The sequence below is a fragment of the Pseudonaja textilis genome, chromosome 5 (assembly GCF_049901715.1).
Source record: "Pseudonaja textilis isolate UNSWEBS1 chromosome 5, rPseTex1.2, whole genome shotgun sequence".
Taxonomy (NCBI): Eukaryota; Metazoa; Chordata; class Lepidosauria; order Squamata; family Elapidae; genus Pseudonaja; species Pseudonaja textilis.
In genome coordinates, this window is record NC_141994.1 from 1 (window position 1) to 105648 (window position 105648).

Sequence of the window (105648 nt, forward strand, 5' to 3'; positions counted from 1 at the left end):
ATTTCTCAGGATAGGAAAAAGTCAGTGGGTCCTGCACTAAACAGGGGCCAGATGTATGTATGTATGTATGTGTATATGTATGTATGTATGTGTGATGACCCATAGTCTCTCAAAATAACCGAAAACCCAAAACATATATTAAAGTCTGGTAAGGCCTTCAACTTAACTTCACTGTTTTATTAGGCACAATTTAAAGTCACAAAAGTAAATAAGGAGGCAAACAGAAAACCAAAACAAACCGCATTGATGAGAGTTCCGAAGCAAGCTGAGATAACTAATTATAAACTCCAGGAAAATAGCCGAGAAAAGTCCATGGGAAGAACGCCAGCAAAGATAAACCTCTTTCAAGGTGAACACTAACTGACTTCAGCAATTCTAACTGCACAATTGCAAACTTATATACATAGCTCCCAGCTGCAAGCCACGAGGAGGATCATGGTAATCTCCTCTTGAGTAGACCTCGCTTTTCCCTGATCCTCTCCTCCCTGCGTGCCCTAGGATGGATAGGGGATGGGCCTGGATCCTCCTCTGACTGCTCAGCCGGCCTCTGCCCTTCCCCAGCCTCCTCTACCACCTCTGGAGCCACACCTCCACTCCCTGTTGACTGTCCCTCCTCTTCTTCAGAGTCAGTCTCCACCAGGGGCATGACAGTATGTATGTATGTATGTATGTATGTATGTATGTATGTATGTATGTATGTATGTGTATGTGTATGTATATGTATATGTATATGTATATGTATATATATTTATAAATACCAGTTCATGAACAAATGATACCTGGTAAATGATCTGGAGATTTAAACTTGTAAGTTATATTCCTGCATTGCAGGATTTCCACTATTAACTGTTCTCCATCGGTCTTCATTTCCTTTTTTAAGGCAATCTTTATTTCACCCATCACCTGAGTTTTACCTGTAATAGTAAAAACAAAAAAGCAAAATTACTGAAAGGAAATGCTGCTATTATGCTGGATTATCCCTGACCTCCCAGAATTTGGTGCAGAAAAAGTAATCAAAGGGGAAAAGGAAAAAGAATGAGAACATCAAAAATATAATTAATAGAAAAGAAATTGTAGAGAAGCGACTTCCAACCTTCATCACAAGTATACACAAATTTCACCTTTCTCCATTACCAAAAATTATCTCTTTATGCCATATCCCACCCCTTATCTCATGAGCAAGTCCATAAAACAACATTTTTTCTATCCCCCGGGTCAGCAGAAAGTTCACAAAAGGTTGTCAAAAGTAACAATATGACTTGTTTTAATCTTAATCAAGTAAACCAACTTTACAATCCTTTATCTTAACCTTTAGCTCATTTAAATATTGCTGCAGGATTTGGTTTCTTCAGATATCTATCCATTCATCACATTTCTACCCAGACCATCTCACCTAAGTGACATTTTAGCAACCCTGTTTTGGAAATAAAACAAATTATCCAGGTCACTTTCTTGGTTTATCATTTGTATTTTCCTTGATGTCCCATTTCTGTTGTATATCCAGTGAGACTTCTTTTCCAAGTCGTTCTTGGACTTCCTTTTAAAGTCCACTCCATATATCACTTGTGCAACCATCACTATCTGGTCAAATAAAATTTATCCCACACTTGTCATTTCTTCAATGTCATGTTTTGGAGAAAAATCTATCCATAGAGGCAGACAACATGACTGACACTATTGATATTGTGCCTATTAATTTCAAGCTGGTTTTTTTTTTCAAATCTTTCCTTTAATATTTTCAATGTTACAATGTTTTGCATATTTAAGTCCCAGTTAATTAAGAAAAAGTAGGCTTGTGTTTCCCCCCACCTCTTAGAGTCTTTAACCCCCTTTAGTGTCTATTTTTTTGAAACTATAAATGTATTTATCTTTGTTATGGCCTGTAAAAAACAAATTTATTTCCTATGAGAAGCTGTTTGGTTTTTTTAATGTTATAAAATCTTATTGTAAAAATTTCTATATTCTAATTTTATCTGCATCCTTAGTGTGTTTAAACTTCCTAAGATCAAAATCTTATTTAGCTTTTTGTAATGTATTTCAAAGTCTTTCAATCTTTAAATTTATGATTAAAATTTCATTTCATTCAGGACTGAAGGCAAATTCACCGGGCATTTTCAAAGTTGTCATTCTAAAGCTCTCTAATAGCTTGCAATAATAGCTTAATAAACAGTTTCCAGAAGTGATTAGAAAATGAGGTTAATGAACGCACTGCCTTTTTAAAGGTGTCAACTCCAGTTGCAAGCAAGATGGCAATTCTTGTCATCTCCCAGCACTGACCCCCTGTGGGAGACCCTTCCCCTGGATCCTCCTTGGGAGAAGCAGCTGTCTGGACTGAGCACAAGGTGGCCCTCTCCTGCCCTGTCCTTATTGTGAGGGCCAAAGCTTTCCAGATGTGTCAGTCAGGGCTAAGCCCAATAGGGATATACAGTCTACAAGTTTAACTAATTTCCTACACTAGATTTGATTATCCTTGTACATCACTGGATGGGATGAATTGTCCCCTTTCTCACCATCTAATTGGAGATGCATGCAGTTTAGCATTTGGCATTGAATAATTGTCAGAGAATATTCATGAACTAGAATAGAGCTTGGTATAACAAGGTCAGCCAATGAATAGGCACAGCAACTAAGTCAGCCAGTGAGGACTGTTTTTGGAAACAAACTAGAATTAGCCTAGGCTGGAAACTGAAACTAAAAGTAGCCTAGGCATGGCTATATGTTAAGTTCTGCAACTCTGCAGCTATGTTGAGCTCTGAGTCTGTCTATTGAAGATGAAACTAACTTGCTTGCATGCTGAAGACTGGGGCTCTGCTCTGAAGTTGCAACATGTTTCTGTTTGAGTTTGCTCCATGCTGGAGAAATCTACAACTGGTTTGTAAAATCTTATTATGTTTATAAAGATGTTAAATGAAGCATCAGCCATCTGTGTTTATTTTTCTGCTGCTGAATTATCGCTGCAAAACTCTCAATAATATTTGCCTACTGACATTAGGTTGTTTACACTGAAAGGCCTATCATTGCTACCATCATAGCACTTTTGATTACAATAAAGCAGAGAGCTTTTTTTTTTTTTAGAAAAATAGCATTTAGATGAATAGAATAGCAACAAATATTTTTACAGACTCCTAGATAATTCACTTTGATAATTACCTTCAATCTCTGTTAATCCCACCCCTGATTGCTTCACGGCTTCTTGTCCATTCTGGCTCATCTTTCCTCTGTTGAAAAACATAGGTGGGTCTGCTATTAACAAAGGTGATTCTGTAAATGTATAAATATATAAATATACAGAATACAAAAAAAATCTGTTCAATTGATCACAGAGAAGCAAGTAGGATAGTAAAAAAATATGCAAGCCTCTTGATTCCCATTTGAAAAAGGCACCTGCGTTCAATAAAAGGTAACACTGAGAGCTACCATATCTGGTCTGATGCGTAACTACTGGACAGCAACGAAGACGCCCCAACAGCTTTCAAGTTTGACCACTGCACATTGTTAACCTCACCCGAATACCAGCCAAAGCCAGTGGCGCCATGAGGCTGCTTAACTTCCAAGATTAACCAAGTTGGGTTGAGTGCTGCTGCCAATGGAAGAACTGGCTTTCAGTCCCCACACAGACTTCAATGCACTCTCTCAAGAGTGTTCCTGCTGTCCTTGAGGGGACTCAGAGGCTGGAAATGGGACAGGAGGGCAGCCCAGAATGATTCGGCAGAAGGGAAGGCAGCTGCTTCCTGAGCTCTGAAGAGCTAGTCTACTCTTTTCTCAGTGATTAGGGAAAACACAGTAAATGATAAAAGGAAAAGCCCATACATTCTTGGAATGGGGAAAAGGTCCCCGGTGGTGGTGGTGGTGGTGGTGGTGGTAGTGGTGGCGGCGTTGTTGTTGCCGCCGTTGCTTCCTTCACTGTCCACACTGTACCCGCTGCCAAAGGTTCCGGTTGATGAGCCAGTGGAAGACACCGAGCTTTCTCCTGGCCTGTGGTTGGTGGTAGACCTGGCTGCATGGAGTAGAAAGAGTTACAGGGATTGGATCCCACCGTTTGGCTGAGCGGATGAAACCCTAACTAATCTAAATAAGATCTGGCTATTTGCAAGAGGGAATGGAAGTATTCTCACAATATTCTCCTGCCTTGTGATGAATTTTGGCTTTAGGGTTTTGCCCTACCTTTTCTGGGTGGGCTACCTGGGTGTAATTGAGATGCAGTTACAGAATTTGACAGCTTAGCTGAAGGCGGAGGGCTATGTTAACTGGGGCTCTGACAGAAGGCTTTTTTAGCCAAACAACACATTTCTCCCATAATCTCCTCAGAGTTATTGGATACTTAAACAACATTAATCTATCAGTAAAGATGTCATTGTAGAACTCAATCTTTTTAATTCAAGTAGCTCAAAGATTACAATAGTGAACAACTGTTAAAAATGCAGTAAGTGGCCAATTTGATTGAAGTCTATCAGTTAAATATCAGCTATTATATAGTTCGTATTTTGACTCAGTCCTTGAATATATTTCTTCAGCACTAATTAAAACTGCACATAACTGTTTAATTTTATTTCCCAAAAATGATCTAAGGAAATAATACCCATTTAATGATCCCAAATCCAGGAGGGGTAGCCAAAAAGGGAGAGAAGGCAGCAACACCTATAAGGAACCCTCCTAAAACTTTACTTTTTTATCATCTGTTTTCTTAATCTTTTGTGTTAAATATCAGGCCATTTTATTCTAGAGAAATAGAATAAATAGAATAGAAGAATAGAGAAAACCTTCATGGAAAGAAGAAAAGCGAGAAGAGGATCTGACCCCAACATGGCCAGGGAGAGCTGGCCACCCCTGCAGAGGGGAGGGAGAGGCGAGGGGTCATTCAGCTGGGGAAGAGAGGCATGGAAGCCACCAATAGTCCCTGCAGCCGAAGCGAGGAACTCTAGAAACATCAAGTCATAGAGCAATGACGGGACAATCTTGTCCTGAGGCCCCCTCAGCTCCACCGCCCTTTATTTTCTGGAGGTTGTTCGAGATCTGGCTTGAGTCACTGGCAAACACCAGGTCTTGAACTGGCTTGCCAAAAAGAAGATCATTTCAAACAGTACCTGGCTGCGGGTTTCTCTGTACCATAAGACAGCCTCTACCAGAGCAAGACCCGAGTTGCTGGGCTGTCGGATTCAATAGGGATGGCTGTGGCTGCTTTGGAACCAAGGCTGACCTCTGAAATCTCTTAGTGGGGGTGGGGGGAGAGCGAAGGGGCAACTGGGGTGCCTGCTAGTGAAGGGGCCTTTTAGGAGATGCCAGAATGGGAGAAGGTGGGAGTGAAATTAATCAATAAAGAAGCATTTCAGAGAAAATGCCCAAAGCCCTTAAATGTCTTCATACAGAGGTTGCTGTATGAAGATGGTGGCATTGATTTGACAGGCATTCCAATTTACTACTGAGCTCTCTTGTTAATTTCTATATTCCTGTGAAATGAGATGTTTGTATGTATGTGAATATTGCTCTCTTTGGGCCAAATTAGAAATATGTATGATCCTTTTGAAATCTTGGCAAGTTTTAGACTTTAGGTATATTAATTGGCGATTCTTTGCTTGCAGCCTTCAAAGCTGCTACATATATTTGATTATTAATGTATAAGATTTACACTAGAATCACATGAGAAATTGACACCACAGAATAACCCATGGTTTGACAATAATAGGGAAGATGTTTTATTAGAAAGCATTGGCTAAAAAGGAATAAAGCTGGTTTATTTATAATGGTTGTTTTAATGATTTTGCTCCGGTACATTTTGACTGGGACTTACCCAGAGTTTTTGCTTGGTATTATATACAGGTGAAATGTGCATTGACAAAATTGCACAGTCCAGGTACCTCAGTAGCTGGAATGCTAGTATGCTTAAGAAATTTTTGAACCCAACAATTAAATTTTACATAGAATTAAAAAAACCTGGATGAATATTAACATAATTACACAGCAGAAATATGAAACAGAAAATACAGTTTCTTTTTTATTTGATCTTAAATAATGTTTGAAAATGCTGAACATTAATTCCCGTGTTTGTCTTTACATGTCTGAATGGTTTATTGTCCTCAGACACTCCTCTGTATAGAGGTTTGCCACACAAAGTGGAAAGGGCAAAGCAGCTGCCGCATATGGCAATAGCACAGAACCGACCTGGCAGTTCACAGCCAGCCTCTTACTGAGTGAGAAGGACATGGCTCTTCTCAGTGGACACTCAAGAGGCTGGTTAAACAAAAGGCAGCCAAGAGGAGGAGAATTTGCACCTCCTGCTTATTCAGGCCGTTTGGGCTCCTGGAATGGCAGAAGACCCGCTTTTCAAACCGGATACAAAAGACCTGGGAAACCAGCTAAGTCCCAGCTCCGCTTGTCTACCATGACCAAACGAACACCCTCCGGATGGAATTCAGCAGCTGCCTTCACTGAGTCTCCCTGTTCAACTTCCAGGAAAAGATTTTCTTTTGAAAGGTAAGATTTTTCACAGCAGAATACACAGCATATGTCAGAGTGATAGCACTGACACAACAAAACAATAACAAGGCATCCATGTTGTAATTCCTGTGTGCCACCATAGACTTTAGTTATACAAAAAATGGTTTAATCATGCTTAAGGGGTTCAAAATAAACGCCTGCCATTTAGTTGGCAATATCAGCATGATGCCCTGGAGTTTTGGAGGAAGAGGGATGCTCTTTGTATTAGGGTCGATGTCAACCAGAGCTTATGAGACCAGAGCTTTGGCAATTAAGAAATCTTAAACCTCTTTTAACCCAGTGGAACATCGGAGGCCGCAAGCGGAGGAACAACTTCACCGTGCAATGAGTTAGCGGGCCCAGCCAGAAGGCCTTTGGTTCAGGCCAGGGATCCCTCTGCAGGGTGTCTTTCTGCTCACCTCCTTCAGGGCTGAAGGGTCCATCGGACATCACTTTCCTGAGGGCTAGTTGGCTTTGCTCTTTGTTGTCACTGGCTGGTGGAGGCAGATTGTCAGACTGAGTTCTTTGAATGGGGAGGACTCCCGCTATGCTGTGTCTGTGCAGCTTCCTTGCATGATTAGACTGACCGCTTTTATGGGCTGCTGTGGCAGTTATGGGTGAAATGGAAACCCACAATGTGTACCTCAGATGGAACCAGCTTAAATGTTAGTCATGCAAACAGAAACAGGGAGGTTCTCTTTTCTGCATTTAAATAGGCAAAGTTTCTTTGAATTCCAAAGAGACATCACACACGAAGAGCAGTAAATGGTAATTAAACTGGCTGTTTCTTTTTAATTAAAATAAAAGGATAAAGAAGACATGGAGGATTTGATTTCCTGCCTTTTGCATTACGCAACAGTGGCTGCACACCAATTGTCACGGGAGAGCAAAAATTGCCACCGTTGGATTACACTAATTTGCCACACACTAAATCCTCAACCTGTAATTCCATGAAAGAATGATTTACCCGTGGTGAAATACAGAAATACAGCTGCAATTGTCAAGCCTCATTGCTAATTAACATTTCTTATACCCCCCATATAATATAGGGCTAATGATTACATCGATAATAAAGCCAGTATTTAATTTTAATTACAGCCCATGAATTTCTGTCTGGTTGTACAATATTATCATTGGTTGAAGAAAACATTTCAAGGATGTTGTTTCTAAAAAAATAATTTTGTCCAAAGGAAAGAACATTTACTAGTATAAAACTGAACCAAATATGTTCTTTCATTTTAGTTTTCAAATTCTGATATTCTATAATAGGTCTACCCCATTTGCTTTTCAAATTTAGTGTGCTGGTTTTTTTTATAAATTTTCCACAATTCTCAGGTAGGGGTAGAGCTGGAAGCAAAGTATATAAGATTTAAATTAGTTGAGGCATTTAGTGACACCAAAGGAACAAAACACTGCAAACCTTTCCCATAAGAAGTGCAGGATCATGACATACTGAGCAAATGGGAAACATGCTGGAAAAACAACCAGTTTAGTGGCATTCTATATATAAATATATATATATATATATCAGTAGAAAAGGAGATTATCTTGTATTTCTATGTATTTACACACAAACAGGCAGAATACTGAACAGGTGAGATGCACAGTGTGCCCAGAGCGGAAAGGAAAGGCCAGCAGCAGGGAAGATGGGCAAGCAGGAAGATGGGAGAAGGGTGGGAGAAGGCCACAGATGAGAATTAAGCTGCCATGCTGAGGAATTTTATTTGTGTCTTTTACTTGGTTGGAGGCGGAGCTGTTGGACGGCGGCTTCAGCAGCAGCGATGGCTGCCCCAGCATCTTCAAGGTGAGTTTGAGTTACACTGGTTTTGCTTTGGCTGCGAGATGGTCCGTGAGAACGCAGGTGTCCCTCGGAGGAAGATTTGGAACTTCCTGGGCTGCTGTGGGACTTCTCAATGGTGGGCATCTGCATATCTGGCCAAGAATTGTCAGAGAAAAAACACTGGGAATACAGCACATTAGCCGTCACCCACCTCAGAACCAGAGAGATTATCTATGCAAGAGAACGTCTTGTACACCGTCATCCCTCGACTGAAAACCACAGGTGGGGTCTCCTCCTTCTCCTCTTACCTTGCTGTGTTGTTGAGAATAAGAAGCAGAGAATAATGCCCAACCCTAATCTTCCACAGACCCTGAAGAAACAAACTCCCGCTCCCATGTCCATGTGCTACCTGCCCAGTCTGGACATTTGCAAAGACCCCAGTAGTTCCTAAGAGAAGGAAATTCAATGCTATAAAGCCCCCTCTTCCCTCAAAGGTGTGAAGTTAAGGTTGGAAAGTGGGTGACCCTTGTACCGCTGTAGGTTCCTCTACTTTGCCCCTGGCTCCAGTGCAAATCGGCTCTTAACAGCCCCTGTTATGGGGTCTCCACAGCCTCTGGAGAGCTTTTAAACTCCAGGGCAAAACCTTTGTGTGGCCGTGTTCCTGGTCAGCTTTGTCCTGTGGCAATTCTACGCCTGTGAAATAAGACACGGCTCCTACTGCTATGTTGAAGCTGAGAATGACTGGTGCAAGGCAATCCATGAGTTCCTGCCAGGAATTAGTTTAGAAATGAGACCTTCTGGAAGCCAAACTTAAGTCTTCTGGGGCTGAGCTTTACTCTCCGAATGCCTCATGGCCAGAACGGGCTGTAAACTGTATCGGCCAAAATGGAGACCACCTTCTATTCATTCCCCATCGCTTCCAAAGTGAGTGTGGGATGCCTTTCCTTGCTTCTCTTTTAACATCTCCTTTCCCCCACCCTACGGCCCCCAGCGCCTCCATCGGCTGCTTGGGTAAAGGAGGGGCCAAGTGCTCAGGAGGGGCTCCAATAGGTTCTACCCTCCTAAGAAGGGCAAAACCTAGAAGAAACCTTCCCTCCGCTCCTCTCCTTTTACCTATGAGTGCTCCCCCCCCACCTCCCTCCCTCCCTCCCTCCCTCCTGCTCTCTTTCCCTCTCCCTCTCCCTCTCTCTCTCAACTTAAAAACATCTTAAGGTTATTTCTCCATCATACTTAAGAACGGAAATAACTTCCTGGCTAAGCTAGGGGACCCACAGTGCCTCTCCTCTGATTTCACATCAAATGGTCCATAAAGCCAGAGGTTGCCAGGAGAACCTACCCTGCTGCCCACAAAGAGGGGTGTGTGGGGTGGAAGCCTTACCTTTTGATGGGTCAGGAAAAATACCATGGCTTCTGCTCTTGATGACTGATGTTTTCGGAGACGGTTGGCTACTCTGCCCTGAGTGGGATCTCCCATGCTCAATGCTTTCACTCTGCTCCTTCAGAGTGTACCAGCGGGGAGTGTTATCCAGGGGAGAGGCACTGGAGAGCTCAATTAAGACCTAGGCAGAGACAGAAAGAGCAGCAAACCTCCAGCTTTGTAAAAGCAGAACTATTCTGGGTGCACTAAATCTCAACACTCAACACTCCAAGCTCGTTTTATACAGCATTCCTGTTCCAATGATTGTTCAGTATTTGTGTGCAAGGTCCTTATTTCAGGAGATTAGAAATTACATTGTGTTAGAGGGGAAGACATTATGGGGAGGAAAAGAAAAAGAGAGATAAAGAAGGAAGGAAGGAATGGTAACACAAATGGAGATGGTTATAGGGCACAAGATGAGCACTTAAAAAAATCTAAAAGTGGAAAGAAGAAAAAGCAGCCTGTTCATGAGCCTAGTTGGAGATCTTTGAGGGTCCGAGTTCCTTCCTTCATGCTTGTGCTGTGGAGTGATGGTTGACAGTTTTGAGGAAACCCCTGATGAGAGAAAAGTACTGGGAGAAAGAACCGCTCTTTTTTTCTCAGAGGGATTGTTTTAAGAATTGCAGGTATGTGTCAGCCTTCAAGATCTTCCTCCTTTCCTTTGCTTCTTTCTGACTGCCATGAGTAACGGGGGGTGGAAAGTGTTGAAAGTGTTAATAACTGATATTGTATAAACTGGGGAGGGTTTCTCATTCCTGCTTAGCTTTCTCTTCTCTGCGCAATTGCAAACCTTTATCTGAGTAAGCCAAGGTCAACTAATCATCACCACCTGGAGATGTCCCCATGATGAAGTTCACAACTTTTAATTGGAAGAACCGTTTGAACTATTGGGGGTGGGAACATTTCACTCCCTTGATATATGTGATGTACGTGCCTATTTCCCCAGATTCAGAATTTTCTCGTTGCTACCACTAACTTCCAGTAAAAGATATCTTTTCTCTAATTAAAAGAGTCTAAGTATTTCTTTCTTGGATTTTGAATGGAGCACCAGCTGACAGTATGGTCAACAGATTATGGCTTCAACCAGAGTAGAAGACAATATAGACATTTCCAATGCACCCTTTGAGGTATCTCAAAGTTTCTGAGTATTTCCTTCAGAATTTCACCTTCTTTAAAAATGAGATTTTTTTTTTTTAAAGTACTTTGTAAAACATCTTTCATGTCAGTTTGTCTTTTATTTGGGCTCAGGATAAAATCAACCGGGTCTGCAATTTTTTACATTTCAGATTTTTTTCAATTACAGATAAATGTTTTTCAAACAACTTTTCTAACATACAGGAGTGGCAATTTATATATTAAAAAAGTAAATAAAATATAAATAGTTCATAATTTGTAGCAATGATCAAACATTCTACATTCTGATGCAGATTCTTAGGTATAAATTAAGATCACCCCACTCACCCCAAGTTGTATAAAATAAAGGGGCAACACAGCAATGATTTCAGCCTTCACCGCATTGTGTTGTTATTATACAATCTTGTAGTTTTATATATTATATTTCATTTAATTTTTTAGAAAAATATGAATGTTTATGTTTTAAATCTATAACAGTTCCTAAGGGCTAGGAGAAGATTACCCAGGATGTATGAGTGGAATGATACTTGAGCAACTTCATTGATCAGATGCAACTTCATAACCCATTTCAAAAAATTTAAATGTTTCAATCATTCTTAGAAGAACCTTCCCTATGATCAGAGAGTAAGAATGACTGGAACTGGGATTGGGACAGGAAGCCTTGATAAAAAAAGCCAAGCTGCAGGATTAACAGGGAGTTGAAAGGCACCCCAAAAGAAACAATGGCAAACTATCTCCTTATTCTTGGCATGAAAACGACATGGAGGGTGGTCTTAAACTCAAACTCAATGGAAATCATACTTTGCTTATAACTTTACAGCCTAATGCTAAGTCAGTTTTTGAAAAGAAAGAAGGGTAATTGCTATGATGGCTTTGTTAATGTACAGTTAAACCCTAATAAGTGGGTTTGCACTTTGGGCTAAGCCAAAAACAATGATATCCATGATTTACTAAATGGATGAATGTCACAATACATTTACTGTGTGTCTGTCTCTGTCGTGAGGCCTCTCTCTAGACCAGGGGTCGCCAACCTTTTGGACCTCAGGGACCACCAAACTCATAATTTTAAACCCCGTGGACCACTAATATGAATTTTGACTGATGGTGGCTTGGTGACATTGGTGGGACAGTCGGTCCCATATTCCAGAGCTGCAGGAGTCACAGGACTGGCCCTTTGGTCATCTTGGAGCAGCTGCTCCTCCACCTGGGTGCACCGGCCTGCCATGGACCAGAGGAGCTGCTCCAGGATGACCAAAGGGCCAGTCATGTGACTACTGCAGCTCTGGAATATGGGACCGACTTTCCCACCAATGTCAGCAAGCCACCATCAATCAAAATTGTATTGTCGTCTGGGGAAAGGGAAGATTTTAAAAAATTAAGGAAAATAGTAAACTTACTTCACCCAAGAAGTCATTAGAAGAGAATCTATCATAATCCCAGACACTGACTTCCAAAGTTTTCTTTTTCAGCTGCAAAAGATAATAAATTTTAGTTCTCATTGTGCAATTCACACCCAGCCCACAAAATACGCTCCAGTGAATAATACCTTCTTGTACCCTCTATGCACTGACAAGGTGACCACTCAGTAATTATTATCTTCACATCGACCTGGGGGGCAAGAGGGAGATTTTTGGAACGAATTCTGAGTGGAGTAGTTATTTGGTCAAGCTTTGACCAGAGGCATCCCAGAATAGACCATAGGAGTGGCTATCTGGAATGGTGTAAGGAGTTGTCTCATGCAACTCCTGCTCTGGCTAAGGACTTTGGACAGATTATATCCATGACCTCTTTTTTAATGTTTTTTTTTGGGGGGGAAGGCGAAAGGAAATGTACTTCATAAGGGTATCATGGCATAACTGATATTTTAATTTAAAGACATGATTGAAAGGCATTTTGATCCAATAAATCCATGAAATTAAACATTCAATTGAACTTGGACACTTTTAAATCAATCTGGTGGTTTATTAGATTTCTATAACTGTGTAATACACATATACATACACATACATACCACTATCACATAAGACTTGCAAGGATAGCAGCCACAAATACTCCATAACTTTGCCCTAGAGGAGCGAATATATACCGTCCCACTAATATATGCTATTTTGATCCAGAACAATTCTCTACATTTTCTTAAGCACGGGGAGTTAAAGCAGTTGCTTCTCATTTAACTTGGTTTTCCATTTATCTGTTTATTTACTGATCTTCCCCATTTATAAAAGCAAGCCAGAGGGTAAGAAAGGAAATAGGGAATGGCCATAATGGACGTTCAGAGAGGTGCGTCGCGATTCAAGGAAGAAGAATAGATCAGGCAATCCTGAGGTGACACACCGATCCCTTCTCCCACAGGCTGCCTTGCAAAGGACATACGAGTGGGGAAGACGTGTTGGGAACCTTCCAGTCTGACCCTCTGCTCAATGCAGAGATTCCCCCCCAACCATATTCCTACCCGACAGGCCCACCTGGTCGCTATTAAAACCGGGGAGAGCCCTGAGGAATTTAGCTCCGCTGCTGAACAGCTTTTTCTTAAGAATGTTTTCCCGATAACAACTAAAAATGACTTTCTTATCATTTGCTTCTTATCCTGTCTTCTTGAACCACTCTGCCCTCTTCTGCAGTGCCTGACAGATTGGTTACTATGTGTCCCTGTAGACAAATATACCTGACATATCCGATTGTTCCAGATACACTCTGGCTACGAAGAGCATGCACCTTTTTTGGCTGCTCATCGCTGAAAATGTTCTGGTTTGTCAATATCTTTCAATTTGACACAACGTCCTGCGAGCAGAGTGTGGCCAATGCCAAGAAAAGAGGAAGAACAACTTTTCCACCCAGCCTTTTTCCCCTCTTCCTTTTTACTCCCCTTCCAAGTCTGCTACCCATCCCATTTTGGACACCTGTGTCAATTTGATCCCTTTTCGGCATTCCTATTAAAAAGAGAATTTGTGCAGCGTATTTCTGTGTATGAAAAGGATTTGTGGGTATGAGACAGATTTTATAGTAAGTATATGAAACCAATGGATTATTTTTCATAAATAGGGTCTTTTATTTGATAGATAATTATAATAAGTGATTATTAATTCAATTAGTTCTACTTCTTTTGGTCTAAACAATTCCCAGTTTGAAATGTGGCAAACCGGGAAACCTCCAAAACTAGTTTCACTCAGAATTGGCCATTTTTGTCGGACAAGCTGGGCGTTGCATTTAGATTTAGATCTCTGCCTATTGTTTATCTTAATCAGTGCAATTCCTTTCGGAAAGTGGACTGCCTCCCATTCAAGATTGCTTTATTTCAGAATAAAAAAAAAGAGAAGGAGCCTTTCCCCATCTCGCCTGTCTGCCTGAGCTCAGGGCTCCAAGAGGAATGGACTAACCACCTGCGGCCAGGAGATAGGGGAGCTGATTAGGGAAACCGTTCCACTCTGGACATACTCTTATCCCAGGAACAAAATACGCCTTTAGCCACAGACCTGCTCCAAGAAGATGCTTTTATAAATGACCGTCTGGTTCCACTCAGGGTTCAAGCTTTTCTGTATGTATTTTGTCTTTCTCTTGTTCTCAACGCTGAACGGAAGCAAAGGAACAGAGGATAACATCACTTTCATGGATCCCCTGCTGCTCCAATTTATAAACAGTTTTAACACACCTGATGAACTAAACTCTCAGTCTCCTACAGTCAAACAACATTAGATCATCTTCTATTGAGCATTCTCCATATTTAATCTTCATAAAATTAAAGTTTCGAATAGCCAACGTGCCTAGTTGGAGGCTCTGAAATATCTTATTAAGCAACTGAAAACAATTCAAGGAATATGTTGTATTTACAAATTGCTTCTACACAATAATATGAAATAATGATGAAGCAGCACTGGCTTTCCTGTAAAATATACTCAGCTGACAATCAGGTAAATAACACATCATATCATTTCCTAGCCTTGACTTTAATCATAGGAGAATAATGTGAAAATCATAAAGGAAAACTCAATACTGTACTATCAAATCAATACTGTACTAATGATAAAAATACTAACTTAATATTGCTTAAATTGTCACGTGTTTTCTCAAGGCTGAAAATAATACAAGCCCCTTTACTGCTGGGAATGTGCATGGCTGGTCATCTCACCTCTTAATTGGATCAATTATTATTTCATATAAATAAATTTAAAGAACATTAACATATAGCAAGAATCCCATAAACCCCAAAGAACCTGATATAAAATGGAAAACTACAATTTATGCATAAAAATGATTTTTCAGTATGGTATTTGCATTTGCTAGCAAGCAATTCCTGTTAGAGAACTGGAGCAGAATAATTGCTATTTTTTTCCTTCCCGATGTTTCCCCACAAGGTCAGGGTCTGTTTTTGCCAGATAGATTGTGTTGATCCTCCAGCTTTGACAGGAACCGTCATTTCGCCCAAGTCTGACTTTGTGGGCTGAGAGAGAGTAATGAGTGGCCCAGGGCTTTCCAACCTGTTTTCAGGCTTAAGGGGGGACTAGAACTCACCATCTCCCGGTTCCTAGTCTGATGCTTGCCAGACACAAACTGTCTCAGAATAATTATTAATTGACAGTGCATCATTATTTCTGCTATATCAAAATAGTTGTGATCTTTCACAATTAAACCAGTAATGGTATCGTAAGAAGCTGCTGCGTCAATTTGTTGCCTATTATAAATATTCACCTCTGGCCATCGATAACCAGATCAGCCATTCTTGGAGGTGGGGGATGCAGTTTTCTTTCCTGCTTTGTAGATCCCTGGAATTCTGGGCAGGGCGGGGGGGGGGGGAGGTACACACAGGATGGATGTTTTCATGCACAGAGCTTGAAGAGTTAAAGAATAGAGAATGCTCTACCTTGCATTCTGGACAACCATGACTTGGCTGCAAACCCGGTGAAGAAACAAGGCATTGAAAAGCAATAAAAAGGGATACAGGAAGCAAAAGGTTAGAAAACATGATGCCAACCATATATCACATAAAACATGATGCCAACCATATATCAAAAGAGGTTCAAAATTGAGGAAAGAATAAATGTTACACAAGATATCTGGGCACATCATAACGGAATGCCCTCCCCCACACACTGAAAGCCCACCATAACAGCATTAGCAATATAGGTCTATTAGGTCTCAATCATAGATAAATACTATAATTCATCACTTTATTTATTTTTCCTTGAAGATTTTATTTATGGTTTTTGTACCAACTGTCGTATCTGAGAATGAGAAACTGATAGCTGATCAGAATGCTGAATTGTAGCTTGATCCTGGTTTAACTGGTCTATGGCTAAAACCGATTCCAATGTCCCATTGTCAGAGAGAAAAGAAACGTCCTGTTTTTTCCCACTTTGTGAGCAGATTTGATTTGAACTTTTCTCTCTCACAGGAAGGACAGGAATGGAGCCAGCTTGAAGCGTCCTTGTGAGGTCTCACCAGGTCGAATAGGTTGTGTCATCTTGCAGAAAATGAACAGAGATCATTTCTTATGTTAATTCTCTTCATTAATTGTAATGTAACCTGTGGCTGATCTTGTGGGATGAGGAAAGAGGTGTTACTTAGGAAACAATCAGGCAAGAGAGGGATTAACAAGACTGACAACCAAACTCCCTGGAAAAATAATTCAATACCCCCCACCCCCCACCCCACACCCCTGCGAAGCTAGAAATGCTGATTACGTGGTCATGAAAGGATTCTCGCAAAACAGAAAAACTGAGAATTGTTGCATGGGTGAAAATGTCTCTCTACTCACCCTCTTCCCGGTAGAAGATAAACTTTGACAAAAGGATCAGAATAACCATTGTTGTCACGGGGAGCAAGATTTCTTGCTTGAAGGACATGAATAATCAAATTGCCAAGTTGCTTGTCATAGTTGATTTGAAGCTAAAGAGAACATTAATTCATGCTAGTTATTTCTGAACTGCTTCTGAAAATAAAGCCATTTTAAAGCCAATTATGTTTTTACAACCTTTCCCCCCCACTAAGCTAGAGTAATTGGTGAAAATTATAAGCTTCCCTTAAAGTATCTCAGAAGAAATTCACTTCAAGCAAATGAGCTCCAAAAAGAAAGAAAAATGGGGAAAAGTATTTAAGCATACTGGCAAAAATAGACTCCTTGGATGGACTTTCTTATTGCCATCTTTTGGCATTATTTTAGTTTCCAAGTTTGGCCTACACCCTGGTTATCTCTTTGTCATCTCTCAATCAATCAAGTAGTAGAGTGAAGGGTCCCCAACACTCCCGTCCGTGAACCAGTGCCAGTTGGGAACTGGGCTGTGCAAGCGGAGGGCGAGTGCACAAAGCTCTGTTGGCGTGCACGAAACCATCCCCTCCTCCACCTGCAGCCGCTGGAGTCAGAAATGTGGGTACCCGTGGCATAGCGTATTTGATTTAATTCTGGGGATGGGGGTGGTGGTTGACTGAGTGCTGCCACCTGCTGGGCACAAAAGGTGAAGTCTCTCTCAAATTGGGCTCATCTCCAGAAGATGGCGGTGCCAGCCTGGCTGTCCATCTGAATATTAGCCAGCTTTAAAAATACAGAGAGATGGCAACAGCAATTATAGATAGTGGATCACGAAATACTTTGAATGATTAAAAAATGAGCCCGAGTGAGATTGTTCCAGCTTGCTGCCCACTGTCTTTGCTATTCCAGAGGGCACTTTGGCCTGACATTTACTGAGAAAATGGAGTCAGCAGAGCTCCTGTGGTGCAAACAGCCCATTCTTCTACTTCTGGGTCCATTCTAAGAGTTTGAACCCAGAAACCTATTTTTCAGTCACTAGAACGACAAAAGGCTGGGTGGCTTCCAGTGAGGATTTTTTAAAACTTTGCTCTTGATCACAGCACTATTAATTTATATTGATGTATTAACTGTATGAATATATGCTGAGCCTTATAGAACAGAGTTGGGGAAGGAACAACATTCCTCTGGGAAGGAATGAAACAGAACTAAGAACGGGGTTTCTTTTAATCCCAACCATGAAAAAATACAAGAATTAGTTCCTGTTGCAGGCACAGGAATAGAATGTGGTCAACAGTGAAGCAGCCTTCTGCAATATCCTCTTCCTCCTCCTCCTCCTCCTCCTCTGTCTAACCACATCCTATTTCCCTGGCTCCAGCATCCTCCCTCCCATTTGCAGCGCGGTCTAACAAAGGTAAGACAAAAGCATGTTTTACTGAATAATCCAATTACTGTATCAAACATCCAAATTGTTCTATCGCTGCATTGTTACCTTATCCCAAAGTACAACCACAACAATTAATTTCATACTTCTTGACAAAGGTAAACAATTTAATATGAGGTTGTTACCTGGATTTCTCCGGTTATGGGATGGGGACCCCCCTTTGAGACTTCAGCAGGCTGTCATTTAAAAACAAATAAACCAGCACTGGTTGTTATTTGCCTCTCTTTACAACTGGATTAGAATTATCACAACATTCTTAAAAGTATACAGTTAAGATTAATGAACTATTCATTTGGTGGCCTAAAAATTCAGAGCTGAAATGAAACTTTGTAAAATGGTGATATTTCCTGTAGTAATTCTGATTTTAATACCTAGTCTCAAAGGTGACTTATTTATTAAGAATTCTAGATTAATATAGCCATAATTTATTTTATAAAAAGACCTAAATACTTTGAATTTTTCTTATCAGACTACAATGTTAAATTAGTATTTCTGCCTATACAAATACATCCAAGGCTTAAGCTTGGGTATGTATATATGTCTGTATGTGTGTGTGTGTGTGTGTCGGTGTGTGTGTGTATATAAAGGGTGTTGTGTGTTTGTGTGTAGACAACGCCTGTGAGCACCATGAGAAGTCTCCAAAGCAGTCACGAATGAGCCACCCTACGGCTTCTGATGGTGCAGAAAACAAAAGAGCCTCTCACCCCGCCATCTATTCCTCCCCAGGGCGAAGCGCCTTCCTACCTTGCTGCTGTGCCGTTTCTTGCTCACTGAAGGAGAGCCAGGCTGCCCAGGGCTGGGCACAGAGCTGGAGGTGGCCGATGTTGTCCCCGAGTGCCCGTGGGACCCCTTCTCCACGGGAGCCTGTTGCAAAGAAACCTTTTGCAGCTCTGCAGCCAGTTGCTTAGGATCGACTCCTGGAGATTTTGTTTTATCCACTGCGAGCCCAAGAATTCACAGTCAGTTTTGCATACAACCACATCATCATGTCTACCTACAGTTTGCTCAGTTTTTACAACAATAAGAGGAAACAAAGTGGAAAATATCCAGAAAAGAATCCAGAACATTAAATCAAATAAATATTGGAATTTCACACTTTGGTGTTCCAGATAAACTATCTCTGGGAAGATAGGAACCAAGCTGGGATGCCTGGATCAACCCATTTGGGGAGAAAAGATGGAACTTTCCTGCACCAAATTACTTCCACTTTAAACATTTTCTAGTTCTCTAAGGGAAAAAAACCCAAAAGGCACACTCTCGGCATCTCCCACCTTATCTCCACTCTTGCTATAAATGCAAAAGCTACAGACTGTACAAGGGAAGCCAAATCCTTCCCACCTCAGTTTGTCACCCATGTTAGATGCTGTTATTTACCCATCTTCCCCGGCTCAAGCAATTCCAGATGTTGGGGATTCTCACCATCTGACAGCATGATGACATTCCTGAAAGGAGGAACAACAAACCTCAGACAAAAAGATCCCTGTCTAGACCCTGAAGGATCATCACCGGAGAGATAAGGCAGATGAAGCAGCTGCGGAACATGGCTACCTTCAGTAGCTCTGAATGCTTTGTGATTGGAGAAGAAGGATGCTGGGGGTAAACTTATGAACGAAAGAAATGTAGCGGACGCTGAAATACATACACTTTACACAATATCCAGATGGGTAACCACCTGTGCCTACGTGTTAAACTTTTTTCCAGTATTATGAATCACAGAGGGCTTTACAACCACTTATCTTTGAACCATAGATCTCCGTACTTGTAGATCTAGTAGATTTCCATCAGGGTTTGTTGAAGAATTTATGAGTTCACTGAAAACTGAATCCAGAAATCCTTTTATCTAAGTGTTATGCAAGTTAATAGCATTCTTGCAATAAACAATATGTTACGAACCCATTTGGTTTACACGTTGCCAAAGAATTTTTTTTCAGAAATGGTGGTTGATTATTATGTAATTTAAAATGAGTCAGTATGTCCTCTGACATTAATATTGTTTTGACACTTCTGTCTCAAGTGGAATGCAGAGTTTCTAGTTCATTAATCCCATTTCTTTTTATATCAGTTTACTATAAGGAATAAGGAGATATTCCTTTAATACTTAAAATCACATTCATTTTCTTTTCATATCAAATATTATAAAGTGCAGTTTGCCACTTAACATCTGTGAATCAAGAAACCATAAGAAGCCAAAAAATAATGGAAACAGGAAGATGAAGAAAAACTCACAGTCTTACACATATTTCAGCTTCCCCACTCTGCAGGCCGATGATGCTCTGGACCTCTTCGTAGCTCTTGCCCGTCAGAGGAAAGCCGTTCCACTCCAGCACCTGCATACCTAAGAAAATGGGCACAAGGCAGGTTCTGGCATCAGCACCATGGACCCTAAAAACCTACCTGAAGCAAAGTCTCTCAGCTGTGTTGGCCTCTGAATTGATGTGATAGGATCAAAACCTTTTCACCGCACACGAATCATGCTAATTTTAAATTTTGCTTACCTTGTTACCTTGTTTCCAAACTTCATGGAAAATTTCTGTCTCACAAATAAACTGAATAAGGGGAAAAGGGGAAAAGGAAATTGAGGGACGAAGAGCTGGCATGATGTGGCATCAGGAGTCATTGGGACCAATATGGACTTTTCTGTGGTAGGAAAAATCTAAATGGAACAGAGGCTCAAACCGGAATGTGGGTGTAAGTTTCATAATATTAAACACCAGCACAGCCAAATGAATTTTTCCCACTGAATTCTTCTTCCTGACCAATTATTCCCTACATACACTGATCTCTTTTCAGCAGGACCAGCTGTCTAAACAGGGTAGACTTCTATTCCACCCCTGAGGAGACCAAACTTTTCTTGAGTTCTGTCAGGACTAGAATTCCTGTTCTGGCCAACTATGAAGAGACGAAGGGAAGCCACGCCACACATGCCTGTCTCTTCCAGAATAAACTCTTCCCAGTTTTATCACCTAAAACCAGAAGCATACTCTGTCTCATGGTAAGACTGACCCTAGTTTTTATATGGGCAGTATTCAGACATGCACAAACCCACACACAAAACAAAATGCAAAGTAATAGAATAAAAGACTTTACTATACCTTACTACGGGAATTAGAAGTATATGAGATGGGAAACAATGTTCTAGTGAGGTAAAGGAGTCCGTATACAGAGGAAGTAATTGGGCTGAAAAAACCCACCATGTTATAATACAGATTCCATAATATGTATTTAATGTGGCCTCCTAAACTGGCCTTACTAATCAGTCAAATATGCAAAATGATGAGCCCAAACGGGTTGGCCTTTTGTAAGACCTTGGAGGCCTGATTTTGTGCCTGGCCTGGAAAATAAGAATGGTGAAGATTGCAAGATGTCTACAGTTTCTCAAAGGTGTTTCTTAATTTCCCTGATAATTTAACAAAGGACAAGGAAATCAGCCCTCCTAGAGTTGATCCTAACCAAGAAGAAAAACTGACTGAAAAAGTAAAAACATGGAGAACAATTGGCCACTTCATCTTAGGGTTCCAGATGCTACAGAATAAGAAACTGAAGCCTAGCCACACACGCACAGACATGCAAGGAGAGCTGATTTCAATGACTTTAGAGATGTACTTGGTGAGACTTCATAGAAATCCCGAGGTCCAGTGAAGGACAAGGTTGGGAACTTCTTAAAAAACACTGGAAATACTCCATTCCAATAAGAAAAAAACAATGCTGAGCAACTTACAAATCAATGGTGGCTATACAAAGGTCATTTGAACTGACGGTTAAACTGAAACTATGTAGGAAACAGAAGATGGGTTTAATTGTTAGTGAACTGTATCTTGTACTGAGGTGTATCTATAGGGAAAAAAAAGATTCTAGGCTAAAGTTCAGCTCTCTTAGTCCTGATATTCAGGTCAGGAACTAAAGCTGAGCTAACCTTAAGGTCACTCTACCACCCTGGCAGAGGCATGGAGTGTGTCTTAACTAGCAGCTGTTTAAAATCTCCACGCAAAACTAAATCTCTCTCCCCCCCACATACACACAAATTAAATTACGTTGGAAAAAAGCAGAATTCTTGAACTGCTTTCACTTATACAAATAATATGCTGTTTAACAAATATCCTTGTTTTGAAAACCTAGTTAATGAATAAATAAATCATGGTGAAACATTCATAATAATGGATGGCAGATGTTGCTTAGAGAAGAATGCTAATCATGGTTCTGTATTTCAAAGCAGTAGCCCAAATACAAGGTGACCAGGGCAGGAGTGGCTGAGGGCAGGGGATCCAGGAAAAGGTTCCCGTCGCACTACTCTACTCGCTGTTTTAATAGTTTCCGTAAAATAAGTAGGATTTCTCAGGGAGACACTTCACATTCTTAATGTTTCATAGCTCAGTGAAGATAGATCTGGCTGTCCTGGATTTGTTTCTTCTCTTTTGGATCAGATGTTCCCAGCTGTGGTCTAGGAAACACCAGGGTTTAGTAAACGTGCTGCACGTTGACTCCGATATGCATACCGAAGTGTTTGTTTTCAAGTGGCCAAATTCTTTCAAGAGTCTGATGTTCTAGTATAACTATCCTAGTATAAATTAAGCAGGATTTGGTGATCTCAAGAGATTGCAGCAATAGACACCTCTGGTGGCTGAACTTCTGCCATGCTGCTTTTACTACCACGTGGCTGACCTATGGCGGATATGCTGTCCCTCAGCACTGTCCTTCATGGAGCTACCCTTGGAGACTGCTTGGAAGTTATGGTTGGTGGAGAAGGGAGTCCTAGGGACAGTTTTAAGGGTCCATGTGCAACCATTTTTATGTGATCTTCATTGGTTGCCAGTTGGCTCTAGGTCCAATTCAAGGTGTTGGTTATGATTTTAATTTTCCTAGGCAAGTTTGATAAATAATATAGTGGAGTCTTCCAGTTTTCTTTGCTGTGCTTTAATAGCTTTTTCTAAAGCATGCCCAGGTCACAATTGATTTGTTTAAGAAATCTAACATATGACAGGTGGACCTTTTAAAAATTTTCACAAGAGGTTCTCACAAACAGACTGTTGGGGACAATATCTCCATTTACAAAATGAATGTCACAGTGGACACATCTAGTTATTAAGAATTTATTTACCAATTTACTATTTTTAATTATTTAAGAAAACTATGGACACTTGTGCATTATTGTTATTGCTGGCTTAGAAATAATGAGACCCTGAATTCCAATCCTTCCTTAGGGCATAAAAACCAGATGGGTGACTTTGGGCCAGTCACTCTCTGTCTCTCAGCCCAACCTACCTCACAGTGTGGTAGTTGTAGAGAAATACGAGGCAGGAGTATTAGGTATACTTGCTGGCTTGAGTTTACCAAATGTATATTTCAAAAGACAGGATTATAACAACAACAACAACATCAAACATTCACATCTGCCCATTCCAGGTCCTTGGAAAGGATAGTTGTCAAAAATACCAAATCCAGTCTAAACACCTGGCTGATTGTATATCCAACAACAACAACAACAACAAAGCAGCTACTTTTTATAGCTCAACTGTTCCAGAAACTCCAAAAGGTCTACAAAAGAGTTTGGCTCCCTTGGAAAAAAAATGACTTACCATGATTTTCTGACCTTATTTGAGGACCTTCTCCAGCAGATTCTGTTTTTGCTGCTTGACCTATTTCTTTCCACTTATTCATCAGGTCTTCCTAGATTTTTCCTTGAGGATAATCATCTTTCCGCATGCATACCGATCAGTAGCAATGAAGACAAAGAACTGGTCACTGTACCTTCCATAAGTTTCCCTGTTTGCTCAGCATTTCCACCTGGTAGAATCCTTGCAATGTAAGCACCAATTTCTCCACTGGCTCCAGGAATTTCTTTTCCACCTACAACTCGAAGCCCAAGTCCATTGCCTGCATTTAAAAAAGAAAGCACATGGTAATTTTTAAAATATAAGAACAAAAGCAGTAATGTAATTCATAAGAAAGCTATAGGGTTTATTTTTTTTGCTGTAGCTGTTCAATTCTATATTTTTTCATTCAGAAATATTAGTTTTGTTCCCAGCCAGATAATATAACTTGAGTTCCAGTGAAACTGACAAGAAAGAAATTTGTTTTTAATCATGTGATTAAATCAATCAATCAATTAATCAAATGACTTGATTTTACGAACAGAACTGAACAAGACCAAGATAAGAGTGAAATAAACTCTCTGTGTGTATGTTTGCATATCATGAAAACTCAAAAGAAATGAAGAGGCAACTCTGTTAGAATATGAGAAAGATGGTAAAACGGGAAGAATGAAAAACATTTCTCTCTGCAAATTTCAGAAAAGCTATAATGTATAGAGCAAGTTAGGGAAATAAGTTAGTTTCCATTTAATGCTGAAGTCACAGTGATGATAGGCAGAAAGAACAATTGTCTCTTGACAGGAATGCAAATGTAGCATCGTACATTTGTGGCCTGAGATCAAAGCAAGACATGAAAAGGCAGTCTAATAATCATCCTGCTAGGAAACCTCAAATGGGCATCAACCCGGCCTTTCTTTTCGAAAGAAAGAAAGAAAGAAAGAAAGAAAGAAAGAAAGAAAGAAAGAAAGAAAGAAAGAAAGAAAGAAAGAAAAGAAAGAAAATAAATGTGCCAGTATGACTCAGGCTGATCACACCTGTTCCAGTGCAGGCAGCCAGGATCAACCAAGACCTCCAGCCCCAAAGACAATAATTCTTACATTCTATTCCTCAACGCCTTGAACTCCAGAAAATGTCCAGGGCAAGTGTGTCTGTTCCTGGGGAATAAGAGGCTAATTTTAGTAAGAACGAGCAAAGTGGCTGTTTACTATTTCCATTTTGGAGGGCAGCATTTTCCAGAGTACTTTGCCATTATTTTCTTCCTACAGGAGAGAGAGCAACTGGCCCCCAGGCCCCCTAACAAGGCTGTTGAGTGGTCCAGTGAATAGCTGAATAATATGTTAACATACAGAGATAGATTTATGGGGAAATTCTTTAGGGTAAAGGCTACCAATATCTGGAATCTGACTATGCTTGAAGAATTATGGTCATGCTGGACTTGCTAAGAGATATATATTAAGAAATGAGAAAAATATTTCTATCAATGATTAGAGTCAAGAAATGTGTGACTTTTCTTTTTAGTAAATAAAATAAATAAAATGAAAAGCTAACAAGCTCAGTTTTGGGATCTTAATTAGCTGATTAGATCCCCCAGGTACTGCCTGGAACTGACCATATCTTAATCAGTTTCACACTCAAAGTTTTTGATGCCAGACTGATGAAATTTGGTCTTAAAGGTAGACAATCATATTTTATTTTGATTTGTAAACTGTCGCCAAATGTGGTAGTTGCTAAATGAAAACTAGCTGTATTATATCTTTGACAGAACTTTTATTCTTTTTAAGAAAGTAGCATTTAATAAGCATTGCAGAATTTCAACCATTCTCAGAAATGAATAATTCCTTCATATGGCAACTCGGTCATCCTGCCACACATGCCCTGCTCTCCAAGAATTCACGCTGGAGTGTCTCGTTTACTTTACCTGAAACAGAGTGATCCTTTGGGTCGCTCAGGAGTCTCAGCCTTGCATGAGGGAAGGTGTATTGGATGGGCTTCCCAATAATCTAGGGAATACAAAATGCAAATGCGGATTCAAGGTTATCCCTTAGGTAGATAGTTATTTTAAATTAAAGCATTAGCCTTGCAAACACTACGTTTGGAAATACAACCCGCCTCTTTTTAACACAAACAAGTACAACTATTGGTATTTCCAATTGCACTCAGCACTGGAGGTAGTTGTTCACTGCGATTGTGTGCAGTAATGTTGATCCCAAGGAAGGGACGGCCTCCATTTCACAGTCTGAGCGTCAGTGAGCACAGATGACAGCGTTGTCTCTTTCATTCTAGCCTTTCAGAGAAAAATGGAATAAACCAGAGCATGCTGGGGGGGCGGGGGGGGAGAGATCACTGGCACACTCAGCCTCCTAAGCTGCTTCTGTAGAGATGGGCATAATTTCAGGTAAAAGCAGTTTACAATCTGGTTTCAAAGTTTCAATAGCTACCCCACCTATAGTCACATTACTGCATTTGGGAGCTTGGGCCACTGGCCCTTTGCATTTATGGCCCTTTGCATCGTCCTGCAGCCATGCGACCACAATTTACGGAGTTTTTGCTGTAAACCAGCATTTACTTCTGGTTTGTGGCAAAAAACATCCCTAAAACAGCTTTGCTTAGTGACTATGGTGTTCACTTAATGACCACCACAAAAATGGTCATACAATTATGTCAGTCATAGGATGGTCCACAAGTTGACTAGTACAACTTACAACTGTAATTGCCAGGCTCAACAACAGTCATAAGCGGAGGACATAAATCTCTCTCTATAAAAGCGAAATACCACTCATGCATCATCACAAAATCTCCAGAACCGTAAAGCCTACAAACTTGAAATTTGGCATGTATGTTCCTCTTGGCTTCTAGGGGCTCACTAAGAAAGGGTTTTTCTAAATGACCATCAGAGCATTTAGAGTATTTCCTATATTATTATTAACACACTCTGATGCTAAAGAGTTCTACTCCCCCTCCCCCCCGAAAAGAAATCGGTTCCAAATGCAAAACACACGCAGAGGAGAGGATTTTCAGTCTCAGTTTCACAGCACCAAGCAACTGTAGTACAGAACAGTTGAGCTAAGCCACGCCCAGGCTCCTTGCTGTCTCCTTGCTCACACAGCAAATACTGTTTCAGTTTCCAAACAGCCCTCAACTCTCTCACACATTGACAGGACGCTAGGCAGATGAATACTGACGAATGCTGGTAGGCAGAGGCAGAATTTTCCTTTCCTCCCAAAAAAGTAAGCCTGACCACCTAGTTTCATAGCAAAGCACGGGTATCGAGCTAGTTGTAATATAAAACTGTCTGATCTTCATGACTATTTGTAAGTACGAGGGCTTCTTTCTTTGTAGTAGTCCTGGTTCTCTGGTCGGTATAATATCTAACCACAGATCAAAACAAATATTTGCACAAATATCTAAGTGGCTTTAATGAAAAAGTACAAAATCTGAGTAATGATCAAACACTTCATATGCCTAAATGTTCAGAGAATATTTTGGATCTGAAGAAGGGCCAAACACTTGCTAATTATAAATTCCTTTGTTCATGAAATCTCCTCCCATGAGGTTCTTCAATCATCTCCCATTAGTGTTAAAAGTTTAACTATCATAAATATTCCTGACACTTGCTGTACATTATTCAGAAAAAACATGTTCAGGAGTAATTTTAAAGCCAAAGGGATGTATCCATGTCTGGACCTTCTCCGTTTGGGTTTGTTTCAATACTTTCACATGAAGGTTGCCACATCCATAGTTGTGCACTTTTGAATTAACCGGGCAAACACACAGTCCTAAAAACGTTTCATGATAATTGAAAATCTTTGTAATAAATATGGCTATAAACCCAGCCTTTCTGGGTATCCAGAGATCAATACAGTATTTTGGTTGCCTGCAGCAAACAGTGAAAATGACGGTTGGCTGGATGAAGATAACTGACGCAGTATATTTCTTGTGGATGGAAACTGAAGATAAAAAGCAAAATACATGGAAAAATGTATAGTGTTTTCTTTTTGAAAGCCTTTCTTTGTTAGGACACTTCAATCCGGAAAAACGCTATATAAATTTCTTATGGGTGCAGAGTAATGATCCAAGCTCTGTAAAGGACATTGGAGTACTCATCTCTAATGATCTAAGTGCCAGAGCCCACTGTAACTACATAGCCAAAAGGCATTAAGAGTTGTTAAGCTAATCCTACCTAGCTTTTTCTCTGGTAATATCACAGTACTAACTAGAGCATACAAAACATTTGCTAGACCTATACTTGAATATAGCTCATCAGTCTGGAACCCGCATTACGTATCTGATATTAACACAGTTGAGAAAGTCCAGAAATATTTCACAACAAGAGTTCTCCACTCCTCTACTCATTGCAAAATATCTTATGCCACCAGACTTGAAATTCTAGACCTAGAAAACCTAGAACTATGCCGCCTTCGGTCCGATCTAACTATAGTATATAAAATCATACATTGCAATGTCCTACCTGTCAATGAATACTTCAGCTTCAACCATAACAACACAAGAGCAAACAATAGATACAAACTCAAGGTTAACCGCACCAAACTTGATTGCAGGAAATACGACTTCAGCAATAGAATGGCCAATGTCTGCAATACTCTGCCTGACTCTGTGGTTTCTTCCCTAAACCCCAAAAACTTTAACCTTAGACTGTCTATTATTGACCTCACCCCATTCCTAAGAGGTCTGTAGGGGGCATGCATAAGCGCACCAACCTGCCTACCGTCCCTGTCCTATTGTTTCTTTTATTTTTCTTATATGTACCCATTTCATGTATTCATAACTATGTATATACTTATACCTATTATCTTGTAAGCAATTGACAAATCAAATAAATAAATAAAATAAAATAAATACAGTCTCCTGCAATTACAGTCAGAGACTGGCTCACATTTAAGATATAGGGAAATACCAGAAAGATTGTTCCATGATTTTACATTAAGGTACCCTTTTTTTAATACTCAGTTTCCTCTTTAACCCACCCACCCTCCAGCAACAAAAATGAAAAATCCATAAAGTTTCCTTCCTATTTGCTATTCTATCATCTTTAAACAAGGAAGAAAATCGCATAGTGTATTTTCCTAAAATGTTAAAAAAAAACCCACTCAATTTCATAATAGCCCACAGATAAGGAAAAGAACTGTGGCCTATTTTTTTCCCCAGTGGCAACTTTCCAATCCCAAGCAAAGTTATGAAAATAAAATAAAAGCAGTAATTATATTTTTAAAAAATAAAAATAAATTGGCCCCATCGACTTAGGGCTTTTCCTCTTGTTGTACCAAGCCTGGCATGACCCCTATGCAGAGAGACATTATGCACCCTCAAGCAAAGCTTGCCTGGGGTCTTGGAACCTTAACTGGGAAGCTTATAACTCCCAAGGCAGCGGACGAGCTTTTCTTCAGCACTTGTGGGTGTCTTCCCACCTCTCCTGGGTAGTTAAAGCGGCCACCTCTTTGTAGGAGAGGGCAACTTCTTTGTCTGTTCCCTTCTCAAAAGAGCCACCTGGGCCTTCTTGTCTCAACTACTATTATCCTGCCTCCAAGCTCCCCAAATCCTGGTGGAGAAAGAGCTACAGAGAGCTGCGGAATAAGGAGGAGGAGGAGGAGGAGGAGGAGGAAGAGAAGAAGAAGAAGAAGAAGAAGAAGAAGAAGAAGAAGAAGAAGAAGAAGAAGAAGAAGAAGAAGAAGAAGAAGAAGAAGAAGAAGAAGAAGAGGAGGAGGAGGAGGAGGAGGAGGAGGAGGAGGAGGAGGAGGAGGAGGAGGAGGAGGAGGAGGCAGATGACCTGAACTCAGGGCAATCAGGACACAGACCTGGGCTCTGGACCCAAATCTTGGACCTTGGGTGGCTCTGTGGATGGGCTGCGATGGGGACTTGGCTGGCCTGTCTTGCCGGAGATCCGGTTTTTGCTCCGGCTGGCCACTGGATTACCTGTGTCTGTCTACCAGACCCAGAGGTGGTAGGGCTTCCCTCTCTCCACTAGATTCTGGCTGCTCTGGCCTTGTGTTGGGAGGTGCCCTCCAGCCTGACCTTTGCTCCTGCGCTGCTGGGTTAACGCCTGTCTGAGGCTCCAAGGCATCACTGCAGCATAGCATCCGTCCAGATCCAGCCTGGGTTGAATGTGGGGGGAGAAGGTGTGTGGAGGGGCATTCGTCACGAAGCCCCCTCGGTCCTGGGATGAGGACCCATTTTTGGGATCCTCCCTGCCAGAATTCAGGGAGAAGCCACCCTGGGTTACATGGAATGAATTGCGTAGTGAATACAAAAATAAAATAACAAAAAATAAAATAAAATAAAATGGCACGACCAACCGGAATGCCTACAGCAGCCTTTTCTGAAGTTAGGCACATGGTTACTAGTAACTGATATCCTGTCAGCCTCCCTTTGGATTACTCTAATTTAATTTACATTTTGTGCCCTTGAAGATCACATAAAAATTTCAGTTGGTATAACATATAGCAGCCAAAATGGACAGTTTAAATATTGTCTTATAATACTATAGCTTTGAAAACTGCATTGGACATCAATAAATCTTCCAACGCAATTAAAATACTCTCATAAAAAGCTAATTCCATAGGAATGCTATGGTCTGTGGCAGATTGCTCAAATAAATCGAATGCATTAAATTCTGGAAAATACAAGGAAAACTAAAATGCTGCCTATATGTTGGATCAGAATCTCTGAGCATTGGATGGCACACAAGTAATAACTTATGGTTCATCGCAAAGTCAGTCAGGTGTTTAGACTGGATTTGGCATTTTTATTCTTATTATTACTGTAAGAGAAAAGCAGGCAGAGCCGGGAGGGGCAGAGTTAAATGTGTCATCAGTAGTTAAGTTGCCACAAACGGTCCAAGTCAGCCCTCTTGAATTTCGTGGACCCTTATCTGGTACCAATTTAGTACTGAACTTTAATTGATTGGATTCTTGTGTATAGTCATCAGCAATAAATCCTTTTTGGATTGTAAATGGCATAGGGACCTTATCCTTGGGCTTGACAATTACTGTTTCAAGGATCAATAGGTTGTATTTTTGTAACAGCAGGGTCTACATGGCTGGATGTTTATTGGCACCAACCGTGGGAGAAGTTTGGGGAATAATATTGATCAAGTTTGTCACAGTTCCTCTTTTAGCTGTACAGTGGATCTGACAGAGTTCAGAGTAAAAAATTGACATAAACTTCCTGACAGGTGTCAATGAATAAATCACTTCCCCTGGATGGTCAATTGATGTCCCCTGGAGGACACCAATGGCTGAGTTCCCTTTGAGGAAAATACTTCCAATTTTCTGATCTCTTTATGGCTTTTGGTTGTTACTGATAAATTGCTTATTGAATGAAACTAAAACAAGGTTTGGTCTCAAAAAGGCCTTTCAGGAGACAACTGAGAAATTTTTCTGCAATCTGAGCGGGGACAGTTGTTCAGAGGGACAGATCAAAGTGAATCTGTACTCTGCTTTTCTTCCATCCTCTGCACGTCCAAATGATATTTCCAACATCCTAACTGTATGATCTTTCTGGAACTGTTTTTTACTTATTGTATATGTGGATTATTGGAGGGGAAATTAGGTGTTTATGATACTGGAAAGAGGGGAATATGCTATTAATGTAGGAACCGCTGTGGTTTGCAGGGATGCTTCCGAATCCTTTTTTTTTTTTTTAAATGGGTGGGGACTTTGCAGAGAGGCGTATGGAGGCTCACATTGGCTTGTGTTTATCTATGCTTATTGGAATTTATTGGGATACTTGTTTGTTTTGCGTGTCTGGTAGTAGAAGGTTTGTTAGTTTTGCTACTGCAGTTGAGGCAGAAAAACAGGAGAGTAAAAGCAACTGTCTCCAACCAAATGTTGCTTGTTTTCCAACTCGTGAATGTTGTAAAAAATCTAATGCACAAATATGTCACTTATGCAATCTGCCTGTCTTTATCTGCTTACATAAGTAACCTTATAGCACGGGTCTCCCATTCCATGGAATACATTTTTCAGCACGACAGCAGAAGCAGCACTGTCACAAGAGAATTTATCAGGCAAGGCAGTTGATGAACCAGGCTTATCTGCAGAAGCGCTTCCTTCAATTCACTGCTTAGGGCATGCAATGTAGAAATGCTCAATTCGATTCTTAGGTAATTCCTATAAAAATGGCAAATTCCCAGCCCTTGGCTTAGATTACATTGGCCTTCTAAAAATGTTGCCGCTCTAGATATCTCTGAATGAAAAGGTTTCATGAATGTTTTCATATTTTGTGAAATACAGCCTCATTTTCTGCACATTGGAGAAAGCCAGGAAAGAGATGGAGCATAAGACAAGGGGGAAATATTTTTTTTAACTGCCCCAAATTGAAAGCACTGCATTAAAAGTCCTTTTGATAAAATGCTAATTCCAAATAAATATTTGGATAGTTTATGTAATTTGTTGATGCTGCCCATCAAAGCGAAGTTAAGGAGGATTTTATTTTTTAATCTTACTTATGGATTGTTGTAGTCCCCACAAAAACATCTGCTAAAAGAAAAATGAATAGCATATAAACCTTGTTTATAACAGAAACTAACCATGCAGAATGTGAACTTGTTCATATATAGCAACTTCAATTGCTGTAGCACAGAATTTAGCTCCTTATCTAGAAATTCTGGAATAGTGAACCTTTAGCAGGAAATACGTTTAGTTGCCTGTTGGGACCAATGGAAGTGATTTATGATTAGTGGGGCATTCAGTTCCAAGCTCTAAGAATGACCTCGGGGGCAGCAGAAAAGGAGATATGGGGCTGGTTCAACCCCAGAACTAGAGCACATCCAGAAATGCTTGTTGTGGGAATATTACTGGATTTCCCCAACAATGCCACTCTAGACACCCCAACGTATTCCTGCTTCTGATTAAAATACTTGGGCCCTAGGTGCATTGCATAAATCCAATTATTTGCATTATTGTCCGTGTATTTTGCCAGCAGTAGGAGAGAACCATTTTAGGGTTTAATCTGGGTTGGTCACCAAGACTAGAGGTGTAGCCTTCTGAGCTTTCAGCGTGCTGGAGCCAATCTCAGGCAACGTCTGTGCGAGGAGAGAGAGAGAGAGAAAGAGGCTCCCTGAGGATGGGCTTCAGTGTGAATGTCCAAAAACTCAGAAGACTAAATCTCTGGTCCCAGGGACTGACCCAGATTGGATCCTGCAACATTATCCTTGGATACGTAGGTTTGCATTTATTCATGAGAACCGTTTTAATTTGGTCTTCCTAGTCAAAGCCCTTGGTGTTATTTCTCTTAGAGGCAGGTCAGTATGAGAACCATTAAAAAGAGCTGCAAAGGCCTATCCCATTTTTCTGTGAAATGACTGGAGAATCAACTTTCATATGCAATGTTCTTGATTGAAAAGAAATAGCGTCCTTACTTGGTCCTGATGCTGGCTCGGGGGTCTTGAGTGGGCTAACTTATCTGGCAGCCTTCTGTCAAAAGCAGGCCCATTGTCCAGGCGGGGCTCCCGAGGTTTGTCGAACCAATCGGTTTCCTCCCGACGCAGGTGGTAGGCTTTGAAAACCAAGGACACAGCTCTGAGTAGGAGATGTGAGAAGACTAACAATCTTGGATGCGCAGTCAACATGCACACAGCAGCTCATACCTGGGCATGCATTGCAAAGCTAAAATAGCACACAAAAGATGAAGCGGACCAATGTAAGTTAGGCGCAAACACAAAGGAATGGTGCCTAATTAAATATGTATATATATTAGAATAACTTAATCCCTTTGGCCTTTATTTACTTAAATATTTAACACTTCTGTATTTGTTTCTGTCAACAGGTGGCTTCATAAACATGTGTATAAGTGTTTAGAGGCTGTTCTTCACCTGCATTTCAATCATAGCCATTAATATCAGAATACAGTATGTCCCAGTTGCATTCAATGTAGCTAGAGGCTGTGATAGCAGATGGAGAATCTGCTATCTGGGTGTCAATTTTCAGAGTTCAAGCATTACTTACCATCAGGGCTAATTTTATGGAAATGATGCATTCATGCCCACAATGGGCTTGGAAGTATATATTAAGGTAACTTTAAAAATTTGCTTCTTGTTTTTAGTACATTGCTGACATATATATAAACATCGGTGATCAACCGATTTTAAATCCTGGGACAAGCTACAAACAGATTCAACCAATCATTTCTACTTTCCTCACACACACACAATCTCTCTCTATATATACACATCTACACACACATGTGTTATATACATTCATGTACATATTACATATATGTATGTATGTATGTGTTCACAGAATCACATATGCAGTTGGAAAATGAGCAGTACTCAGTATTGACACCTATGTGGCTCTAATGAAGTAGACAAATAATTCTTTTAGGAATAAAAAAACTGTAATTCACATCTCTATAATAACCACAGAAAAAGAAGACATGGATCAAATTTACAGGATATAATTTACTGATTAATGAGAAGAAGCTAACAGACTAAAATTGCCAGGATCATCTTTCTTACTGCTCTTATAGATTGAGATAATAGCTAGCAATCCCTTTTAGTAATTTTCATAATAAGGCTAAAATAAAAGCATCCACAATCAAGCGTTGGCTTTCAGGATTTCTGAGATTACAGAATTGGGCAAGAGATTTTCTAAGTTGCAGCAGTGAAATCAAAATTCATATCTCCTTTACTACATCACGTATTTATCTGTTTCAATAAAAAAGGGTCCCCATATATTTTTCCCCAGTAAAAAGCCAGGCATTTTTATGTGGTTGGTAATACTTCTTTAGTATACTTATGTTTATTGTAAACTGGGCCTTGTGCCTTGTAAGAATCTTTATCAAATCTTCGCTGAGCAGCTCTATCTGCATTCAGTTAAAGTGGATATAAGCATAACATGCAGATATAACATTGCCAGTGAAGTACTATATGGCTCCTTTAAGATTAAGAGCCTGTAGGCAGAGATTAAAAAAAAACCCACATTTTTTAAGAAGTTGATCTGACTTCTACAGAGTAAGTGAAATGGCATGTAGTAATGCAACTAAAATCTGCATTGATATATGTGTAAACTTCAGTGCTTGTATTCATTATTTTAAATTTCTAGACTTTCAAAATAGAAAAGATGTTATTGGGTCAACAGAGAAGAACTAAAGATGAATAATCTACCTGCTGCCTAAGAAATTACAAACCAAGTTATGTGTCTACGTGTAAGTGATATCTTCAGATGAATCCCTGTTCATCTATAGTTTCATCTCAAGTGAGAACTCCACCCAAAAACCGCTGCCGGAGTTTCTCATTCCAAGTCTTGGCTAAGCAGCTTTCTTTATCACGGTCAGGTCCTCGTCCCCTTCCTCTTGGCTGCAGGTCCAGCATCGCCCCCTCCAGAAGGAGCCTGCACAGCAAGAGGGGGAAGGAGCTGATCTGCCACCCTTCACTGTGGAAGAGGGAGCCCTAAGATGAACAGGTGCTTTTGTCCCTCCTGGGATCCAGCTCTACCTGCCACCATTGGCCACCCGTCTCTTAGCCCTTGGGAGTCCAGGGGCAGCTGACGTTGACATGTTACAGGGGCACAGGGCAAGCGACACTGGAAGCTCAGAGATAAGGGAGGTAATGGTGCAATTGCGTTTAATCAAGATCTTGTGTGGACTAAGTGGTTACAATCAATATTGTGGTTTCTCATCCTTAACAATAGTGCCCTGAAGACCTCTCCCACTAAGCTGGTCCCAGGGGAAAAATGTTCCTGAAAATACCAGCAAAGAGCAAAGAAAAATGCACATGCAAACGAAAGTGACATATAATGCAAGTCTGCCCATGTACAGTGAGGCCAGCAAGCTGAGAAGAACATGCCTACACACTCCAGACATATTTACATGTACAAAAATGCAGAAAGGTGTTTTTTTTTAAAAAAAAAAAAATAGTCACCCTAGTTCCCAACAGATGTTGAAATCAGACACATGCATAAAATTTGGGCTCGTGCTGTGAAATGGAGAAGGCCGCCTGAAGCCTGGTTTACCTTCACTATCTGACATGGCGTGCTGGAAGTCGTCCATGAAGAAGGCAATATCTCGATCGTAGCCCCGAGCGCGTGACTCCTCCCTCATGTGCTGCTGGACTTCAGGCAAGGAATGGCTTGAGCCAAACTGGTCCCTGGTATCTGCAGATATGGGGGGCAGCGGCCCAGCAGCTGCTCTGGCCATCCCCATGGGCTGCCCCACTGGGCTTAAGGGACTCTCTTCTTCTGAGTTCTGTGCGACTATTGGAATCCGCCCTCTGCTTTGGCTTATGGGTAGACTGGTAGGCTTAGTTCTTCCCGAAGGAGCTGCATGGCTGAAGGAAACGTCAAGGGGTTCGGCTTCCTGGGCTTTCAACCTTAAAGAAGAGCTGGATGTATCTCGTTTTAGCGACAGGTCGAGCCCGTAGACAGAGGACGGTCTTGAGGATGGTCTAGATCTGGTGGCGCTGGCATAAGATTTGTCCACCTCATCCTGTAAAGCTGACCTCATGGTGACACTCAGCGCTGCCCCAAGGCTCGTTCCCAGGGAATGAGACAAAGTGGGAGCAATGTACTTCTGCTGGTCTATCATATTTTTCCGAAGGCCAAAAGTTAGGTCATCTTGGAGAAGTTTTGCTTTGGAGGGGATGCTCCCAACTGAGGAGGTGTTGGAAGCCAAATAAGCTGAATAGTCAAGCTCCAGGTCTCTGCTTTCCTGGATGGGTGAAAATTTAGACAATTTGGGATCCATCAAAGCCTTTTTATGTTTGGATTGCTTCTGATAAAGAAGGGCTGCCGGAAGCTGCTTGGCAGCTTGCTTTTCTAGAGTGAGCCTGCTTATGCTGTATTTCTCAGACTTGGGGAAATGTCTGTAGTTCGTATCTGCATGATAATAGTGGGAGAGGCCAGCCAAGTGACCCACGCTCTCTACGCCCCTTCGGAACTCCTGCTTGATCTGATGTTTCAGAAGTTTCAGTTCATAGGGATCCTCCATGGAGTCTTCCTCGGTCTTCATGTAGCTGGGCAACCTGGAAGACGTTTGCAGGGATGAGAGGAAATCGGGGACCTCTTGCACTCTCCGGGCCTCTCCGGTGGTCCGAAGGAGCCTATCAGCTTTGCCAAGATCCTTTTCGTGCAGCCCATAGGCAGAGCTCAGGGTTGCTGCTTCTTTAGTGAGCTCCCCCATATCATCCAGCAGCACGTAGCCATGTGTGCTGTGGTGCTCCAGGTCCACATAGAAGGAGTCACCAGAGGTGCTGGAGATGGGGCTGCTGGCCATGCTGCTCCTCTCATCCAGCCCCAGCCTCAAATCCAAAGTGCTATACTTGCTGCCCAGGTGACCCATCGAGTAGGCATTGTCAGAGGACGCAGGCGCCATCATGAGAGACGGAGTGCGGATGACGTCATAGTTTGTGGTTATCTTGGGTTCCATGTATAATGAGGTTTGCCTCGCCTTTTGTGGGATCATCATCAATGGAGAGGAGAGCTGGTAGGAAGGCTGTAAAGTTGGTGGGGGCTGGGCCTGGGGAGGGAAGGAGACGGGCACCACGGTCTGGGTCTGGTAGGGCGAAACCTGTTGTTGATATAAAGGTTGTGACTGCTGGTAATGGGATGGCTGTGTATAGGGAGTGGGTGCCTGAGTAGGAAGGGCAGGGGAAGAGTACTGATACTGCGTGTAAGGACTCGTAGGAGTGGCAAACTGAGTTTCCGGTTGCGTCTGGGGGGGTATGAATTGGTTGAATTCTGTTTGGGGCGCAGTCCTTGGTCTTTCCAGGCCGTGCTGGGATTCTGCCCTGGCCGGCCGGGTGCTGCTGACCTCGCTGTCGGACATATAATCGCGTTCCTCTGCTACCCCTTGCAAGTAGGCCCTCTCTCGCTTCTCTCTTTCCTTAAGCAGGGCTTCCTTGCGTCGGTTTATGCCCATTTCCAGATACCGGAGTTTTGCATCTATTTCTTTTTCTTCCTCATCAAGCTCTGCTTGTTTTTTGCGAAGCTTGGCAGACTCTCTTTCTACCAAATCTAGTTCTCTGTCTATATCCTGGAGGATTTTAGCCCTGGCCATTGTGTTGCTTCTGCATATCCTCCGGCGTGAAACTGACCCCACTGTGGAGAAGGCCGGCTGTGTCCCTACTGAAAGGTCCTCGGGAGGCGGGTTGGGAAGTGTCCGCTTGACCTTCTTCTGAAGTCCTGATGGCACTGTGGCACCCGAAGGGTCTTTGGCTTGCTGCACACACACACACACACACACATACACACACACAAACAGAGAAGACACGTTGTTTTGGAAACAGAGAGCACAACGTGTCACCCAGCAAGTATTTCAAAATATGTAACACAATTTACTGAGCTCTTATGGAGCTCAGTATTAAAGAATAAAGTGTGTGTCATTGTTATCTAGACAGTTTTAAAAGTGAATCAATAAAATTCATAAAGAAGGGGTCTATTGGTTTCTTTTACCCATTAAGCAAAATTGACTTGCCATGCCGGAGGCAGCGTCTTTGTATCGGGAACTAGAGAGTCAGCTCAATGAAAAGACTCTTTGGGGATTTATTGAACAATGCCTTGCCCCACTGCTGGGAACAAGAAACTGGATTAGGAGACATCTGTGGGACAGCAGAATCAATTCATGACCTGATCATATGTAATATTTTAGGCCTGCAGCAATCCTATCAAAACAAAAGATTCTTGTGCAAATTGGGCGCCATGGAAAAGTGTAGCTTTGCCTACTCCATTCGACTGGCAAAAGCATTGATGTCTACAAAAATTTGAGCATATACACTAGAAGTGGAACAATAGAGAGAAGATTAGCACTAGGCAATATTGGTGAAGGAACACTTCCCCTGAGTGACAGGAATATGCCTTACCTACCTTCAATTCACACATTCTAGAAACCATGTCTAGCGGGAATAGTCCATTCTGGTTTTTATCTTACATACAACTCCCTTTGAAGATAAGTAATGTTAACCAAAACACAAAAAAGGGAGAAAACCGCTAAGCCAAAATAATAGTTTAAAATAATTAAATGCCTGACATAAGAAAATGAAAATGGAGCTGTAAATAGTTTACCCCAATACCATTCGCTAGACCAGCCTAGACTTTATCGCTGCAAATAACCCCTGTTTCTAATACCTTTTTATTGCTTATTGGCTTTTAATAGTTCCTCATATGTATATTTTTGTGTCTACTGTATTCTATTTTTAGTATTTATGATTTTAAAAAATGCACACAATTTTTTGGGATTAAAAACCCCTTCTGGAGTATAGGCTGAGAATTATATTACAAAATTGGGGGGGAACAAATACGTTTAAAACTACATATTAGTTTGAATCAAATTGATTTGTTTGAAATACAGAATGAATTTTGCCCATATTAGTTAAATAAAACTAATTTGTCAAATACAAATTAGATGGGTTCTGTCCTCATATCGTCACACTGCAGCAAACCATTATACAAGAGTATATATTTTCATCGGAAAGTAATGATTGTTTCATAGATGTAAATATTTCTCAATTGTGGCAAGTCCCATATTCAACTTTCAACACTGGAGATACACAAGAAATGTATCATCTGTGCCAGAGTTTCATCAATAATTTCCCAGCAAATACCATCCAGTCACTCTGGATTTCTAGATGGACAGAAAAATCAAGCAATATTTATTGGTTTTTTTCCTAGCTTTTCTGTTACACATACTGTCTAAATAAAAATTATTTATTCATAGATGAATAAATAAACAAAATAGAGGACTATAGACTTCAGTAGCTACCCACGCAGCAACCCTGAATATGAAAGTTTGGAGCCTGGATAGCAACCCATTACTTAAGGATCTCTTAAGGAGCTTCTTCTCTTTCAAGGCCAGGGGGCTTTGAGGCCCCACACAAAGAAGCAGAAATCGCTGCATGGATCCCATGGACACTTCACCTCCCACGTGGCCTTGATCCACCTGATTCTAACAAGGGATGGCTGAGCTTACAATCTGGAGCACCTGATCCCCTTCCACCGGAGTGGAAACTCACTCCAGAAATCCATACCAGACTCCACTGGACCTGTCCCTGGAGCAGATCTGAGTGACATTGCCTGCCAGGTACCAAGGATATCCTTCACAATGACCTCCAAAATATTTCTGATTATGGTGATTTTTAGCTCATAGGATGAACTCAACTGGACCCAACTTAACTTTCTTGGAGAAGCAGAATATAAAAAACCAACAAGACTGATATTGAGCAAATCATTGGCAACTCATCTTTTCTGCAAATACAGTAGACAAGCTCCATATATTCCATGTGTTTAAGGCACTGGACTTCATTACAACCCCTTTACTGTACACAGAGAGGAGAAAAAACTTAGAAAGAAAAAGGCTAGTGTATGTACAAGGCTGTCCTTGTGATGTGAATACCTTTACGTTTTTAAAAATAGACCAAATGTACAAAGAAAAATGTTGATGTTAATTCTGTAAAGAATGAACTATATCTCTTTCCAACTTTAAATAAAGTAGATAGTGCAATTAGATGCTCCAATTCAAGACCATCTCTTTCTCCAGTGAAACATCAATAGCATATTTCTTGCACTATTAATTCTGTTTTTAAAATAAACTTATCCTGGTTTCTAACATGACAGACCTTTGTTTCCAAAATTGTCCACTAAACATTTCATCTACTCCAGCCAGTTAACAAAGCAAAGCTTGTTACCGTACCGTACAGTGTGACAATTCAAGGCGTGAGGAAAGAGTTCTTACCAGGAAGCCGTCTGTGTACTGGAAATGAGCTCTGGAGAGGAGATCTTCAGCCGTGGGGCTGAGAGGCTTCGGGTCGGACAAAGAGCGCTGGATGCTCTTGGCAGACTCTGGGCTCAGCTGAGGAGTGGTGGGCACGTCGGCATGGAGAGTGTCCTGAGAGCCAGTGTCTTCAGCCATCAGCTTCTCATAAGGCACAAAGGCCGACTCCATGGCTGCAGCTGGAGAAACAGGTGAAATGGGAGAATAGAGGACTTTGGGAGACTTGGGAGCAGAAGGAACTGCCTGAAGGGCATTTTCAGGATGAAGGTGGGACGAATAGCCTATTTCTAATGGCGTTGGGCGCTTTTTATCTTTCTGAGGGGAAGTGGCTTTGTGATACGGGGGACTCTGGGTGTCTGAATCTGTTTCTGTCTGGCATCCCAAACTTCCTCCTTTGTACGACTTTTCTGGAGCTGAAATGTGTTTGACTATTTCTATCTTTGCATCTAACTGGGCCCTGACCGATGGCGTCCTTATCGTTCCAACAGGTTCCGTTTGGACAGATATCTCTGCCACGGTCTGCACCGCAACACTGGAGACCTTGGAGAAGGCTTTGGCCTCATCCACTTCCATGCTCCCTTCATATTTCCCTACACGGGTCTTTCTTCTTGATCTGTTGGAGGGATCCCATTCTTCTTGGTCCTCATCATCCGTCTGAACGCTTGTGTCAACGCTCTTTTTGGTTCTGCGTCTCCTGTCTGCATAGCCTAAGTCCACATTATCCTCATCATCCGTTTGGACGCCACTCTCCATGATCTTTTTAAGACCCCTGGGTTCCCCTTCCGTGCCTTCGTCGTGTTCCCCATAAAGGCCGTGCAGCTTTGATGTGGAACTCTTCTTTTTTAGTTGTTTTTCCTCACTCGCATCCACGTCTTTCAGAGAGAGCTCAGAAACAGAACTTAATGTCCCTGGCTTGGGAACGTACTGAGCCACACCATCCGACTGGACAGCATACCAGCCTTGGTTGTCTGGAAGTTCTATCCCCAGGAGAGCTGAGGTAGTGGCAATCACCTCCTCACCAGGCCAGAACTGGTTGCTTGCAGTGTACTGGCCATCGAGGACTTGATCTGTGGTGGTTTTTGGGGACACCATTTCAGAAGGATCGTAATTATACTGATACATCTGGTGGATTTTCTGCTCTTCTAAGTGCTGGTGAAGCTGCTGTTGAAGTTGTTGGATCTGTTCAATATGTAGCTGCTGCTGAGCCAATGATTCTTGTCTCATCATGAACTGAGCCTGCCTCTCTTCTTCCTGCTGGTAGAGAAGATGGTGCTTCATGGAGTGCAGTTCCTCGAGCTTCTTTTGAACCATGAATTGCTCTTGTTCTCTGAACCTCTGTATCTCTTGCCGTTCCCATTCTAGCTCTTCTGCAAAGCGCTGCTGCTTCAGTTTTTCAAGCTCTAGCAGCTCACGTTCTATGTCCAGATGCTGTTGCTTGTCTTCTTCGGGGTCAATGAGAACCATTCCTTCCTCTTCAATTCCACCGAGGAAGGCTTCAGAAGCTGTACTAAAGACAGGCAGTGTTGGCTCAGCGGCAATAGTTTCTAGAGGGAGAGGCTGTATCCCTGGGTCAATGCCAACAACGGAAGTGTCTTTTTTAGAAGCTACGGTTGTCAAAAATTGCAATGACCTTGGGAGTGCCTGGCTCTGTGGCAAGTTTGACAAGGAAGGCACTGAATCAATAGCATGAAGAGAAGGCAGGTCTCGGATGGAAGTGCTGAAAATAGAGCCAGGCTGGGTGGTGATAGCGAACGTGGATGGGATGGGAGCTGCCACCGAGGAATAAACCACCCCGTTAGAGGATTTCAACACACTTCCATAGGGGGCTCCTAAGGAGGAGACCATTCTCGCTTGGGAATACTGAGGTGCACTAATGCCCGAAATCACATGCTGGCTCTCTGGATATGGATCAGAAATCTTGCTTGAATAATCCAAAATTTCACCTGAAATTATAGGGGAAAGTTATAGTCCAGTCCCCCAAAACACCATCTTTAATTCTGGTGTGGATTCTGAAAGGCAGCCTATAGAGATGAGTGATAAATATGAGCAATAAAGCAGGAAAGAGCTGCATGCAAATCTTCAACATTTTATTGGGCAGGACAGGAAGAAAAAAAGAACATTTTCTGAGCATGCAGGTACCTCTTTCCACAAAACAACTGACAAAAATTGGAAAATAAAAATACATGGATAAATTCCAACAAAATTTGCCATACTTTTGAACGTAAAGCCTAATGAAAGGGGGAAAGGCAACCAAAAAAAAAGAGGCAAAAATCATCCTGAAATGAGGTGAGCAACATTGTTACTAAGTTTCCAAGAAAAGTCCGGCGTCTTGTCATACTGACCTGTAGTGACTCTGCCAGAAGTCAAGTCTACCGCTAGATCAGCCGGCCCGACCTGGTGCTCAAAGGCGTCCTTGCTTTTGTACGGGTAGAGCCCAGCCTCGGACAAATTGGTGTCTGACATGGAGGGCTTCATGCCCCCAGCTCCCCTGAAGGCAGAGGACCCAGAGTGCTCGTACTGGTAGTGGTCATCCCTGTAGCCAAAACGATCTTCCGGGAGGGCAGTTGCTGGGGCTTGAGTGGTGCAGCTCCTCCCAAACGGCAATTTGTAAATCACGTCACAACAAACGGCCCTTTTCCCTGAGGTCAAATCTACAGGTTTTTCATCGTCTTCTATTACGGTGGTAAAAAATCCTGAAGTTGTTCCATCAACGGTCACCATCGTTCTGTAGGATTTTGTAGTGCTCAGGTCAACCACACCACTGTCCAGATCTTTGTGAGCAGCAGAAGCATGAAAGCAATCACTGGTTACCCCAACCAGAGGTGCGGTTGCAGGCTTTGTAGTGGCCCAGGCAAGGCCCGATGAGGGCATACCCAGGGAGAGGTTGATCGGAGCGTCTTCTCTGCCTGCAAAGAGGGCCTGGCTTCCTGTTATTCCAGGACCAGGTCCCAAAGGCTTTAATGTTGTCAACTGAAGTGGAGTTGACATCCCATGCCCAAGGTCTATGAGGCTTTCTATGCTTGCACTATAACCGAGAGTAGATGCACAGGTCACCACTGAAACAGCATCGGCCACTGGAGCTAAAGAGAGGCTGACCATGGACACAGAACTAAGGTTGATGATCCCTGGCTGAACGGTGCTTACCCACTGCCCAGAAGGGTCACCTGCCATTGTCTGTCTTCTCACATCTGCGGGAGTAGCAGATAGGTCCATACAGCTATCTGTTCTATCAGTGCTAGTCTTAGTCAAGGTACGGAGATCCATGACATCACCAAAGACACGGGTCCTTCCGTTTTCTCTGTACTTAGTTCTCTCCACCGCAGGTCCTGTGTCTGGGGGTATCGTTATGGAAACACTGTCTAACCCGGCGTTTTTTACCAAAGACACAGCAGTCCTTGCAATCTCTGTTGTTATTAGTTCTGTGGTGGACTTAGGCACCATGCCAAAAATTGGCTGTACAGTAGTAGGAAAAGGGATAGAAGGAACAGCATTCAAAGCATCTGGGATACTCTTGCTTTGATCTGTTGTACTATGCATTTGCAGCAAACTTACAGGCGGCATGAATAATGTCTGTGCAGCCTCTGGAGCTTGTTCCTTAGGGAGTGAACCCCCAGGCCAACTGCTGGTGGCTTGGCTGGTAATGGATCCGGTTGGAGTCCCGGGCTCAGAGGGCAATGTGATAACAACATAGGTTTCCTGAGGGGGTTTGGATAACCTCGGGGAGGATTTATTAGAATGTGGAGATGACGGGGAGGTGGGAGAGGTCAATTTGTATTCAGCAGGGGAAACCAAGCTCAAAGTCATGGAGCTGGTAAAAGGCAGACCTGCTGGCTTGGACTGTGTTTCTGTTGGTTTATGAACAGCCACTGGTAGCTGGGGAACGGCTGGTTTAGGAGCAATAGGAGGCTTTATTATTTCAGAAGGTCTATGCGTGAATACAAGCCCTGCTGGAATTGATGCTGGCTTAGGGGGGACGGGGGGTGGGGTCAGGGCGCATGTTTTAGTGACAGGAGACACATGAGTTTGCATAGCAGAGGTCTCTGCTGCTTTGACAGGACTGATGGAGGGTATCATGGTGGGAACTGTGGTCACTGCAGTTTTAACTGGTGGCTTCTTTTTAGGATAAATGGCTGGCTTTGGCAGAATGGGTGGGGGGGGGTGGGGGAGGTGGGGGTGGAGGAGGAGCATATGGCAGGGAGGGTTGAACAAGAGATCTTTCCCAAAACGAGAATGTTTGGGAACCAGCAACAGAAGCTGGAGAAGTTTCAGATGCAGGAATATCAGAAGAAACAGTACATAAAGGAACTACGCAGATAAACCCTTGGTCAGATACAGCATCTACTCCTGCCACGTTAATGGAAATCCTTGAATAATCATCTTCAGAAAGTCTCTTCACTTCATTAAACTGTGCCATGTCTCTTCCAGCTTTGCCATCTTCTGCCAAGGCAGCAGGGAGAACACTTGTGAATTTTGTTTCCACAGAAGTGGGTGCAAAGGAGTCAGTTTCTGGAAAGGTAACTGGCCCCTCATCTTTGGCTATGGGTGCCTTCTTGGGGGGCAACACCAGAGGTTCATAGTCCTCAACTGGGGAAATTGTAGTAGCCAGTGCCATTGAAACGACCCCTTCTGAATCTGGCAGTCCACCAAGAGCATCTACTGAATCTCTACAGATGGTAGTGATGCCATCTGGTCCAGCTACAGGTGAAGGGGTGCCAGTGGTGTAAACAGAAGATGTAGAGGATGTGAGTGAACATGCATCCGATGGGAAAATAGGGGTGGTGCTTTCTAAGGCCTCCGAGTATGCCAGCATGGATGTTTCCTGGGGAATAATTTCTTCCACCTCATGGACATAATCAGTAAAATAGTTACCCTCTTTTTCTTCAACTGTGAAGTGCTGGGTAATTTTAACATCTGGAATGGGCAGCACTACAGGGCTTGCTGACGTTGATTCTGAAACTGCTGAAGAAGTGCTCGAAACTAGGGAATTACTATCTCCTGCTTCTCCAGACAGGCTCCTCTTGGTGACAGACATGAACTCAGGGGATGACTGGGTAGGGCTGGAGCCCGGGGTCAGCTGTACTCCCTGCTGCTTCATCAGCTCTTCATAAACCATGCCTACCTCTAGCAGCTGCTTATCCTCACTCGAAGATGGTGCAACACTGTCCAGGACAACGATTTCGTGACTTTCTGGCATGATGTAAGAACTGGAGACAATGTCTTCTTGAGGCATAATTGAATGCAAAAGCTCTATCCTATAATAGGTGTCTTGTAAATCAGTGGGTTTTTGCATAGGTTCTTCAGAGATTTGCTCCGGAGGGTTTTTTTGCTCTTCCTCTTGGCTAAATTCCTCACACTCTTCTTGTTTTGAAATGATGTTGGAGTCCCCACTATACGCACCCTCTACTAACGACTCATAGATATAGTCTTCTATGAGCATGCCACCATACAAAGGCTCCTTCTCGAACACCTCCTCCCTTTCGCTTTCACCTGGAAGAGGCTTGGCCACCTGAGACACCTGCAACATCTCTTCATATACCTCCTCTGCACTTTTCAAAATCTTCCGATTGCTCCCTTGCTTGGCCATTCCAAGGGGCTGCTCTTCTGTGGGGGAATAGAGGGAGACAGCCGTGGGCAACTTATAAACCTTCTGCACTTCTATTATTTTTTCTGGACTGATTTCAAAAGCTTCAGGGTCAGATTCAATACTTGGCGAATATTCAGAGCAGGAAGATCGATGCAGTTCCTCCATTTCTGCCGCCTGACGCAGTTCCTCAGTTGGGGAAGCATCCTCGATTGGAGAAAGGTTACTGGGGGGTGTTTTTGGTCGCTCTCTCCTTCTCTGGGCTCTGAGCTCATCTTTGTCTTTCTTAGACTTCTTGCTGGAGCTCTTCCTTTGCTGCTGCTCCAGTTCGCGCTGCTTCTCCTGCTCCTTCAGCAACTCTTCCTCCTCCCTGAGTTCCTCTTCCTCGGAAGAATCTTCAATCGTCGGGAGGAGAGGCCCGTGTGTCCGATGTCTGGCTTTACGCTGCTGCTTGGTTTCTCCCCCCATTTTTTTGTGACTGGGGCTGCTGTCGCTGTCTTCATCGAAGGACGAAACAGAGGTAGGAGATGTACCTGGGGTGAAGCTGGAGGCATGCAGACTGGAAGATCCTTCTCCCCGTGATCTGTCCTCTGGTGAATCAGTAAGGCTCTCCATTTCTAATTCTGGCTCTTCATCAAAGTATAAACATCTCTTTGGTGTTTCTGACCCTTCAGAAAACTTGTTTGTGATTGTGCTGTTAAGTTCTATTGTTTTGAAGCGGCGAAGGCCTCCTCCCCCGGAAATTTCTTCACTCTCTTGACTTTTCGTCTCCCTATATTTTGGTTCTGGGCTTTCATCAAAAGCCTCGTCTTCATCTTCATCGTCATCATCGTCATGCCAGGAATGGCGCCTTCCGGAATCCTCTTCATAGCCTGCAGTGCTTTTACGTGACACCCTCTTATGTTTTCCAGCCATTCCCTTTTTGATCTTAACTTCTTCCTTCTTCTGGGTCTCATTTGCGCTGATTTCTTTTAACTGTTTCCTGATGTATTCTTCATCTTCGGAACCGGAAGCATCTTCGTCAGCGCTCATTTCCATGATTTGCTTCCGAATGAAATCCTCATCATCACCTGAACCCGGACTGTCTTCTACTTTGCCTTCGTCATCACTGCTGGAGGAGCCAGCACTGGCCTGCCTCCGCCTCCTCCTTCGTGGCACAGGAGAGTTTTCGCTCTCACTGCTGTCTTCCACAGAGTCACAGCGCTGCCTTCTGGTTGGTGCACTCTCTGCCCCTCCTGCTGCCTGCTTGGGCCCTTTCTGAGGGGGCAATGTTTCTCTACTGCCTTGCTCAGGGTCTCCTTCACCTCGAACCTCCGGTTTCCTCAAGCCTTCTTCCTCGGAGCAGAAGGGCTCTGAGGTGACAGGCAAGAGGGCTGCTTCCCGGGAGGCCCTGGTCTGCTCAGCAGAAACCTCTCTGGTTCTCCCAGACTTCCCTTCCACGAGGCTTGTGACTTGAGCTTCCAGAATTGACAAGACGGTGCTTTCCAGCTTAGCCAGGTCAGAGGGGCTAGCTGGGCTGCCCCCTTGCGACGGAGACTCTTTCTCAAAAGACTCTTTCAACAAGGCGTCCTTTTCTTCTGCCTGAAGGAGGCTTGGAATTTCACCAAGGGAACTCGAGACGCCGTCGGAGGAATATCCTGTATCACTCAGGCCTTGAGGGCTTTTGGGCTGCTGAGAACTTGATATATCTGATTTGTCATCTTCTTTTTCCTAAAACATATATAAACATATAGATACATATTAAGACTTATCTTTTCAAGATAATAATAAATTCATCAACCAGTATTACTGTAATTGTGAAAACTTTGAGAAAGCATTGTGAGTAACAAATTTTGGTTAAGCTAGAACTTTTTATTTTGCATTTAAGCAATATAAAATACCACGACTTACATTTTCCCTAATTAAATAGAAAATAACTTATTCTCAATATCATTAAAGTGTGGCTCTATACTTAATGGGAATAGCATCTTATTTAGATTTAACAGGTAGTATAAGAATATTTCAGTGCGCATTCAGTCAAGAGAAAAATTCAGGTTGCATAACATTACAAACATCTCTGATAAAAACAACACTTTTCAGTGAAGATAAACTGCATGTAGAAGAGTCAAGGTCAAAACTATTTCAATCTTTAAATTTACTGTGGGTTCAGTTTAATATAGTTTGAATTACTTTAAAACAAAATATTATAACAATAAAATGGTAATAAGTATGTAGAACAATCCAATGCAACCCTAAATATGTCACTGACTTATTCCAGGCTGCCTGCTGGTTGTCAGGTGAAGTCCTTCAAGCCTCTGGCTCATCACAAGTTAGCCTTCTGAATCTTAGAATAGCTGGCTTTAATCAGGGAAAAGCAGTAAGGATTCCATGAATGAAAATCCTTCCCAGAAAAATATTAAGGAACCTGGGGAAAGCCTCAAAAGTAAGACAATCACAGCCCAAATACAGACAACACTACAGAGAAAATAAAGTAGGAGATGAAACTAGCACAGAGTTCTCTGATAAGCCGTGAAACAAAAAGAATGGGCATTACAAAGGGGAAAAAAAGCATATAACATATGCATAATGTTAGAAAATAGTCCAAGTCTACAGATAAGGCTGAGGATTTGCTGAGGGTTGCAATAAACACCAAAATTAACAACAGAGAAGGTTGTGTGGAACAAAAGGAAAGTTTGTGATTTGGAGACATTGGCTATAGGTAAAAAAAAAATAACAGGGAGAAGCAGAACTATTTAATTATTACATTTCATCTGGCTGTTTACAAAATAAAAATAGTGTCACTTGGCAGAAGTTATACTTAAATTTAGGTCAGCATATGTGAGAAATTGCCAGCAGAGTTCTGTTTTGAAGTACCAATAGAATATTTATAGCTCAGGGTTGAACTGTATGTCCTTAGGGCTCTCTGAACTTGCTTGTTTCCTTGCAGACATTTCGTTACCCAACTAGGTAACATCATCAGTGCTGCAGGAGAGTAGGGCTTGCTCTTTGATTATATACAGGAACTAACCATATCTAACTCTTATTTTTTTCAAGATTAGCCAAGGTTCACTAAGTGCTGCCCCCTGCTGTAAATTACCCCCTTCAATCAAGCATAGCTTCTATGAATATCTCCAAGTAATTTTTCTGGCATGACATAGAAATAGATTTTGTCAATTCCTAACAAGAGAGGAATGTCAAGCACTTACTGTTTTTTCTCTCACTGACTCCACAGGATAAGATTCTGGCAATGACACAGGTAAATCTGAAAGGTTTTTCTCCGGTAGTTTATGAGCTTTTGAAGTGGTTTCTGATATCATGGGATGATCTTCCTGCTGTTTTATTTCTAGGTGCATTTCAGCTTCTGGCTTTTCTTTAAGCGCTTGCTCTGGTCCTGGTACGTGTTCGATTCTGGGGAGGGGGTCTGAGGCTTCTGATGGTGGTCTTTGGCCGCTACTTGTCTTGGAAGACTTTGGTTCCTCCCGGGGCAATTTCACTTCTTTTAGTTCCTTAAATTTCACAGTGTCTTTTAAAAGCTGATCCACAGAGGCCGTTTTCATTATTTTTGCTGGAATTCGTTTTGAATCTTCTTTCTGAATTTGATCAGAGGATAGTATTCTGGCCAATTTCGCCTGCTGAAATTTTGGTTCAACTTTCACAATTTCGCCATCTGAGGCTACCTTTGTCATTTTGTCTTGATAAATCTTTGGGTCTGGCTTTTGAACATCTTGCAGGATTTTATCAGCCGATGGTATTTTTCCCAAGGTCACCCTGTCCACCTGACTCTGATCAGCACGTGGCAATTTGACTTGAGTGGCTGGATCTTCCTTCTGACTTTCCTCCCTGGCTAGTTTTACCGACTGATATTTTGAGTCTTCAGATAGAGGTCTTTCCGCATGTTCCATGTTTATCTTATCATGCGAACCCTTATCAATTGTAGCCAATGTTGATTCTTTTTTAAGAATTGGATCAGCAGATGATGATTTTCCCAATTTTTCCTTGTCTGCTTTTGAATCTTCTTTTGAAATTCCTTGAATGATTTTATCAGCAGATGTTGTTTTTGCTAATTTTCCTGGTGAAAGCTTTGAAATGTCAATTTTAAAAATTTCTTCTTGGATCCTACCAGTAAACGTCTTTGTTAAAAGTGTCTCCTTCTTTACCTTTGGATCCTCTTTCTGAATTTCTGAACCTGTCTTTAACTTTTCAGACCCCAGGGCAGGTTTTGCTGAAATCTGTTGTTGTTGTTGATGCAACTCAGCAGCCTTGGACCGACTTCGAAGGGCAGGACTTGATGGTCTGACTGAGGATTTTGGAAACACGGGAGGTGTGACGTTCTCTATATCCCCAAGTTGTCCTGATAGCGCCCTCTGAGTTTGGCAGTTTAAGCATAACCATTCTTGAACCTGGAATTTAATGAAGGGCATTACATTATTAAAAACATATCTTACTAAAATAGTGACATTGATACTTGTAACTCTAAACAGCATCCTGACTTTAAAAACAAGGCAACTTACTTGACATTGAAACAAAACTCCTATCCCTGTTACCTCAATACTGACTGCTTCCAGACCTGCTCTTAGCAAAAGGGGCTCCTAGGCTCCCCGGATTTTCTGCTGGAAGGGCACCCTTCCTTCTGCAGGGGGCGATGGCGGCCCTGGCTCTTTCATGTTCTACAGTGAGGTCAGAACACAGCACAGAATTCAGGACAAGGAAAATTGGGCCCAGGACAGAGTCCCTTGGGAAAAGACTCTTTCAGGTAAGACAGAACAAGAATTAAGATCCCCCTTTACGATACAGAAGCTTGCCGGGATACTGACGGGGCCTTCTTCTAGAAGATGCCTTAGAATAGTCGAGAACCATTTGCTCAAATGTCTCAAAGCATTTCCCTTTCTCCCTACCCCCAAAACAACAACAACAACAACAACAACAAAAAACTCTGGAAATTCACTTAGTTCTGTTTCAATGCCCCTCCAGAGCAGCTCATGTTGCTTTAATGTGTTCCATGTTTTCCTGTCATGAATAATATTTCTGATTCAAGACTTTCTCTTAGGTTCCTGTTTTTTATTGTTATTCATAAAAGAGTTGTTTGACTTCCAAATAATAGAAAGAAATTCTCCAAGGTGGCCAAAGAGACAAACAGCTTCCCCAACACTCCTGTCATGCCCCTGATGGAGGCTGACTCCGAGGGAGAGGAGAAACAGCCAACAGGGAGTGGAAGTATGGCTCCAGAAGTTGTGGAGGAGGCTGGGGAAGGGCAGAGGCCGGTTGGGCAGTCAAAGGAGGACCCAGGCCCATCCCCTCTCCATCCGAGGGCACACAGGGAGGAGAGGATAAGGGAGAGATGTGGCCTATGGGGGAGGAGAGGGCCTTGATCCTCTTCATGGGCTGCAGCTGTGACAACTGGATAAGAGGACGGACATGCGGTACGGGCCAGTGCTGGAAACAAAGCGTGGAAATATCTCAAGTTTATTGTTCCTCTCTGAGTTTGGTGTCCTTCCTAGTGTGTGTTCTGATATCTGTAGACATCTTCAAGCTCTTATCTTGCCTGGTTTGTGTTTTATAATTTAAACGGCATTTCCTCCTTCTTGTAACTGCTTGTGTGGGAGTTTCTTTTGTCTCCAATCAAGGATATTTGGAGCTTGGAAGCAAAGTGAAGGAATAAAAGGGGATTCACCTGATTTTTGTGACTGTGTTTATTTTGTATCCCACCCTGGGTCATCACAACTCCCAAATTTCATGAATTTGCCTATGTGAAAGTTTTTGTGATTGGACTACACAAAAAAATATGGCTGAATTCAAGATGGCCTTTAGTAAGCCTATCTGCCCTACTATTTTTAGCAGTAAGAAGCACATGCTATTTAATACATAATTTCACCAATTCAGTTATACATATCTATTATGTATGATCAATTACATTTCATAAACAATAGAGTAATGCCTATATAATTACTTAAATTATATTAATTCAAAGAATAACCCAAAATGGGTAACAAGAGTGAATCACTTATGGGAAACAACCTGGAATTTCTTTCCCAACTAACCAAGTTCAGAACCATAAGGATCTAATGTCGTTTTATAAGCATATCAAACCTGAGAAATGAGAAAAACATACAAAAGATTTAAAAAAGGGTACAAAAATTCCTGCAGGGTTTGAAAAAAGGTATCTGTAGTGCTTGGCAGGTAGCACATAGTGCAATCCTGGTCAGTTCCTCTGACCCACCTGTGCTTGTGGCTACTAGTTTACAAGAGCAACTATGACTAGAAAGCAGCACCTCCTTATATTGTCTGGTATCTTCAACCAAAGCTTGCTTGATGACACTCAATTGTTATTGGATTAAAAGAGAATCCAGTTGAACTCAACTACTGATGAACTGCATAAGCAGGGGTGGGATTCTGCCAGTTTGGACCGGTTGCTCCAAAGGTCAGCTGTCCCCAAACCGGTTCACTGCAACGATCATGTGCCCCCCCAGCCCTGCACACTACTGGCTTTTATTGTCCCAGCTGATTAGCACAGAAGAGCGGGTAGCCACTCCTCAGCTGTGTTACTTCCCCAAAGTAACATAGTAGGTAAGGACTTTTACATTGTGTTGATGCATTATATCAGCAGCATCCCTCCCACCCCTGTGCATAAGCAACTTGGACATGCTGCTATGAAAGTGACCCACCATTGCTTTCTTCTGAGTTTTTTTCCCACTTAAATGTTAAAATGTTGTGTGAATTGCTTAATGTCTTTGGATAGCGTATAAATGATTGGTCTAGTGGTAAAGGCATGAGGCTAAACTGAATTCTCATTCTGCCTTAGGCATAAAGCCAGCTGGGTGACTGTGGGCCAGACACTCACTCTCAACCCTAGGAAGGAGACAAGGGCAAGCCGCTTGCCAAAAACAGGGAAAAGATTAATTCAGGCAGTTGGCCATAATCAAAGCTGATTCAAAGGTACCAAAAAGTGTGTGTGTGTGTGTGTGTTAATCTTTAATAAATTTCATTTCTACTGCAGACAATTTCTCCCTACCCCACTCTCCTACATTCTTTTTAAAGCAAGATACCCAATACACTAGGAGATTGGCTAACAATGCTGGATTTCTCTGTAACTGGCGGTAGGTTGCTGTATTCTACCCCAAGTGGGTAGCAATAGAGGATTCCCAGCATAGCCCCATAACTTTCTTTTACCCTTCTGCTTTTTTGCAATAGCTATGGAAGAGCAGTGGACTTTAATCTGCATGCACTGGCAGGACAATCTTTAAGCCTGGGAAGGCTTGAAGAATTGAGAAGTGGCATGTTGGCTCCTTCAGAAGAGGGAAGCTTCCTTCCTTCCCTTCTGTACTATAAACACCAGTCATCTGTGTGTAGGCTTTCAGCGATAAGATTGTCCCTGTTTCCCAGCAAGGGAGAGGCAGCAGATCTTTCTGAGATAGTTGGGGAAGGGAAGTTTTAATGATCAAAATTCAGAAAAAGGTCAAGCTTTATGAACTACAACAAAACAGATGCTGAGGGCTTTATTTGTAAGAAGGCAAGACATCTTGCAAAAGGGTAAGTTTAAAGATGTCTAAATTTTTACAAAGCAGCCTTCCGTGTTGAGCCCTCCTCACTGATGGACTGTAGATCGCGACTGTCCGTGGCTATGGTCCATGCTGTTTCGTCGGAGAGCCCCGATCATTGCGATTAGGAGCTGAAGCTGCCTTGGAGGGGCGGTGGAGTAAGGGGAAGCCGCAAGCCAGGTTGAGGGGAGCCGCATCTCCCCTCCTGGGCTTGGTCTTTTCCCCCCCAAAGACGACTGAAGCGGTGGTCTAAAATGGCCACCCCGAAGAGGAGGACTCAGCTGGACTAAGATTTGTGCAGGAGGGAAGAAAGATGTGGATAACATCTGAACTGGGACAATTGGATGAAACAACTAAACAAAAAGTAGCCCGGGATTAAGGTAACATTGAACTTTTAAGAAAAGAAAAGTGAGCGGCAGAAATACAAAGGGACAGGAAAAAAAATAAAAAAATAATTTTGACAGCTAAGCGGGGCTTCGAACCGGGAAAGGAAGAAGCCAGAACTAAAGACTTAATTAAATTGGACCAAAATATTTCGGCAATAAACAGGTATAAAATAAAGCTGGACTTAAGATTGTCAAAAAATAATAATAATAAAAATTACAAATTGGAGACTGGATTGTGCTGGAATATTGAGGTTCGAAAAACCCTAAATAAAAAAACAGGGGAAAAAGGTGAGGACTTTGTATAACGGAGAGTCCCATCTTCTGACAAAAACTTGAACTCAAACAAAAGGGAAAGCATCCTGTTTCTGTATGTATTTGTGTTGATATAATGTTAAAGAAATATTGAAGCAAAGTAAGAATCTTAGAAAGTGAAAGCTGAACCAGAATAAAGAAAGAAGCAAGGAAAGACTGATTGTGGGATTGATCGACGTTTTTGGTATAGACCCTGGGCTGGAACAACTGAGAACTTTAGAAAACTGGAAGAAGAAAGAAGGAAAGTAAAAGTGTTTTTTTGTGGACTTCAACAATTATAAAATATAAGAGTGTGTAATGATGATATCTCTTCACGAATTAAAAATGGAACTTAAAAATATGAGAAAACTACTACAGGAAAGAGGTGAATCACTTTGATCTGTGTTAGAAGAAATGGAAATGGTGATTGAAGAACAAGAAGAAAGAGCTTCAGAGGAGGAGGAGTCGATTCAAGGAGAAGCCATCTTAAATAGACAATTAACACAAAGAACACTACAAAGAAATAGGGAAAGAAGGAAGGTTAAAAAGTTGAGATTTAAGAAGGTAGTCAAAAAGGGGAATACCTGTGAAGTCGGGAAAGGCAGAAAGACCCAGCAGAAAAAGGAAAAGGAAGATATCAAGAAAGAGAGGGATATAAACTGGAATGAGAAAAGATATGGGGGAAAAGAGTGGGAGGAAAGGCAGTAAGAAACAGGTGCATGAAATAAAGAACTACGGAAATAGTAAAATGATGAAAAGAAATAGTTTGTTCAGAGATAATGATTGATGAATTAAAAAGGGATTCTGCAGGGTGACAAGGAGTAACGAATATATTTGCAATTAAAAAAAATACTTAGAAAATAGGGTAATATAGATTATTAAAGGAGGGATAGATACTGATAATTCTTATTAGATGAATATATATCTTTATTTTTATTCTCAAAAAAAAAGTTAAGGTTTATTGAAGAAATTGTAATAATTGAAATGGATGTAAAGATGTTTAAAAATGAGGTCAATATCAGCGACCAGAAATTGAATAGTCAATTTTTTCCCTTTTACTTCTTTTGAAACTAGAAATAAAATTAAGGGGGGAAAATATGTTGCGGAATCCAAACGAAAAGATGTAATGATTATCATTGTAACTAATTAAAAATAATGGCTTATTAGGAATTAAGATGAGGGAATAAAGGGATATTTTAACCACTGAGGTGTCACATTCAAAGCAGTAAAAGGGGGGAAACCTATACTTTTTTCTTTTTCTTTTGTGTTAAAACTTGTATTAATCTAGAATCTATAGAAAGAATGTGTGGAAAGAAAGAAAATATGACAGATTAAAGAACTATTTAAATTAATAAACTAATACAGACTATTAAAAGGAAGGAGAGACATTGGTAACTTTTTTATTAGGCAAACATACTGTTATTTTTATTTTTAAAATAAATATTAAAAGATTATATTTGAAATAATTGAAATGAAACGAAAAGGTGTTTTGATTGAGATTAATGTAAGAGACTAGGATTAATTTGCTTGTTTCTCTCCTTTCCGAAAGTTTGAAATGGAAAAGGTAATAATAGAATTAAGTATGCATACATGAATGTATAACTATTGTCATATTTGTATGTAAAAGTGATGACCCGGAAATATGTTGTCCACTAAAAAGAGCTTTTTGTTTTTATGTGAAAAATGGAATAAAATTTGTTTAAAAAAAATAATACATTTTTAAAGAGCAATATTTGATATGTAATATATAAGTATTTCCAATTTAACAAAATCTTTGAATGCAAGTACATATTACCAAGCAGACAGGATTTAGAAAGAAATGGAACATATCTGTTATTGTTCCTTATATTTATTTATATTACCTTAACAATCTCTGGAAGATCTAATCCAAGCTTAGGAACTGAGGTTGTTAGCTGATATTTAATTTTGTGTTATATTTCACTTACTGTTCATTTGTAACTCGGTTATTAATTTACCAACCCAGCTTTTCTCAGTTTTTGCTCTATTTCTTATAACTTAAAATATTTTGGCTGCTTTAGTTTTCATTTGTAGAAATTCTTATTCTCCTTTTGCATTTTATATTATGCATTTTATACAGTTAACTTTTGTAAATATAATATTATTTTGAATTAATATATATAAATTTTAGCTTTACATTGTTTTAACTTTGGTTAGTCTATTATAGCTTTGCTAATCTATTTATTATTTGATTTGATTCACACGGCTGCCCATTCCTTCCTCCACCCCCACCCCCAATGATGCTGGGTGGGGCTTACCACCTTAGGAACCAACACCTGTAAGCTACCCAGAGTCATGAATGAATGCAAGATGGGTGGATAGATAAACTGAGTGAATGAACGAATACACAAACAGGTAAAAATACAGACGATACAAAAACAGAACAGAAAGTAAAAGGCACCTGCAGAATCATAGCGAACAGACAGGCTTTGTTCCACATCCGGGGTCCCATGCTCAGATTATGCAACCTCACACCAATCTCAGGGCGGATGCACTGAGGAGGAGGCCGAAAACCCACCGCTGCTCAGTCTCACTTGAGTCGAGGCGAATCTTGTCCCTCCTCACCCAGAAACACCCCCCCCACACACACACCCAGGGATCAGGCGCTGGGACAGGATCTCCAAGGCACGGATTAGTTGTCCCAGGGCCAACCGAGCATCACAGGGACCCCAGGCATGGAGGCTGCACATAGTAGCCTGTCCAAGAAGTCCCACCAGGGCTGGGGTAGGGGAGGGTCATTTAACACTCTGGGGCAACCAGCTTGTTTTCAGAATTTGCACAAGGAAACTCCAAAGGACTCCATTTAGTGCATGGAGCAACCATGCTTCTGTATAACCTCCAGGGTTCATATTTGATTAAGAGTAATTTATGTTTAGCTATTATTATTTTGTCTTTGTCTTTCCCATGCAATCTGCCACAAGCAGACAGTGATTTGGCACTGTTCTGTTCTGCGGTCCACGCAATAGGCCTTGTAGCTACTATTAAGACGTTGGATGCCGGCTGTCTGAGTGTTTAGGGAAGGCTGCTTCTTCTTCTTTTTCTTCTTCTTCTTTGTCTTTTGTTTGTGTGGAACTGAAGTCTAAGTGGATCATCACCTACAAAAACACCCAGATTATTTTCAGGTGAACATATAGGTGAGATATTTAAATGCAACAGAGACCAAAAGTGCTAAAAATAGAACGTCTCCAGAGACCCTTCTAGTTTAATGCTGTAGATCTGATTTAATGAAGCAATTTTCTTTGAATACTAAGTGGATCTAGGGTGCAGCAATACGGAACTGTTTTTTTTTTTAAATTACAAAATAAGCTTACACTGTTTTCCTTTTTCCATCTTATCAACTCTTTTCCTGCAAAGACGATAATTGTGCATAAACAGGCTATCCCTTGGCTTACGGGGACATAGGAGGGTATCGTGCTATAGTCCACACAGATCACTCCATAAATTGGGGAAGCAGCCCCCTGCTTCAGCTGGCATGAAATCTTATCTTCCCATGGGGACTATCATACTTTCAAAGAAACCAATTCAATGTCTCAAAATATTCATACCCATTTTTACACGAGATTTTTTTAACATACAACTGATTGACTGCCACTTGCTCTGAAATCCACTCAGTGCTACAAATGGCAAGACCCTAATTTAACTTGTCATAAGTAAGAGATAATTATGGCTAGTATAGAGCTATAAAGTCAATAAACTTAGAGCTATAAAGTCAAAAAGATACCAAGAACTAGTAAATTACTCTAGTTAATCTACAAGTCCAAGTTCAGTTCGGTTCAGCATGTATTTATTTATTTATATATTTATTCATTTTGGTACAACAAAAACAACCGACTCCCACAGGGATCTTTAGTCAAGCCCAGGCTTGATAGCTAATTCCTCCACAAAATGCTTAACGTTTGTATGGCAATAACTGTGAGCATTGCTAGAACTCCCACATGCGCGGAATCCTACTGAAAGGCTATGGGGACCCTTTGGGGTCGTTTCCAAAGTCACAGAAGCCAGGCTGGCAGGAGGAAGGGCACAAGCCAATCACATGAAGACGTGGTCTCTGGGAATCGATCCACACAAGTAGCATCCGGGAGGTGTTTCCTGGAATAACGGGGCGATAAGAGATCAGATCAAGCTTAATCCCTGGTCACTGCAGGGAAAATACAGAAAGTGGTTTGCTGTGGCTTTTTTTCCAGAATATTTTTTTGACTTCTCAGTTCAGTCTCCAATCCTTGGAGGTCCCATTCCATCAACCCTCAGCTCTGGCCAGTTGCACATCTGACTGTAGACAAATTCATCCAAACCGCACCACCTGCAAGAAATGCTTTTTCATCCATCCAGGTGACGGGCCAACAGATTTTGGCTTCCTTGCCTGACCTAAAGTCTGGCCATTGCCTTATGGGCTCCTATCTATGTACTAAACAGGCCCAATCCCACTATCAGCCAGGTGCAAGAACATGCTACATTACAGTGCAGAGGAACTACTAGAATATCGACTTTAGAAGGCTACGTTTTCCGGGGCCTCTCTCTGTCCACCGCATCGCTTCCTCTGCCTGTTGCCGTCATGAAGTTCGTCTACAAGGAGGAGCACCCCTTCGAGAAGTGCCGCTCCGAGGGGGAGAAGATCTGGAAGAACTACCCTGACAGGGTCCCGGTCATCGTGGAAAAAGTCCCCAAGGCCCAAATAGGGGACCTGGATAAGAAGTACCTGGTGCCCTCCAACCTCACAGTGGGCCAGTTTTACTTCCGCATCCGGAAAAGAATCTACCTGCGGGCCGAGGACGCCCTTTTCTTCTTCGTCAATGTCATCCCCCCCCCCCACCAGTGCCACCATGGGGCAGCTCTACCAGGAACGTCACGAGGAGGATTTCTTCCTTTATATCGCCTACAGCGACGAGAGCGTTTATGGCAGCATGTAAGACCCCCGAAGTCCACCAGCTGCCACCGAGGGGCATCTTGCCCTGAAGGGACCTGCACTTTCTATTGTTACTTGTTAATTTTATGTTAAAAAAGGTGTTTTTCTTTTTTTGCTCCAGGAAAATGGAGAGTTCTTTTTCTCTTTTTTTCCCCCCCCCACCCTTTAATTTCTGGCTGTGAATCTTTAACTCTCTTCCTCTTTTAACTCCTTCCCTCCTTTTCTTTGGGTTTTCCTTTTGAGGTGGCTGTGGCTAAAATTAAATACCTCCCCCCTTGCATTGTCCCCTCCATGCCTTGATTGCTTTCTTTTCTCTCCTTTTCTTTTTTCCTCTGTTGAAAAAGGTCATCTGGAATTTCTCTCCAAAAGCGACAAGGAAAACAAAAAACAAAAAAACCCCACCCCTCCCTGTTTTTGGTTTTTCTGATTTTCTTTTATTTATTTTTCCTTTGCCATGCATCCCGAGTTTTGCTTTTCGTCCAGGAAGTGCGTTCACCTGGCAAGACTTCTGTAACCAGAGTTTTCGGGGACAGGGATGGGAAATGAATTCTAACTAAAACAAAACCTATAAATAAAACTATGTTTTATTAGGCAAACTACGTTTGCCTAATAAATTCTGGATCTGATTTCAGCACATGGTTCTGCTTTTATTTGCTAGAATGCTCCCCTGTGGTAAAGCTTTTACAAGGTAGCATTTCTTGGATTTCTTTAACAAAACAGAGGGTTTTACCCCTGGTTAGGCTAAATAATCCTGTTAGATATTGGTTCCAGGAGGCATGACAAGTACCAAAATGATGAGAAACCAACAAAATTTTCCCATAAGGAATAATGTAGTGAATTACAAGGCAGCCAACACCGACAAGTTCTAGCTTGTGCTTTAAGTACCAAACAAATGAGTACCAGGACACATTTTTTACATCAAAGGGTTGGTCAAAATGCACTGAATACCAAATTTGATGAGCTTCAAAGCAGCTAAGTACCAAGGTGTTACTCTATGAATTTGTGTTTTTATATTATTTGACCGCTTACCGTTAAATAACTCCTTCCTTCCTTCTTTTTCTTTCTTATATATAAGCAAAAGGCAAAAAGCCTGTTCTATTGGCCCCATGCCAGTAAGTCACAAACTAACCGGTTGTAAGATACCTCATTTTCTTTCTAAAAGCTTCCCAGAGTAAAAGCACTTTTGACATTTTAGAAATAGAGTCAAAAGTTCAGATCCTGTTCTAACTGCAGAGAACACGACAAACATGGGCCGCCTGAGCACTCGTAGGGACGGGATTGACTAGCAAACGTAAAAGGCAGATTCAGAGGTTCTTAAACTGGGGTGGGGGGTGGAAATTGGGGCATGTCCTGGAAGTCGTGGAACAATTTGGGGTCGCTGGTTGGTGAGCTGAGGATCCACTTTGGGACTGCTACTGTGGCACAAAAAACGTGTGTGAAAAACTGATTTGGGGTTTTTTGGGGGGTGGGTGGAGGGTAATGACCTTCTTTGAGACCAAAAGCATCATTGGATTAAATGGTCTAAGACCCACCAGGGTTGAATGACTATAACTTAGGAAGCCAGTTTTTCTTGCTAGCACTAGCAACGATTTATACCAGTAAACATTCGCACAACTTCCGTCGGAGGGCTGAAAGCTCCAGCTCACCCAAATGGCATCAATGCTTTTACATTAGGTTTGTGTGGACCAAAATGCACAGCCAACTGGATGGCAGAATGGATCCAACTGAAATCCAAAATTCTTAGACCTCTCAGGCTGGCACCAAATCCATCGGCTGCTCCTGCTCCAAATGGATTAATTCAAACGGCCACATTTCTGGTCTTCGAACAGACATTATCCAAGGGCAGGAAAATGCCCAGCCCCTTGCGCAGCCCTCACCTTCTCTGAGATCTGGAAGGAGTTAATGGATAATATCAGCACCATCAGGCAATGGTTTTACTGCTTCTCATTCTGTGTTTTGGAAGATATCAATCTCAATTTTAAAATGTTACAAGATTTATGGATGGAACTGATGGAGGAAGCCAGCAATGTGTTATGAGGTACACAAAGTAGGAAGGAGAGTCATTCATCTCGAGACACATACTTTCCTAAAACAATATATAACATATATAAATAAGTACAACCTATTAGTAAATAACACATAATACCCTAATTGTACTTTCTGAGCAAATTAGAGAAAAAAGTTGGGAAACTTGGAAATGACACGGCCAGTTGGAGCTCAGCTTCCTGCTGAGTTCTTTATTATTACCATAATATGTGAGAAAGAGCTAATTTCCGACGCTCAGGCGCTTCATACTTCATCTCATAGATGTATGTCTGAGGGCAAAAGCTCACTAATTATATCAAAGCACAGCAAAATAAGCCCCTCCAGGCAATCATGTTCGATCCCACTGTACTATTACCCTGCCCTCCACAACACAATATACAATATTGCCAAACTGCACTATAAGAATGCCATCTCCTCTTTTAACTCTACTGTAAGTAGAGAAACACCCATTTCCATGGCAACTCCTTACTTATAAAAGTGACTCTTGTTTGTGCCTGTGCTAAGATCCTGAATGTCTGAACTGTGTTTGTAGGCCAAAGAAATTTCTAACCCAGGATGAGTTATACGTATTTGTATTTTCTCTCTTATAAAAATAAAAAGCAGCAATTACGTCTCCAGATGTTGGATATGTCCACTATTAATATGCTTTTAGATGTTGGCCAGAAAAGCAAGGAGGGAGCAAGGTTTCTATAAAGCGCATGAACCAAAGAAGTATCTTGGCTGCTTCAATGGCTGGATGAACCCTCCTTTTTTATAGACAGGCAGGAAGGAAGGCAGAACTGAGGATGGGGAGGAATATCCAGGACTCACAGGTTTTGTTTCCCTTCTGCTCAATCATTTCTGATTCTCAGAGATTACCTAGACATGTCCCTGCATTTTTCCTAGCATGGTTTCCTTCAAAAGTGGTTTGCCATTGCCTCCTTCCTGGGGCTGAGAGAAAGTGCCTGGCCCAAAGTCACCCAGCGGGCTTTGTGCTCAAGGCAGGACTAGAACTTACGATCTCCTGGTTTCTGCTGATGCCTTCACCACCACATCAAACTGACTCTCCAAGGACTCATGGGAGGACTCCCCTTATCAGCCCTTATCGTAAGGCAGGCAAGAAAAGAGAAATAAAACTCCCCTTTCCTTTCCTGTTTTATGAGAAACCACAGCCCCAATTATAATAAGAATACAAAGCAAACCAGGACGCAAGGGGACTGTAGGTACCCAAATTTGTTCATGGTTTGGGGAGCTGTCTCATGGTTTTTCAAAGAAACTCTGAGCATAGGAGTTTCCAGGACAGCATGATCTGAGATGAACACAGTCACTTCAAAAACACTTCAAAAACTTGCTAGATGACCATGAAGAATCAGTACTGACAGACACCTACTAGTTCAGTTTATACACGAACAAATTCAAAAGGACCCTCAAGCCATTCTTCCTCTTCTCACCCCTGGGAACGGAGGGACTACTAGCCAGTGGGCTGCGAGGGCACTGGAACCGCTGGGAGAGAGATTCCCCAGGGAGGGTGGGGGGGCTGCAAGCAAGAACCAGGCAAAGGAATTGAAAACCAAGAAGCTAAAGTGCTCTGGGACTTTATTTTTATTCATCTAACTTTTTTATTTCACCTGTATTATTTTTTTTACAGATAACTCAAGGCAGTGAACATACCTAATACTCCTTCTTTTTGCTATTTTCCCCCAAACAGCAACCTTGTGAGGTGAGTTGGGTTCAGAGAAAATGACTGGCTGAAAATCACCCAGCTAGCTGTGATGCCTATGGCAGCCGCCCAATTCTAGCCTGCTGCCTTAACCACCAGATCCAGCAGGCAAGCATCTGCTACACAACACCCAAATCTTAACAATTGTTGATAAGAAAGACAACAAACGGTCTGGGGATAATGGCCACTGCAGCTACCTGGAGACAGCAGAAGAGAAGAAAAAGAACAGGAGAAAATTACAAAATACAAAGACCTGCCAACAGAAATAGGACAACTGTGGCAAAACAAAAAGAGGGTGGGGAGAGCGGGGAAGGCAGTGCTACCCAAGGATGCTCTCAGGTTCAGTTTCGGTCACTCACTCACTCACTCACTGACACACTCACAGGCCTGGAAAACTGCCACACTCCATCCCAAGTCAAATCAGTGGGTTTAAAACCACAGCAAACTTTTACTGATACAGAATAGTTTTGCTCTTATACACACACTCACGCACACACACACTCATCCACATTTACCCAGCATCCACTCCTAGGGCTGCCAGGCACTAGCCAGGGGGACAGAAGCTGCCAAGTCTCAAAAAACAACAACAACAACAAAAAACCAAACCCGGCTTCAGGACCTCTTTTTATCCCCCCAGAGCTTGTTGAGGGGGGGGGGGCTCAGGCCCAGCTTCTGTCCTGTTGTTCCCTTAACTGACTCAGTTCCTTCCTTTCCTTTCCCCGAGGGAGCTTTTCCTGGCTCTTCTCCAACCTGCTCTCTTGCCTATGACCCTTCTAGGTGTGGTGGCTTTGGCCTGGTCTCCCAGGAGCCCCATCAATCATGGGCACTTCGGGGGCGATCCCAAAACATCTGGGGCACCACTGGAGCACCATCAGCACAGACAAATTCACCATCAGTCAATTGCCAAAGGCGGCTTAACCCGGAACAGCATCCAGCTTGCGTCGGCCAGCACCCAGCCAGCACCCAACCTTCCATGCCACCCAAGCAAACACATCTGCCCATCCAAACCCTCGGGAAAGAATAAGGAGTTGGGCAAAAAATACCAAATCCTGCCTAAACATGTGGCCAGCTGTGAGACCAACAACAACAATAACAACAACAACAACAATAATAATAATAAAAATTACCAAATACCAGGATTAGCCTAGAACAGCAATGATCATAAAATAATTCTGAAACAACGTATGCATATTGACCAATCCAAATAAAACATAAAATACAGGTAAACTATTCTAACAGTAGGACAAAATGGTTCTTCTTTAATATTTAACCCATATGAAGAAATCTAAAATATATATTTTTTAAATTAAAATAAACATAATGAGCTGAAAAGAATGTAATGTAGCCAAATATGAAAAATGCATGGCTTATAAGGTTAAAAAAGGCAGAAAACAGCTTTTGAGAATAAATAACAATAGCACTTAGACTTATATACAGCTCTATAGTGCTTTCCAGCCCTCTCTAAGCGGTTTACAGAGTCAGCCTCTTGCCCCCAACAATTTGGGTCCTCATTTTACCCACCTCGGAAGGATGGAAGGTTGAGTCAACCTTGAGCCTGGTGGGATTTGAACTGCCAAATTGTAGGTAGCTGGCTGCAAAAGTAGTTTGCAGTACTGCACTCTAACCACTGCGCCACAGAGGCTCCTTAAAACCATTTTTAAGACAAAAGGGACATTTGTGAAAATAATGGAAACCTTTTTACAGGGAGATATATACACACACACGTATGTGCATATGTGTAAACATACCCAGGCTTATTCTGAGATAGGTCTTATTTTTTTGGGGGGGGGTGCACGCGCACACATATGTTTCTGCGAAAATAAGACCTATGCCCCAAATAACCCCTATCATGTTTTACATGTGTGCCTAATATAAGCCCTACTTCCAAAATAAGCCCTATTTAAGAGCCTGTGCAGTCGGCCAGCCACCCATTACGCCTGGTTGCTCCTGGTGCCACGGCCACAAGGTAAGGCGGGTTAGGGTGGAGCAATGCAAATATGCTGAAACAAATGAAATCCTAAGAATTAAATTAGGTGCACCAAACATAAATTGAAAAGGTTTGAGGATTACCTGGGGCCAAACTTTGCTCAATCCGGAGCCTCCCTAAGTCACCCTGATGGAACAGAGGTGGCAGCAGCAGCGTGGTTGGGAGTCAAGCTCTTGAATCCTAGCAGAGGAAACTCAGATGCTGAGAGGGAAGAAACTTCCAGAGTCTAAAGATGGAAACTATAAACGTGACAAAAATGGTTGTAAAATAGGGCATCCTTACTTGTTTAACAGCCACCTGGCTTAGCAATGGAAACTGTGTTCCCTGTTGTGCTTGTAAGTAGAGGATCACCTGTATAGTATACATAAAATGAACACTGTATGGTATATTGCTCCTATCTAAGGGAGATGTTAAAGACTTAGTGAAAAATAGCAGCACATAATTTTTTCCTATCAAAAAAAGAAAAGAGAAGAAGAGTTTCTATATCTGGCCAGCTTTGCAGATTCCAGATTGTTTTTAATCAGGAAGTTTATCTCCCACTCTTATCTTTTGTTGTTTTAAAGAACGGTTGACTAAGAAAAAGTGAGAAGATTGAGGCTAGGGGAAAAAAGAATAGCCGAGCATTAAAAATGATTGCATGTATTACAACATGCAGCCGAGGGTTGAAAGAAAAGAACAGGCAGTAGCAGGAGCCCCTTAGGCCACAGCTCTCTCTGAGGTCCCAGACGGGACAAAGCATTGTGCTCTCCCACTACCTCCTGGGCTTGGGTCTGTTCCATATTTTTTCCAGAAAAATTCTTGGCAGGACCTGCTACTGGCTTTCCTTGGCTGAGTCGTAGGCATGCATTGCTCAGGGGCACACGCTACAAGTCTGCATGTTGTTGAATGAGTGGCCATGAAAGGAGAACCACCCGTATGCAGTAGGATTCATCGGGTTTTTATAAACTCAAGTTAGTCGGTCTCCAGGGAATTGACCAATTCATTTCCTTCTGCAGTTCGTCTAAATAGCTAAAATGTTTACCTAGTAACTATTCCTAAAAGGCATGGCTGATTTTAAGATTCTTAATTCTTTTAGATTACCTTCAGTTTTTATAGTTTAAAGATAGCTTTAGTCTAACTTTATAAAACCTTTACACCTTATATTGCACCTTACCTATGTTGGTTCTGTGTTTTACACAACTGATTATTTATACACTATACTGGTTAATAACTGAAATAAATATGATACTTGTTTCTAAACTGTTTGAGTGGCTAGAAGACCAGAATGCAACATCTTTATTTCTTTGAAAAACATGTTGGCAGGACATTTTCTTAAGTAGGGATTTTGATTTCATTAGTGATCAAACATGTTGAAATAAATCGATTCATGTTTCCAGTAGAAATTGAAATCTAATTGGCTCCACTACTCAACTCGCCATTCCCCAGGATCGATTATTGTTGATTTTGGAGTTTTATAATGCTAAGCACTCACTGTATATGCTTTTCAGATTTCAAGATTTCTAGTCTTTGAAAAATTGTTGATTTCTTTCTGCAGATAAAAATTGAGAATGTTATCCTGCCTATTATTTTCCTCCTTGGAAGGCCTCTTTAAGGCAGGGCCCACAGGAGACACCAAGTAAATATTACACTGTAAAAGCAAAAACGCTGAGAGGGAATTAAAAAACAAACAAAAAAAATTCTTTGTGAGCTTCGGACAGAAGAATTTCTGCCACTGCAATTTAATGTACTGAAGCAATAATGGCTAACAGGATTTATGTGTAAAATGTAATGTATTCTTTAAAAAATAGCAGCAAAACCAGAATACTTCAAACTTACATAAGAGCATGCATGGAAAAAAAAACCCAACCAGCAGTACCAGACATTTAAAAGACCCAAGGAAACCGGGGTAGGAGTGCTTGCAGAACTGTCATAAGAACTGGATTTCTGCCAAGAAGAGGTTGGCTCTGGGGGTCAGGGAATGGAGAGATTAAATGAAGCAGCTGGCCATAAGGACATCCTTGCAAGCTGTAGTTGCCGCTTGATAAATCAGCAAAGCAGAGTCTATACAACTGCCGAAGCTCATCTGAAAGGAATGGGCGGCCTTTAACAAACAAGCATGTTTCTTCAGATTGTGTGATGGAATCTGCACCTGCAGGAGCAGCCTCTCTCTCTTTCTCTCTCTCTGTGGGGGTGGGCAGAGGGAGTTTGAGCAATGCAGAGCTTTCCCAGAAAGAGGCCCGGGTGAAGAGCTTCCCTAGTAGTCCTGAGCTGCACGAGAGACAGAGGAAGAGGTGCAGGGTAGCCACACCCTAGAAACTCTCAGGATCTGCCTAGTAGGTGAGAAGGCTCGGCTCCAGTGGGCCAAGATTCTGTCCGTCAGGTGTAATAAAGGAGTCAAAGGATTGGACTCAACCGGATCTCTCTGTCTCATCGCTGGGCCTGACCCTGACAGGCTGCATCCTCCCTAGGCTCCCTAGAGGCCCTTCCTTGGCCAGGGAACTCAGCCAGGGATGAAGCCAGAGGAACGCCAGAGGGAGCTGCAGAGGCTGCCTGCCCTGTCCATCCGAAGCCCTGGTGGCCCTTGGGGGAGAGGGCGGCTGAGGCCTTGCGTTGGATCCTGCGCATGTGACCCTCTCGCGGAGGCCGTTATTTCCCAGGGTTTACGGAGGAGCCGAGATTTGGCTGGAAAGGCATTAAATGCATCCACTCTCCAAGCCCGCCTTGCGGCACAAATACAAATTGTGAATTTCTGGCCTTCTGATTGAGACCCCGAGAGGGAGAGGCCAGCAGCTGCATCCAGATGTGTCATTCAGAAGATCTGAGCGTGAAAGTTCCATACCCCCCTTCCTTCCTTCCTTCCTTCCTTCCTGGCGCCGAGAGCGCAGGAAAGCCACAAGCCCAGCCCGGAGGGAGGCCAGGATCAATCCTATTGCTCTGTCAGGATATCGTTTGAGGAAGGCTTCCTTCCACTTCAGTCACAGCCAAAAAGGGCCATTGTTACACAGTGTTATATCGCATTCAGTAAAACATAAAAGAATCAATTTGACACACTTTAAATATGACCATATTCTAAATCCACACAGATCCTGCCCGATTCTTCAAACTGTTTCATACCACTTTATGGAGAAAAAAAATCCTCGCAGCTTTGTCTAAATTACACTGAATCAAATTTTCAAATTTGTATTTAAAATCCCTAGCAAGGATTTCAACTTTTTCAGTCCAATATGGCAATTCATCAAGGTGTGCATTCTGTTAACATAGATCCTGTCTATGGTTTCCTTGCCAAGAGAGGCTGGAGAAAATAGCTGCAATCTTTCTTTCATTCCTGGTGGTCTTTAGTTTGCTTTACATTTAATATAGCAGCCTGCTCTAAAAATAAACCATATTATTTGGGCTGCAAGTCTACAGAAGCCTATTTAAAGAATACTAATACCTTCATTTATGTAATCATCGGCTATTTATTCTTCACTTATTCTTAAGCAAAAATAAAACCAGTTTTCTTTGTTTTCAGCTATAATCTAAATCAGCTTTATGTTGAGGAATATTAGTCCTTTCCCTGCAGAGACTGTTCTCCTTGAAAATATTCCTGTTGATTAATGAGATTAATGAGAGCCTGAAAGACGGCTTCTTGATTTCGTAGCTTGAGCCAGACGTAATGATACAACCGGCCATATAAAAAGACATCAAATGGCAGCGAGGAGGAGGAGGAGGAGGAGGAGGAGGAGGAGGAGGAGGACTGTCCTGTTTATTTGGAAGAGAGAATGAGAAATGAAAAAAAAATATCCAGGAAAAGACCACTGCAAATCACTGGTGGCCTTTGGGATGAGAATTTCCAGCACCAAGTGATGATGTAGTTGCAAATGGTGGTGACATGTGACCTCCATTTATTACTTACTCTTCATACTTCCTAACTGCTCATCTTCCTCCCCACATCAGTTAGCAAAGGGAATCCTGGCAGTCCCTGTTGGCTTCATTAAGTGAGGACCACACTCGCCATTTAGTGAGGATCTCTTGTGGCTGTGACATGCAAAGAGACCCTGAAACTGTACCCAAGCAACCAGGTGAAGGCTATGGCAGGTGCCATGGGCAGATAGTAGGAAATGTGGACAAATGTGGAACACTGGCAGGCAGGTAGGTAGGTGCCGGGGGTGGGGTGTCTTCACACATCCCAGGAGAAACGGTGCCTGGGGGTGGGGAGGAGAGCGATGTGCAGGAACGACTCGCAACTTCCTGGCAGCTCCCCTATTGACTTGGCTTGTGGGAAGCTCCCAAACGGGAGTCAGGTGACTGTGTTGTAATTGCAAATTGGTTGCCAAGAGCACCTGAATTGCAACCATGTGGGGATGGTGGGGATGCTGAGCTGTACAACTCTGAGGGTGGATTGTAACACCACCAGCCCCCCCCCCCCTCCCCCTATTCAGCCCTGCATTGTCCTGGGTGACTTTGGAATAAGCAGTGTGAGGACTGCCTGAATTTTTATAATGCTGTCAAGAAAATGGCAAAGGTGTGCCCTGCAGGACACCAGAGATTTGAAAAAGATTTTAACTTCTATTGTCTATATTACAATGTCTCCTTTTGTTTTCAAAGATTAAATTATATATTGTCAGCTTTAAATGTGGAAGAGAACTCAAAGCTGAAATAAAACAAATGAATGGTTATTGAGGATTATACTTCATTGGCACCTCTGTGGAGACGCACGCAAGGAATTAGAGCAGAACTCAACCTAGAAGTCAGCCAATCTCACCTTTCTTTTGCAAAATTTGTACACTGACTTTGACTGAATTCCCCACCCCCCCAAGTGAGAAGTGCTCTCACTGCTCAAAGTCAGAGGTGTTTTTTGTTCAGAGGCAGACTATCCCCATGAAAACCATGACAAAAAGAAATACCTCAAGAACTAACCAGTGTGGTAAATATGCAAAGAAAGTACACATTTAATGCGCAGTTAAAACCAACACCCATGAAATGAAGGTGCTTAATCTAGGAAGATATATCATAGACTATAAACTGTGATTATATATAAAGCACCAGCAATTTATTCCAAGGCAATGGATTTCTTAAAACTTTCTCCATTGTTTAAATACAAGAGTAGTAAAGGGGATGAAGCTTTTAACCAAGCCACCTGAGTCTCGACGCCTTTCTCAGACTAGGAAGGGGTCAAACAACTGATATGCAAGGACTGCGGGGGGGGAAACGATCAACGGACCACCACCACACTGCAGGAGAAGAAAGCTGCGCCTACCTACCTCCGTGATGTGGGGCGTTGGATTAAATCCACAGAGGCTGCACACCACAGTCCTGCACTCTGTGCACCTGTTGTAATTTGGAGGGTCTGCAGACCCCACATTCAGGCCAGTTTTGCAGAGAGGACACAGGGAGGCCGGCGGGGGCCCTTGGGGTGCTTCTGGTGGCCCCGGCCTCTTTTCTATGCCAGCCCCACCAGGCGCCTGGGAGGAGACCTGGGCAGGCAACGGCTTCCTCTGGGCCTCCGCCTGGCCGGCTTCCTTTTCTGCCACAGGAGGCTTTGCTTCCTTCTTTGCAGGCGCCGCCTTCGGAGATGGGGGAGGGGGGTCTTTTTTCAGGGCAGGGGGAGGGGCCTGCTTGGAGGGGGTCGAAGGGGCAGGTCCGGGTGCCTGAGCTCCTGGCTGGCCTGCCGGGGTGATCAAATTGGAAGCCTGGCTGAAAATCGAAGCCCCGAATCCAAAGAGCTTCCCAGTCACCGTTTCCGGAGGGGCTGCGGGAAGCGACTTGGGAGCATCGCTGCCGCCTCCTGCGGGAAGAAGGCCGAAACGCTTGGCTTGCTCCGGTGCTTTCGGAGGCAGTTGGGCCTGGACCTGAGGTCGGGCTTGGCTGGGCTTCACGCCCACGGAGGCTTGTGGTCCTTTTGGAGTTGGCTTGGCATCTGGTTTGGGATTCACCTGGGGCTGGATTTTCATGGAAGGCTCTCTGACTCCTGCTGCTCCAGCTTCCTTTTGGACGTCCGCATTTAAATCGGTCCCAAGCGGAGAACTGAGTTTTGTTTCAGGCTTTTGAGAAGACCCTTGAGCTAAAGTTCTGCAGTCTGGGGCGGCCATTTGATCCACGGGCGACTGTTGGTCCTGGGGCAGCTGGTCGTCTTCTGACCTTGGAAGAGGTTCCACTTTGGGTTCAGTGAGTAAAGGCCGGGTGCCCTTTGGTTTGGGGTCCAGTTGTGAAGGTTTCGTTGTGGCCTTGCTTGGGCCTTTCTGAAGAGCAGGTTGCTTCTGTTTATCCTCGCTTCCTGACAGCTTGGCCTGGCCGGGCTTCAGGGTGGATCCTGACAGCTTGGGTTCAGCAGGAAGAGCCTCTGGTTCTGCAGGAGAAGGCCTGGGCAGAGCAGGCTGCTTTGCTTGCACTGGGGGCTGTTTCTGCTCTAAGGACCTGGTCGCTTCGTGTTTTAGAGCCGTTTCTTTCTTCTTTGTTGCTGGCGGCGGTTGGGAAGCTGCTTTGGCTGGAGTTTCTTGCTTGGGTCCCGAAGGTCCAGAGCTGCGAGCAGGAGCTAAGTCCCCCCCTAAAGCTCTTTGCATCTGGCAGGTTAAACACAACCATTCTTTAACCTGTATGCATAATTAAAAAAACAAAAAAGACATCAAAACAGAATTATATCCTTGGCACCAAAAGATTCACTTTACATTATTTGGAAGGACTCACGGGGGTTTTTCTTTGCTTTCTTACTACTTTTTAGTTTCCCTTCTTAAATTTCCAGCTCCATTTCAATAAAAGAGTTTGCTCACAACAAATCCTTTGACTCAGCTACTTTATGATATCTTACCATTTCTGATCTGTTTTCTAAATCACGTCTTTAAAATCACCAAAACTACATTTAAATTACCTTGTTATATTTGTGCTGGTTGATTGCAAACACATGGTCTGTATTAACTCATTTTTGGTGGAGACAGAATCATTTGGAATCATTTTTTAGGTAAAAGTGGTTTGAAGAAAACATTTTATTGTTATGATTGGAAAACAATAACAACCTTTCAGTTCCGCTGTTAGGTGTACCATCCATAGTTGGAGTCAAGGCTTTTAAGGTTATTATGAGATTTAAGATGGCTTCACCTGCTTTTGAGTTCCTCTGGCCAGAGAAGTTCCCAAGGGGACAACGGGGCTGGCAAGCGGGGACTCAGAGGAAGGGCTACGCAAAGGCAGAAGGAACTCTGGTTGAAGGGAAACAGGATATTTAAACAACTTCCACATAAAGGGAAGAGTCGATTTGCTTCGACTAAAGAGGCTCATTGAGATGCGTTGAAACGAAGGGGCAGTGCATGCAAACAGAAATTAGGAGGCAATTTCTGACTTTATGCACCGTCAACCAGGTGGCCTCAAGAAAGACTGAATAGCAATCTGTCTGAAATGCTTTACCATCGTAAATCAGTGGGTTGGACTTCCAGTTATACTTTTACTTTTATTTTTATTAATGCTTCTGATCATGTAATAATGTTAATTTTCTTTATTAGAGACCACTGGAGTACAGAAATGTATGTAACAAATGAGAAACGGATTCAGTTCCCATTGTTAGGTACCAGGTTTATCACAAAACACTGGAAAATTGTATCCATTGTACTTTCAATAGATCCCTAGCTTCTTGAATCCCTAGCAAAGATTTTCAAAGAAAAAAAAAACTATATTTAGAGATAAATATATTGAAACTTTGTCATAATTTCTTAGCTATATTAACAATATTTTATCAAAAAGATTTCAAACCAAAAATACCAAATACGATTATTTATAATTTTTCCGTTTCTCATTAAGTATTCACATATGTATTCATGCGCGCATAGATTTGCGGATATCCATTAATCTTTCACTCTGACTGGGCGGGGAATATTTTCTTTACAACTTCTATTTTTAGATAGAAGCATGTCAGAAATTTTATAAATATATTTAACAATAAACAAAGAGCAGAAAGGTGAAGTCCAAAGCAGTTTCTTGAATTATTTATTTGCATGCACAGCTCTAGATAGGCCTCAACTCAATGCCAGGACTTATTATCTCTTTACCTCCACAGTTAATACCCTGCGTATGCAAGATCCATGGGATCTAGAGCTCCCACAGACCAGCAGTTTCCTAGTAATTATTCATTCAAGATAAATGATGTAACTAGATTATATTCATCCGGTTTGGCATTTCCACAACCCTTCAAAGGGCAGGTGGAGATTGGCAGGCAGAGGGAGAAATCGGACGTGATTATCCTTTTTAGATGTGAGGGTGAAGATAAATGAGCCCGGGGTAGGTCAGCAGTAGCCTTGCGAAGCTTGTGAGGTTTACTTAGGCAGTGGGATATTCAGCACTCAGAAGAATCTGTCTGCAATTGGAGAATCCCTAAGTTTTCGGTTCATTATGTAGAGCTTTGTAGTTACAGCATTCTAAGAAACCCCCCGTGGATGAAATTAGGCCTTGATCCCACAGTTGTTTACAGCAATTCAGCCTAGCCAAGGAGACCTGCCTTATACTATTTAAAATGTTATCCTTTTGCAACATTACTTCATTTATACATTTCACGTAGCAGCATGCTCTACTGGCTAAGGGGGCAGAAATGTCCACATCAAGTAGCTTTTCCATATTACAATCAGGAACTCACTGAAACTTAAGCTAGACGCAATGCTTCATTTGTTGAAGCCCTGCAGCATCTGTTTCTGATTTTTAAATGAACTTGTAAGAAAGTTCGTAGTTTAATACGCATTAGAAACTTGTAAGTAAAGCAGGATTGATTCAAGATTTGGGACATCAGCATCATAGAAAAATCCCGTTAAACTCTTCACTTTTGGCATATAATGTCTTTCAAATACTTCTGTAGGAGAACTGAAGAGTTCAAATTCTAAAGATTATTGAAGCAAAATGCATTATCGTAACATTGTTTATATGCATAATGCCCTAATATACATCACATATAATAGACATCGGTTGAAGTATTTTATGTATGTATGAGGCTAGCTGAACTCCCATTAGGCTACCTACCACAACAGGTAAGTGCTTGAACAGGTTCTAACCAAGAAAGCATCACTTTGTCTCTTCTTGTAACCTGAGTGTATTACCCTCTTGCAGGTAGAAGATTGGGGGGAAACTAATCAGAGTATGTACCAAATATAGTGCCAAAGGACATTTATCTTCTGTACTGTCAGATTAAAGTATACTATTATTGCCTTCTGAGAGAGGATTAGCCTGTCTGACCTAAAATGGAATCAGCCAGACTTCCTGCCAGTGTATTCCGTAGAAAACATCTCAAATCATGTGACTCTGTTACACCAGCAAATCGTGGTTGCCAGGCAACATTAATGCGGGTGCCGATGAAGATCTGAATTTGCTATCTTTAGGGATGCAGATCTGAGGTGCAATTTGCTTGGGTGAAGAAAACTGATGAGAACGTTTGATAGCGATGATACAAATACACAGAGATCCTTTAAGAGATTTGTTTGAAATAATGAACTGATAAAACAGAAATTAAAATGGTTTGAGATGTGAGACTCTTGGCAAGAGATTGGCTGCCCCTAACGAAATCTGGGAAAGATGTGTTTGTAAGGGGTTGGTTTTAAGAGCTTTAATTTGGAGGCTGTGCAGGAAGGGCAAGAGAACCCAAGAAACGGTGAACCACCAACGAATCTTAGAAAGGGACTTGGAGGCCCATTTGGGATGAGAAGGAATCCCACAATGATCAAGGAAATGCAGGAAAGGATGGGCCATCTGAGACAGCCATGGGTTCCGCTGCCTCTACAGAACCGCTCCGCATAGCCAGAACAAACAGCTAGAAGACTCAGTAATGGAAGATAGGATTTCTTTCATAGACATTATCAAAACCTGTTCAGGTGAAACTCATGGATAGAACGCAGGGATTCAAGGATGCCCTTTATTGAAAAGGAAGAGGCCAGCCAAAATGGGGTACGCAGCAGCCACAGGTTGATAAGACTAGGTCTTCGCCAGAGTTGAATGCAGGAGACGTATTGCATGGCAGACCAGAGAAATTAGCGAGAGGACAACTGTTGTGAGGAAGAGCAAAATGCTGACAAGTGTTTTGTTGGATCTGTGTATTTTGGGTGTTATAGTTAAATGTTACGTTCAGATAAAGAGATATTACTGACAAATAGATTTCCTTTTAAATTCTCTTCTGTTTTAAATGCATGACTCATGAAAATACTTTTTGCTAACACATTCGTCAAAATTTTACTAAGATAATCCTCCTTCAGGGCTCTATGGACATATTACATGCAAACACCTAGTATGAACCTTGAAAGAAAGAAGTATCTGATGTATAAACAACTCAACAAACTTGGGCATGGATATACAAAGGTAGTACTTGAACTGTGTAAAATTAAGAATGGGAAAAAAGTAGAGCCAGATAACAGGACCTTATCCAACTTTACAAAAAAATGCACAGTATATCCAAAAAGAATCTGGAAGAGATCCCCAAACAATACAGCTAGAAAATGTTGAATTTAATATTACTTCCACCCTAGAAAAAAAGCCAGATTGTTTATCCCCTCCTATTACAGTTTAATACCTGACAGTTTTTTTTTTAGAATTTCAGGTTTCATTTCTGGAAACCACTGTGATGACCTTGGGCAAGCCGCATCAATGACAGGCCATCGTGATTTTTAAGGAAACATAATGGTATCTCAAAATTCTACTAAAATTAAAGTTTAAACTTGTATGGGCAAGGAAAAATAGGGACTGCTATAAGATTATATTTAAATTTTGTAAGTGCCTATATGCACATGAAATATACATTTGCTTCAAGGTGCTGGTTGTCACCTTTAAAGCACTCCATGGCTTGGGATCAGGTTGTCTGAGGGACCATCTCCTGCCGGTCACATCTACCCAACCCACCAGAGTGGGGAGGCAAGGAATGTTGCAGGTCTCATCCCCTCAGGCGATACACCTGGTGGGACCCAGAAGAAGGGCCTTCTTCTGTGGTGGCTCCCTCTCTCTGGAATATCATCCCCCCAGAGATTAGAATGCCCCCCGCCAGCACTCTTCCGGAAGGCGCTGAAGACCTGGTTCTGCCAGTGGGCCTGGGGAACCCAGAGCAGGATGGAGGCCATCAAAGGGCAAGTTTGAATGTGTGTTGTCACTGAGGAGGGTAGGTGGGGTTATTATTTTTATTTCTTTTACATGGTGTTTCATATTCTTTTAAGTCTCCTTGAGTCATCATGTGCAAGTAGGTGGCAATATACATTTTCCATATTTTATTTTTATTTTTATTTTTATTTTTATTTTTATTTTTATTTTTATTTTTATTTATATATATATATATATATATATATATATATATATATATATATATATATATATATATATATATATATATATATATATATATAAAGTTTTTGTGAGTATTTATATATATGGTATTCAGCTTTGTTCGGGTATTTTCCCACGTCATTATAGTTGTGCATTTAAAGTTGTAGCAACGTTTCGGCAGAATCTCATCTGCCATCATCAGGCTTCTGTATTGTGTTCGTCTGTGAGTCAGACTTTCACAGCCGTTTCTGTTTTAAATTTGGAGCTAGCCATCTGCTGTGCTAGAATGGTTTTTTCTTCATCCTGATTGGTTGGGAGTCTTGGTCTGTGTTTATTGGTCTTGGAGTTTGCTGTGTTCTGCTTGATTGGTGTTTCTAATATCTTCTGTCTGTTTTGTGGCTTTTTTTGTCTTGATTGGCTGGCAACATTGTGTTTCCTGTATTGGAGGCTTTTAGTGTGGCTTGGCTCTGAGTAAACAGACGTCTATCATTTATTAGGAAGCTAGGTTTCATCTGGGTACCTGGTTGGGGTGTGTTTGAGCTGGTGGTATCAGGGGGAGTCTGTTTGTGCCCAGGTATTTGCCTGGCTTGTGGTGTGGAGATTTGAGAGTGCAGGCTTCCAGATAATTGACAGTCTGTTGGAGTCATCTCTTCTATTCAAGCTTTCAGGTCTTTTTTCAATCTCAATGGTTTCTGATAATTCTTTCTATAGTGGCTAAGGTTTTGGTGCCATTGAAGTCGATGCTATGACCTGTTCTGTCTCACCTGTAGCCACAAGGTGAGAGTCCAAATTTCCAAAGGAAAATGCACAAACAGACAGGAACAGGAACAACAGAGTTAACTTCCTTTGGTTGAATCCGTCTTTGGCAGTTTTCCCAGAAGCTGCCTACCAAGTCTGATAACGAGCAGAACCATAAATCAGAGGCGAGCGCCACACAGAATAATTTGTCTGAACTGATAACTCAAATAAACAAGTTGACCCGAACAGGGATTCAGAGCTAACACGTCTCCTTATACTCCCTGAGGGGTGTGTCAGTCTCTTTTCTCAGTCTCTGATTTGACATTTCCTTTTACGTTGTATGTCACGTTTCTGCCTGCGTCTTTGCCTTGCATCAGACCAGCATTTCTTGGCTTGATCTTCAGCCAATGACTCCGGCACGCTCTCCTGATTATCTGCCGACACCTGTGGCACAATCAGGGAGGAAGATTCTGAGGAGAAAGACGACTCCGAAACTTCCAGCAAAGCAGGCTCAAATCTTAGAGCCAAGTCCTCCTCTTCCTCCTGGCTCCCGTCTGTGTCACTCAACAAAGCAGGCTCAAACCTTAAGGCCAGATCTTCCTCATCACTCGAGCCTATGTCTTCTGACAGAGCAGGTTCAAACCTCTGAGTCACAACAATGACCTGTGGCTTTCATGTGTTGGACTAGTGAGGAAGTGTGTTCCAGCTTTTTTACTGCATTTTTGTTTTCATCCAGGCGGGTATTTATTCTTCCATTGGTCTGTCCAATGTATGCGGCAGGGCATGATGCACAGGGGACTTCATACATGCCTTGGTTTTCCAAGTCAGTTTTATCTTTGGGGTTTCTTAGGATGGCTGCTATTTTTCTGTCTGTTTTGAAGGCAGTCTTGATGTGATGCCTGTGTAGTATCTTACTGGTTTTGTCTGTAGTACCTCTTATGTAGGGCAGAACAGCTGTTCCATAGGTCTGTTCATCTTCTAGGTCTCCATTATGTCTCAGTGTGTTTTTGTGGCTCAGGCCTGTGATTTTGCTTTTGTGGAAGCCGTTGGCTGTCAGTACTTTAGTCAGGGTGCATAGTTCAGTCTTTATGCCAGGCGTTTGGTTCTGGCAATTAGTGCTTTGGCCACGGAGTTTATCTGTGCTGGGTGGTGGTGGGTTTGGGCGTTGAGGTAGCGGTTGGTGTGTGTTTTCTTCTGGTATATGGTGTGTCCTAGTGTGCCATCTGTTTTTTTGTAGATTAGTACATCTAGGAATGGTAGTTGTTTGTTTGTTTCCATTTCCATGGTGAATTTGATTTTGGGGTGTGTGCTGTTTAGGTGTGTTAGGAAATTGTTTAGGTTTTCTTCTCCATGGGGCCAAATAACAAATGTGTCATCAATGTATCTTAATGATAGTTTGGGTTTGTGGATGGCATGGGCTAGGGCTCTGGATTCGAATTGTTCCATGAACAAGTTTGCAATGATGGGTAACAGTGGTGATCCCATAGGGGCTCCTTCAATTTGCTTATATCTTTGTCCTTTGTATATGAAATATGCGTTGGTTAAGCAGTGTTCTGCTAGTTCCATGAGGTGTTTGGATGTTTGGTATTTATTTTTGATGATTTCGAGAGTTTCTTTTATCGGGACTTGAGTGAATAGTGAAACCACGTCGAAACTTACGAGCAGATCTTCTTATTCCCTGTGTAGATCTTTGATCATTTCCAAGAGGTGGTATGAGTTTTGTACATGTGAAGCTGCTGCTTCAGCATAGGGTTGTATCTGCTTTGCTAGGTATTTGGCTAGGTTTTGTAGTGGTGCTCCTCTGGAGCTGACTATGGGTCTGAGAGGTATGCCTTCTTTGTGTATTTTTGGAAGGCCGTATAGTTTGGGGCATCTGGAAGATTTTTCTCTTGGGGTGATCGTCTGTTGGATCTCTTTGCTCATGTGGCTGGTTATAATTTTCTTCTTGGTTATTTTTTCCAGATATGTGGTTGGGTCTGTGTTTATGGGTTTGTAAAAAAAAGCACAACTATAATGACATGGGAAAATACCTGAACAAAGCTGAATACCATACATATAAATACCCGCAAAAACTTAAGAAAACAATACACACACACACACACACACACACACACACACACACACACACATATACACACACACATGGTATTAAATGTTGGTATCAAAATGTTACCAACACACACACATGGTATCAAAATGTTCCTTGCATATACATGCCATGAAGCGTCTTGCACCAATGCTGGAGCCCCTACTCCTCATAGAGCCCCTGTGTTCAGTGGGCACGCACAGATTCTTGACCACAGAATCTACGGAGAGCAGCTCAGGGGAATGAAAGTTTCGTGATTCCATTGAAATAGTAGAAATAAAAATCCCTTTCAGATCACAGAGTGACACCTGCTTCCGTGGCTGCCATTCTCACCGGACTCCCTTCAGAGAGCGTGCCTCCCCGCTGGATCGATCGAAGGCCCAGCGCTGAGGGAGGACTAGTAAGGAGGCAACGCCTGGGGTTGAGCCTCCGTACGCCTTTGCCTGGACTCCTTTCCCTGCGGACTCAGTGCCCCACCCCCTGTCCTCCTGTAGGGCTTTCTGCAGGGGACTCCTGCCAGCGGAGCTTGCTGGTGAATGCAGAGGGACCCGAGAGAAAGGAATCCTAGGGCCGGCTCCTTCTTTGGCCCAGGGCAGGCATCCTCCAGCCATTCTGGACCAAGGGTTGTCCAGCCTGGAAAACCTCCAGGGACAGAGCATCTGCCGCCTTATGAGGCAGACTTTTCCATTGCTCAGGAGCTCCTACCCTCCTGAGCTTGGATCTCTCCCTTTTTCACCCACATATTCTATGTCAACTTCCTTTGATCAGACCTAATCTAGATACTTTGAGGCAGCAGAAACAAGTGGACCCATTAAATTGTGCCCTATATTTCAAACTGGTCAGCTTTGGCTGAGTTATTATCAGCTGCTTCTTGGATAGCATTTGTAATTGTTTTTCATTCTTATTTTTCTTCTGTCTTGTAAACTATTGTACAAGGACTCTAAGGTGGATAATGTAAGCCCAAAAGTAAACATGCCCTCTTGCTTAGTGAAAGTGCATGATAGAGATCCTGATACCTGCACACGTCCTCTGGCCCTATGTTCCCTTTGGGGTAGGCAATGCCAGGCAACCCAAAGAGGGAATTCCCATCAAATCCAGCTTAGGCCAAGGCTGCTTATGACGCCTCCTCACGTCTTTCTACCCTTCTGGTAATTAAAATTAAACCCAAATATCTCATTTGAATCATTATTGGGGAAACTGGGAATATTTAGAATCTATAACTTGTATGAATAAAGAAAGCAGTTGCCAAAGGAAAAATGCAACAGCTGCAGCAGCTTCCAAGTCAGATGGAACACCAAGGCCAGCGTGCCAAGCCAACCCATCCCAAGCAGCCGGAGAGGGTGGCCGGCGTCCTCTTGGAACGATCAGAGAAGAACAGCAATTCTGGGCAGCTTGTCACAATCAGTCTTGTTAGGGAGAAACCCTGAAGCAGCTTCCATGGCATTCCAGAAACTTGCTGCTCATGGGGAGCAAACCAACAGCTAACAAATACCAATCGTATGCTGGTAAGTTCTCAACTTGTCTGAAATTAACTTACTTTCAATAAAGCGTTTTTTTTAAATGAGACCATACATGTATATCTTAAATGTACTTACCTCTGTTATATGAGGATTAGGATCAAAGCCGCATAAACTGCAGACAACGGTTTGACACTGGGTGCAAGTGTTATAATTGGCCTTCTCAGGATCCTGCAGGAGGAGTTCGGTGGTTGTGCAAAGTGAGCAAAAGGTGACCTTTGTGGCTTGTAATCCAGGTTGTGACGGAGCCACAGGTTGCTGCTGGGAAGGTCTGGACAGTGGAAGACCAGGTTTCGTAGGCCCCGTCTGGGGCTGGACTTGAACAGTGGGCTCAGCCTGTTGGGCGGGAGGCTTTGCCGGGAGCCCAGACTGCTGAGGGGACTGCTTTCCAGGTCCTCCAGGCTGGGGGAGGGCTGCTTTTGTGGGACCGGTCAAACGATGCAGTGGTGGCTCAGTGGATGCTGCTGGCTCGGCCTTCGTAGGCCCTTCCGGCTGTTGAGCTTCCTGCTTAGGAGGAGCCGCTCCCTGCTGGGCAGCTGGTTTTCCGAAAGCAGGGGGCGGGGAGGCTGTTTTGCCCAGGCCCACACCGGGAGGCCTTTCAGCTCCTGGCTGCTGGGGGGAAGGTCTTGCAGGCCCCGTCCACTCTGGTTTTGGGAACTGGGACGAGGGTGGTCCTGGGTACGGTCCTGCTTCCACTGTGGTTTGGCCAGAGTGCAGTTTCTGGCTCTGCCTAGGCGTTCCAGGAGGCAGTTGCTGCTGCTGCTGCTGCTGTGGTGGTGGTGGCTGCGGCGCCTGCTTGGGAGGTGCTGCTTTTTGTGGGGCCGGTTTGACAGGCCCATGTTGTGGACCACTTGGCTTGGGAGATGAATGTGGCAGAGGCTGCTTGGAGAGCCCCCCTTGTGGTTCAGTTCTACCCTGTTCCTTTTGGGGGGGCTTTGCTTTCTTGGAGGCTTCATTTTGGTTTGTATCTGAGTCGGAGATGAAATCAAAAGGATTGAATTTATTTACAACTGATGTGACTGCACCAAACGGGTTGGCATCTGAGAGAAAGCTGGGCATCATAGTTGGCTTCTGATCCTCTTTTAAGTCAGTCTTTGATTTAGACTCTCTCAAACTCATGGACGATGTGCTTCTTCCAGGGACCCGTTGCTCCGTTTTCAGGGTATCAACTGTTTTGCTTTTTGTGAGTGTGGCAGGCCCAGGATCTGGAGGCTTGCCCTGGTGTGTGGGATGATCACTGCCATCAGGTGGGGCGGGTCTGTAAAGATATCAGGATATAAGCAAAGTTAACCTCCGAGTATTAGAAACAAAAACCAGAAAATGAATTCAAGGTTTTAATTCAAATAAAGATGACCTTCCCATTTCCCATCCTTCACATGAGGAGGTCATTTTCCAAATTGAGAGGATAGGTGACAGGTGACAAGTAGGTGATGTAAAATTATATATGACATTTCCTGCTGGGGCTGATGAATTTTATTAGTGGCTATTGTTATATTTACTAGTTTCTGACTTTCACTGTAGTATGTTTATGGACCAGCAAAAATCCAACCTGAGAAACTTCTCATCTTCAAAGAATCCTAGCATTGGAAGGAATCTTGAAGGTCTTAAGACCTGGAAAACCTCAGACCGCCCCAGGCCAACGGCTTCCCAATCTTCACTTCAAAATCCTCAGTGAATGAGACCCCATGACTTCAGAAGGCAGAGAAACTCTTCCACTATTTAAAAGCTCTTGAAGAGTGAAGCAAAAGGCTAAGCTGAATAGCCACTTTGGACAATTTTTGTCCAACCTTTTACACAGGCATTACACACTGTTAAGACATGAATATATAATTCAAAAATCAAATGAATCCCACCAACCAAGGACTGAAGTGGCTGAATAGTTTTAAGACCAGAAAGGATGGCCCATTTTTTTCAGGCTACATCTGACTGGATGGATGAGCATAATCCATTGTGCATGCCTATACTTCAGAAACTCAACATTGCACAAGGAATGTATCAAAAATGAAGCTTTTTATCTCCGAATTTATGTCAGGTAAAAATGATAATAATGTACATAAAGCAAAAGTCAATAAAAGACTTAACTTTTAGTTCTAATGTGTGTGCTGCCACTATTTTGGAAAAATGTCAGAGTGAAATTCTGTTCTCTTCAGCAGAGTTGGTGTTGGTGAATGGCTGAGATACATTTCTCTCTCTCTGAAGAATAGTTTGTTCCTTAACTCTTCTACTATATTTTGAGTTATGTGTTTCAGTTTTCAGCATCAACTATTAAAAGTCCTGATGTTTACAGACATTATTCCCCGCTGCACATTAATTTTAAAAGTATGTTACTCATGACATTTAACCTATTAAAATTTCTCTGCTCTGCGAATAATAAAAATAAAGTGACCCTGCAATCATTTTTAATCAAGAGCTTCTTCAGGGTGTCGCGACGATATGGCATGCGATCTTGGAGGTCTGAGATCGCTGCCGATATCCTTGCTCCTGGACAGTCCAATCGGATCTAAACCGTCCCAAAGAGACAGTGAATGTAAAGAGCGCATCCTGTCAATCCCAGGGATACCGTAAAGTCCCTGGTAGATCCAGGAGAAACTCTTTTTGCCAGCGGCAAAGAGGCAGCCATTAAAGCTGCTGAAGTTGGAACAGCTCTGAAACAAAAGAGAACGGAAAGAGAAAGTGTGTCGGTTTGGTGAGAACTTTTTCTTTACTTTAAGATTTGAAAGGACAGCCTAAGGAAAAGAAAGAATCTGTAAAAGTTTTGACAGAAGTGATTAAGCAGCGATTTTAAACAGGAAGTCAAAGTAATATTTTTTTATTTTCTCATTGCTGGATTTTCTATACATGATTTTACCATTTTGAAACTGGACTGGTTTTTTTTCTTCTTCTTCCACCTATTCTTTCTCTCCTTTTTGACTTTATAATATTTTATGCTAGAGACTCCCTTTTAGTCATCTTTTTAAATATCTTTTCCCCTTTTTAATTAATTTTCATTATATTTTGTTTGGAAAAGGAGGGGGAAAGTGAAAGCAAAAGAAACTTTGTAACACTGCCAACTAGAGGCTTGGAAATATTTTTTTTTCTTGACCAGACAAAGCTGAGAAAGAACTGAGACTTCTTTTCAAGGACTTTGAGCCTGTTTGATAAGATAAAGGGAAGAGCATGGGAGAGTATTATTGCAGGTACTCTTCTGGGTTTCTATCAACAGCTGGAGTCTGGTGTTGAAGCTTATAGAAAAAAAAGGGTGGTAAGACTCTGGAGAAGAGAGTTATAAATTTTAACAAAAGCCTTGGACAATCAAACAAGGTACAGTGTGCTCTTTTTATTTTTTTTAAACTCCGCTTTTTCTTACTTTAACAAACCCCCTCCTTACTAGTTTACTTTTTGTAATAGCTATTTGAATTTTTGGCCTTTTGGAACTTGATTTTTGTCTTGTTTTTTGTCTTTTGAAGTTAAATTTTTATGTTTGCATTTTATTTTAAAGGAAAAGTTTTAGTATTAATGATTTCTTTCCTTTTTTTTAAAGGGAGTAGTCCCTTTTCTTTTTTCTCTCTCCCTCTCCTGTATTTTTTTTCCTCTATTTACCTTACATATTGGGGTTTTTTTGTGGCTTTCTTTTTTTTTCTTATGCATCCTTTTATACCTGAGACCTCTTAATTGGATTAAGGTGTTGAAGAACCTAAAGAACTCCCCCCCCTCCTTTTTAGTTTTTTGCTTTTACTTTTCTGTCTTTTTCAGGATTTAACAATTTTTTCTTTTTTGTGTGTGTTTATGCTTTTTTCTTCCATTTTTGAGTTTTTACTGCTATCTAGCCAATTGATTGGATTAAGGTATACAAGAACCTGAATAATAATAATAATAATAATAATAATAATAATAATAATAATAATTATTATTATTATTATTATTATTACGACTATTTGGTTTCTTTTTTCCTACTATTTTTATTTGGAATTGCAACTGGTTATTTCACAAGTGGATTAAGGTCCAGAAGAACCTGAATATTTTGAATTGTTTGAAATGAGTAGGAAACTAACAGCCCCTGGCTCCTCAACTTCTACTTCTTCCTCTTCGCCATCTGAAGGACAACGTTCAATACAGACAATGTTACAGCAAGAAAAGGAACAGGAAAAAGTGACCCTGCAGATGATTATGCAAGGAATTCAAAATATTCAAATAAGAACAGAGAATATTGAAAAGAGAATAGAGAACATTGAACAGAGAACAGGGAAAACTGATGAAGAGGTGGAGAACATTCAACAAATGATGAAGTATGATAAGAGATTCCAAAAAAATGAAGAAGAAGATAAACAAAGATATAAGAAGATTGGAGACTTCGATAGCAGAGTAACTGTGGTTGAACAAGATAAAAGTGGGATGCTAGATGGGAGATGGACAGGTCAGAATTTTATCTCAGATTCCAAAACATAGAGGAAGAAAAGGGACAAAACCTAGCTGAGATAATGATAGAAATTTTGGCTGAAGCTTTGGAAATAACTAAAGAGAAGATGATGGATGGAATAGATGAGGTTTATCGAGTCTTCACAAGATATGCAATGAGAAATTGCTTACCAAGAGAAGTTCATATCAGATTTACAAAGAAAGCCATTAAAACGCAAATATTACAAGTGGCAAGAGAGAAAACATTGAAATATAAAGACAAGGAGATTGTGGTCCTGAAACAAGTACCCAGAAGAGGGAGAGAGATGAGAAGAGAATACCGATTTCTGACCAAAATGCTGCTTAAAAAGAGGTGAATTATAGATGGCTGATTCCAGAAGGTTTAACGTTCACATGGCAAGAACAGAGACATAGAATTGACTCAATTGAGAAAGCTGAATTATTTTACACAGAATATTTTGGAATTATTTTACACAGAATATTACACAGAATATTTTGGAGGGAAAGAGGAGGAGGCAGAAAAAGAAATGTCACTAATTGAATTCCAAGAGGATTGCCAAATGGCGACTGAAAAAGAAGGTGAAGTAGGTGGAAAGGTGGAAGTCAAAGAACATGAACCAAGATCTACGAGAGCTGCTAAACCTAACTACAAAATATAATCATGGAAGAGAAAAAACTGATTACAATTAATATAAATGGACTTAACTCAGCTGTTAAAAGAAGGAAAACTTTCCATAAATTAGAGAAATTAAAATTTGATAAAATCTGCCTACAAGAAGTACATATCAAAAAGGAACACGAACAATTGCTGATACAGCCAAAATTAGGGAAAATATTTACTTCTTTGACACAATGCAAGAAAAGAGGAGTGGTTTTATACATTAAAGATATTATCCCAGTGAAATTGATCTATACTGATGACGATGGAAGAACACTAATGGTGGAAGTAATAGACAATAATATGAAAACCCTCCTGATTGCAATCTATGCCCCGAATGACAATCAAGAAGAATTTTATAAAAAATTATGCATGAAAATAATTGAACTGGACTATGCTAATATAGTTATGATGGGAGATTTTAATGGAATTGTAGATAATAAACTGGACTATACAGCACAGAAAACAATAAAGCAAAACAGAAAGACTCTTCCTAAATCTTTTTTTTTAATGGTAGATGAAATAAATTTAAAAGATACATGGAGAGAAAGAAATGCTAAAACTAAACAATACACCTTCTATTCAAATAGACATTTATCATAGTCCAGAATAGATATGATATGGATGTCAACAGAATTGTTAGCTAATATTCAAGAAATAAATATTGAAACAAGTACTTGGGCAGATCACAATCTAATGACAATTCAATGGAAAGGACAAAGAAGAAGATCTAGATGGACGTTAAATAATACTATATTAAAGGAAAAAGACTTCACACAGTGGATGGAGAAAGAACTGGCTTTCTTCTTTAGAGAAAACAAAAAGGAAGATACATCAATCCAAAATGTATGGGATATAATGAAGGCATATGCCAGAGGCTTGATAATAGACTATACAAGGAAAAGAAATACCATGAAAAGATTAGCCTCTAAGGCCTTAGAGGATGAGTATAAAGGACTTGAAAAAGAGCTACAGAAAGTGCCACAGAAAAAGGACATGAAGTTAAAAATGGATATAATCAAACATAAAATGGGTCTAATAGAAAAAGAAGAATTAGCACAGAAAATCAGAGGTATTAAACAGAACTATTTTGAAGATGCAAATAAACCAGGTAGATGGTTAGCATACAAATTGAGAAAGGAGAAAGAATCAAGGAAAATATTGCAATTAATAGATGACCAAGGCCAAGTTTCCTATGGTAATAAAGAGAAGAAGGAAATCGTATGAGACTATTACGGGAAACTATACACACAAGAGAATATTGGTGAGGAAAGAGTTAAACAGTATTTGCAGAATGCTAATTTACCCCAGATACCTAAAGAGATTGAAACAATGTTAGAAAGCAATATAATGATGATGGAGTTAACTGAAGCACTTAAGAAGCAAAACAATGGAAAGGCACCAGGCCCAGATGGACTCCCGGCAGAATTTTATAAAACACTACAAGAATCGTTGAACCTTCTATTACTAAAAGTTATGAATGAAGTTATGTTAAAGAAGAAGATACCTAAATCATGGTCAGAAGCTTATATTACACTTGTCCCAAAAGAGGAGGCCGATCCATTACAAATGAAGAACTATAGAACTATTATTCCTTACTAAAGACAGATTATAAAATTTTTGCTTCAGTATTGGCAGAAAGACTTAAAAAATACTTAAAACAATTTTATCCATCCTGATCAAAATGGATTTCTGCCAAAGAGACGAATTAAAGATAATATGAGAGTAATCTTGGACACTTTGGAATACTACGAGGTACACCCTGAAAAACAAATGGCTTTGATATTTCTAGATGCACAGAAGACATTTGATAATGTGAATTGGTGATTTATGTTATTACAACTGGAACAGATGGGCTTTGGTAAAAAATTTATTCAAGCAATAGAAGTTATATATCATAATAAAACGGCAAAGGTAATGATAGGAGAACTGACAGACGCTATTGATATAAGAAAAGGAACAAGACAAGGATGCCCACTATCACTTCTGTTCTTTGTGTTAAGCTTGGAAGTGCTAAACAGAAATATTAGAGAAGAAAAGGATATAAAAGGGATGAAAATCAAAAAGGAAGAATTTAAGTTGCAAGCATTCGCAGATGATCTGGTTTTCATTTTAGAAGACGCACTAGAAACAGCATCAAAATTGATAGAAAAGATAGAGGCATACGGAAAAGTGGCTGGTTTGAAAATAAACAAAGATAAGACAAAGATCTTGACAAAGAATATGCAATCAAGACAAAAGGAAGAACTGGCAGATCTATTGAAAATTCAGGTCACGAATAAGATTAAGTACTTGGGGATACATTTGACAGCAAGATGCAGTACACTAAAAGAATAATTATATCAAACTTAAGCAGCAGATAGCGTTAGATTTGGCAAAATGGGAAAATTTACAACTGTCATTAATAGGGAGAATATCAACAATCAAGATGAATATATTACGCAGAATTTTATATTTGTTCCAAACAATTCCAATTAGGCTTGGAAAAGATTACTTTGAAGATTTAAATAAAATTGTGTTGTAATATATATGGCAAAGAAAGAAAGCGAGAATAAAGCTAAAGCTTTTGCAAGATGCTAGAATAAGAGGAGGAGTTGGTTTGCCTAATTGGGAGTTGTATTACCAAGCTACAAATTTGATGTGGGTTAAGGAATGGATAACATTAAGAAACACTAGATTGTTGACATTAAAAGCACATGATCTGTTGTTGGGGTGGCATGCTTTTCTATGGTATAAAGGAACTAAATCACAGGGATATTTTAGAAGACATTATATAAGGGAGTCGCTGTGGTTAAACTGGGAGAAGACTAAAAGACAATGTTATTTGAAAATTCCAATCTGGCTATCAACTATTGAAGCATTTTCTTATCCTATAATATATAAAAAGGAACAAACAGTTAGATATGGTGAAATATTGAATGAAAGGGTGAACTTAAATCTATACAAAAACTAGAGGAACAAGGTATAAAGATGAATTTGTTTTCATATGCGCAAATACATTCAAGGTATGATAAAGATTCTAAAACAGAAGGTTTCTATGATAAACTGAGTGATTTAGATAAGATTTTGACAGGTACTAATGAAAAGGTGATTAAAAAATTATATGGATATTTATTAGAAATTAAACTAGAAGAAGAACAAGATAAAGAAACAATGATTGCTTGAGGGAAGAATTTTGGATATGGGATTGATCTAGAGAAATGGCAAAAATTGTGGTCTCAAAATTATAAAATGACAATGTCAACAGCATATAAAGAAAATTTGTATAAGATGTTTTACAGGTGGCATTTCCCCCCCGACAAGAATAGCAAGAATGTTCAAGAACAAATCGGAAAAATGTTGGAAATGTCATCAGACACATGCCTCATATTATCATATGTGGTGGACTTGTGCGGATGCTAAAAAATATTGGACTAAAATCCACACGTGGTTGGAAAAAAATGACAAAAAAGCATATAGATTTGAAACCAGAGATATTTTTATTGGGAATTTTACCTGAAATATATAGTAAAGAACTGAAATACCTGATTGTAAATGCGGCTAGGATTGTATTTGCTAAAAATTGGAAAAATGAGAAAATACCATCACAGGAGGAAATCATTAAGAAAATACTGGAATGTGCTGAAATGAGTAGATTGACATTTGAAATCAGAGAACAAGATGATAAACAATTTTATAAAATCTGGGATCTATTCTATCAATGGTTAGAAAATAAAACATGGTATGTAGATTCTTAGAAAATAATAAATATATAAAGATGTATTCTTTTCTTATTACATCTACAAAATGATTGTAGGATAGATGTGAGATGATAATATGAACTGTCACAAAACAATTTAAGTAAAATATGATTATTTCATAAAACATGAACGAATAAAAATATAGTCAAATGATTGATTAACAATGATATTAATGTATTTAATACTTGATTGAAAATATGAGAATATATACAATGTAATTGTAATTGAAGACTATGAAATGGAAGCACAAAACAATTTGTAAACCAACCGGCACACTGTATGTACATATATGGAAGATGGCTTGATGTTTTTGTTTTGTTTGTCTATGTTTGTCTTAAAAACCAATATTTTTTTTTTAAAAAAGAGCTTCTTCAGAAATGAATTTCTTTTATTGTATAAATATGAAGAACCTACTATATTGTATTTATCCAAATGCCAAAGTAAGTTATTTTAACTGGTTAATATTTTCAGCTGGCAAAATCCTTAAGACAATAGATCACTACTGAAAAGCTTTTAAATTATTTGTTTGTTCCTAATTTCTACTCAAGCCTGTTCTCCACACATAACTCTTGACTGTCATAGCCAGGAAAAATATGAACCGAGTTGTAACTAAGATAGTCTTCCCACATGCAAATGTCTTGATGCACCTAACATTCTAACATCTAACATTCTTGGCAAAAAATAGCCTTTGCCCTTGATGGCTGAGATTTCGCAGAGCTGCAGTATCAACATACTTGGAGGGTGTCAAATTTGGAAAGATTTGCCTTTCTTTCTAAATTAGAAGCCCCTATGATCCTTGATCTCTGTATCAGGCTCTACTATGAAGTGCAGAATGCAGAGCTGATTAGCTGGATAGGTTAAAGCGGGTACATCTCCTCATAAGGGATGATATGTAAAGAAGAAACTAGCATGCTGGGTCAACAAGTTGTTAGAACGAGACAGATAGTCCACTACACCCATCATAACTTTGGTTTTAACACTTGAGCTCAGGGCAGAAAAGACATTACATAAGAGACCAGGCCTTTATTCATGTCAATCAGGAAGGTAAGGCTTACATGCCCTCCCACTATGATTACATAAAAATATCATGCCTATATAGGGAAAATATAGCTTTCCTCTATAAGCTTCTTAGGAAATCTATCATGTAAAAATAACCATAAAAAGGTTACAAGCATACTGCCATTCCACCAACCTTTCTTTTTAAAATATTAATTTCATTTCTTCAAAACTCATTTCTACAGCTTTAAAATATAAAAGTGAACACAGATATTTACAAAACTGAAAAAGATATTATGCAAGATGTACGAAGAGCAACCTAGTGTTGATTCCTACGCTGATTGTTCTTGTCTGAACATTTAAATGAACCATGATTTAAAATTTTACATTTTAACTGTTGCTGTAAAGTGTTTTATTTTCCCATTTTAGAAATAATGCTTAGTGAACCTTTCATATCAAATGTATAGAGGTAGACATCATAAAATTCCTGTACAGGGTGACATGGAAGCAAAATTATGAAAACTTATGCTGGTACAATCAGCATCATAATTACTTTAACAGTTACTTCTGATGTTCTCTGCTTTACTTGCCAATAAATTGAAATTAAAGCTATCAAATCATTTTTGTAGGATCCACACAGTTTTCTTCACTGTAAATTATTTCCCAGCAAGGTTTTTTTTTTTTGCAGGATTTTCTTTGTAAAACCAATAATTCTTCTCCTCTCTCTTTCCCTCCCTCTCCTTCTCTCTCTGCCCCTCCCACCCCACATACACCTCAAATAAATTATAAATAACAAAATGTATTATTTACATTTTTAGCTTAAAAAATCTCCATCTCTGGAGAGGAACACACAATACTAAGTGCTAACTGAAGAGTACACATACCAATTAAAAACAAGCTACTTGTTGCATAGGTAAACCAAACCAGATTTTTTAAAAAAAAAAACCCAATGCAGGAGCAATGACCAAAGAAGACCATCATCACATACGTTCACCCCAGTAAACCTCTGGAACAGTTATAACTATTTCAAAGTCAGCACTTACAATATACCATAAAATAATCCTGCTAGAAAATAATATGACAAAAACCCTAGAAAAGAATATAGGTTTAAAAAACTGCTATCATTTTAGGTTATTTACTTTTAGATCCTACTATTTTCATTGATTTTTGGAGAGAGAGGGGGAAAGGGAGAGGGGGAAAGATGTAACAGTTGCACTATTAAGATATTTTACTGTATGTGGCCTTATGGCTGTAATAAACAGATTTAATTTAATTAATAGATGTTATTGGATCTCTCACAAAGGGATGTGTGAATAACAGAAAAGGTTTCATCCATCACAACGTATCTTGTCCACGCAAGCCCTCACTTGCTAAAAATGTATTTATAACCAAAGGTTACACTTCAGAAAGGCACATAAGAGTGCCTACATAGATAAAGTAAAATTTATATCAGCTGATTGAAGATGAGTCTCTGGAAGGGTTTGCCTAAAGGAACCAGAGGTACTTTAGATGTGACTCAATCACTAGGAACAGAAGTGAAAAGGGGTAAAGTTTAGAAACCAGCTACAAACTTTCCTTATCACCAGAAGCCATGTGAACTGGTAGGAATAGATATTAAAGCTGGAGAAGAGAACAGGAGGCCTCTAAAAACAAGCCACCCCATTTCCCACCTAGAAGTCACCCCAAAGCCGAAAGAATGGACCACATGAAAACTGCTGTTATGCAAACCTCAAAGGGCAGAGAGTTGGGGCTATTCCCCCCAGTGCGGAAATTGTGTTTTGATTTCACAGAATGCATAGAGCCCATGAGCTCAATACACTAACATCAGACAAGGCTAAGGGTGGAGGACTGACATGTCTTTATGTCTATGTCCACGTAGACATTTATATACACATCTACATGCATATATATACTAAACCTGCTTACATGAAAACAAGTGCCAGTAAACTCACTTTTGTTTTTCTCCCAAGGAAGACCAGCATTTCTTAACATTTCATCAACCGACTTGATGTATTTTAATCTGGCTTCACAGCCTTTTCTGTTTTTGAAGCCTGACTCACAGACGAACACAATACAGAAGCCTGATGATGGCAGATGAGATTCTGCTGAAATGTTGCCTCAACTTTAAAAGCACAACTATAATGATGTGGCAAAATACCCGAACAAAGCTGAATACCATACATGTAAGTACCCGCGAAAACTTAACACACACACAAACACAAACACACACACATATATATATGCATATGTATATGTGTGTGTATGTGTGTGTGTGTGTGTGTGTGTGTGTATATATATATATATATATATATATATATATATATATATATATATATACACACATATACATATACATATACACATGCATACATACATACACACACACACACACACACACACACACACACACACACAGTGTTGTTGAATTGTAATTGAAAAGCTTTCTGAATTCTGAACAATACTGTGTACATACCCCAAATGGTTTAGGCCTGAGGTGACACAGAGTGCATCTGTACAAGGCATTTGCTGCCTAGCAAGTTTTTCACCTCTTTAATACTTCTGCGTATCAAAAGCTTGGCATTTTAAAGGAAACAGCCAACATTCTCTTCTGACTAAAAGGTCCTCTCATTTAATTGTCCCAAATTTTTAAGAGAGGGAAAAAAAGCATTCAAGTTCAGCTAAGGGCATTCAGTCTTATCCCTCAGCACTCCAAATCAAAAGCCCTCAGTATTTTAACACAAACATTCCTCCACAAGGAACAAAACGTGTCAGTTATACTCCGTCCAGCTCACTGCCTACCCTGGGCTAAGCCATGGTGGCGGAGGGGCTTTAGCGAAGGCCAAAACTGAAGACCCCAGGGAGGGTCCAGTAAATCCTCAGCTACAGAAGTCCAGCCTGCCTCGCAGGGTTGCTGCAAGGGAGATGAAAGGAAAGGAGAAAAGGCAGTAGGCAGAGGAAGCTGACAGGAATTGGCCCGTTTTATTTTGTAAAACATGGCTTGGGACTTGTGGGGATTCAGCTAATTGTGGCCTATTTGGCAAGCCATAATTAAGCAAGTCTTGGCCTAGCATGATCTGTGAATTGGATCCTAAAGAGATGCCTTTACCTGTCTATGTGGAATCTTAGGCTGGAAGGGATTATCAGGCCTATCAAAACCAACCACTTGCATCCCTAACAGACTTCAAAAAATCCTAAGGGACAGACTGAAAAAGTATATTAAAACAACATGGTCATATACATATTTACTGAGGAGAGAAAACTATAAACAACTTAGTAGAGATCCTGACTTCTAATGTCAGTAATAACATTATTGATCTATTTTGTCATGGTTCTGGTTTATATTTTTATTTCTGTTTGCCATCCAAAGTTCCTCTAAAAGCATTTTTCTCCTTTCCTTTTCCTTACAGCGGTGAGAAACTCAAGGCATGTTTTTCAAAGCTGTTCTGTCATTCGAACTAGGTAGATGAACTAAGTTCATGGAAATATGTATCCTTCAGATCTTATTTACAAAGCTGTCTTGTTTCAATTAACTAGAGTTAGGACTATGGATCTGGGCCTAATGCAAAATGCTAATTAATCTGAAGTAGAAGAAATGAAGCCTGAGATTTGCTGTGCTATTACAACATTAAACAATGTTTTAATCTTTACAGAGGTAACAATTTTCATATTGTTTTCTAGCTATCTACATTCAGTCCTGTGAAGTTACCAGGAACTGAATCTGACCTGAGGAAGATTTCTGTCACTTACTGCAAATCTGTTGCATCTATTAGGCCTACCCTTATTTTGTCCCATATAATTCCAGTTCAATTTCGGAATTTTGATTGACCTAACTCATAAAATGAACACTTATATATAACAAATCAAAACCATTCTGGGATCATACTATGCAGGCTGATTCAGAACAAGTGAAGCCAAATATTTCCTCATGTAGTGCATAGTGAAATGCAGAAGTTACTTCCTTATGATGCGATAGTGGTTATCAAATCTTCAAATGTTAGACAAACTTATGGCCATCTAGTACAAGAGCTACATACTGCCTACAGAATTGGAGCCTGTTTGTGAGTTTTTTTTAGGCATCTGATAAGCCATTTGTGTGGGAAACTATCTGAACAAAACAAATCAGCAACAATAGACATGCATAGGAGTATGTTGGTAGATCCTGTCTTCTTTACTATAAACATTTAGATTTGCTGAAGTTCCTGTGAATTAACAGATAAAGTTGAATGCATCTCATCATAACTAATCCATTGGATAAGTTTCCCCAACTGAGGCACCTTCTTGATATTGTATAATTGTGGGGTCAGCAGAAAGATTTTGCTTTTCAACCATTTCACAACTGGAGATAATGGGCAATATTTCTAGGTACAAATTAATATTTAAGTAATGGCAACGTTCTTTTAAATTTAATTAACATACACTTCTTGGTGAAGAAAAACAGGCCAACCTGTCAAGAGATACTTAGGCATAGATGTAAATTATTGCAAAAGATAGGCCAAGGTATACATTAACTTAATTAAATTAAATTAATAATTAATTAAAAATAGGTACACAAATGAAAAAGTGATTTGGAAATTAGTGTATACTATTGGTAGCAGTAAGACAAAGTCCTAAATAGGTGAAACCTGAGATGGAGAAAAAATGGGAAAGTCCCCAGTGTCCCAAGTCAAGAGAAAAAGAACCCAAAACATGTAAGGGCAGTAAATACTTGGGAAAGATTGAATGCCACACTTTAATTTAACAGGATGGATGGCCACCTCATTCGGCCTAAACTGTAGGCCATAGATATACTGTGCATATAGTTGCTATGGCATTAGAAAACTTATAAAACATTAAGCACAACAAGTAAAACATTAATTAAGCAGTAGTTATGCGGGATATATTTCTACTGTTTGCAATCCATAAAACTTGTTACTTTAGAATGAGGTAATTACATTAAGATTGAAATATACAAAATATGGAGAAAGTGTCACTGAACAAGTGGGGCAAATAATTAGCACTAAGTATATGGTTTTTTACATGTTTGCAAAGAACATATACCAATATGTTCAAATACTATTTTTATCCTCATATGCAGGCAAATCTTAAAATTATTCTGTGCGCTGTCAGTAGGAAAAACACATTAATTTAGATCCAAACTCTGTTGTAGTAGATCAATTGAACAGATAACATTTTTCAATCGTCGCATCATTTTCTTGTATAAATCACTCATATAGATTTAGACTATTTATATAGTCTAAGTGCTACTACATGCCCACAGGCTCATACGACATGTGTCTGTACCATATGTAATGCTCAAGCGGGCCTCGCATAATCCTGGTGCTGCAACTGGCCCTTTTTCACAGATGCCATTTGGGCATGACGTGGTGGGGCCACCCAGGGGTCAGCAAGGACAGCGCTTGGGGGCCCTTCCATCCAGGCTGAGGGAAGCCAGAGGTCGGCTGTTGCTCAGGCGCAAGGGGAAACGGCACCAAACCTTGGGCACTATACCTTACGGAAGCTGCTTTCTCCTGGGGTCTGAACATCGCTTACAAATCTCCTGCGTTCTGGATTCCAATGAGGAGGTTTCGAGACACTGTCAGGCTCGCACAACGTGAGTTGGGCCAAAACGGGTTTCACTCTATGCACAAACACACCCGCAACCACGCAGCATATTGCAGCATGGCTGCCTGCCTGCCTGCGGCCGCTCAGCGCCACGAGCCTCCACGGGCAGCGGCGGGAGAAGCGCCGATGGAAGCGGCCCTTTCAGCACTTGGACAGCTGCTCGGGCCCGCCCGGCCGAGAGCGCCGGAGACGCCGCCCGCCTCGCTCTCCCTCTCTGGGCGAAGCGGCGGGCGGGCGGGCGGGGGAGCGGTCCCGCGGGCCCCGCCAACCTCCTTCCTCCTCCTCCTCCTCCTCCTCCTCGCTGGCCTCCATCAACAGCCAAGGCCGGCGAGGGCGGCTGCTGTTGCTGCTGCAACCCAGCGCCGGAGGGGGAGGGGGGGGCAGAGGCTTAAGCGCGGGGAAAACGGAGGCGGCTTCCAAACCTTGGCGGGGGGGGAGGGGGGGCTGGAGAGCTTCGGGCCGAGAATCAACCCCCCGCCTCCCCCCCACCGGAGCGGAAGCTGCTCCCATCTTGGCTCGGGTAAACACCGCGGGGGAACCGAGACCGACGCTCAGCCCATCCTCGCCGGAGGAGCCCCAGAAGGCTTTCCCACAGCAGGCGGGCGGACGGCGGGGATGGACCCCCTCCTCCCCGGAAAGGCGGCACGTGCAGCCGGCCTGGCCCCACCGCCCGCGGGCGGGCCCTCCCCTCCCTCCCCCTCCGCCCCGGGCGTGCCTTGTCAAGGGAGGCGGCGGCGGCGGCTCCGAGCCGGCGGTCTTTCCTGAGGGCAGCGCCTGCTGCGCCCTTGACATGACGGCGGCGATTTGCCGGCGCTCTTCCGGGCTCAAGCGGCTCAGGTCCCCCGCCGCGGCCCCGGCCACACCTTCGGGTAGCCCGGCCAGGCTCTCGCCGCCCTCCAGGCTGGCTTCGTTGCCCATGGTGGGCGAGGGCGGGCGCGGGCTAAAGGGCTGGTGGGCGCGGCCCCAGGGCCCTTCCCGTCCGGCCGCTCAGTCCTCCTCCGCGCGGGGACTCTCCATGGCCGGCCGGTCGGCCGGGCGCCTTCCGTGGCTGCGGCTGAGGCGCTGGCGGAGAAAGAGGCAGCCGGGGGAAAACATCCCAGAGTTCCCCCGCTCCGGCCGCCCAGCGCATGCGCCGGAGAGGGAGGGAGGGAGGGGGTCTTCCGCTGGCCGGCTCTTCTCTTCGCCCGCGCCGAGGTTTCTGCGCCCGCCCGGGGGGGGGGGCAGGGGGCCCCTGCACGCGCCCCGCTTTCCGGCGCCTCCGGGGAGGCGATGGGGCGGGAGAGGGAAGGGGCTCCGGCAACAGGCGGAGGGGCTCCTTTTGGCCCCTCTACACCATCCACGGCGAGTCAATACGGGAAGAGAGAGAGAGAGGCCCCCACGAGACCTTAAGGGTACAGAGAAGATGGGATGCGTGGAATGGAAGCGGAAGCTGACCGGGTGGCTTCGTCCCTGGAGCTGGGATGAAGCCCCCTCCCCTCCCGGCTCAGTGCCGGAATGGAAAGGGGACCTTCCCAGCCTCCATGGCGGCAAGTTTTCTGTGCCACAAAAGCTCCCCGGGAAGGGAGGCCCCCCGCTCGGCGCCCATCGAGCCTTGAGGCGAAGCTGCCTTCCTGTGGCTCAGAGGCCTTGCCTGGCTTCTGGCTTTCTGGAATGCGAGAGGACCCCCCATATGTGCCTGGCGTCCTTGCCCACCGCATAAAGTGATGAAAGGCAACCTTTTGTATCTCTGTTGTGACACGGCCCTCAAGTACGTAAGTGGCAATGTTTGCATCGTCATGCTCAAGCCAACCAGGGTGTCCTAATAGCAGTTGCAGCTGCCTTCCAGGTGTTTGAGGCTTTTCTGGGCTTTCCTTAAAATGTGGCACCCAGAAGCAGGCAGAGTAACTGAGGCGCAGGGGGATGGAGTAATGCCTTCGTATGGTTTGGGAATTGTGTTGAGGTAACCTAAAATTAAATTGGCCTTTTTGGCAGCCCCTTCGCATGGCTAATTCACAGGCAGCCTACAGTAAACTCCTCCCCCGACATCCCTACCTGCCAGTTCTACTGACTCACTGTCCCTCTCGGCTCTTCTGCCCCCCAGACTTCACGGTGGAGCGGAGCAGTCTCTGCTCCTTGGTATTTTTTAATGGACGACAATGTGCAATTCCCCCTCCCCACTTCGTATCATGAAAATGCCATTTAGCCATTCAGGAGCAGAGTCCTCTCCCAAATCCAACCACCAAAACTGGGCACAGGGCATGAATTCAAAAGAACCCAGCAGTAAAAGACAGTAGTACCAGAAGCAGCTAGGAGTTCAGTTCTGGAGCAGCAATCCAGGAAAGAAAGAAAAAAAAGGCACATTTTCAGTAAAATGTCAAATTCCTCCAATTGGGAGTGCCTATTGAGACAAATGTTCCATCAAGGAGAGATTCTGGAATCGTATGATGTGAAGGTGCTTTTAACATGCCCAGCTCAGCCAGCTGGGCCCACCATGGACCCAATGCCCCGGAGCCCTTGGCGCCCGATTTGAGAGATCTCTCTTGAGGAACCTCGCAGCACAAGTCATTGCATTTAAAATGCATTTCATGAGTGTTGTTTTTGCATGTCTGACTGTTTTGGAAGAAATAAATCCAGCAAAATGGAAATTCTGTGCCATTTACATAAATCAATGCACGTCATTTCATTTCATTGCATGTGTTGTCTGTGGCAACCCTAGAGGAAATATTTCCTTCTTTGGGATGAGCAGGACTTCTCACATGATGCAAAACTACACTATAATATTCTGATTCCCCTGCACCGAGGAACTATAACTCAGGATTCCAACTCAGGATTCATAACTCAGGATTCCAACCCAATGGCCTGAATTCTGAACTGTCATTGTTTTGGACATTTGTTACCTTTGTTACAGGATGTAGAATAGCACCCTAGTTAATTGGGAGTGCCTCACAAGTGTGTTATTTTGAAAATGAGAAATCTAGATAAAAAGCCACATACGAAGAGTTAAAAACAGGGCTGCTCAAAGTATTTTACTCAGCACCAAAGTTCCTGGAACTGACTTCTGGTTAGAAATAAATGGAATGTGTACATCAATGTATGTGAATGTTTCTTACACTTCATTTGATTCTTTTATTCTATGAAAAGTTTATAATAAATATAAATAAACAATGAATTTAAACAAATGTGTTTATGTGTGTGAAAGAGGAAGAGTGTGGAACTATTTTTGTTTTCATTTGGGCTCCATGTACCCCAGATGGTTCACCATGAAGGAAGCGTGACAGTTGGCTCCATTTACACAGCCTGTTCAACCCAGTTGTGTATTTCAGGGCAGTGCAGAAGCCTTTCCCCTTCTCCCTGGGCCTCGGATATGCAAGCAAGAGGTCTCTGTGTCAGCCACAGCTTCTCTGACTGGCAGGCAGGCAACTGGGCAGCCAGCCGGGGGATTGGGGGACGTGCCCTGTGGCTGTCCCGAAGCTCAGCCGTAGGGAGCACCTTGCCTTTTCTGCTCCTCCATGGTCCGTCTCTGTGATGTGGCTCTCCCAAAGTTTGCCAAGTTTAGAGTTAGTTACATGACAATGGCTTCAGTGCAGTTTGGAGTCAACTGCCCCAGGAAATAAGGTGACAATTTATCTTGTTCACTATGTTCTGTGAGAACATGGCCATTTTTTTTATTCTGGGGTTTGATCTTGCAGTTGTGGCTGCCATCTTGACGTCCTCTCCGTGGATACCTCTACATTGATTTACTCAATATGATAGATATTGATTTGTGCAATATAATACATTAACATGAAATTTTAATGTCTTCTTACTTCACATAATGTCTCGTCCTCACATTTTGCTAAAAGTGGCATGAAGATGCATTTTATACCATCTTTAAAGAATATATTCCCAAGGCTGGATGCCATCTGGATCAGGTCATCTGGTGGGCCTTAAAATAACTTGCAGAAGGAGAAAGACCAAAACCCAGAACCAAAATCAAAGCAGGCACGCACGCACGCACACACACACACACACCTGACTCACAACAGGGAGAAGGCTTAAGTCCTCTTGAAACTCTTTGTAGCATCTTTCAAAACAAAGCAAGGAGAATCTCCCTTATAGGTTTTCCACAAGGGAAACTCCAAGGGAATTGGATTCTGGGATTTGAAAGTCTGGAAAACCAGAAGCCCACGGTGTAGAGAACATCTTTATTCCTAAGGTTTTTCACTTTGTTTGCCTTAAAAATAAGAGAAGAGAAGCAACAGAAGTTAAGCTCATAACTAACATGAGAAAGCTCCTGAGATGACCTCGAGATACACATTAACTTCTCTGTAAAGGACAGTTAGTGATTTGGCCATCTTAGAAGTAGAATATCATCACTGCAGTAACCTATTGAGTATTTATTTAACATTATTCCACAAGGACAAAGTTTTCTCAGGCTCAATTTTCTCAACACTGGGAGAAAATGGCTGTCGAGTCCCTTTGGTTCCCCCTTTTATATGGATGCTAGCTAGTGATGTACGTGAAGTGGGTGTTCTTTGAAATATTACGGGACATTGTTTCTCTTGGACTTCCTCTGATAAACTTAATAGGGCCCTCTTGATAGCCCTTGTGCTTGGAGGAAAAAAACCCAGTGTTGAGTTAATTTTGTGAGTTTGCTTGCAAGCAAATTTTATGTGACAGACACAGATAACTAATGGCAGAAAGATAGATCTCTGAATCTATTATTCTGTGTGCAACTCAATCTGCCTGCCTGCTTTGCCTGATTTTGGGTAAAAGTTGCTCTTTTTTAATTAAAAAAATCAATATTTACATACAAGCCATGCCCTGCCAGTCACATGACCACCAAGCCACACCCACAAATTAGGCCCCACCCAAGAACTGGTTGTTAAGAAATTTGAATCCAATCCCTGCCTCCTTGTATTTTTGTGTGTGTGTGAGAGAGAGAGAGGGAGAGAGAGAGAGAGGTTAGATCAGATCTGTCTCTCTCTCTCCCACCAATGTCAGCAAGCCACCATCAGTCAAAATTCATATTAGTAGTCCCCGGGATTTAAAATTATGAGTTTGGTGGTCCCTGAGGTCCAAAAGATTGGCGCCCCCTGCCTTAGAAGATGAGGGCAAAGCAACCGAGGCCCTCTCGTCAGCCCTATCAGCTGAGAGAATCAGTACATGCGCTGGGCCTCAGCGTGCCACACAAGTTCTCCCCCACTTGCTGATTTCCTGGCCTGCTCCTGCAGCCCCCTTGCTCCCCTCCGGCTTCTCAGCCCCGATGCTCTGCTTTCTTCAGGGCTGGATGGGCTGAGGCTCTTGGGATCGGAGCTGGGAGAAATAAGGCTTAAAGCTGGCCTTTCAGTGGACCAGTATTGGAGTCTGGCACCTGACAGCAGATTGGGTCTCCAGGACAGAATTTCTGGTAGGCATGGCTGCTGCCTTTGGGAAAGTGAGTAGAACACAATGGATGGAAATTCTTGATCCAGCTTTCCTTGGCATGGGTCTGTTGTGCCTGGCTTAGATCAGCAGTCAGGCAACTTCGAGGCACCTAGGACTCACCCCCCTTCCTCCATTCAGCTGCCCCTTAAAATTGTCTAAAGCAGGGGTGTCAAACTCAAGGCCTGGGCACCGGATCTGGCCCGCAGGGACAACCTGCAAACAGCAAAGGAGTCACCTGCAGTGCCTCTGCCAGCAGAAACAGAGTTCGGGGTGGGCATGTGTCTCTCCTGAGCTCTGCTTTCACTGGCAGAGGGTTGCAAGGAGGCCGTCACAGCCGAAAGCAGAGCCTGGGAGCCCATTTTCACTGGCAGAGCACTAGGGCCACCAGAGGTGCCCCCGACATGAGTGATGTCGAGCTGGCCAGATACCCTCTGCCCCCCCAATGCCTGAGGTCAAACACAACCCTGATGTGGCCCTTAATGAAATGGAGTTTGACAGCCCGGTCTAAAGAATCTCTTATTTCTGGCTGGAACTTCTGGTTTGAAGGGCTTCAGCGACAGACAGAAATCTGCGATCGTGCGCGGTTTCAGTCTGGGCTCGCCGCTGGAGTGCCCCGAGCCAGCTGGTTTCAGGGCTAAGTCACCCTGTAGAGGTAGTGAAGAGGGGGGAGACTGCCAGCAGGGTTGACGAGAGCTGCATATCTCCTCCTCAGCTGGCCATTACTCGTTTTCCTGAAGGCGGTTGCAGCGGTGGTCAGAAATGGCCACCACAAAGAAGAACTCGACCGGAAAAGAATGTGCAGGAGGAAGATAAGAAGTAAAAGATTTGGCTGACTAGGTTAATTTGTAAAAGCAACAACTAAGGTACCCTGGAATTTAAACTTACAAAAAAATAACATCGCTCCCAAAGAAGAGTTGGAAGCAGCGAAGGAAAGTGAAAAGAGAAAGGTTTGCCTTTTTTTTTCTTCTCTCTCCTTCCCTATACTGACAACTAAGAGACTTAAATCAGAAATCAGAAAAATCCGCTTTGATATCAATAGGCAATTAAGCTGAAAATAAAACAAAATGCCAAAGGGATAATAAAGATTTCTGGACATTAAAAAAAATTTTTTTTCCTAAGCAGGAAGGGAGAGAAAAAGAATAAGGGCAGGATCTGGAAGAGGGAGGAAACTGCCAGGAATTAAAAAGAATCTACAGTAAAACTTCAACAAGACTTCTAAAAGATACATTTTAAGTGAAACTTTGCAACTAAATAGTAACCTCAGGAAGAGAAAGTGAAAAAAAGAGCAAAAAAGAAACAGCTTGCGTGCATTTGGATTATTTGGTGATCTTTGGATTCTTGGTTATTATATTTGAATGACTAAAATCAATCGGGTGGTTGTTTAAAAATTTATACAATGGCACCACTTCTGGATGAATTGAAAATGGAACTTAAAAAGTACAAAGAAGATGCACAAGAAAGGAAGGGTTCTTTTGGCTTCGTCTTTCAATTCTTAGAAATGGAGATTTGGAACTATCAGAAACAACAAGACTGCAAAACAAGAAGACTGGGACAAAGAAGAAGCCATCTTTAATGAACAAGCAATTTTATGTGGGGAAGAAAAAGGAAAGAGGGGAAAGAGAATGGAGAATTTAAGACTTAAAAAAACAACCAAAGAAAAGAAAAATAATTCAAAAAATAAGTATAATACTGGAAAGCAACAGAAGAGGGGAATACAGAAGAGAGAAATAGAGGTAGAGAGACAAGGGGGTAAAAGGGGGAGAGAGAAGAAGAGAGGGAAGAAGGAAAGGAAAAGAAGTTACAAAGGACTGGAGCAAGATATAGAGAAACATGACCTATTTAGAGATAATGGGTGAAAATCTAACTGAAAAAGGGATTCTGTAAAAGTACATAAGATTGTATTATTATATTAGTAATAGAAATAACTTTAGAAAATTGGAAACAACGTATGATTAAAATGAGGGATAAAATAGTTAGTGTAATTTAGTGAAATGTTTGTGAATAAGTGAAATAAAATAAATGAGAAAATTGAATTAGGAAGGAACGGGAACATTTTAATTAGTTAATGTTTTATAAAATATAAGTGAAGGGGGGGGAATTAACTATGGAAAGCTTATAATTGTTCCCATAGAAGTATGATATTTAATTGAAAAGTAATGTTAAAGATGTTAAGACTTTAATGAATATTAATATTAGTGTTAGAATTGAATTGGAATGGAATGTTGTTTTAATTATATACATTTATAATTTTTTTTAAGAATACAGTGTGTATTCTAAGAATGTACCAAGCAGAATCCGAATTGAAATTATGTATTATATTGAATGTTACAACTTTAGGGAAAAGGTATAAAGGCGTCATACTCCAATCAGTAACTACAGGAGAAATTTTGTTTAATGAGAAAAGATAATAGATAATTGAAACAGGACAGACAAAAAATATAAATACAATGATTTGAATTGAGATGAGATAATTAAAATAAAATTGAGAAAATTAAAAGAGGGGAGAAGCTATGCAGAAAATGTAAAATAGTAATAAGATATGGAATAGAATATAAAAATGAGCATGAACCTGAATTTGTGTCTGTATGAAGAAATGTAACCCAGGATTATCCTACTTTCAAAAAAGATGTTTTATTTGTATTTTTTTTCTCTTTGTGAAAACTCAAATAAAATTTACAAAAAAAAAAAAGAATCTCTTATTTCTGGGCAGCCCTGAATTATGGAACGTCCCTTGATTTCATCTAAGGAAGAAGCATTATTTATGATGCTGAAAAGCTAGCAAGCACTGTAGTTTCTCAGATAAAGTCTAAGGATTATTCTCAAATATTAAAATGTACTAACTCCACACTGTTTTCATTTTTGATTCCTTTTTCTGTGTTTGTGTGCAAGAGGGCAAATGTATTTGTCTGATTTTAGTTTAATACAAATAACATGTTGCATTTAAACTTTGCTATACTGGTATTTATTTGTTAATATTTTGATTTTTGCAGGGGAGAGCCAGAAATGTTGATCATTTTTAATCCTTTCTCATGCCAGAATTTATTGTCAAGAAAGGGAAATGATCTGAAACAATGTCAGAACCCAGGTTTACATGTAGTGGTACTAAATGGTCTCCTAAGGGTAGTTTCATGCCTTTGACCAAAGGAGACAAAGGGAAAAAAAATCACCTGAGGCTGTTGTGATTGTTACTCTCCTCCCCTCAAGTTCTCCATACTGAGAAATAGAATCCTTTTTAGCCATAAAACTTAACTAGTTCATTTGAAATATGCCATATGGGGAACAATTTTGACTGCTACTTCTTTGCTTCACTCCTGCAATCGCAGCAGATTTTGAGAAGTTACGGAGCTCAAAAAGGCTGTGATCTATTTTTAGTTCTCTCTATGGAGAGCTGATACAGAAGGAGATTTAATGTAATGTGTCAGCAGGGGGGGGGGGAGGGGGTGTTTTTAACATAAGAAAGGGGATTCCATGAAATTCTTTTGAATTTTTTACCTATTTGCAGTCAATTCATTCAAAGGTCGGTGGATTTTTAGAAAAAGAGGGCAAGTATTTTAAATGGGTGCCAAAGTACACCCGGCAGCCAGCGATGGCTTTGGGAAGATTAATTCTAAAAAACGGAATCCTGGTAAAAGCAAGGTAGTAATTCCACTCAGCAGGAACTCCTTGTTCCCTCTTCTTTCGTTCTCTTGGGAATACGTGACACTGTCTATTTTATAGAAGTTATAGAAGGTAACTATACACCAAGGTTTACGGAATAACTTGAGTTAATTGTATAAAAGCATGGTATATAAAATCATACATTGCAATGTCCTACCTGTCAATGAATACTTCAGCTTCAACCATAACAACACAAGAGCACACAACAGATACAAACTCAAGGTTAACCACACCAAGCTTGATTGCAGGAAATACGACTTTAGCAACAGAGTGGTCAATGTCTAGAATACCCTACCCGACTCTGTAGTTTCTTCCCCAAACCCCAAAAACTTTAACCTTAGACTGTCTACTATTGACCTCACCCCTTTCCTAAGAGGTCTGTAGGGGGCGTGCATAAGCGCACCAACGTGCCTACCGTCCCTGTCCTATTGTTTCTTTTATTTTTCTTTTATTTTTCTTATATGTACTCATTTCATGTATTCATAATTATGTATACACTTTTACTTATCTCGTAAACAATTGACAAAATAAAATAAATAAATAAAATGGTAATGTGCTTCTGGGAATAAAATAGTGGCAGCAAACAGGAAGGAAGAGTCCTAGCAGCTTTCAATAGACACTCATGGACTGTTACAGGTAAGATACAGAATGCTGGATTAGAATTTGGATGGATCAAAGAGGGAGGAACATCATGATGCTATTTTACTTTAGATGTTCAGAATTACTTTATGCATGTTTATGATCCAAATTACACCCAGAAGCCCCCAGGGGGTGGGGATACACTTCAAAGGGTGCGGTTGAGGCAGATAACTCTGCATTCCTCCCATAAGGAAAGAGCCCTGCGGTATCTATGAAGCCCTGGAGGTACAGCAAGCAGGTCACAGGAGCAGTTTGTCTGTTCTCTTCCAGCACTTTGCTTTGTTCA

At 41.7% G+C, this 105648-nt stretch overlaps 1 protein-coding gene and 1 pseudogene across 1 annotated transcript; one reads left to right on the top strand and one right to left on the bottom strand.

Moving 5' to 3' along the window:
- Nucleotides 1-160: 160 nt before the first annotated feature.
- PCLO (piccolo presynaptic cytomatrix protein) lies at nt 161-81543 on the bottom strand. Its single transcript, XM_087933901.1, is given in 24 exon segments — nt 161-914; nt 3151-3218; nt 3811-3997; nt 6894-6968; nt 8212-8406; nt 9633-9813; nt 12203-12274; nt 14279-14372; nt 15664-15690; nt 16558-16688; nt 18115-18165; nt 18734-18927; nt 19364-19431; nt 20216-20324; nt 23735-23860; nt 25496-25577; nt 32954-33090; nt 35547-37749; nt 40258-42239; nt 42639-44452; nt 44454-47587; nt 49063-50256; nt 69944-71272; nt 80370-81543. Coding segments are annotated over 24 exon segments (14646 nt in total). The 5' UTR covers nt 81411-81543; the 3' UTR covers nt 161-762.
- On the top strand, nt 58604-59274 carry LOC113444367 (gamma-aminobutyric acid receptor-associated protein pseudogene; annotated as a pseudogene).
- Nucleotides 81544-105648: the final 24105 nt, after the last annotated feature.